The sequence below is a fragment of the Mesocricetus auratus genome, unplaced genomic scaffold (genome assembly GCF_017639785.1).
Source record: "Mesocricetus auratus isolate SY011 unplaced genomic scaffold, BCM_Maur_2.0 Super-Scaffold_100041, whole genome shotgun sequence".
Lineage (NCBI taxonomy): Eukaryota > Metazoa > Chordata > Mammalia > Rodentia > Cricetidae > Mesocricetus > Mesocricetus auratus.
In genome coordinates, this window is record NW_024429218.1 from 8968587 (window position 1) to 9112765 (window position 144179).

The window sequence follows — 144179 nt, forward strand, 5'->3', positions numbered from 1 at the left end:
CTGCCACGCGGCGGATAAGGGGCTGAGCCAGATCTCTCACACATTCTCAGGGCCAGTTCATCCGTACCTCTGCCCTAGGGTCCCCTCTACTGTGCTTCCCAGGCCAGATGCAGGGTCCACTTTCCCAAGTGCTACAGTTGGTAAGGGAGAGGGTCAGCTCCCAAACCTAACACTCACCACAGGTAGTAGAGGCACTGGGGCTTTAGAATCTCTTAAGGGGCTACTACACTGAACCTGGAGCTAAGCTGGTGTCCAGCAAGCTCCAGGAATGCTGATCCTCCACATAGCTCAGGGAAGGCATGGTCATGACCAACTTCCCAAGGCTGCTGGGGATGCAAACTCCCGTCTCCATGCTTTTTCAGGAAATATTCTTACTCCTGAGTCATCTCCCCAACACCCATGATCAGTTGCATTTTTTGTCAAGCCAAATGGAGCCCAAAAATCAGCCCTTTTAAAAATTCAACAAGTTTAGCTTTAAAACTTGTGAGAATAAAATAGTTCTGTTTGGGAAAACGTGAAACACTAATGAAAACATCAGTTTTCTGTGTACCTTTGTACTTTCCTTGAAGGACAATCACCCTCAAACAAGCAAATACCCCTCAATTTTCTATAACAGATGAATTAAAGTGTAGGGAGATGCCTCAGCTGGGAAACTGCTTGTCACACAAGCATGATGATTTGGGTTCACATCATCAACACCTATGTAAAATGTTGGGCATGTGGCAAGTGCCTGTAACCCCACTTTTGTGAGGGTAAATATTAGAGATCTCTGGGTTCACCGGCCAGTTAGTCTGACTGAGCTACTGAGTTCCCGGTCAAAGAAAAGACAAAGCCTTAAACACAAAACAAACATGGTAGAAAATAATGAGGAAGGCACCCACTGGAGGCCAGCCTCTAACCCCCACACACTTACACATGCGTGTGCCACACTACACACACAGGCAAACGTATACACACACACATCACATGCCACCAAACACAAGCTAATGAAACAGGATAAAGTAGGAGTTAAAGCTCAATTGATAAAACATATGAACAACTTTATTCCACATCTTCTGTTATATTACAAATATGTACAAGTGCAGTAATAAATTAAAAACCAGTCTGAGAAGAGCTCCTTTTATCCCGTCATCTCGGAGAGTTCATCTGATCCAAGTGGCTCCTCGGCTTCTGCTTAGACAGCGTTGTTTTCCCAGCAGATCTCCAACACACAGACCTGCACTGGCCCCTGCACAGCAGGCAGAGGTGCGGTCATAACCGAAACCCTGACGAGGACCCACTGCAGTCAAGACGTGTTGATGAACATTTGTACGATACGTATAAAGCTCTGCAAAAATTCCGAGATGTCTTTCTCCTCCAGTTCCTCACACTCCTTGCAGCCATGTTCTGTTATATTCTGCAACCAAGAAGGAAGAATTAGATGGGCACGCAGAATGTATATCTTTGTTGGGGTTATTAAAATATTTGAAACAGAGGCTGGGGGCTTCACACATGACAACATTGGCAAATTAATATCATCTTAAGAAAAACTATAAGAAAGAATCAAAGAGTCAATAGGGATTGGTTTTGCCTACATTGTGTTAAGATCTTTGCAAACGCACAGATCAGGCACGTTAGACTGCATTCGTCCAGCTTAATGCCTATCAAAGTATTCTTCGTTTCTTTCTTGAAGCCCATACTTCTCTAATGGTCCGTGGCCTCTGTGACATATCTTTTATCTATTTCATTTTCCATGGCCTGGAATGCCATGCCCTTGAGACACCAAGAGAGTACTTGCCATACACACACACACACACACACACACACACACACACACACCATAGACTTTTAACATTTTTACACTATTGTTGTCTAACCATTCCTGGGAATCATAACCATATACTTTTGTTTCCAGCTTTAAGCACAAGGCCTGGCACACATGAGCTACCTGAATGTTATTGGTTGATCTGAACCACTTAGGCAAATGCCACAGACATAGCTTGAGTGACAACTAGAATATTACAAGAGAATGCATAAACATTATCTTTTCGAGACCTTCTGAATTATGAAGACTGTGCCAGGAAAACCAAAATTAGGTTTCACATCCATTAGGTGCTTGGAATTCATATTTCCCAGTATTCATCAGATACACACTGTGTGCCAGACACTGTCATAATGCTTACACTGCTCTCTACTTGGTCCTGAGAATACGTCACAGAGGAAAGCAAAGCTCCTATGTGACTCATCCCCACTGACACAGTAAACTGAAATTCTACGTGGGTCTCCCAACCACGCAGTCCTGTTGACTTTTCTAGTGCTTATGCCAAATTATCACGTTGGAGTGGCACCAACCAGCAGCCTAAAGCTCTGGACTGATACTGTCACGAGTTATTTGTTGACTTTCTTACCATTAGTAAATGGCAATAACATAGCACAGAAGTAATTTAACCATGAATAGATTCACTTGATAAGTATCCCTAGTGATGAATACCCGTGAGAAGTGTATGTTCTGGGAATCGTAATAAAACATTAAAAAAATAGCCAAAAAAAAAAAAAAAAGACCCTAGAATGTACATGTTCTGATGCTGACTCTTTAATGGTGACAAATAGACAATTACTGCTACTGAATCTAGTCCATGATTTTCAGAGTGTGAGACATGTAGAGAAAGGGACAGAGAATGGGGAAAGCATGGAGAATGTACATAGTTAACATGAGTGAGAAGGTGACATCTGAGCAGCCACAAAAGGCAGCCCATCATTTGGGAGAAGCCAAAGCACCTGAAGGCCATTGCAATCCCAGTTGTATCTGCCTAAAGACACTGAGTGTCCCAGACATGCATTCCCTGACCTCTGTGTTGCATCCCAGCTTAATGGCTAACCCTTCCCTACACCAGGACCCTAGTTTCCCCAGTACACACACGCTCCCTCTGGTGCTGCTATGCTTAATGACAAACTGGCGGCTCACTCATTCACTGATTGGCTAATTCACTTCCCTCTTCCTTTATAACAGGGACTACAGGGGCTTTAACACAGCATGCTGAAGAACTCATTAAATGCAATGTTTACTGTGCCTCCTCTGATGACAAAGCTCCTTTGTTTCTGTGTTGTTTCACCCCCATGGTTGTGCTGTTTGAGGCACAATTCATTCCGTGCACTTGAGGCTGTTCATGCAGCTCATCCCTCGGTCAACCACAGGAGTCACAAGTACATGCTTTCCCAGAACCCTCTCCTGCTCCTGCTGTCTGGGATGTTCCAAATAATACTTGACTCTGTGCCAGTTTTCAATATCATAATTTCCATTGCTTAAATTTTTGGAAGATGAGAAGACAGAAGCTAGAGTAGAACTACTGCTCTCATGCCATTAGCTGCCCGAGTTGGGACATGTGGTTAGCTCTGGCTGTTTTCTGAGCACATCAACATTTCACACGGAAATAAGGACAGCTAGAGATGAAAAAAGAAGAGATTAGTCTTGGATTTTGAGGACTTAGTGCCTTATCAATCTAACATATAAAGAACAATGTGTGACAGCCGGTAATGACTAACCCAATAAATGTGAGTTACCATTTCTGATGTTAAACACTTAATTACATTAATGTCTATCCAGGGCACCTATGCACTAGCCTGTCCAATACTCTTCTCGTGCTAAAGCACACTGGATAACACTATTCAGAAATGCTTGTTAGCCAAGGGAATCAGTGAGCTTAGGATTCTGTGCATACCAGCTCTGGTACCACTTTTGACTGTCACTCCAATGGAATGAAATTCTTTCCTGTAGTCTCCATAGGAGAATCTGCTAATGAATGAATGCCCTACCCCAAGCAAGCCAAAAACATCAGATGCAGCTCACTACAGCTATTTGATCACTCACCTTGTTAGAAGACAGACTGCTGTTTGCTAGGAAGATCACGTTTCTTACTGTTTCATTAAGACGCTCGTTACTGTACTCGTGCAAAATGACCCGTAATTCCAGCAGAAAGCAATTCATCGCAGTAACTTTGCAACTGGGCTAAAAATAAGAGTTGCAAAGAGTCCGTTTAAAACAAACAAATGAAAACAAACCTCCTCATTCTTCATTTTCACGTTGATAAGACTTTGATTTAAAAAATTCAATCAATCTCATCTAGTTATCTTATAAAGACACGTAATATCAACACTACTTGGTTTTAGCCGTAAACTTGACACAACTTAGAAGACAGTCTTAATGAGGAATTTTCTCTCAGGATAACCCGTAGGCATGTCCCTAAAGGCCTGTCTTTATTGCTAATTCATGGAGGAAGACCCAAATGACTGTGGTGGCACCGTTCCCTAGGCAGGAGACCCTGAGTGGTATAACACTGAAGGGAACTAGCAGACAGGAAGCAAACAAGAATTCCTGCAGTTCTCTGTTCTTGTATGGCAACTGGATGCTTTAAGTTTCCTGACCTGGCTTCCCATAGTTATGGGCTCTAGCTTGGAACTGTAAGCTAAAGATTTGCTTCCCCAAATAGTTTTCTGTCTGTGCGCTCCTAAGGGATTTTAATCATAAAGGGAGTGGCTTCCCCATCCCCCCCAATTTGGTTTTGAAATCAAAACTAAAACCAACAACAATGAAGAAGGGTGGCACTGTTGTGCACAAGGAAATGGGCATCAAAGGCCACTGTCCCTCGCTGAGCGTGCCTCTTCTATTCTATGGGTGACGCAGCAGTCTGGAAGTGACAGGGCATTTATAAAACCATTTAGGGTCAGACTGTGCGTTCACATTTGAAGGAGTGACAACTGCCAGTCATACTGTCCCCTACAGTTCCAAGCAGAAAGAATCCCAAGAAGTCCAAGGTAAAAATCAAGGCAGAGACAGTACCCACTCATGGACCGGCCAAACCAGAGAGGGGTGGTGAGCAACAGGAAAACATACTTCTTACAACAGTTACTAAACATCGAAAGCAAATAAATAGATAGAAAATTAGAACAAAAGAAAACACTTAATTGGATTCAACAGTGGCTTAAATTAGTTAGGACCTGCCTGAATCTAAACTATACTCAGTTAATGGAGTGCTTTCTGATTAGGTAAAATAAATAAATAAATAAAAATTAAAAAAGCAGGGAAAAACAGAAACTACACTAAAATGAGAGGAGGGGTTATCTAGAGCTAACCCCTGTGTTTGGTGAACATCTAGTTGTCTGAGTTTCCGACTCCAGCGTCTACTCAGAACACTAAGAGCGGGACACACAAACCTGCCACTTCCGAGAAGTTGCACTTGACAGTTTTGAGTACACAGAAGGTGGTTTGGTTTTGGTTCTAGTTTCGTTTCTGTCATTGTCACTGTGATAAAGTACCCTGACAAAGAGCAATTTCAGGGAGAAAGGATGCCTTCTGTGCTCGCAATTCCAAGTTCCAGTCCATCACGGCAGGGAAGGCAAGGCTTGAGGGACTTAAGAAAACTGCTCAGACCCACAGTTCCGAGCGGCGGGACACTGTGGAACGCCCTTCTGCCCTTTCCCACTCTCAGTCCTGGCTTCAGCCTGTGAAGCGGTGCCGCCTCCATTTGGAGTGATTCTTTCCCCCATAGTCACCCAGATTAAGAAAAGTACCCTGCAGACATAGCCTCGGGGCAAAACTCATTGAGGTACTTTAAATGGTGACACTACTAACAATTTAAACTCAATTAACGTCCCCATTTTCCAAGCAGTAGTATTAGGGAGCTATCTGTCAACATTAGCAGCAATCTAGAGTGAAGGAAGTAACCACATTGCCAAATGCCTTCAACCTTCATTATAATAAAGCTAGTGTGTCAGTTAGAAATTCTAGTACATTGTTTGGATTATGTTTCTTATCACCCGGAGACTAGTGAAAGGACTTCTTACAAGTGCAGAAATTCATGCAAAATACAAAACATGGGTGCCCTCAAGCAAGTTTCAGAAGTCATTATTGAAGACGGTGACATGCTACAGCACTAGGAATAATGGGTATGGTGGAGACATTTAATGTGATTTTAGCTTCTAATTCTATGATGATCTAACTGCATCACAGAAGCAGATGATAGATTTTGTTTGACACTGATGGAAACATATTTGTTTTCCATTTTGATTTGGCACCATTGCAAAAAAAGCATTTATGTATCTGTTTTTCCTAAGTCCTGCAAATCCAATGATTCCTTAGAAATGTCAGGGGTCAAGCACTAGAGAACCCATGGTAAGTTAGATTTTAAAACCGAACTACTTCAGTGAAGTTATGGGAATATGGCTGAAAACTGGAAAATAGCAATTAAAACAATTAACTATACTCACATGAAAGTCACTGTCAGTGTATAAAGTAGCATCAATATGAATAGACTGAAAAGAGAAAACAAGGTAATATAGAAAATTTATTAATAACAACTTCCTGTAAACAATAAATTTAGGCCCTTTAATTTTGAATTTTGCAATGATTTTAAGTTCCAGCAGTTGTAAGAATACATATAGTGATCTGCTCTGATCTCTTCTTTGTGTTACCCTGCTGGTCCTTACTTAGCCCTAACAGGGAAATCCATATTGATGTAACTTTTCTCCCTTCTCCAGATTTTACTGGTTTTATCCCCTTGTCCAATCCTACACTTTTATTATTTCCAGAATGTAAAAGAAATAGAACCATATGGAATGCAACCTTTTAAGACTGGACTTTTTAAAAATAACACTTTGAGCAGTTGTGTTATAGGAAAAAAAAACCCAGCAGAATGTTGTGAGTTCTCTTTCTGTCCTTTATATGATTCCATTGTTAATATACTGCATATTTTATGTACATTTGTTATACCCAACGACTGGACATTTGTACATAGGTACAGTTTGGCTGTTTAATGCCCCCAAACTCAGTTCCAGGATGGAAACGATGAAAGCTCTGGCAAAGGGGTCTAGAAGAAGACCAACAGGTCACTGGGGTGTGACTTTGAAGGGCACTGTAGGACTATTGCCTCTTCATTTTCGCGCGTGCATGCATGCGTGAGTGTGTGTGTGTGTGTGTGTGTGTGCGTGCGTGTGTGCGTGCGTGTGTGTGTGTGTGTGTGCGTGTGTGTGTTGTAGTTGCATCATGTTATAGAGCACCCATACTCTGCCTGTTCATCCCTCACTCCCTCCTAATCCCTGCCAAGCATCCATTTTTGAATTTGCTCTCTAATTTTGTCTTCCCCACAAGGACAAACAGTTGAAGTCACGCAGCACGAAGCCTTTCCAGATGTGGTTCTTTCACTGTATGAAATGCTTTCTAGGTGTTTGTTTCCTTGGCTTGGCCACTTATTTCTTTTTGTCCCTGACTAATACACTACTGTATGGAGGCACCAGAATGAAGACCACGGTGAATAAAAGTGGTGAGAGTTGCCTTTTTCAGTCCCAGGATCAAGCTGTTTTCCACTCACTAGCAAGAGAGGTAGTTTAAGGTATTCTAGTACACATTTTATATTAAGTTGAACAAGCTGCCCTCCGTTCCTCCTCTGCTGGGAAATTTCGACTTGAACTAGTCCTACCGTAGTTCTCTGAAGCTGCTGTCGTTTAGGATGAGCTGGGTGACTTAAATAAAAACATTCAATTTTCTCAGATTCTGGAGGCAATCAGTCTCAGAAGGGTATACCAGCAATGGTCTCCCAAGACTGCCTCATTAACACCCATCTTGTCTTCTCTCAGTCTCCACAGAGGATCTTCCTCCTGTGGGTACCTGTAGCATGGTGTTCTGTCCTTCTAAGGGCATTGGCCATATTGGATTCAAATCATCCTAATGACCATATTTTAACTTAAATGGACCCTTTAAAGATCCTGCATCAAAACACAATCATATTAAGAGGTGTGTACAGTAATTAAGAAAGGATAATCCATTCTGTATAAGAGGTGCTGTGTTTATCATGTCTTTTCTAAATCAATTGATGTGATTTTCCCCTTACTCTCCTGATATGTCAGACTGGACTGATTGATTCTTTGATCTTCAAATAATGAAAATATTTGCATATTTAGAATAAACCCCATATGTTCATGTGTAATTCTGTTTATATAAAATACACTGATAAATCTGGATTGGTAATATGGTAACAGGATTTTTATAGTAAGTACATGAGAGTCTCTTGTCTTTGGTTTCATATTTCAACATCAAAGTAAGATTTGTCTCCCAATCTGAGTGTTAGGAGCTTCATTCCTCCCATACCCTGGAAGAGGCTAGGTATATCCTTTTCAATCCTTGTAATAGCTTTCAGGATGCTGAAGAAAATCCAGCTGTTATTGATGGCTCTTCCAGGAGGTTTTGTATAGTGAATTTAATGATGTCGATGGTTATACTGATACTTGAACCTTTGATTTCATGTTTTGGGGAGTTTGTGGTATTTGGAGAATTTGCCCATTTCCTGTAAGTTATTGGTGCAGAATCAGTACTTACAAGATACTAAGGGAAATGATGGTGAATTTGATCCCCACAAATTCTGTAATGATAGCCATCAATCATCCATGGTACTAATGCTGTATATCCTTTCTCTTATTATTAGATGCTTATTAATTGGATTAATTTTTTTGTGTTTCATAGACTTGCCCACCTCTTTCCAGGTTTCAGCTTCTTGATTTCTGCACTGAGATCTACTCTTTTCCTCACTCTACTTGTGCTGAATTTATTTTGTGATTCTTCTAACTTGGGGAGATGCAATTTATTTTGCTGGTTTGATCTTAGCACCTTTCCTCTTTTCTAATACATTTATTTGGTTTTTAAAGTTTCCCCATCTTAACAGTTCACATCTTAATGGATTAAATTTCGTTTTATTAGGTTCTATGTGTTGTTTTTCATATATTTGAGAATTAGTCTTTAACCCATGAATTATTTAGAAACACATTATTTAACTTGTAAATTTGGGGAACTTTCCTGTTTTGTTTTATCATCTCCAGTTTGATTTTATTGTGTCCTTAACATACTTTCTGCACAATCAAAATTTTGGTTAGTTTCATGAACCTCACTTTGTGCCTCAGGGTATATTTAATCTTAGTTCTATGGCAATTTTTAAAAGTTTGTTCTGATACTGTTAGGCAGAATGCTTCATGCATAAAGCAAGTCACATTAGTTGGTTTTGTCATGGTTTCCATCTTTCTGGAATTTTTACTTAATACTTTAGTTAGTTATTGATCCTGAGACAGTGAAATTCACAACTGTAGTCATAAATTTGTCTGTTTCTCCTTTGGGCTGAGAAATTTGTGTGTCATGAATTCTGAGGCTCTGTTGCTTAGTGCATATATATTATGAATCAGTGTTTTTTCTTCATGAATTTTCTTTTGTCATTAACGTTGCTCTTGGAGTTAGCAGTTATATTTCCTATCATATTGACTTTACCTGATACTAATATAAGGCTAATAATGGTCTTGATTGCGACTTCCTTCTTTTTGTATGATTCATGATTTTTCCTTGTATCTGGGTATGATAGCTATTATGTCAGAAGAATCTTGTCTTACTTAAGTATTCTCTTTTAATATGCAGGGAATCACCTGTTGAGATGTTTTGCTACAGTCTGACTTGCGTTGTGTGTTGTGATTCTAATAGCAGCTCAGTTTCCAGGACAGTGGTGGGCCTTCCATTATTATCCTTACTCACTTCAGTGAGAATCACCTCTTCGGTCCATGTTCTCTGGCCTCTTTTGTAGATTATGGAAGACACTGGTCCATAGGGACCAAACATACCTTCTAGGATTGTCATTTAGAATGGTATTCCTGAGTTTTCTTGACTATATTCAGTAGAACCTTCTCCTAGGACATTTGGTACCTCTAGGCAAGAGAGATGATCTACAATGCCCAGAAAAGATATTTCATTCTAGTGCTAATTTCACATTGAATCCTCTTCATGGAATCTGTTTTCCAGATAAGAAAAACACATTTCTGATTTGTGAGGAATGGAGCCCCTTAGGCTACATTGCTTAGATACTGCATTTATTTTTTAATTCTTCAATAGTTCCTTGAAAATTCTGTAGACTTTTTTTAATGTTTATTCTTCTTATAAGCCCCCCATGTCCACACCCCTTCCCTTCTCACCCATCTTTGCGTCATCTTCTTTTCTCTTAAGTCCATGAAGTGTTGCCCATGTACTCTTCCTAGATATATGGCCTCCACCTGAGCTAGACGATCTCACAGGGGCAACACCTTTAAAGAAAACTTGTTCTCCCTCTCCCAGCAATGGTTAATTGCTAACATGTCCTCAGATATGAGTGAACTTAATGTCAACCTCTGCAGTTCATGATGGGATTCTATTTGACATCAGCTTGTGTACATCTTGAGTATGTTGCTATAACTACTGTAAGTTCATATGTACAACTTCCCTGTTGTGTTGAAAAAGACCCTGTTTCCTTCTAGTCATCTACTGACTCGGGCTCTTACACTTTTTTCTAATACCTCTTCTACAAAGATCACCAAGTCTTTGGAAGAGGGTTGTGATATAGATGTCCCATTTGGGGCTTGTCCCATTTAGGGCTGAGCATTCTGCAGTCTCTCACTTTCTTCACCTTGACCAGTTGTAAGTCTCTGTTACCACCATCTACTAAAAACGGAGCTTCTCTGATGAGGGCTGGGAGATGGACTAACCTACTGGTATAATGATAAGTCATTAGAAGTCACATTCAGGCTATACAGTTAGCAGAAATAGTAATAAGTCCTCCACTAGAGCCTAGTGCAAGTTTTAACAAAAAATTAGACCTTGAAAGCAATGTCTTATGAGGCTTTGCAAAGTTCACATCTTTCTTCACAAGCATCATTATTTCAAAAGATATTTTGTGAGAGCTTGCAGAAAGACATAAGAGGTGCATATTTCATAGCCATCATATGTTCTTCTGGGTAAAAAAATGACATCAATTATCTCACCTAGTACTGGCTCCTACACAGCACAATAACGAACCAGCCATGCAAGATGTGGTTAGTGGCATGACTGTTTTGAATAATTGATTTTAAGAAACTTCATGCCTGGAACTATAATCCTGATCAAAAGCCCCTGGCTGGGAGTCGTACACCCTAGAGTAGAACTGGCTGCTAGTATTTTCTTACTGACCGTTCTGTCGAATTACCTTCGACATATTTATGGGTATGTCCACAGACCTGATATCCTATCAGCCTTAGTCATGGAAACTTCATTTTATTTTTAGTAGGAAGCAATCAGTGTTGAGGCACAATTAGTCAAAGTGCTGCCAAGGGATCAGCTGCTCTGCGCTAAATGAGATGTCAAACCTACCCTCATCCCACCAAGGCTCAGGAAATACCCATGAAAAGGAAGCAGAAACATTTACAAGTCAGACAGTGGGGAGGGGTGCCGCGAAATGCTGTCTTCTGGGTGCCGTTTGGACACAAAGCACTTTGTTACCTGCGCAGGATCTAGTCTACCAAAGCGACAGTAGAGCTGGCATGTGCTCTCCAGGCTCTAACCCTATAAGGAGCTGTTGGAACTTGATAGCTTCTGGGATTCTGGGGGAGGGAAAATTATCCTCTTCTGATGGTTTGCCCATCCTTTCTTTCCTGTGTTCCTCTGGATGGCTACACAGCCACGTACATACTGGCAACACTAATTAGACTCGGTGGGCTTCCAAAGAGCAAGAAAAAAAAAAGATACAAAGCTGGGTGTGGACACAGTGGGGAGACAGATCAGGGGGACTCAGGGGTGAAAAGGGAAGTGGATATGACCATATGTTCAGTATATTCACGTATGACATTCTCAGAATAAGAACGGCTATACAAACAAATATATCAAATATGAACTTTGACAAAAAAGAAAGGAGAAATGGAAGCCGGGTACTCACTTGGATAAGAGACTCAATGTATTTTAGATCACTTATCACATCTTTCCAGTTGGCTTCTGTTTCAGGGAGGCCCACGCTGACACAGCTGAAAGAAAACACAAAGACACGCACTTTGGAAGAGGGTGTCTTTTCTGGCTGAGAACATAAACAAGGTAACAGTCAAGTTCATTATATTCTCACTGGGGGAAAAGCCCAGGCCTCTTCTGTCTCTGTGCAACCAACAGCCCGGTGGGTGAGTAGAACCATCAAATATATGGTACAACTCTGATACTCTGAGCTAATTCGAGGAGGGCAGTTCACCCTTGAGGATAAGAACAAAGCTGATTAGATAAGTTGTAAGTAATCACATGCAGTTTATCACAATGAAACTGGGATAGGACCTGATGTGTTTCATGCTCAATAAATGTTCCTGAAATATTAGTTTCCTTGAAGTATAATTTCCATGAGACTTTTAGGGCTGGTCTTTATCAGGTGACAACCGTGAGAGTAAATGTCCTTTTCAGTATGCTAAATGCCACTTTCATGACCCCCACGTAGTCACTGAAGACTTAACTAAATAAGAGATGGATGACCACACATTTATTCACTTTGGCTAAAACGGAAATGAAACACCTAGAATTAAAGACACGTCGATCAAGTGGCTGTGGAGTGATTCTTAAAGCCTCAGGAAAAACAGTTACTCTCAGAATGTTATGGACAATGCACGTTTGCCAATGGCAATCTGCCTAATGAGAGCAGTGTACATTTGTGGTACCAGTGCATGGGATATCTTATATCAAGAAGCCCAGTTGCTGTGGGTGATAGAATACACATATGGAATACTACCAAGGTGCAGAAATGTTTAGCTTGTCAAGTCCCTGAGCATCTCCACAGTCGCCTACATATCCTACACACAAGTAAACTTAACATAGTACAGCATCAACAGGAAGAAATCCAAGGACACATGATAATGGCCAATAACATATAACAGCTGTAATTAAAGATGAAATTACCCCAAAATGAAGACATGAATGCCAGCCTCAGTTAAAAAATGACTGTTCAGAAGGAAACACAAGTAGCACGAGATGGATGTATTCCTCATATATGGTTTCTGGAAAACATAATCATAAACAATATGGTAAAATATCTCTAGTTAAAAACATGTAGAAGTGCATGCTGTTGTAATTTAGTTCCATAATTGTAAAGGTGTCATTTCACTATCAACATTCTTTATAGAAACACTGAAATTTCAGTGAATCTTGTGTTTTGTTTTATTCTGATCTCCAACTGTCTCAATGCACAAAACTCTCCAAGCAGATATTTCTCCAGTTGGAGGACAATGATAAACTGACATTCTTAGCAATTGACACACAGACCCTTAGGACCAGTCAGCTCCGTCTGTCATCACTGACTTCCCTTCACCCTCCCTCCCTTTTAATAAACCACATATTACATACAGCACAGATTAGTAATGTTAAACAATAGCAAGCAACCAATTGTATGTTAATTTCATGTGAGCATATGGAAATTAAAATACATTGCTATCACATAAATAAAAACTGGATAAAAGTGAAAACTAGTAAAGGTATTTGTACCAGATAGCGCATGTCCATGTCGTCAATCCTGGCATTAGAAAGGCAGAGGCAAGTGAAATTCTGTGAAGTTGAGCCTGTTATATGTGGTGAATTCCAGGCTACCCAGGACTAAGTAGTGACAAGATCTGTCTCAAGAGGTGTTTCCTTTAGCGTTCTATTAGCCATGACACAACAGCTTTTCCTGGTTATTTAGAACCTTCTATGTCTGAGACAGATCCAGATTTGATTCTTTGACCTGACTCTTTAGTGTTTTCAAAGCTTTTATAGTTGCAGAGAACAATGTCAGACAATTTCTCAACCACTAGAAATCTGTGTCCTATTTAGTCTCTGCAGAAAAGATGCACAACACCAGCCCTTGTCCTCAGAGGCATAATTTATGTGGTACACAGACATTGAGAGAACAAGGAGACCGAACTAAGAAAAATAATGCATTACTGATGACACAGAGAGAATGGGCAGACTGTTAGTCTTGTTTACAAAAACCCACATCACTTTTCTATAAAATAAAGACAAATCTTGGGAAAACAGATTTCGGTCAGAGCCAGAGATGTTTAGAGAATAATCATGCATCTTATTATAGAATATATCTGAGATTAAGGTGACCTTATAAGAAAAGCAATATGCTATTTTTTTCTGTTTTTTCCTTACCAAAATTTTCATTACTTAATGCCCAGGTAAATGCTTAAGTGTTGAAGAGCTGGCTATGGCGATTGGCTTCCAGCAGCTATCCATCCAGAACACCTCCTGAAACACAACCAGGGTAAAGGATGACAATCAAAAACACAAATGGGCAAGTCAGGGACAGACAGAGATGAACCTGGTGCCTGTGGAGCACCTGTTTCCCAAAGGGGGCCCTACATGTTCCCTAAAACAAGCATCATCAATCAAACACTCATGAGAGCACGTAGGAAACCAACCTGGCCTCATGACTGCCAACTGAAGACCGTGTTTGCTTAGTGCAAAGAACAGAGCCCTCGTTTCTCACTATGTCCCAGATCTAACAGATTTCAGCCCATATCAATTACAGTTAGAGACATCCAAATACACAGACTCAAATAACCACCAACTGATGATCCAATTTACAGTAACAGTTATATCTACAGGCTTAAAAATAGACATCTCAGGTCTTCAAAGTAATTTACTGGAACACCATTTGTCAATTCCCTAAATAGCAAAATTATATTTTTTCTAACTCAAAGTAGACAAACATTTTATGGTTACACATTCCCATTCAACTCCATTTCATTAAAATACTCAAACTCAAAATATGTAAAATATGGACAGTCCTCCTAGACTTAAAAATGATACATATTAATGGCCCTTACCAACAAAAAATATCAATTATCTTTTGCTTTGCTAATATAATTTATCACGATTAATTATCTTAATTTTTACACTTTGAAGATGCTTCCAAATGTGTAAATATTTTCTGTAAATTATGTGCAGAGTATTACCCTTATTTCTACAGTGTGTGTGTGTGCGTCTATGTGTGATTATGTTTGTGTTTTTGACTATGCGTATGACTGTGTGTTTATGTGTCTGTGTTTTTGTGTATGTGCCTGTGTGCATCTATGTGTGTGTGTGTGCCATTGTGCATGTGTGGCAGTCAGAGAAAAATTGTGGGGGCTCCCTCTTTCCTTTCTCAACGTGGGTTCCTGGGATCAAACTTTAAGTCATCAGGCTTGTTAGCAAATACCATTACCTCCCGAGCCATCTTGTCATCCTGTAAAAGGGAAATAACCCAACATTATTGGGGGTATAAAACAAGATACTAGAGGTGTATAGGCAATGTCGAGCTTCTGAACAGTCTTCACCCTGGATTCCACGTGACTCTGGCATTAGACTTCCCCTTCCAGCAGGAGTTCATATATTAAGCTTGTGCAAGCACCAGACAGGCTGAGCCTTGTTTATGCCTATGGCTGATGATTGCCCCCAAAGCTTAAGTCACCTGAACTGACCTGAAAGCATAAGCAGCAAAGACTCCAGAGGCAGCTAGGTCTTCCCGGTCAGCCTCCGTTGACCTTTGTGTCTTTGCTTTCTGACTTACACCTCAGGAATGCTTGACTATCTTTTCCTCGCTGCCCCCGTTGCTATTTATCTGGGACAGAGTTCTGACTGTAGTCTTTTTACCAAGGACGACGGCTTTCCACTTCACCAGTGACAGGAGCTTGCTATGTCTGTGTATGGTCTAGGCATGGTAACCTGCAAGTAACACACAACTTAGAACAGGCGAAGAACTTGATTTAAAACTGTGCATAACGAGTAAGTGGGTGTTGTGAAAGAACAGACCAGAGAGGCTAGGGGAGCTTGAACGTGGTAAGGACTGCCGAACAATATGCATGGGGTGTTTTCTTTCTATATTGCAAGTCTTCATAGCCAAGTGTTATTCTGATCATATCTTAAAAAATGATCAGATGTTACCTATGAGTGAGGACTGAAATAGTGTGACATTATGGAAAGCACCTGAGCGAGGCATGCGCACCGAGCAGCGTGTTTACAGAGAGGTGAGTCATGTCCTTAACAGCATGAAAGAGGGAGATAAGTGGGCATGCTGCTGCCACTACACAAATCAGAGTCATTTTCGACTAAGGGCCATGCAACAAGTGTTCCTACTTTCAAAGTCTTGTAGTATTGGCCGTAATTACATCGATATCCACTACAGCTTGAGAGTAGTTGCAGATGATGAATGGGAGTTGACTGCAACCCAACTCAGCTACATTAACAAAATAAGTGTCCAGGGCCTCTGACTCCCCAACCATCTCTTGATAAACAATTTTTGTTTTGCTGACAATGCCTGGCCCCTGTGGATCCCTTACTCCAGCCTCATTTAGCTGAGAAAGTCATAGCTTTTCATGTCTTGCACCTTATACTGACAGTTCTTTAGTAATTGCTGTCAAGTTGCCCTTGGAAGGGGCCAGTGGAATTCTGTAGGGATCCCACCTAGTTCCCATTAGAATAAGTTGTTAAGAAAAAGCCAGCCTGACTTATGATTTCACCATGTGCTTTATCCTTCTTGTGTATACTTTTGCCATACAACCCAAGCGACACTGTCACCAAGGCCAAACAGATGAGGTCACTTGGTTTTGTGTTTCAGCTCCAGACAGTGAGTTAAATACACCTCTTTCTTTAGAGGTGCTCGGACTCAGGGAATAAACTGGCACATGTCTCTAAACCTTACAGTCCACCATAAAACAACAACAACAAAAAATTAAAAGACCAGTTAGGATATTTCATGCTTTTAAAATATCACCTCGAATAAAGATATATAGGCATATACATATGTATTAATGAAATACCTTAAGTACTTGGGAATGATGAAAATGAGATCAGTTGCTCAGGTAACAAAACTGTTCCCAAAATAAACATTTCCCGTGCAATTATGACTGAACTTCAGGTCACCAAGCTTAAGGTCCAGGCTAACTAAGTTATAAGCCCTATCCAAGAAACATTAAATAAAAATAAACTTAAAATTGATATAAAATAAATACAAAACACTTGCCATTTAGAACAGATAAAGAACACACACAGGAAGCATATGCTAGGTGGACTTTTCTAGGTTTATTTTTTTATATTTAGTAGAAATGTTTTCAAAAAGCCGTTTTCATAAGTGTTCTTGAAAAACTCCAGCTAAACCAAATCCGAGAGACAGACATCCTGCACAACTTCTTTGGAAAAACATAACAATAAAAAAAAACTTAGCTCACTGTCCAGAAACAGTCATTAGGACATCTCACTACAGAGATATCCTAAAAGGACTTTATTCAAGCACTAATGAAGGGAGAAGAAATTCTGCCAAGGCTTCTGCATGGGATGGAAGTTGGAAATTATGGCAGAGGGCTAACACTGTATCACCTAAAAGGAATTCCAGAAGGAAACAAAAAAGAGAACAGAAAAGATTAATAAAAAAATAGGAAACTTCAAGGAAGTAAAGAAAAACACAAGCATTCATACTGAAGGAAGATGAAAAGGGTAAATAAAAACTAAGCTGTATTCATGGAAAGTTGCTTACAGGCAAGAGTCAGAGAGACCTGATGCTGCTGCACAAGACTAGGGAGCTTCAACATCCTAATGGAGACTACTTTACCCTGTCCATCCTGGAGAGAAGGCAAGCAAAGCTCTCTCACATCTAGCCTTAGAGAACAGGAGAGCTGGGGTTGGGGAGATGGTGCATGGTTGAGAGCACTTGAGTCTCTTTGCCGAGGACTTGAGCTCAGTTCTCTACACTCAACTGGGTAATTCACAACTACTTACAGCTCCAGTTCCAGGAGATCGGTACCTGTGGACATCTGTACAGATATGGTACACATGCGTACATTTCAGCACACACACACATACACGGAAGAGAGCAGTAAAACTTATTCATGAAATGTGGCAATAGTGAGACCATACATGCCAGTAACATTCAGTGAAATGCAACAGTAATTTGCTTGAAAAACAAATATTAAGATTACTATGGAAAATAGAGAGAGGGGGGATAAATTCCAAAATATTTTTCTAAGTAGTTGAAAGAAAGGAAATATTCTAAAAGTATATAACTGGTTCTATCACAGAGATCAGAATTCAGGTGATGGAGTAAAAAATAAGATCCATGCAAAGACAGAGCAAGTATGATGTGTACACAGGTAACAGAACAGCCCCAATTATATACTGAAAAAAATAGAGGAAAAAGTACATTAGGAAAGTGGTCATGTCCTCCAAAACTTTAAATATAAATAGTAGGACAAGTGCCGTCATGTCAGATGTCAGTAAAATTCGGCAATTTCTGTTCTACCAACACTTCACCCTACTGACTTCAAGTTACTAATGGTTTAACAACTAGATCATAAGCTTTCTGATTGATTGGCCATTGACCATTGGCTCTCTCATTTCAGTGCCTAGGATAAAGTTTCTAATACAACTTCTTTGTTCCCTGTGTGTGTAAGAGAGAGAGAGAGAGAGAGAGAGAGAGAGAGAGAGAGAGAGAGAGAGAGAGAGAGAGAGAGAGAGAGAGAGGAGATGGACACTTCTGTTTTACGGAAATATCAAATTTCAAAGGATAGTAAACATGAACAACATTCACAAAGTTGGTGTAGGACTCAGACCTAGAAGTCTTTATTCTTTTATTTTAGGCAAAAATACAGTCTCAAAAATTAGGAAAACTTCAAATTAAATCTGAGAAATTTTGATTGCAAGTCAATAAAATTGAGTGAATTTGAATAATATTAATTACACTGTTTCAGCAGTATCAGATTACAAAGCAATACTATACCAATAGCAAATAAAGATGACACAAATACTGTTGTAACTACCAAGTGATCATTTAATGATCTTGGTGTGAAAAAAAGTAATTATGGACATTTTATTAAATTTAAACACTTGTAAAATATGGTGAAAGCATAATCATGAAAATTATTTCATGCTTTCATAGGATATGCATTAAGTATATTTCTTTTATTATGTATTAATTACAAGGAGTTAAAAATCCAATGAACACATGAAAAAATATAATAAAGTGTTAATAAGACACCAGCATGTCAATGACATAGGAAAAGGTGATTAATAAAACAGTTGGTTCTTTGAAAGCATGAAAATAACTAAAATGAAAATTCAAGTATACACATATTTAGAATAAAAATGGCCAGTATGAATATGATTATGATTTGCATAAAATATAAATCCCTGAAAATCAATCTGAACACTGACATTCTAAGTAAATACAAAGCAGTCTCCCAAGAAAGTGAAGTAAATCAGATTAGATAAATATCCTCAGAATACACTAAAATCTAGATAAAATTCACAAAAATAGGAAATCTCTGAATTCTTAACACAACTTCTTCCAAACAGTCAGAAAATCCATGTATTGCTGTAGTAATGTAAGATTTCCCTAATTAGGGGACATCAAGATCTGATATCAAAATTATATAATATCTCCTCCAAGAAAATTATTATGAATTATATGGAAATAGATATGAATCCCCAAAATGAAATATAATAAATTTCACCCAGGAATATTTCAAGAGAATAATGTAAATAGACTTTTATCCTTGAGGTAAAGATGATCGGTACCTGAGAACACCTCCTGTCATCGGCAGTATTTCATAGACTAAAGGAGGAAACCATTTATTTATTTATGTAGGTAAAGAAAACACTCGATAAGTTAGCATAAATTCCTAAAAATGACAGTCAAAATATGCTCTGAAGGCCATTAGGATACAAAAGAACGAGTTCTGTCAAACATGAATATTTATCTGAAGCTTAAGGGATGGAAGGATTGAAAACATAACACAGGGCCTGAAACCATGAGTTCAACAAAGACGGAGCTGGGAGAGGAAAAATGTCAGAGAGCATGGGAAAGATCAGCACCCACCCGTACTTACATGCGGGCTGCGGTGAAGGGGTTCTGACTGCTTTGGCTGTTGGTCACAGCTGACACGACCATACAGCAAGCAACTGCAACATTCGTGTGCATGCTGAAAACCTGCTCTCCTGAGTGCAAGCAAGCATGAGGCATTTTGTTCTTGGGTTTGGACATTTCTAAAACAGGGTCACATAACCTAAATGACCTACATCCTCATTCCCAGAAATGCTATTATTAAAAACATTTGTTTGTGCTTTTTAAAAAAATGGATGACATTTCAGGTCTCCAGAGCACATTTTTGTACATGCAGTACAATGGGACATGCCTTCAGGGTAGACCTGGGTTGGGGGTCGGTGGGGGGGGGGGGTGGGAGGTGGGGGGTGGAGACTGTAACTAAGACAGTCGGGTGTCTCAGGGAATACAGAAGCAGTAATTGCAGACACCCTTAGTTCCTCCACTTTAGGAAGGTATCCCTTATCTTCCCTCACCCCCAAGGCGCACTGCAGGGGGGTGAACCCTGGGAAATGTGTGTCTTCTTGGGGGTTAGCAACGTTTAGGTCCAACGATTGGGATAAAATGGGCTTTCACAGCTACACTCATGAATGGGGAAAATGGGCATTCTTACCTCAATACAATCTGATCCTAGTGTAATTATGAAACATTAAACATAAGCTTTCTTGGGTAAGACATTTAAAAGTCCCCTTTTGCAAAAGTTAGGGCAGAGGATTGAAGTAAAGTATACACAAAATTACTCCTGGGCCAAAGTCCATGTGCTAAAAGAGGACATTTATGATCTGTCAATGAAAGGGTAAAATAAACTTCTCCGGAGTGTGCTGTGCACTTCAGACAGAGGCAGATTCGGCACGACATCCTGGAGTGTAGCTGCAGCTGTTTTCCTGAAACGTAGCTTTTTTCCTGCTATGGACGTGTGCAGGTTGCCCAGAGCGGTGCTCATGTTTTGCCTGAAAGTCATCCTGACTTAGTAGCAAGCATACAATCAACGTTTCCTTCCATCCGTCCGCCTTCCAGTAACAACCTGACCCTACTCCACCTCAGAGAAGAGGTAGACTGGCTAGGAACCCTAAGGATGTAAACACAGGGCTTCCGGGACCTGACTTCCTAAGCCTTGACATTTCACACCCTCTCACCCTGTCTTACAGAAGACTGTTGAGCAGATGAGGCAGAGGAGTCTAAGGAGCAGGCTGCTATGACCCAAAGGTTTGGCTTCCACCAGAATGCCTGGGCTGGAAGTGGGGAGGTAGTTAGAAATGTGACATTCGTAATAACGCTACTTCCTAAAACCATCAGTCAATAGAAGAAAAATACTGATGAACCTTTCTGGAGAAATATATCTTATTCACACAATAAAAAGGAGAAAAATCATTAGCACATGAATTATGAAAACGGAGTGTTTGTATTTAGATTGATGCAGGGGCCTGGAGAGATAGCTCAGCAATTGAAAGTCTTTTCTGCCTAAGTTTGGTTTTCAGCACCTATGTTAAGCAACTCAAAGCCATTTGTGTTGCCAGCTCCAAAGGACCTGAGGCTCTCTTCTGGCTACAAGCACCGACACTCATGCGTTCGTAACCCAAGCAGACATGAATTACATATGAACTCTAAAAACAATACTGAGTTTTTAAAGGAAAGGACATATTATAGAGATCAATCAAGATGTTAAATGTAATATAGTTCTGTGTTAACCGGCAATTTTCAGACTTTTATTATTTGGCATTTGTGATTATTTTTCCTGGAGGGTAAGTAATACCTCCTCCTGGTGGTCTGAGGTAAAGTTGCCTTTTGGCTGTTTGCCTTCTCTCTTTGCTGGTGAATACATCTACACTGATCCTGCCACTGCTGCTGTCATCCTTCCATGACATTGGACCCAGCTTCTTCAGTTTTCCGACATGCATTAAAATTTCATGATAGGAAGGAGAAGCATATGTATCGTGGGTACATGAGTGATAAGTAGTATTAAATATGCATTCCCAAAAACAGAGATGGTTTTAGAATCAAGTGGCAAAGGAGGTAGATACTGAAAGTGGATAGACTTTGAGTAGGAAGGAGGTTAGTGCATGAAACCACTGTATCATCAGACTCCTGTGATAATGTGCTATCTGAAGAGGCAGTGAAGGAAGTTGAGAGATACACGGGTGGACAGGAAGTGGCACCAGGCTGCCTGTGACCTTCACAATCAAACTGAAGAGTCAGACTGATTATTGTAGATGATGGGAAGCACCGAACTGAGGAATCTGGCTGAATATTCTAGATGGTGGGAACCACTGAACAGAAGAGGCTCATTGCACATTCTAGACGATGGGAACCACTCTGGTTCCTTAGACAGTGATGTTGAGCAAGAGTTTCATTTGATAGGAATTCAATATGGTATTTTGAAAATTCAGCTACAATAATAACTCAGTCCAGGAGTTTACTTCTCAGATAAACTGTGGCTCTAACATAATAAACAGTCCCTCTGACTGAAGTTGTCTAACAACTCCGGGTGATCTGTGTTCTCTCTTTACAGGGAAGGAGAGGATGTGAGTGCTGAAAATATGATAGTCGAGGTGATTGCATGCGAAGGTTACATGTTAACAGCTAACCCTGTTGGCCACTACCAATTAAGACCTTCACATGAACTCTCTCCATTTACGCAACACATAGGCTCAGCAGAAGCTCCTAGCAGGATGGTTTTGAGTTGTTGCCCTCTATCAGAATTTCAAATATCTGCTGCATCATGTTTTTCTGCATCTTGACCTCCACACTGAAGCTAGTCATTAGTCTCTCCACAAATCCATCCTCAGTATTTCTGGCTCATGTCACCTTTAGAAATCTCAGTAGAGATAAAAGTAGAAAAGATTTGTCTGAAAATGTCTTTTAAACCATTTCTTTGATCTAAATTTACCTTCTCGTGTTTATACAACTGTTATTCTAAGAACCAAACAAGAAAAACCTGCAATGGGATCCTCGGCTTTCCTCTTCTCACAGGCTGATTTCAAGACCCTCACTCTTGATGCCAAACTCTACTGATACTCAAGTTTCTTGTGTATGGTGGTAGCACTTGCTCACATTTTAAAGCATCTCTACATTACCCATGACACTGAGCACAGTGTCAGTGCTATGGACATAAATATCCTTAAGTGCTCAAGACATAATGACAAGGAGAAAAATCTGCATAGGATCAGATGTTTCCCCCAAATCTATTTGATCTGTGGTTATTGGATCCTGGTTTTAAGCCCAGGAAAGGGTCAACTTTCCATAGCAAGAGGCAGAAGTGAGCCAGGAGTTGTTCAAGTATCCAAGTTAATTGAATAACTTGTTCCAGTTTCCTATAGTGATGAGCAACCAAGAGGAGAGGCCATCTGCATTCCACTTTAGCAACAGTTTATCACAGCACGTTGTCTACACCCCCTAATGTGTCAGAACTTTCAGAGACTGGCTCTCCACTCCATATGGGCTACTGTGCAGAAGAAAGGAGCCACACTGCTTGGCTTTCAGAGTCTATATATTAAACTACACATCTCACATCACTGACCCACTGATTTGAACAAATTGCTTTTGAAAAAATATATTCTAGTCAGAATTTTATGTTTAAAATGACTTTGATAAAATGTTTGATGGAGAAAATATATAATTTTATCAAGAATTTAAATGAGAATGCAATTATCAATATTGCCCACAGTTGTACTGCCTAATAAAACTAGAAAATTTTGTCAATACTAAATATTTCCAAGATTTTAAATTTTCTCTTCAAATCACATTATAGTTAAAATTTTTACTTTGCTGTTAATTATGCACATGTGTACATTAGTGCAGTAGCTGGGTGCTGGGAACCAAATTTGGATATTCTGCAAGAGTAGCAAACACTCTTGGCTGGGAAACCGTCCCTCTACCCCTCCCCACCAAAAAAAAACCCCACAAAAAAGTATCATAACATCAGAAGTACATAAGAAGACAGCAAATGTGAGTGTTGGCTTATTAGTAACTTGTACATGATGGTAATAGTTAAGCTTAATGTTGTTGGTATCTGGACACATCTTCAGAAAAAATACAGCTAAACAAGATGGTTTTGAAAGGGGAAATCACACATAGGAGCAAAGTCCCACATTACTAATCTCTTCCACGAAGAAGAGCAGTTCAGTTGTTCCAGTGATCGCTGTTTACAATTAGAAAAATTGTCTGCATAGCTCTTATCTCATCTGATATTACTTCAATAAATCGGTATACTAAATTGTAGTCTGTGAACAGTATACTACCAGCAGAAAACAATGGTGCTTGTCCTCAGCATCCACAAAATGGATCAAGTGTCTAGGAATTATACACAGCCTATGGAGAAAGATCTCTGCAGGAACAGCCCCTTAGTTAAGCCAACAAATGACTGGGACACCCACAGAAATATTGTACACTTCTCACTGGAAAAGAGTCTTCTTGCACTTAGGAAACCAGTCAAGCGCTGCTCTTGGGGAGAAGGGTTTTCTCAGATCCCAGTAGAAGCATAGGACACATAACTTATAAGGCAGCGGATGGTGTCTGTTTGCCTCGTTCTAGCTACTTCAGCCACACGGGACTGGCCTAGAATGGAATCTTATCAAGCATGAGAAAAAAAAGAAAATTTATTTCCTGTTCACAGATAGCATTTTGGCATCAGTACTGCTCATGGCATCACTCACAAATAAACATCTAGTTGGGATCACTAATTACTCTTTTACTTATTTTTAAAGAATAATGTAAAAAGATGCCTTTGTTGTTCAGTTTCCATTTGAACACCAAGTGTCCTGGCTGGTTTTATGTCAAGTTGATGCAAGCTAGAATTATCAAAGAGGAAGGAACCTCATCTGAGAAAATGGCTCAATGAATTCAGAGGTAGGCAAACCTTTAAGGTATTTTCTTAATTAGCGATTGTTGGGACTGGGCCCAGTCCATCGAGGGTGGTGCCACCCCTGCATCAGATCCTGCCTACTGTGTCCTGCCTGGTTTTGAGCTTCTCATTGACGTCCGTCAAAGCACTATGGTTCCGAATATGTGAGCCAAATAAGCCCTTACATTATCAAGATGCCTCATGTTACATCCCTGTATTAGTAACCATAACTAAGAATCCAAGAAACCTGCTTCCAGACCAAATGAAAGATTGCTATGAATTTTATTACCATTTAAAGAATTTCTGCTCCTTTTGTGGATGTTAATCATACATGCCAACTCCTGAGAAAAACTGAAATAAATAGATTTTTCATGGCTAATCTCATAGAAGAATTCAAAGCAACATCCAAAAGTATTTGATGGAAGAGAGGAATGAAAGAAAGAAGGAAGGGAGAACAGAAAAGAGGGAGGAGGTAAGAAGGAAACTGTGTTATAATTGGATAAGAGCACTTTATTATGAATCATTCAGTCAAGACAGAACAGAATCACCATATGTCACAAATGTCAGCACATGAGAGCATAAAACCATGACTATAGTAGGTCAAGGGAGGATCTGAGAGATGAATCAGTGGGTAAGGACATCTGCAGCCAAGTCTGGAGACCTGAGTTTAGTCCTCTGGACCCACATGGTGAAAGGAAAGGAAATGTATTTCTTCAAGAGAAAGAAAAAGTTGAAAGAAGTATTTATAACAAGGCAGAGCTGACATGAACGTGTGCTTGCTGCAGTGAAATAACCTCCAATCTGTTCAACATACATTGAGAGCGCTCTCATCTGAAGTATGCCTCAGCAGCTATGTCTGGGGTAAGAAAGGGGGGAACTGTTAAATGATATTTGCTTCTTGTTGTTTCAAATGTTCAAGAAAGATACCCTGAATGATGGGTTTCCGTGCACAGGGAGGTGAGTTGGGTAGACTGTGTATTACTTCCTAGAGGAGTATGATGGGAAAGCTGATCTGAAGGAGAAGAGTCACTACTGAGATGAAGAGTTTGTCCAAATACCCAAAACAGACATAACCCAGAGTAAAAGTAACACTCTGTGCTGAGCTGCTAATAGCAAACAGGATGACAACACATAAAGACGCCTTCCGATCAAATTTTATGGGAGTTTACTTTATAGCGAGACATCAAACCCTCTCCAGGAAGCAGCTTTACAACAATGCTTTCCGTCAATGTCTGATGGAAACCACCATCTGACAAGTCCCAGATATTTTTTGAACAAAAGAGATGAAAACAGTGGCATGACATTTATCCTGTAGAAGGAAGCACGTGGACTGAGGAGAGCATACTTCTGGACACAATGCTGGTGGCATACCCCTCCCTGTCTCACGCACAGTCCCTCCAGCTACAATAAAACAACACACCACCATGCAAGACAATCTGCACACTAGCAGCCAAAGCACACGGCCTCCGTAGTCTCCCTAACAGAAGCCTACAGCTTTATGAAGCCATGCAGTGACAGAATGGCAATGGAAATGGAAAACAAAACAAAATGAAAACAGATAAACAGCTGCCTTCCTTGCTCTATGGCAGCATTACAAATATATAGCCACATAGGTACTTGCATGGTAAAGACCACTCTTGCTCTTTTTATGCCAAATGGCAATGCAAATAGATTCATTCTGTGTTGTTTGTTATTGTCCTAATTTTATTACCAGGAAAAATCTTTCCCTGTGTGCATGTTATCTGTAATATCCTCCCTTCCAGGGGAGAAGTTATAGCTTAAGCCCCATTTATAATTTTACTGTTCATTTAATTTCCTTTAACACTTTAAAATGTCATGTGAAGGCTTTGACTTGTCAAAACAGAGCCATCCATTTCAGGCAGAACCCATCAAAATGACAGCATCAATGTTTCTCATAATATATTACAGAGAAAAAGGCAAACCCAACTTTTTAGAAGACAATGTGTGTCCACACTAATTGTATTCTGCAGTGTTATGCTTGGCACTCATTTAGTATCTTAGTAATCTGTCTTAAGTAGCAGAAATATCTATGTCTCATTTAAAATGCAATCAAGTATAGAGGTAAAAGAAAAATAGCATTCAAGAGAAATATATTCTCGGCCCCAAAGAATAGAGAGCCATGTGAGAATACAGGATAATTTCAAGAAATGCCTTCAAAAGGAAGAAATCACCCCCTGGATTCCCACAGAGCAAATCCCTCATGACCTCCACCAGGCTTTGCTTGAACTTGGACACAAGTTCACACACCTGGAATTTTCCTATCTTTTCAAAGTCCAGGAAGATTTCTCATTCGTTAATCCCAGATAGTTTCTAGCCACTGGGATATTGACTCAAGTACATCATAAATTATACTTGTATCATTTATAGTAATTTTGGAGTTGTAAGTATGAACACTGTGGCCCCGAGATGTTCAATGGCTTCTCCCTAAAGGGTTAGCAAGCAAACTGGGTTTAAACCATTTAACCCATAATAGACACTAATTAAAATGCACCGAAGGTGATTATAGTCTGTGAGTTGACTCTGTGAGTTTAGCTCTGGCCTGGTGGATGCCAGGAAAAAAAGGTAATTTCTGATTTTTCAGCATGGAGACAAGTTGTAAAAAAAAAAGCAATGGTTATTTATTTATTTATTTATTTTTTATTTTACCAGACAGGGTTTCTCCGTATTGTTTTGGAGGCTGTGGGTCCAGCACGGCCTCGAACTCACAGAGATCCTCCTGCCTCTGCCTCCCGAGTGCTGGGATTAAAGGCGTGCACCACCACCGCCCGGCAGCAATGGTTATTAAAAAAGTATCATATCCTGCTTCCCAGGAAGCATGCCATGTTTACAGTACTTAAGATCAATGGAACAACCCTTGTGTCAGTTTCTCCTCTCATGGCAGCACTAGGTCATTTTTGCTCATGTGAATTTTTGTGTTTTGTGATTTCTGGTTAATTATCTGTGTGTATTTTATTATCATGAATATGGTTTTCCTGTTTTATTTTTTCTTTATTTTTCTTTTCACTTTAGTGTGTGTGTGTGTGTGTGTGTGTGTGTGAGAGAGAGAGAGAGAGAGAGAGAGAGAGAGAGAGAGAGAGAGAGAGAGAGAGAGAGAGAGAGAGAGAGAGAGTCTTGTTCTGTAACCAGGCTGCCCTATGACTCACCAAGAAGCTTAAACTCATGGTAATCCTCCTGCCTCAGACACCCTAGTCCTGGGATTACAGGCAAGAGCCACTATGCCTGGCTGGCTTTTTCTCAATTATTTTTGCATCATTTGCAGTCCCCTTGGTGCCTTATTTTGAGACTCACAGCCATTTAACTCAATTAACTGAGAAAAATGCAAGGAAGTGGAAAAAAATGTACTTTCCATGGGTATTTGGACTTGACACTGGTTATCCAAATTTCTTCAATGTGTTCACCACACAGAGGGTAGGAGCAGCATCAAGGCAAGTGATAAAGGAGGGCAAATTAAGCTAACAAACACAAGCTAACAAACAAATCAAAAAATATGTAGAGCATAACGAAGCATCATTTATGAGATGCTTGACCATCTGGACCTGCTGCTTTATGGGACGAGGCAGTGCGAAGCTTGCATTGGAGCCCTCAGAGGTGGTACTCTTTATAGCAGTTTCCGGGGCCCACGCAGACTGGCTGTGCAATGATGTGGCTGCCTTCCATAAGGCCCATCAATAAAAATCAAGTCTGCAGTGAGTACTGTGTTAGGACAGAGCCCTGGAGTCCAGCCTGCTGAAGGCTTGCTGCCATTCACTCTGCCCATTCCTTGTGGTTCACAGATTTATACTTCCCCCAGAGAATGACCAGAGCTGGACATATGGTGTGATATCATCCCAGAGTATGTGGTGGGTCACATGACTATGCCATGTCACACTAAACAGCTTCCTGGAGATATTGCTGAGTAGCAACATTAGCCACGGAGAACATGGAAGGAAGGAAGGAAGGAAGGAAGGAAGGAAGGAAGGAAGGAAGGAAGGAAGGAAGGAAGGAGTTGTGGTCAAAGGAGGGAAACTGGAGAGACAGAAAGTTTTAGAAAAATTAGACATAAAATTATGCACAATATATAATATTGATGATTTGAGATGGTGGAGTGTCTTTAAATATAATACCAAAGCTTCAAGCTTGGTAATAGCTTTTGCTGAGTGCCAGTGAAGAAATATCAACCCCACCCCTAACCTATAAAGAATGAATTCTTCCAACAAACTGTAATGATCTGGATAATGGATTGCTTCCAGCATCTACATCTTGCTTTCTACCTCAAGGGACTCTGGAGAGAATATCCAGTAAAACTTGATACCCATATAACTGTAATATTATTTAAAACAACTGTGATTTTTTAAAGCCTCTATGTTCATAATTTCTTACATAGCAATAGAAAGGTAATTTATATACTGATGTATCTCACTAAAAGTGTTACAGAAAATAAATATATAATAACTCTTACAGTTGTTTAATTTTATAAATAAATATATGTATATGTAATGTATAACATATAATAAATACATATTTACATATATTTATTGTAGATAAATCTTAAATTATTTAATAAGAGTACTGAGACTATATATGCAACACATCTAGAGCAGGTTTTGGGGTAATAGTTTTCTTCATGTATAAGTTATTTTCTCTTTTATATTTGAAATCACAATTACATCATTTCTCCTTTCCCTGTTCTCCTTTAACCTGACCACACACTTGTCCTTGCTCTCTTTGAAATTCATGGCCTCATTTTTCATTCATTGCCATGGCATGACTACATATCCATACAATCCTAAATGCAGCCTACTCGGTCTGTGTAACGCTATGTGTGTGTGTGTGTCTTCAGGGCTGGCCGTCTGGCACTGGGCAACCATTGGTGTGCATGTCCCTGGAGAAGACTATTGCTTCCACCTTCAGCATTCCTTAGCTGTCTGTAGGTCTTTGAGAGGGCTGACTCATGGCTTCCCTGTCTACATTGGCATGACTATTGCTGCTGTCCTTGTTTACTGCACGTTAGGGCAATCATGTCAGAGACATTTTATGGGCATAGTTGGTGAGGTTACTAGGAGATACAATCTCACAGGAAACATCTGATCCTCTGGCTTTTGCAATATTTCTGACCCCTCTTCCACAGTGTTTCCTGAGTCTTAGGCGTATGAATGTTTTTTTGAAGTATATCCAAATGCATGATAAGGATGTAAGATGTGATTATAGTAACTTCCAATGTTCTACAAAAATTAAGAGTTGCTGACTTATTTTATAACTCAGCATTTATGAGGAAAGATATGGCTGCGTTTCACATGTCTCAACACTCCACATTCTAGTCATGCTACAGTTTGTGTGACAAAAATTAAAACTTCCCATGAGATCCACAATAATATAACCAAGTAACCCCACAAAACACATCAAGGTCAGTCATCTGAATTTGCACCCTACCTGCAATACACTTCTGTTAAGTAAAAGAAATAGATTTCAGCAAGCAAAACAAAACCAGTATCTCAAGAAAACACCCCTTATGTATACAGAGATAATGATAATGAAACAGCAGCCACAAGTACACTTTATTAATTGCACACACACACAAACATACACCAGTCATCACACACTTCTTATTTTCAATGCCCAGACTCACTGGTACTGATCCCCGGGGGGTGGGGTGTTCTACTGCAAAAGGAAGAGGGTAATTTTAGTAATTCTCCCACTGCAATGCTCTAATAACTTTGGGAGCACGGGATACAGCCGTGGACAAAGACGATGGATGTCACATTTATCTTCACTAAGCGCCCACTCCACTAGGGAAGACAGACGAGTGCCCAGGAATCTCTGCTATATAGTGATATACATTAGAGAAAAGTAATGTACAAGTTTATGGGGGACAGACTGGGTTGGGAAGGCCTTCTGCAAAAAGCATTGTGAGTGGAGCTGACACCTTCAGGGTAACAAGACGCTCATATAGTGGGGTTCGAGTTGAGCTGGGAGCCATCCAAAAGTCAAAAGATACGAAACTATATTTGATGCAGCTATGACTGATACACATAATAGGCTATACATTAGGATGTTTTCTTCATTGTCACCTTTTTGTGCAAATATTTGAAATTCTGTGTTTATCACATAGACAACTTTATGTTTTCTATTTTGTCACACATATCTCAAGAGTTATGAAGTCAGTAAAACTACAAACAAGAAAGATATACACAAGCATAAGCAAGCAGCCTCTGTCATGGAGGCTTGAAAAGTGATGTTGTCTAGTTATAAAATATGCTAAAAATACTTGTTTAAAAGGAAAAAAAGGACTCCAGGCATCTCTTAGTGGTCACAGCACTTTCCTAGCACATTCAAGGTCCTAGGTTTTATGGTTGGCACTGCTAAAAATGAGAGCCAGAGCAGAGGTATAATCCCCCACCCTTTGCTCTGCTCCCTAACCCTTGGCTACACCTGGAAATGGGCAAACCTGAACTGCTGCGTTAATCTTGTCATAGAGGTATGGAAGTGGCAGCCATTGAGAAACAGAATTTACTGTCCTACTATCACTGGAAACAGCACAATGGTCAGGACTTTGAAACCCTCAAACTGCCAGACTTTTTCACAGACGTAAATCCTTTCCTCATAACACACCAGACAGCAGTGAATCATAATCGTGAGTCAACAGGAGCTTCATCCATACTGAACTGAAATAGCGGCCTGCTTTTTATTATCATTTGCTGCTTGTAGTTACGAAATATGGAAAATACAATTGTTGGTCATCATAAATAGGAAATAAATTTACCCTTTACTGTGTGGGAATTAAAACCCGCCCCATATGTATGTGGGCTAGGGTGATCATAACAATTCTACTTATTTGGTATGTCTTTTCCAAAGTCCCCTTATCAAGGAGGGCTTTATATTTCTTTCTTCAAATCATTGTAAGTCCTGTCCTTGCATGACAAGCTATGACCAAAAATATGCATGACTTCTGAGGCTAGGACCTGATAGGTCTGCCCGTGTGCCTGCTTCTACCAGTATGCAGGAAAATTCATATGGCACAATGATGATGATTGAGGCAGCACAGAATTTCAGATTATTGCCACCTCAGAGAGCACAGATGAAAATATTCTGAAATAATCCTAAGGATAAATTATGCAATCAACCAACAAAATTATGAGAAATAACACATATATTGAAAACTTTTCTCCATGACCTAAAGTGAGCATCTTTACATACGAAAATAATATACTATAGATCTTAGAAACTTATCTGAAGTAAAATATTATCTTAAAAGAAATAAGATAATTTCCAGGTTGTATTTGGGAAACTTTTATCTCCATAGAAATCTCTTGCAAAAGTGACATAGCTTGGCTAGCCTTGCAATCAATAAAGTCATGTTAATAAAATATACTTAATCTCTAATATCTGTATATTAAGGGAACAAATAAATAGATTCATTATCAATTTAAGAGACTTCGCTGGTTAGAATACACAGGATTCCAGAACTCAGACTGTTTTATTTAAATACTGTGTAAAATGTGTTTGCTTTGGCCAGTATTTAAACGAAGGCAACACCGTCCTTCCCATAGCCAAAGCAGAAGCAACCGGACATGTCAGTGCCAGTCTCTGCTTTGTGAAGCCTGGTTAAATCTGCCTCATATCGAAATACTCAAGTGAGCCGAGGGGATCGCTCTCAGTTTCTTCAGCACCCAGGAAATTTAGCTTTATTCTGCGCTAATCCCACAGGCCTCAGAGGTGGCTGGTGAGAACAAGAGCATTTGGGGTTGGGATAAAAGAGAGTAACATGGGAATGAATACAATTGTAGTGCATCGTATGCATGCACGCAACTGTCAAAAATAAAAATATTGCCACAAAATTTTCAACTTACATACCGACATAATTTTTATGTATTTATTTTATGTATTAACATGTAACATATGGGTTACATTTATATATAAAAATTTAATATTTTAATACTAATATACTGTATTCACAATAAAAATCATTTGTCTGTCACAAACATACGGGTATTTCACTCTAGTACTTCAGCTGAGCAATTCCACAGGAGACACCAGTTGAAGTCCCGCCTGCCCAGTACACTTCTGAGGCTGCCTGCTTGAGACAGCATCAGATCTGATGTGCTGGTGGTTCCATTCCACAAGTCACTCCACTCCCGACACCCTAGACAAGCCTCTGGAATTCCTGGGGAATTGCCTGCAGTCAGTGTCCCAGCACCCGTTGTCAGCCTGATCGATTTGCTAGAATGCAAGGAAACACACCAGTTCATCAATGAAGGGCGTTTTAAAGAACAAGCAACCGTCTAGATGACTACATGTATGTGGCAAGGCTTGCCAGGGTCCAGCACAGGAGCGTCTGTGTAACCGAGACGTGCGTCTCCTAGAGCGAGACCAATTCTGCAGGCTCCACGTGTTCTGAAAAGTCCTCCGAACCCCGGTGTCTCTGGAGATTTTAAGACATTTCTTAGCGTGAGTAAGACCGGAACACAAGGACTACATAGAAAATTGCTAAGAGACTGAAGGGGATGATCTACCCAGACCTGTCTGTCCCCTTAGCTGACCCATAGGACCCTTGCTGAAATGAGATACTACGGAGGAGGATGGGGAAGCCGGGGGCTGTTTTAGTTATTATCACTCATAATGAGGAAGAAAGGGGTGACAATATCTTTAATTTGTGTTCTCCACCTAAAGAGGCAACATCTGCCCCAGGGAGAGGAGGGGAGAGAGAGGGCAGCAGATGGTAATAGGGACGCCACTGGCTGAGCCCTGCTCTTGGAGTCAGAAGTGCTCTCTCAACAGAGAAGCCAAACCTGCCCTCACATTGTCTTCACACGGCACAGATGCCAGGCCTGCTTGTCTAGTAGATAAATAGACGTTTTACGTCATCCCTGTGCAGAGATTAATGCAGACCCTGACACCAACCTCCTGCAATAGACACAGAGGAAGATGACAGAGACTATTTACCTTTTGTATCACATTTTTATTTCTTAATTAAATTACATACGCCTATAAAATTACATCTTAGCATGTATAGCTTTATTACATTTGAAATTAAATATTTCATACTTTTAACATTATATACACTTGTATTTTAAATATATATTATATTTATAATATTTAATATAGCAACATATATTAAATATACTATATTTTAGCTTTTAAAATTATAATTTTACTCTAAATTATGTATGACATATTTTAAATTATATTCATAGTTTAAAACGTAGTGAAGTACAAATATGTACTATGTATGTTAATGTGTATACATTATATGTGAATATAAAGAATGAGAATCAGAACACACATCACATATCTACAAATATTAAATATTACATTGTGGACATTTCTTTCTAAAAGTGTTTGTCAATTCCTGCCTTTTGGGATATTTCTACTTGCATTACCCACTACTATCTCCAATGTAATAAATCTAAAATAAAAGTATCTCCTCAGCTACAGCACCCTGTTCTTACAACCCTCCATTTCTCCCAAAGCCAACAGAATACAGTCATCCATCACCTAGGAGTGTCCTTGGCTAGAGACCTCCTTGATCTCAGATAGCCTTCTCTGCTGTCTCTCATCCCTATGACCTTTGATCTCAGCCTTCTCTGCTGTCCCTCATCCCCATGACCTTTGATCTCAGCCTTCTTTCCTGTCCCTCGTCCCTGTGACGTTGCAGTCACACAGCCTGAGCTGAGCGTGTCTTGTGGTTGGATTCCTGCACCTGTCTTTGCTGGTGGTACCTTGATTATGCCATGTGCTCCCCATGGTGGGTTTAGTCAGCATGCTTAGTTAAGAGACGACTATAAAATACACCAAGTCCTCCTGCTAACTGCTGCATTCAAAAGGAATTTCAAAGTCCTGTTCAATTACGCATCTATACTTCTGACCTTGTTTCCCACAGGAAGACATATGCGCCCTTTTACTTTGAATATGAGGACCACCTTGCCGTCTTCCACTTCTACTCTGCATCTTGAAGCATAGAGACAGAGCATGGCACTATCAGGGCTGACATGAGCAATAGCTGAGGCTGGTCAAGTTCTTACTGCTGACTCGTCACTATTCTCCTCTATCTACATCTCACTCATTTCCAAGCTCCAACAGCTTTGAAAGGAAGGGCATATCGTAATTCAAAATATAATAAAGCTGAGGTGCAAAGAAGTTGGGTTACCTTATACTATTGCTTCGACGAAACTCCATACATAGAAGTTGGGTTACCTTGAAGTTGGGTTACCTTATACTATTGCTTCGACGAAACTCCATACATAGAAGTTGGGTTACCTTGAAGTTGGGTTACCTTATACTATTGCTTCGACGAAACTCCATACATAGCCCAGGCAACCTGGCGATGATCAGTTGCAGAGGCCGTGGATGGGTGCTGCTTACTGGCTTGCTCAACCACGGCTTGATCAACTGACTTTTTTTTATAGAGCCCAGGACCGCCAGCCTAGGTGTGGCACCACCTACAATCGGTTTGTCCTTGCTCTATCAACTGCTGATTAAGAAAATGCCCTACATGCCCACCTACAGCCCGATCTTCCTGAGGCATTTTCTCAACCAAGGGTCCCTTCACTCAGATGACTCCAGCTCATGTCACGTTGACGTAAAACCGGCCCACGCAGATGTTAAATGCAAGATTGCCCTGATCATAGCAGCACCAGAACAGGAAGCCAGTCCTCGTCGTGCGGAAAACAAGCCAGTGTCACCCTTGATACACATAGTCCCCACTATGTAGGCCTCTCAGGGTTCAACCTTGAACATGAAATTTGGTCTAGATCTGGTTTCTCCATATAAAGAGACGAAATCCTGTCAGTGAAGGCTCAGCATGAGGATGTCCCGTGGCAGAGGAGGATGTGACACATTCTACTATCAGAAGCCGCCATGTACAGATTAACTCCTCATGCCAGAGCTGACACCCGTGGGGCATGGACGGAGGGTGGCTGGTGGCGAACTGACTACTGTGCATGCAGAAATACCAACATGAAAGCCATCCCAGCCCAGAAGCAACCAAGCGCACCAGTGTAACAAGGGCAGGAGTAGCAGTGTAACAAGGGCGGGAGTTACGCAGGCAGAGAGAAGGCCAGAGTTAACACACTGCGGCCACCTCTCTGGAAAGAATCGATAAGCTTCTGCCAAAAACTCACACGGAGCTTGAAAGGTAGACGAGGAGCGTTTGTCCTGGAGCAGCAGGGACAAGACGGCTGAACCTGGCTCATCAGAGAGAGTGACTCTGCACAGCCTGGGAGACAGGCAGGCTGAGCTTTCTCTCAAAAAGCCTCCAATCTGAAGAAAAGGCGGGCAGGTAGTCCAAGTCCATGTGGCATTAATGCAGAAACAATCATTTAACACATTAATACAATCACAAAATGGTGTGAGCGCAACTACAGGGTGTGTATTAATAAAGAGAAATTGTTCACTCCACAGTCCTTTAGTGCTCAAATTATATTCCTGGTAAAGTGAGCTTTATTAACTGGGACAGCAGACAAAGCTTAATGTCCCATAATAAAAATGTTAACAAAGCCAGATTATTAAAATAGCCTATTGCACCAGATAATTAAAATGAGGAGATTAAGTAAATAAACTCATCAAGGGTGGATGACCATGATGAAAATCACACATGCATGCAGAGCTGAGTAACCCCAGAGTGTTCTAACAAAGTATTCTGTGCATTAAGAGAGAAGCAGACACACCCTAATTATCAAACACGCTTAGAGAATTTAACAAAAAAGGCCAAAGTTTTTCAAAAACTTCGTGTTTGATCCAGCTCCGCCATTCCTTCCTCTAACAGAATAAACAGAGGCCTCAAAAGCAGAAGGTGCTCTTGCCTCTTCATCTTGCTGTCTGAACAAAATGCATCCTTTTTAAAAAGGTAAGCAGAGTGTGGGGACAAAAAAAAAAGCAGGAGCGAGTCAAACCGCAGGTGCACAGACATCACCTCCTGACAGCGAGCCACTGCAAAGATCCCAGACAGACTTGCTCACCCTCTCCGCTCGCTCGTGTTATATTGTCCCACATGAGCACGCCCCATCATCTCAACAGATGATAACACACACAGCATGACCTTTAACGCATCAGGCCACAAGTCACGTGCCATGGAAGCTGTGTTAAGGGCTATGGCTCCATCCACTTGCCTGGGACACCTAGGAGGCATATATGACAGTCCCCATTTTACCAGCAAAGACAAAAGTACCAGAGGCTTGTGGGAGGTTGTAACACAAAAGTAAGTGGCAGGTCTGGGCTCTACATTCCACTCAGCTCAACTGGATGGGGGCTAAACACATGGAGGGTTATGGAAATACAGTCTGTATCTAAAAGAAGGAAATCCAATGGCCATGAATTCTAAGATCACGCAATTAACAAGTTGAGCAAACACCTGAGATGCCGCAAAGATGAAAGTGTTAACATCCATGATATGTCTGTGGAAAGGCCGATGACAAGTAAAAACTAAGTAACCAATAACTTCCTTGCATATTATTCCAGATCCCTAACTCCCAGTAGCCAACAGATTATACAGTACTGAAGAACGGTTATGACAATGACCAGAGAAAAGAACAGCATACTGAAAAATAGACAGACCATTAAATAATCTCAAGTACAGATTTACTCCTTGAGTAGAAATACTACCCATTACGAAAATACCACGTTTTCCCAAATTATTTCTGAAGAAATGAAATTGAAAGCGAGGTCAACACACAAGAGCTAATAAAGGAAGTGAAACAAGCATGGTACCGTGTCCCTAAGTTCATCTAGAAAAGAGCCCATTGGTAAGAACACTTTTTAAGTGGCAAAAGAATAGCGGACGAAGACTCAGTGGAACTCAAAACCGGCTAGTCGGTGAAAAGAATGGTGTTCATCAGCACTGAAATGTTCTATCTGTCAGTCTTTGAAATCTGCGTACTGTAGCGGCAGGTTAGAGGAATCACTTAGCCAAGTTGGAGAAATAATTCATCAGCTTTTTCGGAGAAGGCGTAGAGTTCTGACTCGCATTATGACAAACTGAAGATTTTGTTAAGCAAAGCTATCCAAAGAAAATGTATCTGATTTCTGACTAATGACATCAAGTTGATATTTAAAGACAAAGGACAGCAGATTTGATGACATAGAAGTAATTAAGCTCTATAAATTAATCCATAGTAGAAATTATATGATTAATGAACTTTATGTAGTAAAATGGAAAATTTTAAATATAATGCCTTAATATATGAAGGAGCTATTACAAAAAAATCAAAGCTACAAAAATTTCTAACCATAAAGAAATGAAGCAGATAGTTTCATAGTATGAAAAAAAAACACACAATAAGTGAATACACTATGGAACTCAGTCCCTAGTTATCAAAACCTAGAGCTTTGTGAGGCTATAGTGTGGCTCAGTACTCAGAGGCCCCTGCTCCCCCCGCCCCCATCAAGACCAATGGCTGGAGTTTCATGCCTGGAACTCACACAGTGAAACGGAAGAAACAGTTTGAAATCCGTGCTCTGTTCTTCACACACGCGCCCCCCCCCCCGACTCCAACAAATCATAAGTAACTGTACATTTTTAAATTACGAACTTTCATTCTACTTCAGTTTTCTCCGAAGGCAGCATATGGATGTGACTGAAGAAGCAAGGTAAATGTGATGACTCTCTAGACTGTGCACATGAGAGGTAGAGGCAGGGGGATCAGGGTCCACAGCCAGCCTCTCTAAATAAGGAGCACATCGGAGGCCACTCTGCACTGCACAGGCAGAGAAAAAGAAAAGAAAGAGAAAAGGAAAGGAAGGGAGGGAAGGAGGAAGGGAGGGAGGGAGGGAGGGAGGGAGGGAGGGAGGGAGGAGGAAAGGGAAAGAAGGAAAGGAAATAAGAGAGATTTTATAAAATAATATTCATAAATATTGCCCTCCAAATCCTGCCTGTCAACTGCATTCCGCTCTACCCTGGGTCTTCAGACGGCCCTTGCCAGCAGTTCCTGTACATCCTAAAAACCTCCATGTAGAATTCAGGCTTTTAATTCATGATTTCTTCAATAAATGCTAGATGGCAAGAAACATTTTATGTGGGCTTGAATACCTTTTAATGAGCTGGAATTCTTTGTATACTTATTTTTATGAAGATGTCTACACATGTTCTTTACTCGGTGGCATTGTACCAATCCATCCCTATTTATATTTCCACAATTCCTATTAGAGAAAAAAATTCCTACCTATCCCGTCCACCCCCAGATCATAATTTTCAATTTCGATTTCTCCAGATTATTCTTTTTCCCAACCAAGGGAATTTTATAATGAGTCAGACTTACGGTTTGATTGATGCCTATTTTAGAAGTTGGAACAACTGAGTAATAGTTGAAATTTTCGAGTGAGATACTTTTGGGATTTCTAAGGAACAAGTCATCAAGAGTTACTTCACCCTGGTGGCTTTTGAGTCCAAACCCTTCCTCTTGTCTACTTTGTCAGTTAGGCTTGTCAGCGTCACCCAGTCACTCCAAGGTTGAGCAGAGCCACCTCATTTGTACCTTTGACAGAAATGCCTCTAGTATTTTGTCATTAGTTCCGACATGCTCTTTGAGCTAATCTGCGTGTATATGCATACATACACCATGTTTACAAAATGTTTGTCTCCGACTTTGTTGAGTCATCATGATTGTGTGTACATGTGAATCACATACATTATTATGTATGTATCTGTGTGGTGTCTGTACATGTGTACATGGGTGTGTATATTTGGCATGCAGCTGAACATGCAAGTATGTGAGTATACATGTTGCAGTCAAGAATCAACATGCAGTGATTTCTTACATGGTTCTCCACCGTATCTCTTTGAGACAAGATCTCTCTGAAATTAGAGCTCATTGATTCAGGAAGTCTGAAGAGCTCTGGGGATTCTCCTGGCTTTGTCTGCACCCCAGTGCTGGGCTTACCAGTGTGAGCCACCAAATCCAGCCTTATATGGGTGCTAGGTATCCAAATATGGATCCTTATATAGTGTGTCAGGAACCTTACCCTGGTGAGCCATCCTACCAGCCCTGAAGTCTCATTGTATTTTTAAATATCTGCAAGGACGATTAAATACTTTTCAATGGAATTTTTGCGTCTGTGGACATTTGCATATAATTGTCCTTAACTCTAAGGATATGATAAAATACTTTTACATTTAGTAAGTTTTGATTTCTAGGAACAACCTTACTTGGCTGTAATACATTGTTCTTTCAATGAACAACTAGGTTCTTTTCAGTTTACAAAACTGTTTTAAACTTATATTCATAAGTTAATAAGCTAAGGTATCTACCATTTTATTAATATAAAGTACCATTAACTTCAATAGCCTTATTGGAAGATAGTATAGCTTTTCATTGGCTTGAGAAGGTCCATATGTCAGGGAAGACAACACAATACTACAATACTAAGTGTATGTCCTAAAAATCACAATTTATTATAGATAGGAGAAACAGACAAATGGACCATCACTATGGACACTTCCTAAACATCTCTTTAAAAAAATGTAAAAACAATAAAAGGAAATTTCAGCACATGTGGGGTGGATGTGAGAGCAATTCCTAAAGTTGGGGTGCACTGGACTCTACAATGACAAGCTCATCAGCAATGACCCACTGTTATATCATTCCTAAGTACTCCTAGAACATTATCAAAATTAAGCATATGTTGGACCATCAAGGAAGTCATTATAAAATTAAACTGACAGAGATTCTGGCTGTGAAAAACAATAAAAAAATGATAAAAGAAATGTTCATCTGCTTGAAAATGAAGCAACACAGATTTAAATAACCTGTGGCCCAGCATATATGTCTCAAGAGACATCAGAGGAGTAGTAAAGAACAAAGTGATGTCATCTTGAAATATGGGAGTACTTACATTAAAAACATTTCCAGCAAAGCCAGAGATTGTGAACTGGGAAAATAAGAGGGAACAGGGAAGTTGGTCCTGGGAGAAGGAGCTGGAGAGCTGACAGGATCATTTCCCAGTACAGACAGCCAAACTGTAAGGACTCACTCACAGGCAAAGAAAAGGGAATTAACTTATGCCTTGTGGGTCAGCATTTAAGGTTTCTATAGGAACATGGAAACAATGCAGTCAATGGCTGTATCTGTCTGCTTGCATGGGTGTGTTACAGTTCACGGGCACTTGGGTACAAATTCTGATAACTCCTGCTTCATTATGAGAAGATGCCACCAAGAGACGTGTCATTTAATTCCCATGACTTTGTCTTTTTGTTCAAAGATGAGCTCTCAGAGATCAGCTGCCCAGAACACAAACATCCTTCCTGTTTCTTCCAGCAAGGGTTTCCACTTGGGTTTACCTCTCACTCAGCAGGGCATGTTGTTTCTTAGAACCCTCCTCTGATGCTAGTTCACTGGTATCAGAGTGCTTTCTCCATACTCCAATCTTCCCCTGCTATCTCAGGAGAGGTTCCCACATAAAGCTTGCTATCCTCAGTTGCTTGGCCTACGAATGACACAGTTTGGATTTTACAGCACCTTTTATGTTCCTTAGGTTTTGCTACAGAATTAGTTGTGTTTGTCCCCCAATTCCTGCCACCGGGTCCAACTTTCTTGTCCTCTGTATGGTTTCAGAAAGATATTTAACATATGGCATTAACTATTGCCACCTTCCTTGTGGAAACAGAAGAGTTCATGGAATGTCAGTATTGGTGAAGCGGTGACATCAGGAACTCACAGAGATGATGAAAGTAAATTCTCAGATATTTTTTGGAACATTTAGCAAGTATCTATAACATATTCAGGCATCTGTGATGGCTAATTTGGCTGTCAGCTTGCTTGAATTGAGAAGATGCCTAGAAAACCGGTAATCCACTTCTAAGAGTATCTGTGAAGGAAATTTGAGAAGACAGCTTCCTGGGTGAAGGAGCTGGCAGACAGGGATCCCGGGTGTGGGAGTAGCCATGGGTGAGATGGAACACAAAAGCAGAAGTAGGAAGCTAGCCTTTGCTCATGCTCCCCTCTCCGGGCAAGGTCACTTGTCTGTTACTGTTGCCTAAGACTCCAGGTTCTTTAATTATTGACCAGGACTTGCACCAGTGGAGCTCTAAGGACAGCCAGTCTCTGGTCTCAGACCAGGGCTGCCCTTGGCCTTTCTCCCATTCGAAGGCTTCCACCTTTCTCAGTCTGCGCAGGTTTAGATATCCAGCCTGCAAGCATTCACTGCAGACTTTCTAGCCTCTGGAATCCTCTGAGTCAGGCAGTAAGTCCTCTTTCGTAACAATATGTTCCGTTGGATTTGTTTCTCTGAAGAAGTCAGAGTCAGACAACCAACGCCCAAGAAACATTTCTAATAAAGTCGTTAGAAATCTGCAAAGGGGCACACACCGAAGAAATGCATCCTATTTAGTATTTTCAATACCTACCCAAATTCAGGAAGATAACTATGGATTTTAATACATTTTAAATTGCATTAAGATAATATTTACTTCTGTAATGTCACAGGAATGTCCTAATTTGGTATTAAACACACAAGGCCACAAAGAAAATTTGTCATTCTTTTTTATATAGACTGTGTAGACAACTAATCCTAGAACCTACAACGAACCATGTAATAAATTACCTCTTAGTTGCTACATAGCTGGTAATATGTCTTCTATGTCATGCTTCTCTGTAGGCATCACCTTTACTATAGTGAGCACACATTATTTTGGTAACCAAGATGATAATAAGAAACATAATTGAAAGCTTTCACCAAATAGGGTTTAACAGAGGTTTTAGGGCCACCGGTAGACTGTGATCCTGGCTGAAATATAAAAGGAGAAGGCTTAGAGTGAAAGCAAACACAGGAGAGACCTGGATTAACATACCATAGACAGAACACTTCTTCTTTATACCAACATTTATTTCTCAAAGTTAAAGAGTGTAAGAAATACTACAGGTGACACAGGTCAGACAGGGCTGTCACTGCAGCCCAGGGTTCTTTCCTGTAGGGAACATGATGCTTCTCTATTGAGTGTCCAAAATAAACACTTCTTTGGTGGCAAAATCTTGTTCAAGTTGAGCATCCTTGGGTTCCTATTGCAGTTAAGGACAGGGGTCAGTAGAGAACAAATTTTACATAATTGCCTGCATTTTATATGCAAATTGAGATTCCTTAGGCCCCTAATTACACCCAGCATACATTTTCAGCATTCCCTTACATTCATTGGAAAAGCTGTCAGTAGCTACACAAAGACACACAGACACACACGTTTATCCTCTATACACACACACACACACACACACACATATATATATATATATGTATATATATATATATGTCCATAATGGCCTGTTTTCAAGTATTCAAACAAAAAAGCCAATTTTTTTAGGGAATCTGGAGAAATTGAAAAAAATAAATTCAGGAACCAGCTGACATTTTTCCTATGTTTTCAGGAGAAGTATTTGTAATTGAACTACTATAGGGCATATCAGCTTCCTTACATCCTTCAGGTGCAGTTTGATTTGAAGAAAAATCCTTCACTATAGTTTATTAGCCATGTATTTTATCACAACAGAATTTTTAAAAACTAAGATGATTGCTTATTTCTATCGATATCTCACAGTGACAAGGTAATTCAGAGCTACAGTGGTGTTGCTAAATTAAACATCCAGGATGCCAACCTGCCTCTTCCTTGAGCCCCTATCTGCAGCAATCTCCGAAATGTGTGTGTCTAAAACACTAACCATAAATTGATTTCTAAGTTTAGGAAATTTGTAACAAGATTTCTAGGAAACAGAGCACTTTCAAGGAAGCCTGGGAAGCTATTGAGTCCATTTCTGTTTATATTTGATCAGTACCCAGAGCATATTCTTTACACGTTTTCTTTCCATTTTTATTACCTTTATAATTTCCCAGCTGCAAAAATGACCAAGCATGACCAGAACTACCTGTCCTTTCTACAGATTCTTATGAAGACTTTCACCTCTACAACCACCCCCACCTCCTCTACTGTCAATTTGATCTGACCACATGCCACAGAATCTTGTTTGAGGGTGACACAGAAACTACAACTGAGAATAAAAATTAAATATATGTACTCACCAATAAGAAGATAGAACTTGGATTTCTATTTCTTTGGCTTTAATGTCCTTATTTATCTCTACAAACTAAACTTGGTCAGACACTGGTCTCAAATAGTTTCCAAAAGTTGCAATTATCCATCAAGCAATCAGGCATATGCCATTTTCTAATCTGCTTGCATCAGTGTACTCCCTGAAGAGATGGATATCACAACTACTTTTGTGTGTAACCTGAAGTATGTCATTCCTTCAGAATTACATAACAGAGCAGAAAGTGATGCTCAGAATTTATTCAACACAGACACCAGAATTGGCACAGCACTCTTCACAGGCCAAATCTCATTTGTCCCCTGCTTTTATAAGTGAACCAGATTTTATAATGGACCAGATTTTATAATGGACCAGATTTGTCCATTGATGACCAAGGCTTCTCCCCAACCTACATGATGGAGCAGACTGGTCTGCATAGAGATATTTTAAATTCAAAAGCCTCAAATATTTCCAGTCTGACTCCTGGCAAAAGGAAACAGTCACCTCCATTATGTGGCATATTCTCTGTTTCTGAAACGTTTCTAAAACTCTGGCATGTTTTCCACCAACATTTTCAATTTCTTAACCTTGAGTGTAAACAACTGTACCTTGTTTGCCATGCCCTATTTATTGTTTGTTGCATTACTACACAGCATGATTCAACCTTAGAATTTTGCTTACTTGACCTCCTGTAGTCTGGTTATCTGCTGATGTGAGCTGTGTGCTCTAAAGGACCTCACCGGGATGCGCCATGAAGAGACACCGCTTCAGAGAGCCAGTATGCTCCATGAAGAGACACCGCTTCAGAGAGCCAGCATGCTCCATGAAGAGACACTGCTTCAGAGAGCCAGCATGCTCCATGAAGAGACACTGCTTCAGAGAGCCAGAGAGCCTTGTGTTGGAATGGATTCTGCAGGAGCAAAAGGCAGGGCTTAAAGATTCAAAATTACATACTGACTGACCCTTTGTTCCTCAAAATTATGGTTAACCATGGAGCAGGTCATTCTGTTAAAGACAAGACTTGTGTGGAGAAAACGTCAAACATAGATCTGAATTGTTTTTTTTATAAATATTCCATAGTCTTCAAAAATTTCCATAATAAAATTGACACACATGTTGACTGCAACTCTAACAATAACTCAAAGCAAATAGGATGTCAAAAACACTAGTGGGCTTTATATTCAATTACTACTTCTAAGCAAGATAATTGTAATGGCATGCACTTGTTCTAAGATTCTCCACCCAACTAACTAGAGATATAATATATATATAATGCCATTTATGAAATATATCTGCTTTGGGGGTTGGCTACATGACTAGAGAAGCTTAAACTTGTCTTTTTCCTATTTTGCTATTTGAATGTACAGCATTTTATGATTTTTAAAAGAGGAAAATAAACATTTCTGTCTTTTAAAATAATGTAAAAATATCTTAGGCACATAACAGAGGGACAATTCATATGAAGGATATCATATTTATAGCTTCACTATTATCACACATAAACCCTTGGATCATTATTGAGGTAGTAAAAGTTCTAAATAAAAATAAAAGAAAGAAGAGAAACACTGTGTTACCAAAAATTCTCAAGTGAATTCTATTAGAGGGTTTAGACATTAGTTCTGTGACCATCTAATAGATAGGAAAACTCTCCCATTTAACACCTAACACCAGCAGCCCACTCCAAGACCTCATCTCTGGACCACATAAGGAAGACTAAATACCAAGGAGAAGATGAAAGGCAGACTGAGGTCACCATTCAAGGTCACCATCCATAATAGAGGAATAGTTGTCTCACAAATGCTATCTACTCACCCCACACACCCCTCCACCCCCACCCCTATCCCTTTCTGTCTCCTTCCTTCCCCTACCATGTAAGGTCATGGCAAGATGACAACCATCCCTTATCAGAAAACAAAGCAGCTGGTCTCATGTTCCTACAATCCCCAGCCTCCAGAACTGGAAGAAACATTGTTTAAAGCCCTAATTCTCTAGATTTCTGTTATAATATCCACAGCTGACTTATACAACTTATACCACATGCTCAACAGGATGATTGATTTGCCCTACAGAAAGGAGTAAATGGGGGAAGAAATGAAGGCTTTGCCTCCAGTGCTTCTCAACAAAACCGGGAGTGTTTCCCCGTGGTTCCTATTGCTCTGATAAAGACCATGACCAAAAGCATCTTGGATTGGACATTGTTTATTTCAGTTCTCCATTCACACTACACCATGAAGAGAAGTTGGAGCAGGAACCTAAGGCAGGGACAGAACAGAGGCCATGGAGAAAAACTGCTTTCTGGTCTCTTCTCCATGGCTTGCTTAGATGGATTTTTATACCACCCAGGCCTCCTGCCCAGGGCTGGTTCCACCCACAGTGAGCTGAGCCCTCCCCTATCAATCACTAATAAAGAAGATGGCCCTGTGGGGATGTCAGTGGGGCTCCCTCTTCATAGATGATCCCGGCTTGTGTTGAGGTGACAAAAACTAACCAGCACCCCAGGAAACCAAAGTAATCCCATCTGATGAGCTGCTGGACTAACAGAAGGAACTGAGAGCTGAGGGCCTACTGGCCGCAGTATGCCTAACTACCGCTGTAAAGGAGAACCCCCACCTAACGAAGATCACACACACACACCCAGGAGTCATCAACCCTGTTTAGCCACAAAGAGAAACAGTTACCTCCAGAGGATAGTCCAAGAGAAATTCACTCCCTTAGCCGTCAGTCTCCAGCTCGAAGCACTTAGAACCAGAAGGAGGCTAGACAGCAGGCTAAATGGACTGTAGTCTCCCCCCGCCGCCCCTGATCTACCAGTTGGGCTTGAATTGGGACAACATGGGCATAAGCTATCAGGATCGGACTAGATAACTAAATATAGTGAAAGTAAGAGAGAATAATAAAAATAAATAATAGACAATATATGGAGAAAACGAAGCGCAGTGTATATTCACAGAAAGGAACTGGAAAGCACTGGGTACCCTTTGAAGTTTAAGGTCTCAGATGAATGTATCTATGCACCCTAGCATTAAGTGTGAGAAAGCAATAGCAAGACATTTAAAAGTGTTAGACAGGAGATGTTTAGCTGTTTATCAAACAACTATGAAATTTAATGGTTATTTTGTGTAAAGGGTCCTCGGCTACGTGGTGCTTGGTAAGGAAGACCATGTCCCTGTCACTTAGCACTCTGAAAACCTAGCACTCTTCCATTCAAAGGAGATGAGAAATACATTTAACTGAACACTATTACTCCTAATACAGTAACAAAGTTAGGACACTTTGTTTTTTGTTAGAAAACCCCTAGAAATGGTGAATGGCTATTACTTTCTCTTCGCATCTTTTCCGTGTGTGGTTTTCCGTTTCCTAACCCAGTGAGCAACATCTTCAAAGTATACAGACCTGTGCTGTCAAACAAGGTAGCCACAAACCCCATGTGACCAACTGAGAGTAAATGAAGTCAAACTGAGTGAAACCAGACATCTACTTCCTCACTGGAACCAACTGCATCTCAAGGGCTAACAAGCTGCATGTGGTTAGTAGCCGCATGCTGGACACTGAGGAGTCAGTGGCTTTCATCACAGCAGACAGACTAGGAAGCACTGGTCCAGGCTTGGGAAAAAACTTGCCTGCAGACAGCTGTAGGTTGGAAACCTGACTCAGCTACCAGCTAGCAATACCTCTGGGTGAGTTCATTCAAAATGTCTTCATCCGTGGAACTGGGAATGTGCTAACACCTACCTCTCAGGATGATTATGCAGTTCAGGTCATTTGTGTAAAGCTCCATAAAACAAGCCTTGGCACACAGAGAACACCCAAAACCATTATTATGTTCATCCTATAATCTTACTTTATTATTTTTATTTAAATTAAAAACAATCTTATTTTATATGCCAACTCCAGTTACCTGCCCCTCCCATACTCCCATTCCCCTGAACAACCCCCATCCCACTCCTCATCCATTCACAGGGAAAGTGAGGCCTCTTATGGGGGATCATCAAAGTCTGTCACACCATTTGGGGCAGGACCTAGGCCCTCTCCTCTGTATCTAGGCTGAGACAGTATCCCTCCATAGGCAATAGGCTCCCAAATCTCATTCACACACTAGGAATAAATACTGGTTCCACCGCTGAAGACCCCATACACTGCCCAGCACCCCCCCCCAAACTAACACTTACATTCAAGGGACATAGTTTGGTCCTATGCTGGTTCCCCAGCTGCCAGACTGGGGTACCTGTGCTCCTACTTGTTCAGGTCAGCTGTTTCTGTGGATTTCCCCAGCATGGTCTTGACCCCATTGCTCATGACTCCTCCTTCTCTATAATTGGAGTCCAGGAGTTCAGCACAGTGCTTAGCTGTGGATCTCTGCTTCTGCTTCCATCAGCTACTGGATGTAGGTTCTAGGATGACATTTAAGGTAGTCATCAGTCTCGTTATAGGTGAAGGGCATCTAAGGTAGCCTCTCCACCATTGCTTAGATTCTTACTTGTGGTCATCTTTGTGGGTCCCTAGAGATTTTTCCCTAGTGCCATGTTTCTCTTTGGACCCATAATGGTTCTTTCCATTAAGGTATCTCTGTCTTTGCTCTCCTTCTTTATTATCCCCCCAATTCCTCCTTCCTGATCCCTTATGTTCTTTTCCCTCCTACCCTTCTCACCTCCTCTTTCTCCTACCTCCCTTCCCACTCCCCCCCATGCTCCCAATTTGCTCAGATCTTGTCCCTTTCCCTTTCTCCGGGGTACATGTATGTCTCTCTTAGATTCCTCCTTGTTTCCTATATTCTCAGGGGCTAGGGACTGTAGGTTGATTATCCTTTTTTCTATGTCTAATATTCACTTGTGAGAGAATTTAAGAGCAAGGTAAGCTGGATAACTCCATCCTCAGAAAAAGCCATCATGAGAAACTCCCTTCTTGGCACAAGGCTGATTCAACACTAGTCAAGGAACCATAAACAGTTGCAAGGAGTACCCAAACTGTGCCCACCCTGAACAAAGTGTCCCTATCTGGGTGGTCAGGCAATGACTAGTTTTGCTAAATAACATCTTCACATCACAACTGTCCATGTGGGCAACTGATAGTAACAATTTTGAAATTCCCCTAACCCATGCCAATGAATCCAAAGGTCACCTACTCTTACCTAATCCTGAACAGCCAAGGCACATACCACCTTGCTTGCAGTTTTTTTTCCACCAAAAACACCTTGTAACTGATGTTAGGCATCCTTTCCTGCAACTACCTGCCGAGGCTTGTAACTTAACATTAAATCTTATTTGTTTGCATCAGTGAGTAGGCTCCTTGGTGGTCTTCCTTTAGGGTCTCATGAACTTGGCATAACAAGAGTACATACCATATTTTTCTTTCTGTGACTGGGTTATGTCACCAATGATGGTTTCTTCTAGTTCCAACCATTTGCCTGAGAATTTAAAGATTTCATTGATTTTACTGCTGAGTAGTACTCCATTGTGTAAATGTACCATGCTTTCGTTATCCATTCTTTGGTTGGGGGCATCTAGGTTGCTTCTAGATTCTGGCTATTACAAACAATGCTGTTATGAACATAGTGGAACAGATGTCCTTGTGGTATGAATGTGTATCCTTTGGGTATATGCCTAAGAGTGGAATTGCTGGATCTTAAAGTAAACTGATTTCCATTTTCCTGAGAAATGGCCATACTGATTTTCTAAAGTGACTGTACAAGTTTGCATTCCCACCAGCAATGTAGGAGTGTTCCCCTTTCTCCACATCCTCTTCAACATAGAATATCTTTGGTGTTTTGATTTTAGTCATTCTGGCCGGTGTAAGATGGAATCTCAGAGTTGTTTTGATGTGCATTTACCTGATGGTGAAGGATGTTGAACACTTTCTTAAGTGTCTTCAAGCCATTTGAGATTTCTCTATTGAGGATTCCCTATTTAGTTTTGTACCCCACTTTTTAATTAGCTTATTTGATGTTTTGGTGACTAGTTTATTGAATTCTTTGTATATTTTGGAGATCAGCCCTCTGTCAGATGTGGAGTTGTTTGAAGATATTTTCCCATTCTGATGTTTTGTCTTGTTGACTGTTCTTATTTTCAGGAGGTCCCACTTATTAATTGCCTGTGCTACTGGTGTTATGTTCAGGAAGTGGTCTCTTGTGCCAATTCGTTCAAGAGTACTTCCCAATTTCGCTTTTAAGAGGTTCAGTATAGCTGAATCTATATTGAGGACTTTGATCAATCTGGACTTAAGTTTTGTAAATGGGCATAGATATGGATCTATCTGAAATTTTCTACATGTCAACATTCAATTATGACAGCACCATTGGTTGAAGATGCCCTTTTTTCCATTGTATAATTCAGTTTCTTTGTCAAAAATCAGGTGGCCATAGTATGTGGGTTAATATCAGGGTATTCACTTGATTCCATTGGTCTGCCTGTATCTTTTTGTGCCAATACCAAGCTGTTTTTATTGTTATAGCTTTATAGTAGAGATTGAGGTCAGGGATGGTGTTGCTTCAGAAGTTCCTTTATTGTACAGGGTTGTTTTGGCTACCCTGGTGTTTTTTGTTGTTGCTTTTCCATATATAGTTGAGTATTGTCCTTTTAAGTTCTGTGAAGAATTGTGCTTGGATTTTTATGGGGATTGTACTGAATCTGTAGATTGCTTTTGGTCAGATTGCCATTTTTACTATGTTGATCCTACCTATTCAAGAGCATGGGAGATCTTTCCATTTTCTGATATCTTCTGTAATTTCTTTCTTTAAAGACTTCAAATTCTTGTCATACAGGTCTTTTACTTGTTTGGTTAGAGCTACATCAAGATATTTTATGTTGTTTGTGGCCATTGTAAAGGATGATGTTTCTCTGATTTCCTTCTCAGCCCATTTTTCATCTGTATATAGGAGGGCTATTGATTTTTCTTTTAGTTAATCTTGTATCCTGCCACTTTACTGAATGTGTTTATTTATTTTTATATTTTTTCTTTTAGTGCTAATGGTGACTTGGTTGATTCTGATATAAACTGTGAATCAGATATAAGAACAGGAACAAGTAGATTTGTACCTGAGATGAAAATGGTCTACTAAGATGACACATTTATAGATAGGATTGAAACTTCTTTAAAAAGACTCTCAAATGCCGGCAGGAGATGGGCAAACCCTTCAAGCAAAGCAGAAGGGGCAGCAATGGTGAGGTTTTCAGAGGTGAATAGTCTAAGATAAGTTTTAAGTAACATAAGGACTGTAGTGTTGGAAGAATAAGACAAGAGAGGAGGCGGGGTGGTGGTGATGCATGCCTGTAACCCAAGCTTTAGGGAGGCAGAGGTAGGCAGATCTCTGAGAGTTCAAGACCAGCCTGGAATACAGAACTAGTTCCAGGACAGCTAGCACTGCTACACAGAGAAACCTGCCTCAAGTAAAAAAAAGACTCAGGAAGAATGATAGAGGGACGATGCCATCCGTTTTGGTGGAAAGATATGGCAGAAAGAAGGCCCATTGTCTTAACTATTCAAGAATATATGTTTTCTTCTCCCCCACAGGTTTATTTGTAAATTACAGAAGCAAAACAATCTAGCTACACTTGACTTGGATAGTGATCACTTCTGAGCTTCTCCGTTCCTTTACATAGTATCTTTATACGATGAAATGGTTATACATGCATGCCACTTTAAACTGTAGAAGTAGATATGGAAGGCTGTTTCCCGAATTTTGGGAAATTGCCGTTAAAGATAAACAGTTCACAGAAATGTAATAAATACAAAATACAGGCTTCGCTTTTGATTCCTTCTGGTATTTATATAGAAAGATCCATATAAAATGTACTCTTCATTATAAAAATCAGCATATCATCACTAACCAATTTTTCCAGTACTGCCACTAGAGATAATTGTTTAACTACTAAAGTGCACGCTGTGATTTGTAGCAGTCACACTGACACCACCTCAGTGTGATCACTCACCACTACCACAGAAGACACACCTCATCTGTTTGTCTCAGGAAATATCACAGGACAACTGTAATGATGTGTACTTGCTATTACCTGCTGATAATATCCAGTCAAATGAAAGGACAGCTTAATGACACAGCACAGCTCCTTCTGTCACATAACCAAATGCAAAGCTTTCTATTGCCTCCCGCAGAAGCATAGCAGCAGGATTAACACAGTCCTCAGAAATAACACAATCAACTAAAGCAATCTAGGACTAAGTTGCTCTTTATTAAACACTGATGTCCTTTAGCCACAATATCCCTTGGTGCCTATTCAGTCTATAGACAGTCTCACCATGACTGACTGCCATTCTTCTATACTTTAATTATTCTGGTTAATGAGACCTCAGACACCACTCATTCCAAATACGTGGCCTCTTGTGGAATATACAGAGTGGTTTACATTGTATATCTACATCAACAGAGTAGCCATAAATTCCTGAAGTGGTGCCAGGCATCTTATGTCTAAGGCACTGCTTGCTGGGACCCTTCCTATCAAGGGAACTAAGAGTCTACTAGCAAGTCAATAGCTTGCTGAACTGCTAAGAGCCAGCCTGTTTCTACTAACAAATTTGCCAGTTGGCATAGCAGACTGCTGAGCTCCTGTGTGATGAGTGTGGCTGCTGGTTTTCATCTGCCTGACCTGGGCATACTGTCAATTGTCCACATTGTCATTTGTCACTGCTTCACCCTCTATAGAGGTTGTTTGAAATTATCTAGGGGAGATCCAGTAAAGCACTGGCCCCCATGACAGGAGACTTAATTTATAATTATATCTGCTCTCCATTGGTCTCATTAACTACTGTTGTTCAGTAGTTATCAGTGGACCAACTATTACCCTAGCAAAGTAGCATGCGTTAAATCACTGCTCAGAATTGGCATTTTTACCTTTTGAATTGTTCTCTGTTTTCTATCATTTATCTCATGCTCTTCAGATCCAGTATAAAGAAAATGCATCTTCTAGGCATCATCAAATACTGCTACACTCTAAGGTGTGGCCCCTTCTAGTGATGGCCACAGGATGCTATCGGTGGCTACAATCTCTACACACCTGTGTGTACCAAAATTTTTTCTTTTCAGTAGTTCAGTCCTGATGCAAGAAGCAAGTTATTCACGTGTACCTCCCTCAAGAAAACAAGTCAAAACAAAACCAAAAACATAACTTGGAAATAAACCTGACATCTTAAAAACCACACATAGATTAGGAACAGGGATGCCTGAAAAGGCTGTTTTACAACGTAGGACTTAAAATATCCTGAAAGATTCACATGATCCACATGTGGTTCCTTGAGAAAATGGTGCTTGGAGGTGGAGTTTGGGGGAATTATTTGGATCTTGGAGACCCTGAACAATAATTATTATTTATTATATTGATATCAGTATTTGAATAGGTTGTGTTAAGTTGGTGGAGTTCTGGAAGTTGGTCCTAGCTGCGAGAAGTGGGTGACTGTCAGGGACCTCCAGCCATCAGTTAGCTAGGCTGTATCACATACTCATAGAGAAGATGTGACACTAAGACCACCCTGCCACCCCTTCTGACATAAAGCAAATTCCAAGAAACAGGCCTGCAGTTTATCTGTCAGTTAAAGAGTAGCTTAACTGGAAAACTACAAGGTCCTCAGGAGACAGGCCTGAGCAGTAGTAAATTGTAATAGATAGGATCAGACCCTGCTGTCAGGTTAGCAAACAACATAGAAGATCCTACCCCTGACCTCTTGCCCTGTAGATAAGGTAGCCAGGCAACACAGCAGACCACCTCTTCCACTGACCTCTTGCCCCTTCAGCTCCAAGTACACCTTCCCCCTTTCCCTCCTCAGTTCTCCTTTATAAATCCCTTTGGGATGAAATAAAGTTGTTGCCTTGATCGGAATCCTGTCTTGGCGTCCATTCCTGTATCCCCTGTCCTCCATCTTTCTCCTCGGTGTCTACCAGACCCACGTTGAATGTCCTGCGGGTCGGGACAGGTGACTGAGGGATTGCTCTGGAAAGATCGTTTGGTCCCCCTCTATTATATGAGGCTCTCTGCCTCCCAGCTACCATGATATGAACGCACATCCCTGCCCTCCCATTCACTTGTATCATGTACTGCCTTGATATGAACACACATCCCTGCCCTCCCATTCACTTGTATCATGTACTGCCTTGATATGAACACACATCCCTGCCCTCCCATTCACTTGTATCATGTACTGCCTTGCCACAGACTGGGAGACATTGCAGCCACTCAGCCATGGACTTTAGCCTAAACCATGAGCCAAAATAAACTCTTACATTTTCCCCCTTCTACTGTTTGTCATGGCAACAACAACAGAAACAAAGACTACAGCACGGTCTTATAGAGTCCATGCCCCACGTAAAATCGGAACATACGAAATCACCTTCACGTACAACCGCGGCTTTCAAAGTGAGTAGCGTTCAGCATCCCCCTAGCAATTGCTAGTATGACAAGAATTCATTTGTAGGAGGCAGAATCTCTCTGTCTTTGGATGCGTTGTGTGAACAATGGGAGAAGGTTTACCCCCTTCTAATATATTCTAGTGCACGCTACCACATTGCCATGAAATTACTAAAACAATAGTAGTTCAAATCACACTGCAGCTGAAGACTGTTTGATGAAATCTGGATCTCCCCCTGACTTTAACAGAACTATGAAGTAGATGGGAAGCCAAGAAACATGAATGCAAATCTTGGTTCTGTCTTTGAATAGCTTCCTGAGCTTAGAAAATTTATTTTAAAATAAGGAAATCATATTGGAGGTGGTTCTAATTCAGTGTCTAAATACCATATATGGGGTCACAGTTGATTATCACAGCATAAACTGAATCTAGCTATGTTTTTTTTTCTTTCCCCAGAATATCAGAATAAACAGTCCAGGAAAAGTCTTATCACCTTATTTTTTCCTTCAGAAAAAATACCCAGATTTTAAACACGCTGTCTAGATTTATACAGTGAGGTAGAGTTTGGGTTTAAAACGATTTTTTGGAACCTCCCTCCACACACAAATAATTAACTTCTACTAGGAGTTTACTTAGTTACCAATAATATGTGAGCATTATGCCAGTTTGTCCACACTAACTTCAGTTCCAAGGTGGCTGCAGAGTGTCCTAATTACCCAGAATAACGACAACGGGGCTTGCAACCCCACATGGATTGGCTACATATAAAAGGGTGATTATTAGCAGGTTTTTAATTTTTTTTACATATTAGAATCAACTGTCCTACATCATCACTGCCATTAACCAAATGCTACTACACTTCTGTGAATACAATCTATTATTTGAAAATAGCTCCATTGGTGATCGGAACCAGGCACCGGTACAGTATGATCCTCCTTCTCCTAGCTTACTGTAGATCAGTCACCACCCTTCCTCCCTGACACTAGACCTAAAGCTACTACAGTCTCATTTTTGTACTATTTAGCACACCATGAATATTGCATCTGAAGGTTCTGTTATCGCTGTCTTCAGCACTTATTTTAAGGATAAACTGAGAACTCTTGAGCAAATTGGGAGCATGGGGCTGGGGTGGGGGAAAGGGAAAGGGGAGGGAGGTAAGAAAAAGAGAGGGTGAGAAGAGGAGGGGGAGGAGAACAAGAGGGATCAGAAAGACTGAGACAGGGGAGGAACAGAGGAGAGCAAGAAAGGAGATACCTCAATAGAGGGAGCCAGGATAGGTTTAAAGAGAAATCTGGCACTAGGGAAATGTTCAGAGAGTCACAAAGATGACCCCTACTAAGAATCTAGGCACTAGTGGAGAGGCCGCCTTTGATGCCTTCCCCTATAATGAGACTGATGACTACGTTAATTGCCATCCTAGAACCTTCATCCAGTGGCTGACTGGAAGCAGAAGCAGAGCACCCACAGCTAAGCACTGAGACATACTCCTGGAATCCAGTTGTAGACAGGGAGGAGGAATGAGCAGAGGAGTCAAGATCTTGCTGGAGAAACCTACAGAACTAGCTGACCTGACCTAGTAAGAACACAAGGACCCCAGTAGCAAATCTGGGGAACCAGCATTGGACCAAACCAAGCCCTCTGAATGTGGGTGCTAGTTAGGTGGCCTGGGCAGTCTATGCAACCTCTAACAGTGGAACCACTATTTATGCCTAGTGCAAAAATGGACTTTGGGAGCCCGTTCCTTATGGAGGGATACTATTTTAGCCCAGAAACACAGAAGAGGGCCTAGGCCCTCCCCCAAATGATGTGACAGATTTTGATGATTCCCCCATGGGAGGCCTCATCATCCTTGGGGAACAGGTGGGGGATGGGTTAGGAGGGTTGGTCGAGGACATAGGAGGATGGGAAGGAGAGGGAACGGGGAGATTGATATGTAAAATGATTGTTTCTAAAGAAAAAATAATATATAAAAATAAACTAATGTTCTATTTCTCATCACATCCCAGGAATATTTTTCATATTTCTGTATTAAATCCAATATTTGTTATATTTTTTCTATGCATACAGCTCTCCAGTTCTGAAGGACCATGTTCATTGTTCCCTTGGAGCTTGACTTTAGCTTTTTTTGCACTCCTAAGAATGCACTGATAGGATTTCTTACTCTGAATCATCTATTTATGCCTCAAACAAACCAAAATTTATTGTGGAGAATATGTCCCAACTGTGGAAATCTGTCTGATTTGTTTTACTAATGTATTATTCTAGCTAATGATAATTCACTATTGGAAAATGTCTTATTTTTTACACCTCTCCGGTAAACTTGCTGAACTCTCTAATAAATTTTAGTGGTATGTTGTTCTGCATGGCTTTCATCTACAAATTATGAAATTTTATATTCTCTTCTTCTTTACATTTTTTTTTTGGTTTTTCAAGACAGGGTTTCTCTGTGGCTTTGGAGGCTGTCCTGGAACTAGCTCTTGTAGACCAGGCTGGCCTCGAACTCACAGAGCTCTGCCTGCCTGTGCCTCCCGAGTGCTGGGATTGAAGGCGTGCGCCACCAACGCCCGGCTTTCTTTACATTTTTGTACTTGTTGCTAATCGTTATCAGTGGATCTACTAGCAAATAATAGTCTTCATATTAAAAATGTAGAATCTAAAGTGAAACCCAAGTTCACCCCCATTTCTACCACTTTCTGTCTGGGAGCACTCATCAGGTCACCTGAACAGTGTTCTTAAGTTAAGTGCATGAAATTAGCCCTCGTGAGTTGAGAGAGTTTATTAAGGTCTTTGGCACTATGGAGGAGAAAGAAATGTATGGAAATATTTACCAAATGGGTTAAGAATGAAAGATTCACAGCCCAGTCTTGGAAGCTTTTAGAAATGTTCCCCTAGGAAGCCTAAAGACCACTGGATCAGGTGTGTGTTAGGCAGAAGAACCAGACATATGCCAGGAGAACAAGATGTTGCATGAAATAATCCATGCCCAGAGAGGGGTGCATGCTCAGAGAGGGGTGCATGCTCAGAGAGGGGTGTATGCCCAGAGAGGGGTGCATGCTCAGAGAGGGGTGCATGCTCAGAGAGGGGTGCATGCCCAGAGAGGGGTGCATGCTCAGAGAGGGGTGTATGCCCAGAGAGGGGTGCATGCTCAGAGAGGGGTGCATGCCCAGAGAGGGGTGCATGCTCAGAGAGGGGTGCATGCTCAGAGAGGGGTGCATGCTCAGAGAGGGGTGTATGCCCAGAGAGGGGTGCATGCTCAGAGAGGGGTGCATGCTCAGAGAGGGGTGCATGCTCAGAGAGGGGTGTATGCCCAGAGAGGGGTGCATGCCCAGAGAGGGGTGCATGCCCAGAGAGGGGTGCATGCTCAGAGAGGGGTGCATGCTCAGAGAGGGGTGCATGCTCAGAGAGGGGTGTATGCTCAGAGAGGGGTGTATGCCCAGAGAGGGGTGTATGCCCAGAGAGGGGTGTATGCCCAGAGAGGGGTGCATGCTCAGAGAGGGGTGCATGCTCAGAGAGGGGTGTATGCCCAGAGAGGGGTGTATGCCCAGAGAGGGGTGCATGCTCAGAGAGGGGTGCATGCTCAGAGAGGGGTGTATGCTCAGAGAGGGGTGTATGCCCAGAGAGGGGTGTATGCCCAGAGAGGGGTGTATGCCCAGAGAGGGGTGCATGCTCAGAGAGGGGTGCATGTCCAGAGAGGGGTGTATGCCCAGAGAGGGGTGTATGCCCAGAGAGGGGTGCATGCTCAGAGAGGGGTGCATGCTCAGAGAGGGGTGTATGCCCAGAGAGGGGTGTATGCCCAGAGAGGGGTGCATGCTCAGAGAGGGGTGCATGCTCAGAGAGGGGTGTATGCCCAGAGAGGGGTGCATGCCCAGAGAGGGGTGCATGCTCAGAGAGGGGTGCATGCTCAGCGAGGGGTGTATGCCCAGAGAGGGGTGCATGCCCAGAGAGGGGTGCATGCTCAGAGAGGGGTGCATGCTCAGAGAGGGGTGCATGCTCAGAGAGGGGTGTATGCTCAGAGAGGGGTGTATGCCCAGAGAGGGGTGTATGCCCAGAGAGGGGTGTATGCCCAGAGAGGGGTGCATGCTCAGAGAGGGGTGCATGCTCAGAGAGGGGTGTATGCCCAGAGAGGGGTGTATGCCCAGAGAGGGGTGCATGCTCAGAGAGGGGTGCATGCTCAGCGAGGGGTGTATGCCCAGAGAGGGGTGCATGCTCAGCGAGGGGTGCATGCCCAGAGAGGGGTGCATGCTCAGAGAGGGGTGCATGTCCAGAGAAGGGTGCATGTCCAGTAAAAGGTGCATGCTCAGAGAGGGGTGCATGCCCTTATTCCTGGATGGGAAAGGAAACAATTTGTGTAAAGTCATTCATTTTACACAAAGAATACTCAACTCTAGATACACAACTATTAGCCTCTCCATTATATAATACATCTCTGGAGAGTTTCACGGTCACTTGTGTCTGTTACATACCCTGGCAAAGAACCCTGAACAAGGACACAACAGTGCACAGGCAGTTTTACAGCAGAACTTCTGCCCTGCTATTAGTATTCCAGAATTAGAATCTTTGGCTTGTAGGTCTATGTGGTAAATAACAGTGGCTGGGGTTAAGAAAGGCCAAGGTTAATAAGATAAATATATTCATGCCAAGTCAAGCAAAGATATCAGCAAAACCATGTCTCAGGCTTCTTCACAAGCAACCACTAAGACATTGCTTTACAAGAGTAGTGTTTAAAACTATGAAATACAGATTTGTAAATCTAATCATTAGACTCACACTTAGAAGTGATATAATAATACTAAGACTATATTTGATTTTTTTTTATTTTTGAGAGGAGACACAAGATAAAATATATGCTAACAGTGTATATATTTTTTAAACTTCTCTTATCCTCTTATGCTAAATTGTTTCTAAAATACTTGGCAACTAGAATTAAGAAAACAAAAAGACTCCTGTTTGAATGAATTTAAAGATTGGAGTGTGTCGTATTTCAGTTCCTTTCATTTACAAAAACGTTTTCTTTGAAATTGCAAAATTGCCCACTCTAAACCTTAAAAACAAGGCATAAAATATTAAACACTCCTGGGTTGGTTCTGATAGGTTTCCTCAATTCTAAAACATTCACATTTCTAATAACAAATCCAAGTATTTTACATGTATTCTGGGTCAAATCAGCCTCCAAGGAAACTTCATTTCACTAGTTGACCCTGAAAATAGCGAGTATGTTGGGAAGAACTCTCAACAACCACATGATCTGATCAGGGATAATTCACACTGAGTCAAGTCTAGCTGAACGCGTTTTCTCAGACACTTAGCTCTTGTAGGCAAGGTGGCAGGTATATAAGGATTCACTGTCCCCCCAGGGTCAGCCCTTCCAATCATCATCACAGCTCTAATCATCCTGTGTACCTGAGAGGAGAAGCTACATGAATACATTTCTATTAAATTAAGTATGAGCTGAAGCTTTTTCCATGCATACAGTTCTGAAACAAAAAAGTCAACAACAAAAATACGTGCTCCATTACAGTTTATGTTGTAACACAAGAAGACAATTGTTCACAAGTCCTTAAATAAATCTCACGTAGTCCAGTTACTTTTTATGAACATAAATAAAGCTATAAAAACTGAATATTTCTCTGCACCTTATCAATCACTCAAACATGAACAGATATTGCTTCTGAGTTGGTATCTGAACAAGTTCACTTATAAATTGGTATCTGAATAAGTTTCATTGTTGCCACTTGCATCATGAGATACCGTCTAACTTTTAGAAACCTGAAAGCTAGCCCTGTGTTTCCAATTCCAACGGACCTTTTGAGTTTCAGAAATATTACCAACTGGGCTGTGTTAGACTGCAACAGAGGTACAGAGGGGTGGAGCAGGGACTGCTCCTAGCACACAGTTTGAAGATTGCCAATTACAGAACTCTCTGTATAAATGGAGCACTTGAGTCAAGCCCAAAGGAGGCAACCAAGAGTGGGCACATCTCCGATAAGAGAATTCTAGGCAAAAAATAACAGCAAGTGCAAAGGTTCTTAGGCAAGAGCACAGCATTATGGCTGACAAGTAGAAAAGGTATCTGTATTAATAAATTAGTGAACCATGAAAAAGAGGAATAGATAAGATACTAAGGGTACCAGAATTGTAATTGACTTTGGTTTTTACTTAGAGGAGAAAACAGAGGAAGACGTTGAAAAGAACCCTTTGTGGAATGTAATTTCCAGAAATAGCTACCATAAAGCAATGGCTTCCAGCCTGTGGTTATGCATGTCAGTCTACTCATCAAGAGATGATGTCTATATCCTCTAATACTGAGTAGACGATGGCCTTATAAGTTCTTTTCCCCCAGAAGAATGATAAAAGTGTGTCGATCAAAACTGAATTCCCAGTCCTTACTTACTGGCAGCTTCTACTTCCTGTCTTACAGGTGTTGAACATTATGTAAAGTGGACATGGGCTCCCACTCCTAACCCAAAAGCTTCTACAACTGATACCCATTTGCAAAGGAAAAGGTTAGTTTTATTCAATTGTTATATCTAACACACTTAACAGCAGGTCATATAGTCAACTCAATATGAACTCAGTGGTATTTCTGTAGATGTTTTGTTTCATATTGCTTTGTTTGGGCATTTTGGGTCTTAGTGGTCTTTGGCTTGTATATTATAGTCTCCAATGTTGTGTTTCTATGGGTCTTATATGTGTGTGTTTCTTGTGTCTTTACTTTTAAGAAAGTTCTGATTTGTGGTGTTTGGCTTGTTTGTTTGCCTGTCTGTTTGCTTTGTAAGGAAAGAAAGAGAGTTGAGCTGGGTGGGGGAAGAGGTGCAATGGATCTAAGAGCAGAAACCAGGAGAAGAATACATTGTAAAAAGCATTTTTTTCAACTAAAATCAACAATGAAACAAACCCTGAAATTCTCAAATCCACACGATGTCAGGACATTTCACCCAGCCAGGGGGAAAAGCTTTGTGGAGAACAACCAAGTCAATCAAGCATAGGACCAGCAACAGATATGATGCTCTATACAGATGACCTTGTGACCATAAGGGACCCACACTGCTGAGGATGTTGGTATTGAAGGAGAGGAGAAAGCATCACCACTGTCCCTTATCCAAATCTTTAACCCCAAGACAATATTTTTTTAAAATTTTATAACACTAAGTTTATGGTAGCAATTTATATAGCAATTAATTATAGTAAAATTGATAGATCAAGTAGTAGACAGCTAAGACAAGACAAAGACACTGTTAGTAAAGACTGGTGAGGTGGTGATGTCTTTGTCCTGGTGCCTAAAGAAAGGACAACTCATGCTACATTACACTACAGAATGTTATTGGAAGCTTTGTGGCCTACAATAATATTGAACGAACAAAATAGACTTCTGAAAGTGACCATTGGGTGAATTTAGCTGCTTAGACTGAATACAGGGCCAGAGATATACTAAAGTTTCAAGCTGGCTGTGATGGGCCATCATTGTAATTACAACACTGGAGAGTCAGAGCAGGTTGATCAAGACCAGTCTAGCATGAACTACATGATGTTCTATTTCAGAAACAACATACTTGCCAAGTTAGAAATAAAACTGATTTTCCTATTTTCCTCCTTGCTTATCTAGACAGCAACAAATTCTCAAAGAAACATATGGTCTTGGGTCAAAGATCAAATTTGAGGTTCACTAGAACAACATAACTTCAGGTTAAAGATCAAGTCACTTGTATATCTGAATCTCTTTTTAAGGCCTGAGAAAGTTTTAAGGTTACATCTTGCAATCTTGCTAGCTGGTCTAAAGAGCTCCAAAACACCTTATGGGCTCTCTCTTTGACATTCTGATTCATAGACAAAGTAAAGGGATGCCAGACTGGGGAGTTGTACTTAGAATTTTTTTTTCTCAATGGAATGGACATTAATATAAACTTAAAGGAAACCCCAAAGTTTTAAAGATATTTAACCTTAAACGCAAAAACAGAATACTAGCAATTACATAAAGAGTGTACAGGCAGCCTAAGCCTAAAAGAAGGAAGTATACAACTTAATTGAAAATGTGAGCTATTTTGTAGGGAAAGAAGAGAAAAGGCCCAAGGAGCCAAATATCCAGAGTGAAGCCAAAAGCCAAAGGAACTATTCTCTGGTATTTACCACTTTAATTGGTTGCTTGAACCTGGGAGAACAAGGCCTAAATATGAAGCAGACTAAAGTCTCATGCAATGGCCAACTTTATTCAGAGCATTGGACAGTTTATACTATGAGGGTTATGAGGAGACACCTGAATAAAGTATACAAATACAAGGATGAGCTACACGTGGCAAAAACCTGCATTGCTATAGAAGCATATGAATAAGAACAGCTGAAGAAAACTCACTCCTATCTGCCAAACCTGGGAAGGGTACAAAAGTACATTCCAAGAATAATTCTGTGCTCTGAAGAAACTGAGATTACAAGTCTTATTTTAATGGAGTTTTCTCACATTCACTCAGAATTGCCTTTACCGGGCTCCATCCTTGGACTGTGTTCTAACACTCTGGGAACAAATCTGAGCTTTTTTAATCAGACACACTTTCTGCTTTGAGGGCCGAGAGAAATGAGGAAACAGGCCTGGTTTGCTTTAGAATTGCTATGGACTCCTGGCTATCACAGCCTTTCTTCTCCTTGATTGTAAATGGAGCTAACTATTGTTAATTGTTCTGTTTATATCATACCACTGTGCATTGGAGACAGGAGAAAGTGGCTGTCTTTTTAGGTCAGAGATCTTAGCACTCAGGAAACAAACAGCATATGAAATATATGTATTCATAATTTAAAGATCTAATTTAAAAGCTTCAAGCCTGAGCTACAGACAGTGACTTAGTAAGCCATAGGCAGGAGATGGCAAAGAGGCTCAAAGTCCATCATTACTATCATTTAGATATTGGATGCCATTCAAAGGCATGGCTAAGTAATCTGGTCGCAAAGTCAGAGTGGGCATGAGAAAAACAGTAACTTAAATATAACTCATACATACTTACTTGTTGGTTATTTACAGAACTTAAAGGATGGAGTTGTCACCAAATAGCATAGGAAGGACTCTGGGACAGGTAGATTAAGGAATAAAGTTGAGAATCTAATGTATTAAACATCTAATCGGGGATGATGGACAGACTTTGAATATGAGTCTGGAGTTCATGCAGTAGGTCATGACTAGAGGCATAAACTTATGAGTCATCAGCCCTTGAAAGCATTAAAATCCATGAGTCAGGATGAGATCACCAGGAGAGGAAGCCCAAGTAGAGACCAAGTTTAAGGACCCAGCACTCAGACTTTCTTATATCTGCATATTGAGAAGTAAACAACTAGTTAAAGAGTGAAACAGTTGATGGTGAGGTAATACAAAGGTAAGGATGGTGTTAGGGTAGGGAAGGACACAAGCGAGGAACCACAAGTCCTAGCCTGTGGAGGTAACTATTCCTAGATTCTTTGAATCTTTAGCAGTTGAGGTTCACTTTCAGAGAAGTGGGCATGCTGTGTGGAGCAGTTTCCTCACAGATGCGAACCATCTGTCTTCCAGGGGCTCTCCTTAAGATAAAAAGGAAACAACTTAAAAGCTTCAGGAAATCCCTGAAGCTCACCAGACTCTTTAGGCTCTTCCCTCCCAGAATAAACAATTAAGACTATAGAGAGTTACTCTAAGAAAAGTCTAGCTGCAAAACAGATTAGACCAGCTGCCTGGAAGAAGCAGAAACTATGTGTAGTACCTGGAAGAGGCTCAGTTCAACTGAGCTACCTGGAAAGGGCACTCTTCAGCCCTTTGAGTTGAGTAGGCTGTCACCTTTTGTTGAGATTTTGTGAGCTGTCACCCATGTTGAAGTGAGCTTCGGTAGTGTAGCTGTCTTTGAGTGATTTTTGCTTCTATAAGTAACCCCTTACCTATATTTCTGTAAGTAATCTCAATCTTAAGAAGTGGGATTTTGGCAGTATGTATAGTTTGGGCAGTTGTGAGCTTCATATCTGGCAAGAGTAGGTGTGTGTGTGTGTGTGTGTGTGTGTGTGTGTGTGTGTGTGTGTGTGTGTTGCATCTCCACAGGAGAAGTCTTCTCACAAAACAGCATAAAATTCCAGTTTGTACAAAAGAGTCTAAGAATAGGGAAACTTCAGCTAAGTTTGAGATTTTTCTATATGGTAGGATAAATACCAGCTATGGTGGAAAGAAATATAACAAAAAACATCAGGCTATTTTTTTTCTTAAAAGGAAAATTAGGACACATGCAATAGGAAAGGTCCATTAGGAAGAAAGAAGGCAGGGAAAGATGGAGAGAAAGGGTATCTAGAATAGAGCTATGTCCTTGAGTGAAAATAGGCAAAAGACTGTGTACTTAAATTAGCTACTTGAAATTCTGGATGATTTCTTTAGCTCTAATTTGTCCTTTCCATCAATAATTCGATCCCAGATGATTTTCCTAAAATATTGATCTCATTGCCTTATATGACTTCTCTGTCCCCTACTTCCAAATAGCCTTGTTTAGCTGTTAAACTCTTGGGTGATGTGGTTAGCTCTTAGTGAAGTTAATACAAATCAACCCTGTAGCCAGCTCTTGGCTAGGCATAAAGAATACACTGTCCTATTGGTGTATGTGTGTGTGTGTGTGTGTGTGTGTGTGTGTGTGTTCAAGCCTGAGTGTGCACATGTATGTGGAAATCAGAGATGAATATCAGATATCTTCTTCAATCATTTTCCACCTTGTTTTTTGAAACAACATTTCTCACTGAACACAGCACTCAAGGATTCACCTAGACATAACATTTGAAGTATGATGGATGGCAAATACATGGAAGAGTAGAGGCTACATGGTGGGAGCTAGGTCTATGGGATTTGATGAGAAAGCATTATGTATTCAAGTCCTACAGGCACTCAGTTCTATTAGTCACCAGGGGACCCTCCACAGCAATCAAACTAGATTCTTTCATGCCCCTACTCTGCCTGATAATCCAGAAGCTTTCTCCCCCCAAGGGGGTATGAAGATAAGACTGAACTAGATCAGAGCTCTCTTGAGTATCCTATGACGTGATAAAGGGGAGGAAGGCACAAGGTTCTAAAGGAACTAAAAAGCCACACCTACTGTGTACAAAGGAGCCTTAATTCTCCTTTCCCTTTACCCTTTTCATGATTACCTTTCTCTTCTTTTGCAAAGAAAGACACACCCCTTTCCCACCCAGAGTCTCACCAAGTACCTTGATGCTCCAGGGGAAATGCTCATATAGAAAAATGGCTCTAATCAAAGCATTGACATTTTTGTCTTGCCCACTGCTTGTCGGTATTCCCAATATGAACTTAGTTTTATGCCTAGTTCTTACTTATTAAAAGTCCTCATGCTTTTTGAGTTATGCATTAAGAATATTAAAAACAGCCCCAAAGGAGTAGTTTTGAATAAAAAATGTGTTAATGATAATAATTAGTTTTAATTTCATGTACTTATTTTTGTTATATAGAGGTAAAAACAAAAGTTGGAAACAATAGGGCTGGAGAAAGGATTGTTCAGTTACTGAGTATTTGCCTACAGGCCTGAAAACCTGAATTTGACCCCAGAACATACATCTCAAAAAAGTGATATAATCTGACCAATGCTGGCAGAAGAGGGCAGATCTCTACAGCTTACTGGTCAACCAGCCCATCCCTACTAATGAATTCCAGGCCTATGAAAATGCTGTCTCAAGAGAAAATAAATGATGGATGCCTGAAGAATTACCTACCCCCAACACACACACACACACATACACACACACACACACACACACACACACACACACACACACACCTATATCTAACATAAACACAAAACAAAATTAGAAAAACATACATTTAACTATGAAGATTTTCAATGAAGGGAATGTTCCTTGGTCATCTCAGAGCTTAGTCATGAGTTCTCAAGGGCTGTTTTGTTTTGTACATTTCAGGTAGAAAGTATAAGAGTAAACCATCTATCAAGAAATATGACTCAGTGTTATTGAACAACAAGGACTTCTCAGGGCCTCTTTCTGTGTCACAACAATGAAAACAGCTCCCTTCCCCCACCAATTCTGTATTCATCCATTCCCCCAGCACCACCCTTGATCATTTTCAGTTTCTGTTTCTTCATTTGGCAAGATCATCTATATCATCTTTCTAATGTGTTCTGCAGCCTCTGAATACATAGAAAAAATGAACATTTAGAGAAAGCACACATATTTACACTCAGATACATAGATCACCATCACATTGCTTCTCTGTAGTGCTCTACCCATCGGTGGGATAAAACACTTAAAGCCCATGCACACAAGCACTCTAGCTCCAGGAAAATGTGTATAGACATGGACAATAGAAATAACTAAATACCCTCACTTCTCTAATCTGACCCCAGCACTGGATACCTTTCACTCAATTAACTTTTAGTATCCTTGTGTATGTATGCACAATGGAGTAGGAGGCACATGTGTGAGGTCAGAGGGCAACTTCATGGATTGGGTTCTCTTTCAACATTTACATGGGCTCCATGGTTTGAACTCAAGTCTCAGGCTTATGTGGCCAGCTTCTTGACTCCACAAGTCACTTTGCTGGCCTGAAGGAACACTTTAGAAAGATAGCATTGTTTAATATAAAGCAAAATCATTACTCAAATGATGATGGCCAATGCCAGCTTCCTGGCACAGACTTGTGTTTTTATTTCTCATTGCACTGAACATAAAGTGTATGAAACCCACAAAACACAGCATTGATAGAGTCAGTCTTAACCTCAGCTGGATCCTAAGTAGGCCAATGTCTCCCTAGCTGGACCCTACTCCACATGGTCAATGTCTCCCTAGCTGGACCCTACTCCACATGGTCAATGTCTCCTTAGCTGGACCCTGCTCTACATGGTCAACGTCTCCCTAGCTGGACCCTACTCACATGGACAATGTCTCCCTAGCTGGACCCTACTCCACATGGCCAACGTTTCCCTAGCTGGACCCTACTCCACATGGTCAATGTCTCCTTAGCTGGACCCTGCTCTACATGGTCAACATCTCTCTAGCTGGACCCTACTCCACATGGACAATGTCTCCCTAGCTGGACCCTACTCCACATGGACAATGTCTCCCTAGCTGGACTGTACCCCACATGGACAATGTCTCCCTAGCTGGACCCTACTCCACATGGACAATGTCTCCCTACCTGGATCCTACTCACATGGACAATGTCTCCCTAGCTGGACTCTACTCCACATGGACAATGTCTCCCTAGCTGGGTCCTACTCCACATGGACAATGTCTCCCTAGCTGGGTCCTACTCCACATGGACAATGTCTCCCTAGCTGGATCCAACTCCACATGGACAGTGTCTTCCTAGCTGGACTCTACTCCACATGGACAATGTCTCCCTAGCTGGATCCTACCCACATGGACAATGTCTCCCTAGCTGGACTGTACCCCACATGGACAATGTCTCCCTAGCTGGACCCTACTCCACATGGATAATGTCTCCCTAGCTGGATCCTACTCACATGGACAATGTCTCCCTACCTGGATCCTACTCCACATGGACAGTGTCTCCCTAGCTGGACCCTACCCACATGGACAATGTCTCCCTAGCTGGACCCTACCCACATGGACAATGTCTCCCTACCTGGATCCTACTCACATGGACAATGTCTCCCTAGCTGGACTGTACCCCACATGGACAATGTCTCCCTAGCTGGACTCTACTCCACATGGACAATGTCTCCCTAGCTGGATCCTACTCCACATGGACAATGTCTCCCTAGCTGGACCCTACTCACATGGACAACGTCTCCCTAGCTGGACTCTACTCCACATGGACAATGTCTCCCTAGCTGGACCCTACTCACATGGACAACGTCTCCCTAGCTGGACTGTACCCCACATGGACAATGTCTCCCTAGCTGGACCCTACTCCACATGGACAATGTCTCCCTAGCTGGACCCTACTCACATGGACAACGTCTCCCTAGCTGGACTCTACTCCACATGGACAATGTCTCCCTAGCTGGATCCTACTCCACATGGAAGGGTGCAGCACCACTCTTTCCCTTTTTCATACAGTAGGAATAAACACGGAATGCATTAGAATTCAATGGGGCTGTGCCTATGACCCGCCAACATGGTGCGGGAGGCACCAAAGCCTTCTGGTTAGTTACTTTCAGGTTCACATTTGATTCCTTCTGAAAACGTTGTTAAACAATTTTTACTTCAGTATCTCAAGTCAGGCTAACCTTGCTTTTCTATTCAATAAAATCCAAATACAGTTTAAAATAGCCCTACACACACACACACATACACACACACACACACACACACACAAACCTATAAGATATGTAAATAAATGCATATACACATGCGTATGTCATTTGGACATTAGCTAGCTGAAACACAAAACAGAACAATTATCATTTAATTGTATTCCAGTTCTCCCACTAGTTTTGTCTCAACACCTCTAGAGAATTTTTTCCCATCAAGCAAAGGTATCACTAGCCACATGAAATGTTGAGTTGTAGCCATCTCTTGCTGTTGCCAGAACCACTGAACAGAGGCATGTAAGAGCTAATATTGAGGCAAGAGAGGGAACATGGTTCCTTGCCAAGCCTACCACATTAGGCCTTCTAAAGAAGCCATCGCAAAGATCAGCCATCGCATCCTCAGCCTTGATGTAATGGGAGAAACTTCTTCTCTATTCTCTCTTTGAGTCCTACCTTCCTACTTGGATGGATGGAATGACAAGTGGAGGGATTCAGATATAGAAATCAATCCAGATTTGTTCATTATGAGTTATTATCACAAAACATATATATATATGTATATATATATACATACATTAGGGCAGACATTTTCATTCAGGAACCTTAAATTTCTCTAAGGAAATTAATTATGTGACTATAATCTTTAAATATACAATTAATAATGTCAGCTACAGAAGTAATTTGAAACTAAAAGTCTATCATCACAACATTGGCCCAAATGAAATAGTAATTGTCACTGTAAAACTGTGGAAAATAATTCAATGGGAATAATTCATTCTTTATCAGCATTGCAATCTGAGGTCTGTCTGGGTTGGAAGAGGTCAGCCCTCCCAAGCCCTGTTTCTTTGCATAAGTTATTGAGTTAGTTTACATACTGATTACTCTATGTACTATTATTTATATTTACTGGGTGCTACATATGTCCAATTATGACACTTTCTAAACATGTGTATACTTAGGACAATATTTGGAGCTTAGAATTTAAACTGTTGGCCGTTACTTGTGTTCCTATGGGAAATTTGGGTTATGAACTGAAGACAGTGTCTCCTGTGTTGTCATCAACTAGTGTTCAGAAGAATAGTTACACAAAAAATGAAAGCAGAGACATCCAGAAGAAACCAGACAGAGGTCTAAAGTCTACAAAGTTTCAAAAGGCTTGTATAGGACACCCGTTTATAGAGCTGATTAGCCTGCAAACATTTCCCTCATGAAAATCTACAAATTTCTGTAGAGTTCTTTTTTCAATTCTCCTGAAATTCCCAAAGAGCAGCACACCTTGGCTGGAGTCTTTACCAAGGTCAAAATTCTTTAGTCTCCAAATTCTGTTTCAATAATCTTAAGTCATTTTTTAACTTTAAAATTAGTTTGTAAAATTTTGTGCCACTGACAAATTTTATAGCATGCAATACAGTTACTGACATTTCCTATAATTGGAACAAGATTTAAATAAGAAGGTAGCATAGTATTTTTCCTTAAACCCACCAGCAATCTATTGGAAAATTCCAACCAGAAGCTGTTTTCCCACCACACTGTAAAGCTACCCCCAGCAATAATATCCAACCTGTGCAAAGCTTGTCAGAGACCACAGCTGGGGCAAACCTACCCACTATCATGCTTCTAAACAGATCACAAGGCAAGGGGACCCATGCGAGTCAGACTGCAAATTCCCAGAGGAGAAAAGAGAAGCATAGCATCAGGGCATGCAGACACACTTAAAACATGCCTGAAGCACTTTCTGATGCTTTGACGTTTTAAGTAAAACTCCTAGCTTTATTATTTTTTCACCCTAAAAGCCTCAAATGACTATCGCCGGGTCTCTTGTCCTTTACTTCTATTGACGTTCCTTCTGGAGTAGCTTACTTTCTTACAAAGCCTCCCCCCCCCGTCGCCCCCCCCCCGCCAGGTTTCCTCGGTAATCCTCTAAATTATTCAGTGTTCATGAGGATCTAACTTGCAGCCTCCACACAGAAAGATGGCTAATCTTACTAATCTGATGATTTACCAAATCAACTTGGAGAACCCAGCCAGTTCAATCTGACCTCCCTCCCCTGTTAAAGCAAAAGGGTGAATGATAGTCACTGGAAGAGACCTGCCAATAGTGAGAGTATCAGAAATCAATTTAAAATCATCCTTGGAAAACAGTTACAGTCACTTTGTTTCCATTTCCACTCTGACTCTGCTAAGACTCAGGGACCTGCATGGTTTGCAGTGTTTACACTGCGTAACCTTAAATGCAGGAGCTAGAGACATTCTTCTGAGCTTTGCATTCTTGCAGTCTCAACACCACTTGAAAAAGTTAGCCGGGTTTTCATCTAAAACCCCCGTGAGTACGGATTTGATTTCAGGACAATTTTCCAGCATCGCTTCCCTTCCATCTGGCATTACAGACAGACAACTAAGCTTCAGGTGATTCGAGTTAAGTTGTTCGCTAGCACAGACCCAGGTCTATGACCATCTCTGCACATTTCTTTCCCTAGAAGACGCATCTTCATCAAGGAAGAGGTGATATTTGCAAAGGGGGAGAGAGAGTCCAAACACGCATCCATTCACGAGGGCCGGCGGAAGTTTGGAAAGGGAATGTGGCAAGGAGAGAAGCGCTGGTACCTTTCCTGACCTCTCTGAGCTCAGTTAGACGGAGAACTCAGCCTTCCAAGCTTCAGGATCCAGTCTTCGTCCAACTCTCCAGCTGGGCGGGGGCAGACAGACGCGTTGCTCCCCGTGGGCCTGCCCTGGCCAGGTCCCTGCAGCGCGGAGCGAAGTGCACCTCAAACTGCGGGGCTCAGCGAGCTGGAGAGGCTCGCAAGAGGACCGGGGAGGATGTAGAGGAGAACCCCGGAGAAGAACCGCTGGACAGAAGGAAAACACTCTGCATACAGTGCCACTGAGTACTGAAGCCTCGGTCAAGAGGGCGGGGCGGTTTGGCCCACAGCTGGTGGGGAGAAGGGTGCCTGAGCAGAGCCAGAGCTGGGAGGGGCCCCGGGCGTAGGCTTTCGGGAAAAATTCCATTGTTGATCCACCACCACCTCCTAATCTGTACCTCCATCGAGTTCTGGCTGCAGGGTGCGAAGTGGCAGCCAGTGTGAGCAATCGAGGTAAGAGGGGCGAATCAGCTGGGGTTTCCCCGGTTTCCCTGTGTGCTTTCCAGCTCGGGAGTCCCAACACCAGCTAAAAGAAAAGTGAAAGAAAAAGAGTCCAAGCTGAGGCGGAGATCAACATCCTGGAGGAGGCTGCGGGAGGGGCACCCGCTCCTGGGCCACCTCACCAGGTGCCCGCTGGATTCTGCCGCTGTCAGGCCCCCAGGGCGCAGAACCTGAAGGGCAACTGAGAGTAGGGAGCAATGCCGGCCCCCATGGGCAGTTGGCCACAGCCTCTGTGTGTCCTGGAACGCCTTGGCCTTCTGTGAAGTCTCCAGGAGCTGGCCTGAGTTCAGTTTACAGCAACTGGCCTTGCAGGGAGGCTGGAAGGCTACCCCCAGAAAATCCCAGAGACCTGGAGTCAGCCTGCACCGGGAGGATTGGGTCTGGAATGGGCGGTCCTCCAGAGCAACCCTTGACCTGCTGCAGACTCCGCAAAAGGGAAGTTTCTGAACTCTTCATACTAGACGCTATCTGGGAAACTTTTGACTAGGACAGTAAACTTCCACTAAATGGACCCCTTTTGGATTACTTTTCCAGCCTGATGTAGTCGAGTGAAAACATTGCACTTGTCTTTAACCAGGCGTGGTTACAGCAGTGTCTTTAAATTAGAATTTGGGAATGGCTGTACCAATGAGGAGTCAACTACATGTCCAGCAGGGGAGCCTCAGGTCTCAGCTCTGCAGTATGAATCACTGAAAAGCTCCAGTGGCTTGTGTTACCCAGAGCTTTTAAGACAGGCAGGAGAGATTGATGAGGCCCCCTGGCGATGAGTTGAAAACGCAGCTAAGTTCCCTTTGTATCATTTAAAAAAAAAAGGTGAAACTAAAATATTCGAATGCTTAAATATTAATTGCCCGGCATCCCACATAAAAGCATTTTTATGAGAAGTATGCTTTCACAAACTTACCTTACATCACATCAAGTTTTCTATTTGAAACAAGGACTAATAGACACTTTGGTAACAATCGCTTTACATGTTACTATAATCATCATCATTTTTACAACCATGTAAAAATTTACTACCATTATAAAATATGTTTAAAGAAATGTAAGAATCTGACTGGAGAAATGACTCTGAGGCTCAGAGCGCTTGTTGCTCTTGCAGAGGACTGAAGTTCCATTCCCAGGACCCTCCTGATACGGTTCACAAACACCTGTGACTCCTGCTACGGAGGATCCAAGTGCTCAGGCCTCCTGAGGGACCTGTACTTACACACACACACACACACACACACACACACAGACACACGGATAAATAAATTTGTTAACAAATCAAAATGGAGGAAATCATTTTCTGTACATAACAATATAATGAATTTTCTTGGATAAGGCCAATGACTTTCAATCCCAGTCACTTTTTCATCACCGTAAGCTGAAGCATACTCTGAGAACAGGCCTGAGGCTGGATTGAATTCCATCACAGGGATGTGACAACAATGAACACCCCAGCATTTGAGCTACACAGAGGTGAACAAGTAGGTCTACACCTCTAGCCTCAACTTGGACTACTTGCTACAGAGTTTTGTCTACTCTTGTAAAGGCTATTCCTCTTACACCTCCCTTGATGTCTTCATGGCTTCTGTGTATTCTATAACTGGTAGAAGAATCACATGGCTAACAGTAATATATTTCATGAACCCCACCCAGTACCTCCTAGCAGGGCCAGATGTTACTGCCACCAGAAGACACAATATGTCCCAAACTGTCCTCATCTGTTCATGAGCTCTACTGAGGCAGCTGCTTTCAGTAGAACTTCACCAGCCCTGAGATCCAGGCCGTGCTGGCACTCCTCAGGACTCATCAGGCACCCCTGCCTGACAATACACTTTCATACCTCAGCAGCCACCACCATGGGTTAAATGTTCTGAACCATGGAGAATTTCTGAAAGACATTATTCAACCAGGGAGCATTGCTTCATGAGTTGAACTTCAAAGAGTGATTTGAGTCCATCAAAGAAATAAGACTGGGCTGTAAGTACTGCCTCCATATATCTATAGATATATACTCCACAGATAACATGCCGCAAACTCTGGACTGAGATGCTGAATGATATGTGAACCATTTATACATGTTTTTGGTTAAAAAAAATCACACCAATAGCAATAAAGTCAAATGGAACATTGTAGCCACAGGACTCATTGTGTTCTAGGGCCTCTCAAATATGTAGGGCAAATTTGTTTTCTTAATTACAGATAAAAAAGGAAGTTTTTAATTAGTAATGAGTGTCTGCAATCCAATGACATTCACTTTGCAGCATAATTTGTTTTTGTTTTATTCCACTCAAACAGAAAATTCTAATATATGCAACTTGTATCTTTACTTGCCACAGGCTGTTTGGCAAGATATTGAAAATTACTCACACCAATGAGCAAGTAAATTCCACCACACAAATTAAAAGAAAAGACCAAGATTGATGGGATAATCTTAAAATTGCCTTGAGAGAATTTTGACAATTACAACATGAAAAGGGCTGAAAACCAGCTAACTGAGAAGCACGGAAGGGGCCATAAGAATGATTTTCAGAAGGTGAACAAGGAAATCAGAGTTTAGTAAGTTAAATAAAATACTTGATTGTTTTCCAAAGATTAACTTTGTTACCTTTAAAATAAATTACTAGATGGGTGTGGTGGTTCCCACCCACCTGCCAGCACTTAGGATTCTGAGACCATGAGTTCAGTGCTTCCCTGGGCTACCCAATAAGACAGACTCTGTCCCCCTCTCCCACGCCATGCAAAAAAAAAAAAAAAAAAAAAAAAAGAATGAAATGACTTAACTATTATTTCCACAGATTTTTTTTTAGCAAAAGAGGAAGAAGTTAAATGTTAGCTCATATGATTTAATGAATCAGCCCATAGCAGTGGCCTTACTTACAGTCCCCCTAAGGGTAAGTTAGTTACAGAGCGCAAATACATTGGTCCTTGGAAAGCAGCTTGTCCCATCTCTGGTTTCCTTGACTGTAAGCTGAAAATGTGCAGACTTGAAAGGTGCAGTGATCCCCCTCCCCCTCCCCTTCTCTCCTCCCCCCCAGTAAGGAACTTCTCTTGCTTGTCACGATGGGCTAAGTTTTTAAACATCTTGGGCACTGTGAGAAGTGATCTGTGCTGCCCTTGCTTCTGTATATCTTACGACGTATTTCTGGCCCTGTGTTATTTCTTGATTATTTTTAGTTTGATTTCACACACTAATGGGGTACATACACTGTAAAATTCTGTGACTTCATACAAATAAGCACAGGTGTTAGGACACATGGGCTTGCGGCAACATTTTATAAATTGGGGCAGAGGGGGATTATTCTGTATTTGTTTCTCTCTTACTCTTTTGTTCAATTTTTTTTGAATTTTGGGAGACATAGGTCTTTTTCCCATTCACCTCATGTCCCATGGCAGTTGACTCCTGCAGGAGGTCTTGAACTTAAGCAGTCTGGCTCGAGAACCTGTTTCTATGTTCTGTTTCTTCTAGACTGATAACTACACTCCACTGCTTCTGAAACACAGGTTGGAGAGGAAATAACCCAGGGTCTCTGGGGGAGTTTAGCCACTAGGAGGGAGGATGCTCATCATTTACCTTGAATTCCTTCCTGCTGAGCTCTTTGTGCTTCTATAATGAAAGTGCCCTGAAGATTGCAGCCCTGCTACAAACATAGGTCATTTGAATAAAGTGATTGACAGCAGGCTGGCAGAGAGTTAGTGACGTTAAAACCACAAAATCAAAGGCACACAGGTTGCTGCTAGCTCTTAGTCAGATAGGCAACTGTGTTGAAGTGTGGTATCTGGGTGTATCCATGGCAAAGTATGAGATGACACCTGGTTCAAGGTGGAGATGAATAGACAAGAATGTATTTCATACATCTCAAAATACATGTAAACTTAAAGGAATTGCTATACAGTAGGAGGGAAAAGTGGAAGCTAATTCATTTGATAACAGACCTATTCTGAACAGGCTTCTACAATTGACCTTCTCAATCAGAATCTAGTGCAAAACACATAAATTGCCCGGCTTAGATTTCTCACTTGAGCATATAAAGGCACATTACTTTAATTCTCTGCATCACATATACTTGTTGACCATAACAAACACACATGAAATTATTGTCTGACTTATTTTCTTACATTTATTCATTAGTTGAGGGTGGAGCATGACTGTAAATTTTAAAACTATGAAACTAACTGCACATTAGTTAAGATTCTCTAGATTGGTCCTCAGCCTTCCTAATGCTGGGACACTTTAATACAGTTCCTCCTGTTGTGGTGACCCCCCCAACCATAAAAATTATTGTTGTGGGCACTTCATAACCATAATTTTGCGACTGTCACGCATCGTACTGTAAATATTATTTTGGAGCTAGAGGTTTACCGAAGGTGTCAGGCTCCATGGGTTGAGAACTGCTGCTCTAGAGGGACAGAAAGGATGGAATCTATTTGTGAGGACACTATCAGATTGACTTACACAGACATGAATCCAACAGCAGCTGTCTTCCCATCAGAGAGGCTGAGATGGTAGTAGCTGCTCAGCGTACTATGCTGAATGCCTGCCTCAGCTAGCCCAGCCTGCCTCTTGAGATCTTAATGTTCCTGGAATGCCACTCATCTTTAATCAGTGATGAAAGGCCAAAGAAGCTAAGAGCTTAAGTCAGTAAGGAATTGCAGCAGCTGCTGCAGCAATTAAGATAAATGAAGTGGTCAGAACAATGGGAAAGCAACAGAAAGGCAGTCAGATGAAAAGCAAGGAAGGTGCCACACTCAGGTGGCTCCTCCCACTTCAAACACCCTTACAGTGTTGGTCAGAGATATCTAGACTATAGATCTTATTTCTCTAGAGACACAAGATTTAATAGAGTGGCTTACAGGCTGTGGTCTGACTGTTTCAACAGCAGCTGTCTCCCAGTGAAAAATCCGATAATCCAATCGTCATTCAATCTAGGAGTCTGGATGTCTCCGTGGGTTTTCAGTATATGTCAGAATCCCAGCAAAGGAAGGGCAATGCCAGTGAAGGAATGGGCTTGGCCGTGAGAGTGAGGGCAAGCAGGAAAGAGCCAGAGCTTCCTTCCTTCATGCCCTGTGTACGAGTGTGGCTCAGATTGAACATGGGTCTCCCCGCCTCAGATGAGTCAATCCAAAAAACCCAAAAATCCCCCTCACAGATGTGCCCAGCCACTTGGATTTTAGTTAACTGCAGATCAAGTTGACAATCAAGAACTGCTATCCCAGAGACTCGCCTCTTTGTCAACTCCAGATCAAGCTGAAAACCAAAATGAAACATTAAAATGATTTTTTTTTAAATCACAAGTGAAATTCTTCAAGGTAGAGATTTTTTTTAAGAACAAAACTCTGGAGCACAGAAAACAGAAACAAAAATATACAAATGGATTCTATTAAACTCACAATCTTCTGGATAGGAAAATCAACCAGCACATTAAAGAAATAACACACAGATTTGGAGAAAATACTTGTAAAATAGCCATCTTAGAAGGGGTCAGTAACCAAAATGTCCAACTCAATATCAATAGATCAGAAATCCAAATTCCTACTTTTGAATAAATATGTATCAGATTAGAATTCTTTTCAAAGAAGAAGCATAAATGGCCAAGAAGTATGTGAAAACAAAAGGTTCTATATCTCTAAAAAATCAGGCAAGCACAAATTTGACCACAATGAAGTATTACCTGATGTCAGTAGGAATGGCTATTGCTAAAAAGACAAAAGATAATAGTTTTAAGTGAGGGTACAGATGAGTGGAGAACTTTGCACTCTATTGGTGTAAAAGTGAATTATTATACCCGTTGTGGAATAAATACAAAATTCCTTAAAAACACAACATAACCATCATGTGACCCAGCAACCCTGCTCATGGGTGTACACAAAGACATTGAATCCATCTGAGAAAGAGGTGTCTCCAGTCTTTGGTTTCTCACCTCTCTGTTGGCATTACTAAGAAATGGAAGTAGACCAGTGATGCACATGTAAAGAAAACGTGGTGCGCACCATGGGAAAACATTCACCCTCTCTACAAGTATGAGGCCTTGTCACTTGCCACAAAATGAATAGAAGCAGAGTCCATTTCATTCTGTAAAATGAGCTAGGCAAAGGAGGACAAACATTGTCTGATGCTACTCATGCGAGGAGTCTAGTAACCTCACCTAGAAATAGAAACTAAAATGATGGTTGCTAGATATTGGGGGATGAAACTGGGACAGGGAAAAAGGAAAAGTCATAGATAATGAGTTACAGTAAAAGGGAAAAAAGACTTTCTGATAGTCACTATCGCAGTGATAACCATAGCTGATGATAACATCGTTTATGTGTACTTAAAAAACTATAATACATGACTTTGAAAGTTTTGCCATGAAAAAGTGGTTAGTGGTTTAAGAGAGGAGATTAACGTATTTAATTTAATTTAAATATTATGTAGTGAACATATATATTCATATGTATATGTATGTGTGTATGTAGGTATTTGTGTATCTCAAACATCATGTGGCACATCTGTGATGATTTAAATGAGGAATATTCCACAGGCTTGCACATTTAAACAGTTGCTTCCCAGTTGGTGGCAAAGATTTGGAAGGTTGTGGAGTTTTTAGGAGGGGAGTCTCACTGGAGAACACACCTCACTGGGTGAGCTGTGAAGCATTTTTATACTGCTCCCACCCCTGCTTCCTGTGGACAGGTGAAATGTCATCAGCCATCTTCTTGTTCCAGCAGCCACGCCAGACCTTCCCCCACCCAAGATGGATCCTACCCTTCAGAAACCACAAACTAACTAGAACCCATCTTCCCTCAGTTGCTTCTGGTCATGGTGTTTTGTCACAGAAACAGAAGAGTAATCAATGTCATTACGATGTGTAGTTTGCATGTATCAATTAAAAGTAAAGAGTTAGTATGATGGCACATGCTTTGATTTGGTCATTTACCAGTTTAAGTCTGAGAGTCACTAGAAGCCACCACCAGTGGTAATAAGAACAGATTTTTTTAATTTAACTTAATAAAAATAGATATCAAATCCTGTGGAAATAAAGGCTGGTGGTAAATAGCATTGCTTTCTTATAAAATTTGGTAGTGAATTAAAAGATTAAAAAGAGTCATTCTGAAGCAGCTGAAAGAGCATGTTCAATTGGAGGAGGCGATGTAGCATTTGAATTCTTAGCCAAACAAAACAGAAAATATGCTACTTTCCAAGCAGACATTAAAATCTTTACTGTTGGTGCATAGGAGAGAAACTCACACAAACACTCAGCCTTCATTTCCCTGAAAAGTGGCTTTCAAAGGAGAGGCCTACATTTTTATCGTGTTTGCAGCATGAATTAGAAATGAGATTACAGGGCATAAATTCAAAATCTTAAGTTTGCAAAGTTGGCTTTTGTGATCAAACATAGTAAAAACATAAAGACATGCCATAAGAATCCATGCTTTGTATTTGAAGACACCTCGATCCATACATAAATATTCAAACTAGGGTAAAGAAGTCATAACAATAGTTTGTACATCTCTCCACACATCTGTCTCCATGTTTCCCTTTTAAAATCTCCCCTCATTTCTATTTATACGTAAGCATATTTGAGAAGATCTGTAGAATAGAAATAGGCTTTTGAAAGACCGCAACTAAATTGATCACAGCATTTTTCTACCTTTCCTGATTGCTACCTCTGTCCAGCCAAGACCGCAGAGCGAGATATGTAAGCATAATCCTTTCTTTCCAAAGACATTGCCCCATAGACGCTTTACTTATTTAAATTTCTCTACAATAGTATCATATACACAGATAATTACAGTATATTATCTTTGTTGAATTCAATGCAGATTGTGTGTGGAAATAACATAAAGAACTATTTCCTAAATTATGCTTAATGTTTCACTACAGTGCACAGATTTTTATATTCTCTCTTGGAGGCAATACTAGTTAACAGTCACAGAAAAAGCACCCAATTAAAACAATTTTGTGATATTACTTCAAATGTAATTGTGAATCATTTCTCTTCCAGATGCCCAGAGTTCATTCAGCTCATAACTGTATTGCTGGGTCATTTATGAACTCAAACTACAATTTTTAATGTAAAGCCAAAAGTCATGTCCAGATGAACTTTTAAAGAATTGGCCATAAAATTTGATACCCACCTCATTATCTTTGAACATATTTTTTTTTGCACCTACAATTTCCCTTAGCTTTATTGTCAAGTACAGTAAGGACAGTGATGTTTCTTTTCAGTAAAACATTTTCCATATGTACTTTTAAATTAACCACTTCTTAGTCTGTGAGAATTTCACACACGCATATGATGAAATCAACCTATACATGCCTTTTCCCATTCTCCCACCTCCTGACTCTCCCTTGGACGCTCAACACCTCCCCTTCTCAACTTCATGTCCTTTTTTTTTTCTTTTGTAACCCACTAAATCCAATTACTCCTGCCTGTATGTGAATGGGTGCAAAGGCCAACTACTTCCTCTCGCAGTAGTTTCAACTGCCTAAAGCTCTACCCAGTAAGAGAAGTAAGTGCCCATCGATGTGGGATTTTCGTTGGTTGGATCTGGAGAGTGCAGCCCTTGTGCCTCTAGTACAGCTAACAGGAGTTGATGAGTGCAATTGCCGTGCCATGTCCAGAAGACAAGATGGCATTTCACAGATAACCTCTTGGGCAGCTGTTTCAGACATTCTCTTTAGCTAATCTACTAGCTTTTATCTCTTTCTGACTTATATAATTGTAATCACCCTAATGATCTCATTGTCTTGCTGTCTACCTCCTGGGACTTCAGGCAAAGAACAGACTCTTCCTTGATACAGAGCTCCTTTTCATCCTCCATGCTGATGTATTGAACCAAACCCTCCTGTCTCCACTTCAAAGAGACTTCCCATGCTCATCTTTCTTCCCAATGAGTCCTTGCTTGGACATACTTGGTTTTGAATTGGCATGCATTATGTTACTCAGGGTATTTCAGACGTGTGCATTTCTTCATTTCGTGATGAGCCAAGCTCAGAGAGACTGTCTCCTTCCCGGCTCCCCCATCCCTCTCCCCACCTCTTTCCACGTTCCTCCTTGTCGGAATTAATACACAAAGACATAGAAGGAGGCTGTAACCTCAGCACTGAAAGATACTATATCTTAAGAGAAGAATTAAAATTTTTCCTTGAGATGAACACACTCTAAAAATTCTTTTGGATTTTTATGCTTTCAGGGTAAAATAATATGTCCTTTTCACTAAGCATTAACATTTCATTCCCATATCAGCCAATATTTTTCAAAATCTGTGCTTCATGAATATGCACTGCAATGCATTAATAAACAGTATTATTTTGTGTGATTTTTGAAAAACTACATTTTGTAATATTTTGTACTTGATGTCATAGCAGCCATCTTTGTAGGTAAATAATTTGGCATGTACCTGGATAATTTTGTGATAGTCATAGTTGTTAATAAAGTATTGCTCAAAGTTTTTACCTATACTGGTTGGGGGATGAATCAGTGGTTAAAAACACTTCTGTTTTTCCAGAGGACCCAGGTTCAATTCCCAGCACCTACGTAGCAGCAGCTCATAACTGTCTGTAACTCTAGTTCCAGGTTATCTGACACCCTTTTTGGAGAGTGTGAACTGCACAAATGTGACATATAGACATATATTCTGGCAAACACATGAAATAAATATAATCTCAAAAAATTAAAAATTACTACCTGCATACTATTATGAGAGTCCCATGATCCTGTACCATGCAATGATCAGAAATACAAGACAGTTGAAGTATGTAAATTAAAATGTTCTTAGTCAATGGATATAATACCATCTGCATATGTTATATTTGTTAACATTTTCCTAATAGCTATTGAATTGAATAAAATTATTTCAGAATAATTTGAGATGTTCTGGTTACCTGAGTATTATTTATATTGAAAAGCATTCTGGCCGGGCGTTGGTGGCGCATGCCTTTAATCCCAGCACTCGGAAGGCAGAGGCAGGCAGATTTCTGTGAGTTCGAGGCCAGCCTGGTCTACAGAGCGAGTTCCAGGACAGCCTCCAAAACAATACAGAGAAACCCTGTCTCGAAAAATAAAAAAAAAAAAGAAAAGAAAAGAAAAGCATTCTGTTGTTTAACATTTGGTGCTCTTACAGGGTGAATTATAAAAAATAATATTCTTTATAAGAAAGAAATAAGCATTTTTCAATAAGATATTCGACTGCAGAAGAATTTAGTTATTAACTGCCTTTGTCATCCAACCAAGATTATCTTGTAAGTAAATTTTTTCGGTCTCCTGTAGCTATAATACAATATTTTATGTTAAAATAATTCATTAGATGAGTTTGAGCTGCTTTCAAAACTGTGAGGCATTTGACACACATGAATATATGTAGCATATAAATATGTGTATATATCTCATCATTATTAAGTAATTATATAGTACTGTAGCATTGCCCAGACAGACCATGGAAGCTCCACGGTGCCCTCTCCAATTAATATCCTATGTGCATCATTTCTTTCTGTATCTCATACCTTCCCTCATAAAGTATATTCTCCTAAGGCATATCCTTTGTAACAAACATTGTAGATGTCTTTTCATGCCTTCCATCTGTCTGTAATATGTGGTTGGCAACCTGATTGTAGGGTGTGTCTGATCTGTCTTCCCTGTTGCCTGTTCCTAACAAGGGGCTTTACTCCGTGTTTAGTGGATAGCACATGAAACATGACATAGGAAAGGCATGAAGGATAGTGGGTATAGGGATTTTCAATAGAGTTTTATGAGGGAAGAAGTGACTTTGCTGATGGCAACAGACATAGAATACCATTCTAAACCACGTACATACAGATGTTATCAAACTATATTCACACGTTGTTCATACACTTATGGGATATTTATTTTGTTTAAGGTTGCCTTTGGCAAATGATTGCCACAATACACACACACACACACACACACACACACACACACACACACACACACTTCTGAGTCAGGACCATGAACATATGATCAAAGCTATGCATTACCTCAGGCTGTAAAGCTGATGACATGGGCAGTCCAAGGCACAGTAAGGTTGGTTACATTGTTCTCTTAAAAGCAGGTTAAAGTTAAACAGACCAAGCACACAGCAGGATACAGGGCTGGGTACATAGTCTCAAATGAGCTCAAGGCATATTATTAACTTGGATGCAAGGCCCAGCAAAAGCCCAGTCTCTTTAGGGTCAAGAGATATTTTCATGAAATTGATCACCAATAAAATCCCACCACTAGCTGAGGAGCTATAAAGATTTGATGGCTGCTGGAATAAAAAAAAGGCAGTTTGTTTTTATTTTTAAATGATGCGAACTCTGGTAGTCTGGGTAGACATGCCAGAGCAGGCACCAATACAATAAAAACAGGGCTTGATGGGAATGAAGAGATTTAAAAAAAAAGTAATATCAAAGTTGGGCGAGAAGAGATGGGAGGGATGATAGCAGTGGTAAAGGGAAGAGTTGAGGAAAGTGAATATTTTCAAAATACACTGTATATAAAATTCTCGTGTAGTTAACAAACATTGTAATAAAAAGAAATATGCTGTGTAGAGCATAAGTAATGCTATTGAGGTTGAGAGAGAGAGGGACAGAGAGAGAGAGAGAGAGAAAGAGAAAGAGACAGAGAGAGAGAGAAAGAGAGAGAGAGAGAGAGAGAGAGAGAGAGAGAGAGAGAGAGAGAGAGAGAGAGAGTTCTAAGTTATCAAAAATATATAACCTGAGTCAATGGGCAGCTACACCATTCATCCATTCATATATAGACTTGGGTTCCTTCCTTCCTTTCTTCCTTTCTTTCTTTCTTTCTTTCTTTCTTTCTTTCTTTCTTTCTTTCTTTCTTTCTTTCTTTCTTTCTTTCTTTCTTTCTTTCTTTGAAACAGGGTTTCTCTGTGTAGCTTTGTAGACCAGGCTGGTCTTGAACTCACAGAGATCCACCTGCCTCTGCCTCCTGAGTGCTAGGATTAGAGGTGTGCACCACCACCACCTGGCTTGTGTTCCTTTTTTGACTTAAGAGAATTTTCATTAATGTCTTCAGTTTCCATTAATTTATAATATTGTTAATTCTGTCTTATACCTTCAAAATACTGTCATTCCTTATGGGATTTTTTTTAGGATTTTGTAGCACTCTGAGCATTGCTGAGAAATGGTGATTTTTGATGACAGTTTAACTTTATCATTGTGTCCACTGTTTCTGTCCTCAGAGAAACGCCCATGGTACTCATTTGAGTCTTGGTAAGACAGAGTTCCCTGTCCTGTTTTCATCCTGTCAGGATACTTTTTCACTTGGATGGGCATATGAAGCCAAGGACTATGCAATGGGACTCAGTCAAGACAATGGATCACAGGGACAGTCTCTCTTGATAGACTGATTCTGTGATTGTATCTCACTGCCCCCCCCTTACCCTGGGCTAGTTTCTTCCTTAGACATCTACTCTCTCCTTACCTCAGCCCCAACCGGATTTAATTCCAATAAAATGGGGATTTCTTTGTAACAAAGCATAATATCGCTCTACTTAACTGCTCTCTGATAAGTGGTGTTTGCTTCTGTGTGGGCCTTGGGTAGAGGTGGGGAGATGGCAGACATAGATTATGATGCTAGGTACTTGTTGTTTTCTTTGGAGCATCATGATCTGATAATACTACCTTGCAGGCTTCCCGACTTCATTTTACTCAGTTTTAGAGAGTGTTTTCCACCTGCTCAGTGGCAGTGAATCTGCAATCCCTGTCACACCAGACAGCTGGAGTGCTGTTCTGTCACACAGCTAGTCTGTCTACCATTCGATGAAATCAAAGACCTCAGGAACACACTAATGCAGCCACAGTGTGTGGTGAGTTCCCAATATTCAGCCACGGAGGCAGCAAACTTGGCACTGGTCTTTCTCCTTCAGTCAGATCTGAAGTTCACACAGCTGTGACTGTCTGACTAAGAGGTTAATGTTTAAATCACGTACTTGGCAAGGCACAATTACAGGTGCTGTGCCCACTGATAAGGACGAGGCAAGCTTGAAGCACAAGTTGGCTCTTTGGCTTCTGGATCTGTGTCTGTAGCATTTCAGTCTTGGCTCCCTGGCTCATCTCTCCCTTCTCTCTCAAGGGGTGGTATGCTTTTGGCAAGGACAAGAGGGACACATAATTTTCGAGAGCTGTTCCACTCAGAGATGAATAAAAATTGAGGGACGCAAGGAAGAAAGCATCAGAAACTGCAAGAAGTGGGGAAAATGTGGAAGATTCGAGAAAAGATTTTGTCCTTTATTCTTTACATAGTTAGTAAAATGTCACATCAAATATTTTATCAAATGCAATCTGATATGTAAGCAATTGAGCTGGTTTGATTACACAGATTTTGTACACTCTTCTTACATCTGTAAATGTTAGAATTTGGGTAGTAGAAACAGAGGACTGCTCCAGGCCTGTCTAGGCTGCATAGGGAGACTGTCTCAAACAATAAAGGTGAATTTTAAAGACCAGTTAAGAAGTTGACATGTTACCAGTGTAGCTCATAATTTCCTGGGTCCATATTCTTCTGAAAATGCTCAGATTAAAAAAAACTCAGATTGGGAAACTATGTAAAATAAACAAATGTTAATGTCTAATTGTATTTTTAAACTTGGTATATTATGCTAAAAAAAGATGGAAAACCTCAGAAATGAGTGCATGCTGTTTGTGTTAGTTCTGGAACATTTAAGTCTCAATGTCCTAATTTAACACGGTGATATGCTTGGTATGATAAGCCTTTTGCTTTGTTTGTAATACATACGTGTATGTGTGTGTGTGTGTGTGTGTGTGTGTGTGTGTCAATGTCTCATCATTTTATAAACTTTTCTTTAGACTCACCTCATGGCAAAATTACATCATTTTAACAGAAAATATTTTGTAAGCATTTGGAATATGCTAGGTAACTGTTTAGAATATTTTTAGACACTCTCATGCTGCATCTCTGCAGTGAGACATGGGTAACACTTGCTGAATTTTAGATTTGATAGAGTGAGGTTCAGGGAATTTTCATGTCTTGCTGATCCCTAAGACTTAGCAGTAGATATATGTGTGTGCCAGACTTTTCTTTATGTTGTTTTTGAGTATTTTTGAGAATAGTTTTCAATGCTTGGGAATATCATATAATTATACAATGTGGTTTTTATCAAAGCTATCTCTTACTGCCTCCCCTCCTACTCTTTCTATATCCTGTACCACTTCTCCCTCCCAACCAAAGGTAAGCATTTTTCAATCCACTGAGTTGAATTTGTGTCACCAGTACATGTGTGGGTGTAGAGCCATCCACTGGCACACAGACTATCAGCCTACCGGGGCTGCCTCCCTTAAGAAAATGTATTCTCCTTCCCAATAACCATCAATTGACTTTAGCTCTTCAGCTGTGGGTGGGACTCATGAAGTCCCACCCCTACTTATGCAGGAATTTTGGATGTCTGGGTCTTTCATCACAGAGAACACAGAACTTAAGAGACTAATGATTCTTTAAATCTACTTATTACAAGAGATAATTTCTTATGCAAGAATCCTCCCTCTAGATGGAAGAATTGCCTGTCAGAGTGAACAAACCCGTATAGCCCTGCTGCTCCCACACTGTGAGCAAATGTGCCTAATCTACAAACTCACAAAGGCAGGGTGGGAGGACTTTAAAAACTTCCAAGAAGCATGCTCATATCTGGTATCTGTCAGACTGTCAGACTGTTTCAAATACTCAAGAGAGGACACTATTAGCTTTGTAAAGCTAGTTAAGCTTCCATGGTTGAGATGACAAGAAGGTACTACAGATAAACAATAGAACAGGAACAAGAAGGGACAGAAGGCAGGGTCCTATCTGATACAGAGGTTTGTGATGTTCTACAGTGTCCGGTTAGTGCAACCACATCACTGATATCTCTTTGTGATACTTCAGCAATGAAACCTTAAGATTTCTGTTTCAAATGCTCTGTGTTTTCTTCAAATAGATAATGAGCTTTGAAGACACAACTAATTACGAAAAGCCTGTGAACACAGCTCCATTAAAAATGAGCTTCCAATGATGGAAAGATGACTCAGCAGTTAAGAACACTAGCTGCAATTTTTGACACAGAAGATAAAAATACAAAATTGGAAAAAAAGAAAATATATTCAACAAATGGAACTGGTATCACTGGCTGTCAACATGTAGAATAATGCAAATAAATCCATATCTATCGCCATGTACAAAACTCGTGGCTAAATGGATCAAAGACCTCAATATAAATCCATCCACCCTGAACCTCATAGAAGAGAAAGTGGGAAATACACTTGAACTCATAGGCACAGGAGACCACTTCCTAAATAAAATATCAGTAACACAGACACTGAGAGCAACAATTAATAAATGGGACCTCCTGAAACTGAGAAGCTTCTGTAAAGCAAAGAACATGGTCAACAAGACAAAACAGCTCCCTACAGAATGGGACAAGATCTTCACCAACCCCACATCTGACAGAGGGCTCATCTCTAAAATATACAAAGAACTTAAGAAACTAGACATCAAACTACCAAATAATCCAATAAAAAATGGGGTACAGATCTAAACAGAGACTTCCCAACAGAACAATCTCAAATAGCAGAAAGACTCTTAAGGAAATGCTCAACATCCTTAGTCATTAGGGAATGCAAATCAAAACCACTTTGAGATTCCATCTTACACTGATGAGAATGGCTAAGATCGAAAACACTGATGACAGCTTATGCTGGAGAGGATGTGGAGAAAGGGGAATGGTCCTCCATTGCTGGTGAGAGTGCAAACTTGTACAGCCACTGTGGAAATCAGTATGGTAATTTCTCAGTAAATTAGGGATCAGCCTACCTCAAGACCCTGCAAAACCACTATTGGGCATATATCCAAAGGAGGCACACTCACACCACAAGGACATTTGCTCAACTATGTTCATAGCAACATTATTTGTAATAACCAGATCTTTGAAATAGCCTAGATGACCCTCAACTTAAGAATGGATAAAGAAAATGTGGTATATTTACACAATGGAGTACTATTCAGCTATAAGAAACAATGACACTCTAAAATTGTGCAAGCAAATGGAAAGAACTAGAATAAAACCATGGTGAATGACGTAACCCAAAACCAGAAAGACAAATACAGTATGTACTCACTCATAAGTGGATACCAGACATAAATCAAAAGATACCCAGCCTATAACCCACAACCCCAGAGAAGCTTGAACCCTCTTCCAGAGACAGATGGAAGCAGATTCAGAAATCCACAACTAACCTTTGGGCCAAGCTCCTGGAGTACAAAGTGAGGAAGGAGCTGATAATATGAAGAAAGGAGTGAAGATCATGGTGGGGAAACCCACAGTATCAGCTGTCCCTAGCTAGTGAGAGATCACTGACTCAGGTCTGACAAATGGGGAACCTGCATAATACCAAACTAGACTCCCTTACTATAGGTGACAATGGTGTGACTGGGACAATATACGAGGCCACTGGCAATGGGTCCAAGATCTAACACTAATGCACAAACTGACTTAGTGGAGCCCATTCTATATGGAGAGATAGCTTGCCCAGCCTGAACACAGGGGTGTGGGGGTGGAGAGGTGCTTTGGTCCTGCCTCAACTAGATGATGGGGCAGACTTAGTAGACTTCCTAGAGGAGGCCTCACCCCCTCCATGGAGCAGATGGGAGGAGGGGGGAGTGGAAGGAATAGATGGAAAGGAGGAGAAATTGGGATTGTAATGTAAAAAATAAATTAATTTAAAAGTGTAAAAAAAAACACTAGCTGCTCTTGCATTATATTCTAAAGTCAAATCTACTGTTAAGGAGACATTTTAAGTGAAATTCAAAATTTAGAGTTCTGTTTTTTCCTTATTAGCCTGCAGATCATGTCTTAAAAATGATAACGTTAGTGATTTTTTTCACCAAACTATATTTCTAAGCATTTGATATATTACTGTACATCTTGGAACAAGCCGCAAACTAATCATGAACAGAAAGTATACACGTGCCTATGAAGTAAACGTCACCACCTGCCCTCAGAGCCTGTCCTCCTCAGAAGAGACACCTGCCAACTGTGGAACCAAAGATGGCCTTGAACTTGTAAGTCTCTTGCTTCAGCCTCTCAGGCACTGGAAGTACAGATGGTCACCACTGTGCCTATCCCTTAGCCACAGGTTAGCAAGTCTGTGCTTCACCCATAATCTTTCTCTGTGGAGATCAAAATAGCAAAGCAGCCATACGAGCCTGGCACACACCTTTGATCCCAGGACTCAGGGTGAAGAGGTAAATGGATCTCTGTGTCCAAGACTACCCTGGACCACTGGAGAGTGAATCAAAGTTCACGCTTTCAATCCCATGATTTTAGAGGTATAAAAGGTAGAAGCATTCAGTCTGAGAGTTAAGTCTCTAGCCACGCTGAGGAGAGCATAGCAGTCTGAGTGAATCTGAGGAGCAGTGAAGTTGGGAGCAGTCGCAGGATCGCCCCTTTGGTCTGAGCTGAAGTAGTCAGAGCTAGTGGCTAGCTGCTTTGCTGTTCTTATCTTCAGCTGGAAGCTTGAGCCTCAATTTCAGTCTCCGGGTCTTTTATTTTTCATGTTACACTTCCCATTGATTCTTATCTTTGCATATAATAATGTGTTTACCCCATGACTTTCATTCAATTTGGTGGCGCAGAATCTGAATCTCTACCCTAGAATGGCCTGAGACACTATGTAGACTAGCTTGGTCTCAGACATCTGTCTCCCGAGTGCTGATCTTACAGGTATGACCCAATAAATTAATGAGTTTTAATAAATTATTTCAAGACTTGTATTGTCTTGATACTCCATGTAATAGCTCCATATATTCATTCATGTGCTCATGTACGTGTGTGTGTGAGTGTGTGTGTGTGTGTGTTTATAATTTTGTCACATACTTTGCCAGAAGCAAAGTACATTGGAAAAATATGCAAACCAAATCTTGCTAGAATCAGCCAAACTGTCTTACAAAGTGGTTATTATCATTTATTTAACTATAGTATAGAATCTCAATAGTTTCTTTACACATTTTCATGGAAATAATTGCAATTTTATTTGTGATATATTATGAGTGAAATATTCCGCTTTTCAATTAACATCAGAAGACCTTTTGTAAATTGTGCAATGTTAATAGAATAATCCAGAAGCATTGTTTCTGTAATCTTTGTGTTAAATCATCCAAGTACAATTGTACCTTCTTTGTTGGGTGTTTGTTACGTTCCTAATGGTTTTTCTTTTACTTTAAAGCCATGATGTCAGGTGCATACAAAATTCATGAGCGATAGCATGGTGGTATATTGTGCATTATGATAGTATATAAAACTGCCAAATTGTGTTTATTTTATCTGACTGGAAGTACGTGCTTTCTGAAATTACCAGGAAGCATTTCTTTTAGTAAGATATTTGCCTAGTACATTGCTTTAAATCTTTAACCTTGATCTTTTGGCTTCATATTATTTCACAAATGTCTCTTGCATAGCATTAATGGCTGGGATTTTAAAATTTGTATTTATGTTGCTGTTTGCACAGTTTCAAAATGTCTGTTGTAGTTCTATAATTAGGGTTGTATTGGTATATTGGGACTCTTCAAGCCTCTGCTTTGTGCTTGTTTACATGTATTCTTTTTTTAGGTATTCCTTTATTTTATATAGTTGACTTGAGCTAGATTTTCTTTTCATGTTGGAAAGTCTATATCAAAATTTTATTTCTCTAGTAGCTATAATTTAGTTTTTATTTATGTGTGAAGGTCTAATTTCTGTAATAGTTAATTATAGACCCATTGCATATACCGTTTAACCTCTAATATGTTATGAAAATATACTCCCCAATACTGCATTTCTATCAAAATTCCTGGTCACACCGTTGTGATTTCTGTAACCCTAAACTAATTATGATGTCTCCACAGTTTTACATAACTAAAAACATTCAAGATTTACTTTTCTCTACCACTACTATTTTTGTTTGAATAATTTGGATGATCTTCCCCATGTGTCATTTCATGTATCCATAGTTCACTCCCTTACATTTCTTAGTATTTTCCCAGTCCAAGAAATCTCAGAATTGTTTGGGTATTGTGTTTCCAAATAGCTGTTATTATTAATGTAACTATAATAAAAGCAATCATTCTCATTTAAGTCTTTCTCAGCGAGTGTGTATGTGTGTGTGTGTGTGTGTTTGGTGTGTGTGTGTAGTGTGTATGTCTGTGTGTGTGTAGTGTATGTCCGCATGTGTGTGTGTGCATGTGTGTGGTATGTGTGAGTGTGTGGGTGTGTCTTAGGATGGGGAAAATCTAGGGGATTATCCTATTTAACAATCAAAGAAGCTTGCCTGGAATAGTTTCCTGGATTCTGGAATATTTCAGACTTCTGAGTTAGAAGCAAAGTATGTTATGTTTTCTTTCATATTTGTATTTTATTTTATACGTGTGAGCGATTTTGCCTGCATATATGTATGTGCACCACACATGTGCCTGGTGCCCACAGAGGTTAAGAGAAAGTGTTGGGGCCCCTGGAACTGGAGTTGCAGATTGCTATGAGCCACCATGTCACCAACTGGGAGCAGAGCCCTATGGGTCCTCTTTAAAGCAGCCGGCGTTCTTAACTGCTAGGCCAGCTCTCTAGACCAAACCCATTGTTCTTCATAGCACCACAAATATCCTTACTGCAAGGATATTTGAATTAGTTTTCTGGCCGCTGGTCTTGTGAGGAACGGTAGTAGGGCCTCAGTGAACAGCAAGCATGAAATGGTAATAGTGTCACTCAGACTTAGGCAGCCTGTATCTTCTTTGCACAGGTGGAAGCAAACCCTTCAAGTTAATTGAAAGGACGGGTATTGGCATAATACACCCCAAGACAAGTTCTCAGCACACAGGACATTTATTTGCCCCAGAGGAACAAAGAGCAGGGAATAAGAGACAAAGACAGGAGATAGAGGATGAAGGAGAAGAGGAAAGGAACGAGAGAGGGGGGAAAGGGATATTTGTCTTGGAGGGAAAAAGGACTGATTCTGGATAGAAAGGAGACAGATGTGGCCCATAGGCAAATGTGATTTATAAGCTAAAGGGGAAACCATGTGGCAGGATGAGGTTTTCAGTTTTGATTGGGCAGGTTAATTAGAACAGTCACATGGGGACTTTTGACTTCTGGACCTCAATACTTTGATTACTAGAACTTGGTAGTTAGCCTTATGGGGAGGAAGTGGTCAAGTAAGGGAACAGACCTTGGTGGCTAGCTTTAGGAATGTCATCTATGGTTTTTTGCAAGGCAAAAGGGAAAATGGGAAGGGCAAATCTTGCCAGAGCCGTGTTTGCCATGTTCTGGCCTATTAAAACCCTTCATTAAGGAGTTTATTGTATTGTTTTGTGCAAACTTGTCTTTGAACGGGATGGAGATATTGTTTGTACAATGCAAAAATTTTGTTATAAACACACAGAGGCTTTCTGAAGCTATTTTAACACGTAAACTACTAGTCAGCTGTCACTGTCATCCTCACAAGAAGACTACTGGGGGTCAAACTAATGGTCAGCAAGTTTTTGTAGCTACCATGTAAATCCAAGGCAAAAGACAAGTTCCCTCTAAACTGGATAAACAAGAGTGTAGTGATATATTATTAAGATTTATGGAAGCTTGCCCGAGGATTCAGAAATCAAAGTCAGTCACAAGCCATAGAAACCAGGCACACACCTTTAATCCCAGCATTCAGAAGCTAAGAGGTGATGGTACATGCTTTTAATCCTAGGAGTCAGGATTAAGAGGTAGACAGATCTCTGTCAGTCCAAGGCCACCCAGATCTACACAAGAGTGGATCATCTAAAACAGAATTATAGCTCATACCTTTAATCCCATGAATCATGTGAGGGATATAAGACAGGAACAAGGTCTCAGTATAGGACATTTATTCTCCAGTCACATTGAGAATAAGAATGCCTCAGCTCATTTAGAGGTAGAGCCCTTGGGGAGCTTGGCTGCTTTGCTTCCCTGATCTTCAGCTTGAACCCCAATATCTGTTTCTGGGTCTTTTATTTTTTTGTGTTACACAAGAGGACACAGAATCACACTTTATTGGGAACAGAAATAGGAAACAGGAGATATCTCGATAGTAATTGATGAATTGCTGGGTATTAATTATGGACAAAGTCAACAGAATAAAAACAGCTGAGATCCAGCCTCACAGGAGTAGGATTGACCTCACATTTTCAACAGTGTTAGCAGGTTCTCAGGGTAGAGAACACAGGCAAATCTCCTCATGTTGTGTAAGGGAAGTAAAAAGGTGTTTGGAGATATGTCCAGAGTATGTTGTGTTCCTTAATCAACCTCTTCTAAGAAAAGACATATTACTACAGCTTCACAAACGAAGGCCTTGCTGGAATCTAACCAAGCTAGGGAGGGGAAAAATCCGTAACCTGGGCCTTCATTACTTCCTATGCAATTGAAAGGTATTGGGGAAGTAGGGAGCATTGCAGAGTTTTCAGCCAGAGACCCATGTCTACTGAAAACATTAATCTAATCACAGGACTGTGCATTGTTTGCTTTTTCCCACACGTACGGTAAATCAATTCTCTCGGAACTGAAAGACCGCAGCCATGAAAGGGACGGAAAACACATGATGACACTAGGGAAGTAAATAAATGTCATGTCTGGGAAACCTGAAACTTGCAAGATTATGGGGACCTAAGGTTACAAAAGCAGAAACTTGTGTCTGAGAAGGAGGCTGACCAGGGGAGCTGCCTCCCCAACATTCCTTGACACGGCCTGTTGAATAGCTTGCCAAGACAGCTCTTACCACATCCATCATAGTTATTTTAATTCCCAGTCTGGGGACTCCATGGAGCACTCTTTGGGTAACACAAAGTGTGGATTTTATACATTTTCTTTTCTGTATTAAAAACACAAAACATAAAAAAAATTTCTCAAAGACTGCTTCTATTAACTTCTAACCCAAACCGAGGGCTGGTTGTCTTTGTAGCTTTTTTGACCTGTGAATTACATTTGCTGTTTTAAAAGATCTTATAGTATTCTCTATATTTTCTTGTCCTTAATTTAGAATTTAACACCATCACATCAGTAAAGATACTGTGTATTTTTTAAATGTTTTTATATTCACCAAACATAATTTCTGGCTCATGTGATTTGTTCTACTTCTCTGCAAATAAGTTCCCCCCAAAATTTTCTTCTTTTTATTACATATTATTGCATTCAGTGTTTTTATTTTCAAAGACAATGGAAATTTGTCTTTCATAATCCATCTCACTAATGAAATTTTCTATATATAGTAAGGATAATGGCCTCCAGAAACAGTTGACCTGACCTAGTGAGAGCACATAGTCTCTAGTCGTAAAGCCGGGGCAACCAACATTGGACAGAACCAAGCCCTCTGAATGTGGGTGCCAGCTGGGAGGCCTGGGCAGTCTATGGGACCTCTAATAGTGGAGCCAGTGTTTATACCTAGTGCACAAATGGACTTTGGGAGCCCATTCTCTATGGAGGGATACTATTGCAGCACAGGTACACGAAAGAGGGCCTAGGCCTTTCCCCAAAGGATGTGATAGACTTTGATGATGCCCTGTGGAGGGGGAGTGGGGGGGTGTGGGGGATATGGGAGGATGGGAGGGCTAAGGAATGGGAGGATTGATATGCAAAATAAGATTGTTTCAAAAAAAAAAAAAGAATGACCTCCCAGTGACATCTCACCTTACTTCTCAAAATCTGAGAGTTGCATACCACTATTTGTCACTTCTGACTGAGTCCTGGGACTACTCTTACTTCTGTGCATGTCTCGGATTTTAAATTTTGATGATGGGCATTGAGTAAACCAACAAAAGAGAGGCAGTTGACAACATTTAAAGCTAGAAAGACATACTCTCCCCAGGGTTCAAACTGAATATCAGAAAAGCAAAGCAGCCAAGCAATGAGAGAGTCCTTATCTCTACCCAGGCTAAGTCCTCAGAGTTGCTGCAGACTGCAGTGTTACCCATCAAACCTCAGACTGCACTGAGACTGCACTGAGCTCCTGCCTTATATTTCTCTCATGTTGGGATTAAAATAGTGGACACTGCTGCCCCTCTTCTATGGCTAACTAGTTTCTTAGGTGTTTGGCTATCTAGTGGCTTAAAATGTGTGTGGCTAACTCGTGGCTTAGCTCTGTACTCTGATCTTCAGGCAAGCTTTATTTGTTAGATTACAAACACAATATCACCATATAATACTGTTTTCCTCCTGTATATTCAGCCAATCTATTTAACCTGCTTTTAATATAGCAATGTAATAACCAATAACTAATCTTACTTGCCTTGGGTTTCTGTGAGGAGCCGCCCCTCGCTATCGCTATCGCCATTAGAAGATGGCGCTGACATCTGCTGTCAGTTGGAGTTTACCGTTTAAGCTGTGCCTCACCCGTCATCTGGGGTGATGAGCAAACCACCAATCCCGGCTCTACACGTCTCACTCGGAGCTCCTAGGCTTATATAAGGGGCTGGGTTTCTTAGCTTGGGGTCTCCCTCTCAGAAGCTGATCATCTATCTCTCAAGATGTATTAAAGCTTTACTGCAGAAGGATCCGAGTGTCCTGCGTCGTTCTTGCTGGCGAGACGGTAGCGCGGGACATCTGGTGCCGAAACCCGGGAACTCTTCAACATCGCCGGCGCCGCGGGAGACCCCCTCGGAAGACGGGGCAGATTCAGAACTGCAGGGACGTAAGTTCAGAGAGGTATGCTTTATCCTGAACACCCCTTTTCTCGACTTTGGCCTTAGTTTGTCATCACCGTGGGATGGGTCAGTGGAGGCTTTGGTGGTAGTCCTGTTTGTCCTTCTTCTTCATCGTGGCTGGTACTGACAGAACGGTGCTGTCAGTCTGGTAAAGGAGTCGAGCGCCGTTTTTTAGATAAGCCGCTAGCGCGATGGGGTTGTCACAGTCAGTGGTTACTGCCCTACAGACTGTGCTAAAACAAAGAGATCTCAAAATTGTACCACGAACACTTCAAAATTTTGTGAAGGAGGTAGATAGAGTGGCACCATGGTATGCTTGTTCCGGGTCCCTCACTGTGGCCTCATGGAACAAGCTAGGTAAAGAACTAGACAGGAAGCATGCAGAAGGAGATCTCCGCTTAGGTACCAAAGCCATTTGGAAGCTAGTTAAAAACTGCTTGGAGGATGAGGCCTGTCACCCTGCTATAGTAGAAAGTCAGGGAACCTTAGAGGAAGTTCAGGATAGCATGTCAGAAACTGAACGGAGTGAGAGAATGGGAGCTCGCAAAAGGAAAGACATGTCTAAGAAAAAAGGCCCTCCCCAAGAAGTTAAGAAAGGGGGAGAGAAAGAAGGGAGTGATCATTCACCCCCTAACAAATCTAAGAAAAAGAAAAAGCCAGAATCTAGTCTATACCCTACGGTAGAGCTAGAAGCCTTGGAGCTAGATAATTCCAATTCTGACACTCTGGATTCTAGCGAAGAAGGTGGTCTAGAGGAGGAGGTGGCACAGTATGAGGAAGAAAGATATCACCCTGATAGACACCGGCCGCTGAAAACAAAAATGAATGTGAGGCCACCGCCTATAAATCCGGCGGGCTCACGCCCCTCGGCGCCTCCGCAGTATGAGCTTTGGCTGAATACTGGTACTGACTCCTTTTTACCTTTAGAGGAACGGAGAAAAATACAAATGGCTTTTCCAGTATTCGAGAATGCAGAAGGCGGAAGAGTACATACCCCCGTAGATTACAATCAAATCAAAGAATTGGCCGAATCCGTTCGTAATTATGGGGTCAATGCTAACTTTACCACAATACAGGTGGAAAGGCTTTCTAATTTTGCCATGACTCCCACTGACTGGCAGACGACAGTGAAAGCAGTGCTTCCCAACATGGGACAATACATGGAATGGAAGGCTATCTGGTATGATGCAGCCCAGGCGCAAGCTAGAGTTAATGCCACAGCTGAAGATGAGAATCAGAGGCAGTGGACATTTGAAATGCTGACAGGTCAGGGTCAACATGCCCTTAATCAAACCAACTACATCTGGGGCGTCTATGGTCAGGTGTCGGCCGCCGCTATTAAAGCATGGAAGGCCATCACAAAAAGGGGAGAATCCAGTGGACACCTTACAAAGATTGTCCAAGGACCCCAAGAGCCATTTTCAGACTTTGTGGCCAGAATGACCGAGGCCGCCGGTCGCCTCTTTGGTGATTCAGAACAAGCTATGCCCCTGATTGAGCAACTTGTCTATGAACAAGCAACCCAGGAATGTCGAGCGGCTATCGCCCCTCGCAAAAGCAAAGGTTTACAAGATTGGCTCAGAGTGTGCAGGGAGCTGGGGGGACCCCTAACCAATGCAGGACTAGCTGCCGCCATTTTACAAACGCACAGGCGTAGAGATTTATCTAGTCGAAAAGTTTGTTTTAATTGTGGGAAAATGGGGCACCTTAAGAAAGATTGTCAAGCCCCTGAAAGAACAAGAGAACTGGAGCTTTGCCATCGTTGTGGTAAAGGTTATCATAGGGCTAGTGAATGCAGGTCAGTCCGGGATATGAAAGGGAGGCTTCTGCCCCCTATTGAAGAACCCAAGGTACCCCAATCAAAAACGGGTCACGGGGCCCATGGTCCCAGGGCCCTCAGAAATATGGGAACCGATTTCAGAAAAGCAATCAAGAGGAAGTAGAGGCTTCCGAGGAACCCCGGAATGGACTTGCGTGCCGCCTCCGACTTCTTACTCATGCCCCAAATGAATGTTCAACCGGTCCCAGTCCATTCCCCTGGACCTTTGCCCCCTGCCACCATTGGGCTTATTCTGGGCCGTGGCTCCTTAACTTTACAGGGACTCATTATATATCCTGGGATTGTTGACCCGTATCATAAAGAGGAGATTCAAGTTCTCTGTTCTAGCCCTCGGGGTGTATTTTCTATAAAGCAGGGAGATAGAATTGCACAACTGGTGTTGCTGCCCTCCCTCGGGGATGGAGAAACCTACACTTTACAAAAAAGGGCTATGGGATCTTCTGGAAGTGATTCAGCCTATCTGGCTATACCCCTAAATGAGAGACCTACAATAAAATTGTTAATTAATGGAAAAGAATTTGAAGGGATAATGGATACGGGAGCAGACAAAAGTATTATTTCACTCCATTGGTGGCCGAAGTCTTGGCCCACTGTTGTTTCATCTCATTCTCTACAAGGTCTTGGATACCAGTCCTCTCCTGCCATCAGTGCCTCAGCCTTAACCTGGCGGAACGCTGAGGGCAAACAGGGATGTTTTACCCCCTATGTGTTGCCACTCCCTGTAAATTTATGGGGACGGGATGTGTTACAAGCCATGGGCATGACCCTAACTAATGAATACTACCCCCAGGCATCAGCCATTATGGCAAAGATGGGGTATACAAAGGGTAGAGGCTTGGGTAGGCAAGAACAAGGCAGAATAAAACCCATTACGCAACATGGAAATCGGGGTAGAAAAGGACTGGGTTTTATTTAGGGGCCGTTGAGGCTTCACGACCCATACCATGGAAAACAGAGGAGCCGTTATGGGTCTCTCAATGGCCTCTATCCTCTGAAAAATTAGAGGCTGTCACAAGATTAGTGCAAGAACAGGAACGGCTGGGGCATCTAGAGCCTTCTACCTCCCCATGGAATACACCAATTTTTGTTATTAAGAAGAAATCTGGGAAGTGGAGATTACTCCACGACCTGCGGGCCATTAACAATCAGATGCATCTTTTTGGCCCTGTTCAAAGAGGACTTCCTTTGCTTTCTGCACTTCCTCAAGATTGGAAGCTTATTATTATAGATATTAAGGATTGTTTCTTCTCTATTCCACTTTACCCACGGGATAGACCAAGGTTTGCCTTCACTATCCCTTCTCTTAATCATATGGAACCAGACAAGAGATTTCAGTGGAAGGTACTGCCGCAAGGCATGGCCAATAGCCCAACAATATGTCAGCTGTATGTGCAGGAGGCTTTGGAGCCAATTAGGAAGCAATTTACATCTTTAATCATGATCCATCATATGGACGATATTCTTATTTGTCACAAAGAGTTAGATGTTTTACAAAAGGCTTTTCCCATGCTGGTGGCTGAATTAAAGCAGTGGGGATTAGAGATTGCCTCAGAAAAGGTTCAAATTGCAGATACAGGCCTCTTTTTGGGCTCAATGATTACTCCCAAAAATATAGTTCCTCAGAAAATAGAAATTCGCAAAGACCACTTACAAACATTAAATGATTTTCAGAAACTTCTGGGAGATATAAATTGGTTGAGGCCCTTTTTAAAAATTCCATCTGCTGATCTAAAACCCCTCTTCGATCTCCTGGAGGGTGAACCTCATATCTCCTCACCCAGAAAATTTACCCCTGCCGCCCACCGAGCCTTACAGATGGTGGAAGAGGCCTTACAGGAAGCACAATTACAACGTATTGAGGAGTCACTACCTTTTAATCTGTGTGTTTTTAAGACAGCTCAATTGCCAACTGCAGTCCTGTGGCAACATGGACCATTACTTTGGATTCATCCAAATGCTTCCCCTGCTAAGATTATTGACTGGTACCCTGATGCTGTTGCACAGCTCGCGCTTCGTGGAATAAAAGCAGCTGTTACGCATTTTGGCAGGGATCCTGATTCCTTGATTGTGCCTTATACTGCTGCACAAGTTCAGACCTTGGCAGCCACATCTAGTGATTGGGCAGTTTTAGTTACTTCCTTTTCAGGACAAATTGATAATCATTTTCCAAAGCATCCAATTTTACAGTTTGCCCTAAACCAGGCTATAGTGTTTCCACAAGTGACAGCTAAAGACCCACTCCCAGATGGGACTGTGGTGTACACTGATGGATCGAAAACTGGTATGGGAGCTTATGTGGTCAAGGATAGGGTTATATCTAAACAATATAATGAAACTTCACCTCAAGTTGTAGAATGTCTGATAGTACTGGAGGTTCTTGAGGCTTTTCCAGGACACCTCAATATTGTATCAGATTCCTCTTATGTGGTTAATGCAGTTAATCTCCTTGAGATAGCTGGAATAATAAGATCCTCCAGCAGAGTTGCTAACATCTTTCAGAAGATACAAGCTGCCTTGTTAAATAGGAGATTTCCTGTTTTCATTACCCATGTCCGAGCACATTCTGGACTCCCAGGTCCCATGTCCTTAGGGAATGACTTAGCGGACAAGGCTACAAAGCTGGTGGCCGCTGCCTTGTCTACCCACGCACAAGCAGCAAAAGAGTTCCATCAGTGCTTTCATGTGACGGCTGAGACCTTGCGCCGTCGTTTTGCTCTATCCAGGAAAGAGGCTAGGGAAATTGTTACTCAATGCCAGAATTGCTGCGAATTCTTACCTGCTCCCCACGTGGGAATAAACCCACGTGGCATTAGACCATTGCAGATGTGGCAGATGGATGTTACTCATATTCCCTCTTTTGGAAGGCTTCAATATGTTCATGTTTCTGTTGACACCTGTTCTGGCGTAATGTTCGCCAGGCCCCTAACAGGGGAAAAGGCCTCATATGTGATTCAACATTGCCTTGAGGCCTGGAGTGCTTGGGGAAAACCCAGAATTTTAAAAACAGACAATGGACCAGCATATACCTCTCAAAAATTCCGACAGTTTTGTCAGCAAATGGATGTTACCCATCTAACTGGCCTACCTTATAACCCTCAAGGACAGGGCATTGTGGAACATGCCCATCGTACACTCAAATCATATCTGATTAAACAAAAGGGGAGTATTGAGGATGTTCTACCCTCGGTACCAAGAGTTGCTGTGTCCATGGCACTTTTTACCCTTAATTTCTTGAACTCTGATGCCCAAGGCCACACTGCGGCCGATCACCACAGTTTAGAGCCTGATAGGCCAAAAGAATTTGTAAAATGGAAAGATGTGCTAACTAATGAATGGAAAGGCCTGGATCCTATTCTTATAAGATCCAGGGGAGCTGTGTGTGTTTTTCCACAGGAGGAAGAAAACCCCCTGTGGATCCCTGAAAGACTCACTCGAAGAGCTCCTTCACAACTCCAGAATAAGAAGGATGGAGGCCAAGTGGGTGATGAAGACTCTCCTACTCAGGATGATGGTTCCTAGTATGATGGGAGAGTTACGGTGGGCCATCATGTCTACCTTCCCCTACCGATGCCAGTGATGCATAATGCCCAGGAGTTCCCTAGATTTTTCACAACTAATAGAGAGTTGGGGCTTGCCTTTTTGCCTTTAGATCCTCAGATACAGAGTTTTCAGGATGAGAGAACCTTGTCATTGGTAGGAAGCTTGTGCTTTACTGTGATTTCTTCATTAAAGGATAATTTTATTCATATGGATCCAGAAAGATCTAATGCTAATCCTTTTGAATTAATGGAAGCTGTACTGATCTTTCTCCTATGGCAATGATTGCTGGAGGATATAGTGAGAAGGGACAGATTACTTTTGATTGGAAAGGGGCATTAGGCAACAGTCTGAGTGAGGGACAGAGCTCTGGATCATCTGATTGGTCCTCCTCCAATGTTAAGTATACCCCTTTTAAGAGAACTAATTATTCAGCTGCTCCAATTTGTGTTTGGCTGCCCTTTATTTGGGTTGTGAGTAATGATACCTTAGGTAAGAATCAGAAAGAAATAAATTGCTCTGCTTAGAATTGTTTTTATGCATTATGCTGGGATGCTATTAAGCACCCTTTTGCTTTGGTAATGCGCATGCCTCGATTTGTTCCAGTTCCTGTTGAGGTGCCAAGTAGTTTGAGTTTGTTTAGGGAAAAGCGAGATTTTTGGGATCTCTGCTATTATTGTGGGCCTGATAGCCGCCGCCGCGGTTACTGCTTCGGTTACCGCCTCGGCCCTTGCACTTTCCGCCACTGTGCAGACAACTCAAACCATTAATGAACTATCGGCCACTGTGACCATGGCCCTAGATAAACAGGCCACTGCCAATTCTCAGATACAAGGAGGCCTGATGTTGGTAAACCAACAGATTAATTTGGTTCAGGAACAATTGGATATATTGTGGCAGATGGCTCAATTGGGATGTGAACAAAAGTTGCCTGGCCTTTGTGTCACTTCAGTACAATATGAGAATTTTACAAGAGCAGCTAACCTGTCAAAAGCTCTGTCTCAACATTTATTACAGAATTGGACTTTTGAGTTTGAGCAGACACTCCGTGAGTTGAGAGTGGCGATCCTGCAAGTGAATTCGACGCGTCTGGATCTTTCTCTGATGGAAGGCCTCTCCTCCTGGATTTCATCTGCATTTTCTTATTTTAAGGAATGGGTGGGGGTGGGATCATTTAGCCTAGTTCTCTGCTGTGGAATAGTGTTGATGCTTTGGATGGTGTGTAAGCTCAGAGCCCAAACAAAAGAGACAAAGTGATGGTGGCACAAGCACTTGCTGCCTTAGAACACGGAGCCTCCCCTGACATTTGGTTAACCATGTTAAAGCAATAGGTCGCTGGCCTCCCGGCTCTTGCACCCCACGAGGCTAGTCTCATTGCACGGGATAGAGTGGGTAGGCTTCAGCAGCCCAAGGAGTTGCAAGGCTAAGCACTGCACAGGAGAGGTCTGCGGTATAACGACTTTCTCCTGGGAGATAAGTCATCTTGCATGAAGGTTCTATGTCATGATCTCCTTCCCCCAGAAAAACGACATCGGGACTGGTCAGGGCTCCCTCTGGGGATAAGACCCTGGAGAGGAGCTTTGTACATGTTCCAAATTTGCACATGGGGATTTGACCTCTATCTCCACTCCAAAGTTGTGGGTGTCCTATGGCTTCAAAAATAAATGAATAGGGGGAGATGTGAGGAGCCGTCCTCGCTATCGCTATCGCCATTAGAAGATGGCGCTGACATCTGCTGTCAGTTGGAGTTTACCGTTTAAGCTGTGCCTCACCCGTCATCTGGGGTGATGAGCAAACCACCAATCCCGGCTCTACACGTCTCACTCGGAGCTCCTAGGCTTATATAAGGGGCTGGGTTTCTTAGCTTGGGGTCTCCCTCTCAGAAGCTGATCATCTATCTCTCAAGATGTATTAAAGCTTTACTGCAGAAGGATCCGAGTGTCCTGCGTCGTTCTTGCTGGCGAGATGGTAGCGCGGGACAGGTTTCCCATGTAGTCAACTTTTACATGCTAAGCTAATGCATAGATGTAATCATAAATTATGTACTTTTCCAAGACCCTGAGAAAAGGGTAATGGATATATGTTTATATGTGGCATGATAATCCTTTGAGTGAAAACAGCAACTGTGTGCTGAAAGCCATCTTATAAAATGAAAACCCACCATAAATGTTGACTTGCTATATGGATATTTCTTGAGAAACAATGACATTTGTAATACTGTTTGTTATTTGAGTCAACTGAGGTGAATTGGAGGCAGTGAGTTAATCCCTTGTAAACCTCTATCTGTAAAGTATGCCATTCTTTCCATCATGTGAAGCTTTATGTACTGCTTAAGAAATACAGAGCAAGCCCTTTTGTTAGGGACAGGCAAACATACAGGGTCACAAGGCAGCATTCAGGCAAACACAGACTTGGACTCATACAATAGACAGACAAGAAAGAGGACACTGAGAGCCAACTAGAGAACACAAATCTTGGTTCACTGATGCATTATTGGTGATTCAAAGTATTATTAATGCATCCACACTGACCACAGTCCCTAATACTGTTCAACAAAATGATAGTCGTTCAGTAAGTGTTTATTGTAGACATCTGTGGTTCTACAATAGACAGGTAGACAGGATGAAGAAACATGAACTCCCTCAACTTGTTTGGAAGTAATGGGTATTTATAATGTAGTATTAAGTATTAAGAGAAATTAATCCAGGATAGATCACATATAAACAGAAGCTATGGCAAATAAAAGGACTGGCCAGAACCCTAGGAAAAGACTTTTTAGTAGAGCAAAGATAAAATATGCTCATTAAAACAAAAAGTAGATATGAAGGAATTTATCCTCAGAAGTGGGAGCTGTGCTTCCCAGAAGCAAAGCAGAGTGTGACAAGTCATGGAGACTACAATGATTGTTTTCTATAAAACAACATATGTAGACACATATTTGACACATATATAGCAAGTAGATATTTGTGTGAAAATTTTAAGAAGGCATGTCCTATAAGAAATTATTTTGAAATATGTAAAATAAATAAATCAATGAGATTAAGACATATTTGTGAGCCCACTGAGCAACGGTGATAAATTTGGCGAGTCATGATCTTGATAAACATTGTGAAATTATTGAAATCCTGTGGGCTGCTTGTGTGACTATAGACAGATGACTAAACTATTCTCACAGTAGCATCATCCAGAATCATTTCTGGTTCTACGGTTAATATTGTAAAATATTGACTCTCTAACCTGAAGTTACATTACCTTTGGAGGCTACAAGCAGTAAGAAAATAGTACACATGAAGACCAAAGCTCAAATAACAACCGGCCTCATTTTTCATGGCGTTGTAATGGCTATCATCCTCTTGGAGGGCCTAAGTTTACACAAATCCAGAAGCTGGGTTTGCTTAGTTCCACACCCATTTTATCAGCATCACGTACCATATTTTTCCACTGATACAGTCCTATTCAATGGGTACTTCTAAAAGAATTTGTTACTGTCAGAGAAGGCATGACCATTTCATAGACACATTTAGTTGAGTTCAGTTAAAGATGGATGGAAATGTCCTCACAGGCACACTAAAATGTGTGTCTACCAGGTGGTCCTAAGTTCAACCAAGCTGACAATGTGTTTTCACCATCACATCCATGCAAACTAAGCTAAAATTTAAAAAGCCTTACTGTAGTTTATATATTTACCCTCCCAAAACGAGAAACCTTGGTGGAAATATGAATAGTAATTGAAATTGTATTTATTACCTGTCATAGGCATCATGAAACTTTTCAATATTTCCAAATTTCTTATATTATTAACTTCACTCACATCACACATAACTACATTAAGATATCAGTGACCCTTTCTTTCTCATATGGTCCACCTACCTGCAAGTGACAGAAAAATCATCTAGCAACAGAAGGATCTTCATGGCTGAGCAATGCCTTCAGATCTGAAGTGTGTTTGAGGTAGCTGTGTGCCAGTGCTCTTTTACTGACTTCTTTTGGTCGCTATAATAAAGGCTGCAGTGTTTCCATTTTAAACTGAGATATTTGATCCATTTGTATCTATTGTTTGTATAAAGTGGTGGATATGAGTCTAATTTCATTCTTCTTCATTTAAAATTAGTTTTCTCAACATCATTTTGAAGACATCTTTTCTCCAATTCATGGTTTTTTTGTTGCCATTTCATCACATATCACATGGCTGTATTATGAGTTCTCATGTTTGAGTCTTCTAATAAAGTCCATTGGTCTTTCTTGGTCTGGGTTACCTCACTCAACATAATCTTGTCTATGTCCTGTGACTAGTAATAAATTCAAATTTAATTATGATTCTCCCAGTTATTTCCCAAAGTCCTCACCACTGAATACCATTACAGCACATGGATTTCAAGGGACAAAGATCTTCATTCCCCCCACAGTCCACTTGTCATCTCCTTGGATTCGTCATGGTTACTGAGTACATCTGCTGCTCAATGCCTCATATCTCTACAGCATCAAAGCCAGAAAAAGACAGCTTGTAAGAACCTCAAGTCTTCTTTTTATTGCTAAGAAGGAAAACATCCTAAAACTTACATCCATCATTTGTTGGACAAAACTGAGTAATAGTCCCACGAACCTACTGAAGTCAACTAGACAACCATTCTCTAATTGTGTAGACTGTACTATTTGCTTGGGAGGCGAAAATCTTCCATCCAAGCAGCTGAGGGCTAGAAATGAAGTAAGTTAGAGGTCACTGGTCATTTCCAATAGGTTTCAATGGTTTCTTAGCCTGATTTTAGAGGTGGGAACCAAGACTTAGCAATTCTTATGCTGAAATACTGTGACTGTTAGAAAAATGAGGATGCTTTGCAAACATTGAGCACAACATCCTAGTCAACAGATTAGATGGCAAACCAAATGACTAGGAATGATTCAGTTTTGGAGCCGTGTGAGTTAAAACCTAGTAATTAAATCTCCCCATTTCCAGATAATACTTAGGTGAGATTTAACAATGCTTACTCCTCCTCTTTCTTGTTTTCACTTTATTTCACTCTTTACTCAATTCAGCTTCTGGTACCCACTTCCAATTCTTTAAAACCACAAATAATTTTTGATGGTTTTTATACAAACTGCTAGGAAAAGTCAACTTTTCCTGTCTTAGAATTTTTCCCGTGGCTGTGATACAATATTCTGCAACAAGCAACTTAAGGAACGGACTTATTTGGCTCATACTTTAAGGTGACAGTCATTTCTGTAGTGGAATCAAGTTACAAGAACGTGAAGCAGTTAAGACATCACACCCACAGTCAAGAACAGAGAGTACTGAATGAATGTATGTGTGCTAGTCCCAGCATGTTCTCTCTACTCTTAGTACAGAATCCACTGTCTAAGAATTGGCGCTCCTCACAGTGGCTGAGTTTTCCCATCTCAGTTCATACAACCAGGATGATTCCTCATGGACATTAGCTGAGGCCCATTCCCAGGAACTAGGGTATGTCAAACTGGCAACTAACACTAGCCACCACATTTCATGCCAAGGGATACATGACGGATGTACTTATGGCTCAGGAAACATCCAAAAAGAGGTGATAGAAAGACTGTTAGATCCAGAACACCAGGAAGTCTTCTGTGAAACCATCTCTCCCAGAAGTGGTGGCATAAGTAAGACCAGAACAAATGGCACTATCAATGAGTATGTAGATAACCTGAGTTCTCTGAGATACTCTTTCGAGCATTGATATTATTTGTATTATTAGTCTACTCTTGGTACCAGGTGGGTACTTCAGTATAGACCCCAGTTTTGAAAACCAATATAGATATTTTTCATGCATTTTTTCCGATAGTAGTGCTATTATTAATGTGTTCTAGAATGACCCCTCTTTTTTTTTTTTTTTGGTTTTTTATGAGACAGAGTTTCTCTGTATTGTTTTGGAGGCTATCGGTCCAGCCCGGCCTCGAACTCACAGAGATCCGCCTGCCTCTGCCTCCCGAGTGCTGGGCCACCACCGCCCAGCTAGAATGACCCCTCTTATTGAGGAATATTACCCTACACAAGGTAGGGATGTGATATGATATTTTATTAGGGAAAAGTCACTTACATGAGAAGCTGAGAAGCCAAGGTCAGCGCTCCGCTGCTCCCCGAGACCCCAAGAGAGAGTGTGTCTCTTTCCCTCAGTTCTTTATCCACCACCCCTATACCTTCTACATATCTGTGACCACATCCAAAGGGTGTGGCCAGTGCTATAGGTACCTAAGTTCTCTTCCTACACCCTCCCTTCTCTGCATTTTGTTGTTTACTCCATTACAAGCATACAACAAACTGACTTAAAAACAACTACTAAACTTCAACAATTTTTCCAGCAAATAAAGTAAAAAATTTTACTATAATACCAAATGTCTTTAAGGTTCAGGTTAAAAATCTCTGTTTATTTTAAGTACATAACATATTTTTTCAGAAAAGACCAATACTTGAACAGATATTTGCAGGTGTTTCATCACAAAATATAACTATTAGTATTTGAAATAGGTATATAATTTAGACTTGTTACTCTGTTTGGTCAAAGAGTGGCCTTTTAAATGACTTCATTTAAAATGGTATTTGTATAAGAAAACATTGTTTTGCTTAACCTTAGAAAACATTCATAGCATAGTTACACATGAAAACTAAAGTCAATAGAAAGAAATTATGCTTCCATTGGTTTGATTCACAAAGAAACTCCTTATTATAGTCATCTAAACATTGCCTTTCACCACCAATTTGACACATATGTAAGCCCAATATAAGGCATTATTACCAGCGTGAACTGTTTAGAGGGAAATTCTATGCTCCATAACCTTCCTTTGATAGCCAGACTTGAAACACACTAACTTGAAAGGTTTAGTGGCAAATATAGCATTGTTCAACCAACAACTTCCGACATACACACATGATATGATTTCAACACTAATTGGTGAGTTTGTGATGCAGAGAAGAAATTCATAACAACGCATTAATTGTGGCTGGAAATTCCCTGACACAATTCCTCCATTTCCAGAGAACACCAATTGTCTCCTTGAGGCTGAGCCCAGTTGGTCTCAAAAGCCTGTTGCTGTGTCCCTGATATTTGTGCTACCCTTCAAACTCATGTTGCAACCTGATTTCTGATGCAGCAGAATTAAGTTGTGTGGCCTTTACAGGGTGAGTCCTCTGAGTTCTCCCTTCGTAGACAAGGCTAATGTCACATACAAAGGCTTGGGAGAGCAAGATATGGCCTTGGGACTGATGTCACATTAAAAGGCTTAGAAGAATGAGCTATGGCCTTTTTCCTTCTGTCCTCTGCCATATAAGGACATCTGAAAATCAGAATCACTGGTAACTTGGTGTTGGACATTTTGTCCTCCAGAACTGTGAATAATGAATTGGTAATATCCTTAGATTATTCATTTGAGGATTTTTTTTCAGCACAAACTATGAAGGACTTAGATTGAGATTATAGATAAGATGATTAGTCTCTTCTCAAGAAATGCTCGGCAGCCCAAAAATCTGATATACAGGCATTGATGTATTTATGATAATTGTATATTTTACTCCAATTTTAAGAAAAGCCTTCTTTTAGTTTTTGAAACTATAATGCAATTACTCCAATTCTTCCTAACTTACACACACACACACACACACACACACACACACACACAGTATGCAAATACGACTTGATCAGCCTGTATAATGCTACTTGTGCATATGATTTCAGGGCTGACTGCTTGGTATTGGATAACCGGTTGAGTTCTCTTATCTGGAGAAGACTATTTCTATTTCTTCCAATCTCGGAACTCCTGCTGAGTTCTCAGGATGCGATGTCCACAATGAGCAGCTTTTTACTTCCATTTATTGCCATGCAAGTATCTTCTACCTTGCAACAGATCACTTACTGCATCAACATTTACTTCTACTGAAGTATGAACCTCCTGAGTCGCCTATCAAGTGTTTTCACATGCTATGTAATGACCCGTGACACATGACATCAAATGGACTCTTGTGGGCTGCTGACCTTGAGACCTTCACCAGCTAAGACCACTGTTAAATACAAGTTGGTGAGGACGTCTTGAAGCAGGTGCTTTTGGACCCTCCACTGCATAGTGGCAGGAGAGGCTGAGAGTACCTTTCCTTTCTAGGTACTTCCAAAATACTTTTTAGGTATTTCCAAAGCTGTTACTGAGTACTGAAGAGCAATGGGAGAGAAAATAAATGATCCCACTTTACCCTACTTCCTCTCATCCCAAGAACACAAGATACAATCCTGTCTCTTTTTGAACTCTGTGACTGAACCTTTCAAATCTCTGATTACTGATGAATAGTAGTAGGGACAGGCTCTGTGAGTACGCTTGTATGTGCATACATTGGATATTAAAGAAAACATTTACTTACTCATAGCCAAGAAAAAACTCAAACTTCATGGCTTTGACGAAGTTTACTTCTGAACTATAAACTCAAAGAGATTTTCTTCACCACACTGAGAGAAGCATCCAGGCTGGCCCAGGGGATCTAGCTTTGGATGTTTTAAATAAAGACCGAAGGACTTTAGCCAAACAAAAATTTTAAAAGATGCCAAGCGAAAACTCCCCAAACATATAGATGGATTTCCACAAAGCCTGGATGTTTTAAAACTGTCACGCTTCATGGTGACAGTGTCTGCTGTTTTCCCAAGATGAGCCCTGAGTTCTCCACTTGTGTCAATGATTTCCACATTACTTACTTAGGTCACTGTCACATTTTAGCCAAGGGTTACTGTTACTCTCAGCAGCAGAATGATGAAGACTGGATTTGGTTGACCTCCGTTTTGCACTTCCTGATTCTTCCTTTATGTAGGGAAGAACTGAGTGTTATATGTTCAGGTTACAGAGTTCTGACTTTAAGTTTCCTTCACTTAAAAATGCCAAGTGGCCTCTTCTCTATATTTGCAAAGAATGTATCTCACAGCTCTTTAGAGACAGAACTCATGTACTTGCCCATGGAAGTCTTTTAAATATTGCATATAGTCTTTAATGACCATTATTTCTTAAAAGTATGTTTTAATTGATACAGAATTGCATAACTTTTCCCCTTCCCTTTTGTTCCTCCTTTACAACTTCCAACTACCCACTCCTCATCCCTCCAGTCCCTTCCATGCCCCACCACTTTAAGGGTGATAGTTTCTTTTCATTTGATTAGCCTTTACACACACACACACACACACACACACACACATGCACACACACACAATGTATGTAAGTATGTATGTATGCATGCATGTATGTACAAATACATATATATATATATCAGCCTGAGTCCATTTTTGTTGGTTGTGTGTATATGGTTTCAAGGTTGACCACTCTGCATTGGACAAGCAAAATGAAGACTAATTATACCTTTCTCAGAAGTCATTAGCTGCCTGAAGTGCTTTGTCTATGAGTGGAACCCTTGATATTTTCTTTATTCGGCATTAACATGTCCATTAATACTGCCATTGCTCTGGTCTTACTTATGCAGTCATTTCTAGAAAGGACTTTTCCATCAGACTTCCCCATATTTGGGCAATTACAGTCTTTCTACAGCCTGTTCTGTGATGCTCCATAAGCCATACATGAAGGAACTACAATATAAATGAATCCACTGGAACTGGGCTCCCTACAATCTGTTAATCTCAAACGAGAGACACCCATCCCTTTCTGAACTTCACTGGAAATATAAGATAGAGTTTGTGCAATATGAACCACTCGTGTGCACCATAGAACTGTGTGGGCCCTCCAGGAAACCTCGAGGCTGCACAAATCCTCTACTTGTCACAGATCCTACTATTTATATCCCTTGGGGCTGATATCTCTTACTCATGCTCCAAGAATTTGGGTTGACAATGCCTATCTTGAAGAACATTTGTGGAATCTGTAGAATTATGGTCTGGTGTCTAAAGCACAGAAGTACAATAACGAACAACTATCAACAATGAACAAAATGTTCATCTGATCCCTTTGGTACTACCCTGCATTGCATCATACAGTCTTTCTGTCTATGCCAAATCTTTAGTGATTTTTTTTTATTTCCAGCTGCTATAGATGGAGATAACTAGGTATCCTGGACTTGATTTCTTAGGAAGACATTTCCCAAAGTTCTTCATTTTTTTATAGAGGCCTTATTTCAAGCCCCAGTAGAATCTGCCTTGGACATATTATGACAGTATGGCTCCATTGCCTAATTTGAATTGCTTTCCATAAAACCCCATGTCTCCAGAAGTTTGCCTTCTGGATATCACGATATTTAATTATTCTATGTGAAAATTTGAGGTTTGAGGGTATTTGAATATTTCAGAATAACAGCATATTGGATTGGTAAGGCAATGTTCGTCAGCTTTTATTGTACCTCAAGGAAAAGGAACTCAGGGAGCTGAAAAGGCTTTCCAAGCTTGTGTGTATCAACTCTAACACTTTTTAGGTAAATGGAAAACAGGAATGTGAAATGGCCAGGGTCCTGTGCAAACATGTTAGCATTCTTGGAACCAGCTATGCAGTGAAACCATAAAATCTGCTCCTCAAAATAAAATATGTACTGAGGTTAAAAGGAGATATGAAATGAATGCAATTTTTAAATATTAAACTGATTTTATTTCTCCATTTAATCATTCTTACCGGCAGCCTCTCACTTTCAAAATAAGCTCATGACTTTTTCCTCAAAGGGAGAATGGGTGGCCTGCCTAGAGTCAAGAGGTTAGGGCCAACCAGTGCACAGTTCCAACCTTAACTGCTTAGTCTGTAGCAAGAGAGTAGTTTTATAAGCCAGATGTTGTCCAAAAAGAGAAGGCCTCCCAAGTTGTTTTATTTTACTCTTTCATGTCCTAACAGGCTTACTGGGTAGTCTTGATCATAACGTTATTTTTTTAATGAAGAGAGCACTGCCCAGATGAACAGAGAAAGCAGCAAACAGGCCCTTAAGGTCTCGTGATTAGCAGAAAACTAGGGAGTTGGAAGTCAAGCCCCAAGGCTCTGGTCTGTCTCAGTCAACACTAAATGTCTCTGCCTTTCTCCTAGCGTACACTCAGCCCTGCAACTGAATATCCAAGCAACTCTCCTTGCATATTGTTAAATTCCAGGCTAGCAGCTCCCACACCCCTTTCTCTTATGCCATTGGATTTTCAATTTCTCCTGCATATTCTTTTATTATTAAAAACAATACTTCTAGTCTCATACCAGAATCAGTGGCTTGTATGCTGACTACTATCAGCATAAGCTAAGCAGTAGAGCAGGTACCCGGTTGCCCATTATATCCCATTCCGTTCACTCCCTTATTTACAAATAAAGCATTCAAAACGACAGAATATGCAAACTTTGTCAATTTGTCTTCTTCTTTCACATCTTTTCTTTTTATTCGTTTATTTACTTCACATAGAAATTTCATACATCTTAAATGTACAGTTCAATCTATAACTTCCAAAAGTGTTTATCCTTGAAGCCATCACTTAAATACATAGAACATCTCCAGTAACTAACTTACCATTTGCTGGTAAATAACATCTCCACTAAGGCAAATACTGCTTGGGTTTATATTATTCTAGATTTGTTTTGCATTCTTAGGGTTCAATATATGTTAGAAGTCTAAATTCATGTGAGTTACCCATTCCTGTGTTGAGGTGGAATGTTTGCATATACAGGAGACTGTAAATATAGCCACTGTAAAATTTTATGTATAGGTTTTTGTGGATGTGTATTTTTCTTTTCTATTCCCCACATAAAAGTGATAATGATGCATGATGTGGTTATATGGAACTTAAAAGGAAACCGACATTTTGCTGCCAGAGATGATTTGGTAATTTATTCTTCCACCAGTGAGAAACGGCACTGTCTGTGATATCCCATGTCTGTCAGTACTTGCCATGTTTAGTACTTGCTGGTTTTGCTATCTGACTGCGCTGATGGTTATAACCTTATAACCTGGGAAATATTTTTTTCTTTTCTTCATTCTCAAATGGAGGCAAAACTATTTAATATGTCACCATCAAGCATGACCAACTGTGTGGGTATTTTTTATTGCTCTGTTTTATTTTGGGTTTTGTTTTAACACAAGAAGTCACTCTGTAACTTAGCCTACCCTAGAACAGACACAGACTAAGCTAGCCACAAAGTCATGGAAATCCACTTGCATCAATATCCTGAGCTAAGACTATATTCATAAGGACAGCACACAGGTGAACCTGCCCTGGCAGACCAAGCTTTCCAGAGTCTGACGACATCACAGTGCTAGTCCCGCCTCCATCCATGGGGAAGGGTGAGTGTGGGCCTGTTTCCTGACCACCTTCCGCTTACCCTGGCCTGGGGACTGTCCACTTTAATATTTTTTAAAGATATTCTTTATAAAGTCAAGTGCCTTTCTATTCCTAGTCTTTTTTTTTGAGATTTGTTATTGAGTTAAATTTCATGAGATTTTTCTGCACTTACTGAGTTCATCATTTGGCTTTTAGCTTCTACTAAATTAACATGGTGGTGAATTTCATTGATTCGTTTCTGAATATTATGGGCAGCCATGCATTTCGGATACCCTCTAATGAGAAGGCATTGTCCTTGTATTTTTGCTTTCTTCCAAGAAGGTATAATACAGTACATAAGCCATTCTAATTGTTATTACACAAGTTTAATCATTATATTTTATATTTTTCCTAAAGATGCTTTAATTCTATGTGGTAATAGTGGGAAAATTGCTAAACTTTGAATTTGTGCTAGTTGATTTTCTACTTCTGCTGGTTTGCAGTAAATCTCTTAACATTCCTTTTTACTGATCTATAAATGTGGGACAATATAATCAGTGAACTCTAAGTTACTGCATATGTCATGGACTGCAGGATCTTTGAAAATGTCCTGTAAAAAAATTGAACTGAGATTTTTGGTTCCTATGGATTGACCCAATGCAGTCTTTCACAATCGATCCTCCATCAGCTTCTGAACTGTTACCAGAATCAACACTTCTCTTTACTGAATTTCACTGTCTTATCTGAAATAACTAGGAGATGAGTGTCACATTTTACCCAGGGGAGTGAAGGAGAGATGGTGGGTGTATTGCCAGGTGTGTAGTTGAGGCTGCTGAAGGCAGGTGGAGGTGGTGTTGATTCCCTGAAGTCATCAGCTTCCTTTCCACCTGAGCTCATATTCTGCGATTATGGGAAGAGCTCCCAGGCAGAGATGCAAACCTTAATCACTCTCAGATTGAGCTGCAGCACAATGGAGTGGGTCAGACCTGAGGAGCTCACGGGGTGCACAGCCACCTGTCCACAAAGGGCAATCTAATGTGATCATAAGGACAGACAGGCTAGACTGGGTTTCAGAGGAGGGGGAGATGAATTGATTATTTGAGTCCAGATCACTATTGCAAGAATCATTCTGCTTAAAGGGCAAAGAAATGATACAGCAGCTGATGGAGAGTTCAAGCTGAAAGGGACTTAAACAATGACAACCACTGCAGCATCTTACAGATGCGTTTGAGTTGGTAAACAAGCAGGGAAGGGGTTCCTTAGAAATCAGTGACAATTACAGTGAAGCAGGAGGGACTCTGGCCCAAATGGGGAGGAAACAGCTCTAGCTGGGAACAGAGAGAAGGAAGAGGAAGAGAATGCATGTTTTGGAGGCCAGTGAATGAATAGAGGGATTCTCTAGAGCTCACCTGATTGTTCTCTGTTTCTCAGAACACCAGAACGCATTGCTGTCAGCTGAGAAGGATGGTGTAAGACAGGTTAGGTGAAATTTCCAGGGCAATGGGGAAAGGAAAAGCCATAGCGTAGCTGTCCATCAGAGAGGGAATGACCAAAAGTGGGACCGTGCCCGACAACACGGTTTTAGTCAACAGTCGAGATGCTCATTTGAGATTCCTGGCGTGACAGCCAAGATAGATGAATAGAGAGACGGTTTGAACTTTCAATTGGCACATATTAAATGATGTGTGGAATCCTAAAAAAACAATGGTTCTTCAACTTAATGATTTACTTTTAATTTTCAGGTATATGCGGGTGTATGTCTGGGTGGGTGTGTCTAGGTGGGTGCGGTACACATGATTATTTCAGGTGCCTCCAGAAGCCAGAGGTATCAGGTGCCCTGGGACTGGAATTACAGGCAGTAAGCTTCCGAAGTCAAGTCCTCTGCAAGAGGTTAGCAGCAGTGTGTGCTCTTAACCACTGAACCACTTCTCTAGTCCCCAGAATCATAAAAATTTTAATATAAATTTCATATTTTAAGTTTGATGTATCACATCCTATTCCTGAAAACCTTCATGAAAATAAGCAGAGATACAGGACTAGCTATACAGACCTGTGTAGCAAGAAACAACACTCTCCACTAAGTCTACAAAACAGTAAGAGCTACTGGGAATGCTTTGTTGGATTTCAATTCATCTTTCTCCCTTAGTCACTCAGCATTTTCAGCTAGGTGTGTGTGTGTGTGTGTGTGTGTGTGTGTGTGTGTGTGTGTGTGTGTGTGTACACAGGTGATCTCATTATATGATTGTCACACACTCCAGTGCATCACAGCTCTTACGTAACTGCCACTGAAAAATGATAAAGGCTAGGACAAAAACTGATATAGGAGTAACATGGAAACCATGCATAATAGATGGTCTGTACATTGTAGTGGTTTCTGTGTTAACAGTGTCTGTTATTAGATCCCATAATAAAGTGTGTCTGCTGTCGCTGAAGCTGAGAATTTCACTTTATGATAGCTTTCCATGTCTTCAGCATGAGCGTTTAAATATCTTTCCAGGAACTTTATTCATTGAACGTACTGTAATTATAAAGGAAATGTGCCATTTGTTCAAGTTCAGGGCACTGCTAGGATGGACAAGTATCAACTCTACCTTTCCAGGGAGCTCCTTAGTCACTGATGAGACAAATTTGCCTGAAAAGCAAGATAAGAAAGGCCGCATCTCTGAGGGGCAGCTTTTAGAGGAACTTCCTACCTAAAACAAACTATCCTAGGAAACGCGGGGCTGAAGCCAGCCAGATTCTGCCACCAGGAAGCACTACGCTGAGATCCAGTTGATGGCAAGAAATGTATACTTCTTGTGCTCATGAAAGGTTGCTTGAACTTTTTGAGGTTAATGATGAAGTCTTGTTGCTGGATTTTCTTGCCAGAGTCATGCCTATATTGATACTAGGCTGTGAGTGAGACCCATACGCTTCTGATGTCCCCGTGTCACTGCCCCCTCCTTGCTGCAGGAGCACTGGGGTTCCAGTTGTACATTAACATGTCTGGCTTAACATGGATCCTGGAATCTAAACTCAGGTCATGGTTTACACAGCAAAGGCTCTACACGGAGCAAGCTGCCTTCCCAGCCTACATTTTGTTTGTGTGTGTGTTTATATGTGATGAATGTTCAATGTATGTTCAATAAATCACAATAAATTATTAATTTTATTGACATATTAAGTAAATTATATTTTAGAGATATTTTAGACTCTATCAAAAATTTGATGTTTAACGTTTTATGAAGTATTTGAAAGTTGTCTGACAAGTTTGTACTTACATGGAGCAGCAGTGATGACCATCAGTAATTTGACATTTGTATCAACAGTTGCTCTAATTCTACTTCCAATTTCAGAACTTCATTAGGTACAGTGACCGCGGAGTCTAGGTAGAAAGATGCTCTCATAAGCTAACATAAAAAGAGAAAGCAGAGCATTGCACTGAACTTCTGAATTGAGGACACTAAAAAGAGTGAAACCCAGCAAATCTGTCCGCGGTTTAGAAGAAGCAGAGACCTACAGAAACGGGTGGTTGGCTGTATAACTGTGTGGACCTGCAGGACCTGCTAATGGAAGCAGACATGCATTGTATGTCATGGTATATGTCCCTGCTGCACAGCCCAACAGCCTCCTATCACATACCAACCATTGTGGATCTGAGCCTAAGTCAGTCCAGCAAAAAAAAAAAAAAAAAAAAAAAAAAGGTAGTGTAATGTGCTGGTGTGAGTATGACATGCCAAAGTGTCCCTTCAAAAATCCTTTGGATGGCAAACCTAGTTAAACATTTAAAGTGATCTCATACATATCACAAGACACACTGTAAATGAACTGCATCTTTAAGTTTTGTGCTTTAATTTTTAACTTTTGTTCACAGTCAGATTTTGTGAGCATTTCTAGCTTACCGATCACACAGCCTAGCTGATGCAGCCTGTGGGAGCTAGCTCCCAGATCTACTCCAGGGTAATAAAGAGAATGTCTCAGAGTAGCAGGGACTAGGAAAGATTTCTATCTGAGGGTGACTAGATTTTTCTGAGGGGAAATACACGCTTTCTGCTGGTAACCTAAGAGAAAAGGAACAAGCATACCACTTTCCCAGTGGTAACCTTCTCTTTTACTTCATCTTAAATAAGTCTTTTTCTTGACAATCTCTCTGCACAGTTACAAGTTGCATCTATATTCACAGGGCTATACACACCTTTCTTTTACATACATTTCTCTTCCACATCTCTTTTCTATACGGCTTTACCTTCCTTGTCCCCACACAGTTACAAATCTCCACACAGCTACAGCTATGCATCTCCCTTACATAGCTCTCACCATACATACGTAAAGCTCTTTAGACAGCTCCTAGGCACAGCCTTCCCCGACATAGCAGCAGCTCGTTCACACAGAGCTCTCTCTCTCTGTCTCTCTCTCTCTGTCTCTCTCTCTCTGTCTCTCTCTCTCTCTCTCTCTCTCTCTCACACACACACACACACACACACATACACACACACTCACTCACACACACACACAGACACACACACATACTTCTTCTATACTGTCCACACACTCTTTACTCAGTCACTCTCTCACACTTCTCTGTCCCTGGCAGCCTTCTCCTCCACATCCTTATACAGCTTCCTCCCCTACAATGGGATGCTCTTCTTCTCTCTGCTGCCTCTGCTTCTCTCACAGCCAAACTCTGGGCAATTATAAGTTACAATTTCAGCCAGGCGGTAGTGGTGCACGCCTTTAATCCCAGCACTCAGGAGGCAGAGGCAGGCGGATCTCTGTGAGTTCGAGGCAGGGCTGGACCGACAGCCTCCAAAACAATACAGAGAAACCCTGTCTCGTAAAACCAAACAAAAAAAAGTTACAATTTCAGGGCATGACCCTAAGTCACATAGTTTCTCTTAGGCTAGAAATGCTACATTAACCGGCCAGTGAGCAATCATCGCCTTGCACGTAGCCCTACAGTGGTGAGGGTTCCCAGAGAGTAAACAGTTGGCTGAACCTTGAGGTTGGGGAGTGCCTGCAGAATAAAGTTGCTTCAAACCCTGACCTGGAATCAGCAAAACAACACCTGGGAAAGTGACCTCATGCGTTTGTCTCTAGGGGCTACCAGCCTGCTGTGGATCTGCTCTGCAGTCTGAAGCTAGCTGTCTGTGTAAAAGGCTGTCATTGTGACTGAGAATCCTAGGTAAGGTAAAATCCAGGCAGAAATCATCCTCCTGACCATCCACAGCTATACATGTGCCCAACAAGTCTAAAACACACCACCAAAGGGCTATGGAAAGAACTCCACAGCTGTTCTTACTAGCACGGTATAGTAGTAGTACTTGAGAGAGCTACGGACAGGAAGAACCAGAACCGGTCATCCACAGTCAATATCCCCAAGGCTTTGCCAAGGGGGCTCATCAACTGGTCCCACTTGTTAAACACTAGTTGTCACTGCTGTATACTTCCATGGCCCTCTGAGCTTACCTTCCTCGCAAATCCTTCACATTTCAAATCCCATTAGGGTGTCACATTGAGAATAGATTTTCAAGATTTATTCTACAAATCACACTCAATATGTAAATGCTTTTGTGGTAGTATCTGTATTTACTTCGTAATTTTTTGGAGGTTGAGCAGAGGCCAATTAAGCAAAATAACTATTTCAGAGGAAGGCATGTAGGCCCTTGATAATAATGTAATCACTTAAGCGTCAGAGCCCCAGGAATTATGGATTAACTTAGCATGGCTCTGGCCATCTTGAATTGTGTCATAACTACCATGACTTCAGAGTTTTCCAGTAATCTATAAATATAGAAAACCTCTGGAATGGAAGGTGGGCATCTATGACATAAGTAAGATGTCAAAAGTGTACTTGGCTCTAATATTAGCTTAATTTGAAAACATCATGATGAAATCACTCTAATATTTCCTTTGTCCCAGTAACCTGTGGCAAGCATGTAACGCCTAGGCTGTTCCAGAACATCTAAGAGTAAAACCCAGGAATGCAGCCACTGAAACAAGTGATAACTTGTAACTCTAACTGCCGTGCTTTGGCCCGTTTTATAGTCACTGTATGGTTGACTATACGTCTATGCTCATTTAGCGTTTTCTTCTGACTTACACAGGCCCAGTTCTATGTCCTGAAGAAAGTTTCACTTCCTCGGCCCTCTGTATAAAAGACGACTTGTGAAATTGTTATACCAGGTAGAGTCTAAATGGTACCCAAAGCAGGTAGCAAATACTGTAGCTGCTCCGTACAAGAAAATGGTGGTCTCTGAAGAAGATGTATCAGTGAGCAGTCCAGGATGGCAGCCGAAAGCCTGGAAGCACCCTAGAGAAGTGTAGATGCGAGTCCATGTTCAGAGGCTTTGGAAGTTGGTTAATGTCCAAGGGGATGCTAACAGCGGCAGATATACTCATTCTAGAAAAAAAAATCGTGTGTACAGTGGCTAGCTTCTTCCTTCAACCCTTTACCAATGGACATTCACAGGCCTTTGAAAATTCTTTTAAAATATGTATTTATCTATTTATTTTTCATTCATTTTTCTGAGGTCGAGTCACACATGCCAAGGTGTCTGTGTGGAGGTCAGAGGACAATTTGCTGCAATGGGCTCTCTTCTCCCTCAGGTTCTGGAGATCAAACTTGAGCAGTCGGACTTGGTGTCCATCACCCTCAACTCTGTGTCATCTTGCAGGAGCATCTTACTCTCCCAGATATCGTTCCACACAACTGCCCCCTCTGGAAGCATCTTTTCAGGAACACCAGAAATGTGATTCACTAGGCCCTAAGGAATCCCTCCATTCAACTAAGTGGAAAATTGAGATTAAACATCAGGCTGAGACGTGAAGATGTTCATGAGTTCAAGGCTAGGCAGGCCTACAAAGTGTGTGAAGAAAAATAAGGAGGAGGAGGAAGAGAAGAAGAAGAGGGAGAAGAGGAGGAAGAGGAAGAAGGAGAAGAAGAAGAAGAGGAAGAGGCAGAGGAAGAGGAGGAGGAGGAAGAAGAAGGAGGAGAAGAAGAAGAACAGAAAGAGGCAGAGGAAGAGGAAGAGGAGGAAGAAGAGGAAGAAGAAGAAGAAGAGGAAGAGGAGGAGGAGGAAGAGAAAGAAGGAGAAGGAGAAGGAGAAGAAGATGAAGAAGAAGAAGAAGAAGAAGAAGAAGAAGAAGAAGAAGAAGAAGAAGAAGAAGAAGACGAAGAAAAGGAGAAGGAAGAAGGAGAGAAAGAAGAAGAGGAAGAGGAAGAGGAGGAAGAAGGAGAAGAAGGAGAAGGAGAAGAAGAAGAAGAAGGAGAAGGAAGAAGGAGAGAAAGAAGAAGAGGAAGAGGAAGAGGAGGAAGAAGGAGAAGAAGAAGAAGGAGAAGGAGAGGTAGAGGGAGAGGGAGAGGGAGAGGGAGAGGAAGAAGAAGAAGAAGAAGAAGAAGAAGGAGAGGTAGAGGGAGAGGGAGAGGGAGAGGGAGAGGAAGAAGAAGAAGAAGAAGAAGAAGAAGAAGAAGAAGAAGAGAATTTCTGGACCACACCTCAGTGCTGTATCTTTGCGTCTGTTTCCACAGAAGCTGGTCCACTCTGCTCGTTCACCAGCACTGCGTCTTTTCTGCAGCATCAGCAGCACTTTTTATCAGCTTCCCTGAGGTTGGTCTGAGGGTACCACCCTAACGAATATGAAGTGCAAGCTGCAAGGCTTTCCTCCATGCTGCTCTAATGAATAGCAATGGTGAACATTTCCATATTTATGCAGTGGCTGGTTTTGATATAAAGTTAAGAATGTGTGTATGGAAGACCATAGAAGCTGCGTATGGAAACAATGGGATATGGTTCTACTTAAATAATTACCACAATGTGTACGAGAAAAGTTTATTTGAACAGAGCCTCAGAGTCTGCATTAGGAAGTGGAGGGAAGAACGTTTGCGTGGGACTGAGAAAGGTTCAGAATCGGACAACAGCCCTTATTAGTGATGTCATAAAATAAAAGAATCAATTCAAATTTTATTTGAAAATAATATACATTGATTTCAGCTTTTCTGATAGTGAATAGATCCTTTCTCAAAGTTATTTAACATAGCATTACAAGGAAATATGAAAATGATAGTTCTGAAACTAATAAGACTAGTGACTATAAATTTTCAGTGTAGGAAAGTTAACGTGTTATAAAAAGTATATAAAAACAAGTATTGTCATATTTTTCTTAAATAAAACAATGTACATTTTTAGCTTTCCTGCTCTCCAAATCTTCTGTATAGATAAACTTATTAATTAAAAACCAAAAGAAATATTCTGTATTTTATGTGATGGAGCCACTGAATGAACAAATAAATCTTGAGCTGGTAGCAGGCGTTTTTCAAGGGCAGACACAAGAGTGGTATTTGTTTACTAGAGAAGAGATCGGTCTGGTGCTGCAGTCACTGTGATAGATCTAATTCCCCAATCTAAATGAGAACCATTATTCTGAATAAATTCTCCTACCGTGTCACAGAAAATGGAGACCAAGGACTGGTGACGAGGGCCGAGGAGAAGCAGGAGAGAATAGCGCACAGCTTAGCAGAGGTCTGTCATGAATGAGAGCGCCTTGATGGGAACAACTACTTTGCCCCTTTCTGCTGAGTTCTCTCTCTTGTGGATAAGAAGGAGCCTTGGAGAGGATGCAAGCTCCAGCCACCGTCACACATCACTACTTTTCCCCTTCAGCGTTGAAGAGCTCCTCTTGCAAAAGCACTTGACTTTGCAAAGACCTGTATTGTGTCCTTTAAAGCAAAAAATACCTAAAAATAAAGATTCTGTGCTCACAACACACTGAACATGCAAGGCTTCCACTGAGCTAGTCCTTGGTGGAATTGCGTCTTTCCATTTGCACCTCCGGGACTGTTTCTATAACCCTGGACAAAGACAAACCAGTGCTTCGGGTTCTCTTTGAAGCACTTGTAATAATGAGCGCGGAAATATTTTCTTGTGGTCTCAACGGTAGCAGAGCACCCAAGGGGCAAGGGATTCACACGAAGGTGACTGAGATCCAAGGTCAAATCCTTACAGTACTTTTATCCTGGCGGAGAACTGGGACAAAGTCATGACAAAGATGAGCTGGAATATGAGCTGCACCACAGAGCTGGCGACATTAGAGCTGGCGACATGATATATGATCGAATTGGAGAACGCACCCAGCATGGGGCTAGATTAGCCGACAGAGGAGCTTTGCTATCGTCCCTGAGCATCATTGCTGCATATGTCAATGCTAATCGTCATCTTCCCATCTCCACATGATCCATCCCTTGCTTTATGTTTAATCTCCTCAAGGCAAAGTAAATCATAATTCCTTTCTCTCTGCTAAGGTAAAGCGTTGCCCGTAGTGATCAATATGAGTTGTCTTTCTTCTAATTATAAAAAATAATGTATGATCACTTTCAGTGATTTAGAAAGTACACACACCATAAAGAAAAATATATTTAGAATTGCCTATAATGCAATAACATAGAACCACTCATAACTCATCTTAACATATCTCTTGCTGGAATTCTCCCCACACGTGTTTGTAAGATTTAGATCAAGTTGCGCCCAGAGATTTGTGACTTCTTTATTTGCTTGGCTTACACAATAAGCATTTTTAAAATCCGTTTTTCAAAAGTATGTATTTTAAAAGCTTCAGGATAATTTATCATCTGAATGATCATACACTATTTTACCAAACCCCTACCTTGTTCATTTCCAGGTTTTCACTACTGTAAGTAATCATCCAATAATCGATATTGTCCATACATCTTGGCATTTCTTACTCACTTAAAAATTCTTATGGGTAATAATTAATACATCAAAGAGAAAACATACTTTTAAGGGCTCACCTCTCTCCCTCCTTTAATGACTACAGCTGTCTGACTGTAGCTGGCTTCTTGCTCATTTGCGAAGGTGTTTTACCCATTGTCCCGCCAGCCCTGCCTCTTGTGTTTACTGCTGTAGGACTGAAATCCTCCACATCATATTTGTTCAGGGCACAGCTGTAAAACCAAATTAGCTTGAACAACTTTACAGTCTTGATGCTATCAGCACTTTAGACTGGGTAGGACATTCAGCAGTATTTCTGATCTGTATCTAGGGGTACCAGTAATATTTGCCAATCACGAAAAAGACCAGTGTCTCCAGTACTGCCAAGTGTTTTCAGATCTGGAAAAAGTCCTGTGCCTCCCACGTCATCATCAAGCCTCAAATTAAGCTAAATGCCACTATCAGCCACTTTTCAACACTTGTTACGTAACTACCATCTATACCCTTAACCATGCATACTACATTTTAAAATGGTCACACTAGGTATGTTGTGTTCAGGACATTTTATTGTGATTCTGTTCAGGACATTTTATTGTTATTTAAATATCTCTGGTCTCCATCTTGAAACATAATAATAACTCGTATCATCATTTAAAAATTTTGCAATATTTTATTTTTGAAATCTGTCATAAATTTTTAAATAAATCCTAAGTGATATATTATTATTATTATACTTTGCTACTGCAGAGTACCAATGTGTGAATATATCTGTAGTATGAATGCATGAATACACGAACAATTTTAAATCCTTAAGCAGTCATTGCATTCCTCAATTCACATAAATTCCAGGAAGTGGAAGATACTGCCAGGCTTTCCTTAAAGAATTCACAGTTTCAGAATTAGATTTAAAAACATATAAATTATACTAGTTTTTATTTCTTTTACAAGTTTAATTTGAACATATGCAGTTCCTCATATCTTTATCAAGCTTATTTCTTCATATATACTTTCATGAAAAATATTACAATTTATATTTTTATTATTATATATTTTAAGACAATTGCTATATAATTTTGGCAATTAGCAATTCTTTCATTTAGTCAGTTTTTCTTTTCAGATATTTATTTTGTCCAATCTAATATTCTTCAAGTGGTCTTATGTTAGACAAAGATGATCATATAAGAAAGTTAATGCTCTTGGCTGAGAGAATATCAAATTAGTGGCATAATATCTACATGGCATGCTGATAAGTTAAATTTTATATGAGATAATCATGCCATTAAAAGGAATAATACCGCCGGGCGTTGGTGGCGCACGCCTTTAATCCCAGCACTCGGGAGGCAGAGACAGGCGGATCACTGTGAGTTCGAGACCAGCCTGGTCTACCGAGTGAGTTCCAGGACAGGCTCCAAAACAACACAGAGAAACCCTGTCTCGAAAAACCAAAAAAAAAAAAAAAAAAGGAATAATACCAAGGGAAAATACAGTATTTTTATTTGATTTTTTTAGATTTTATACATTTTGATTTTGTGTATATGAGTGTTTGATGTGCATATCTTGTACCAACAGAGGCCAGAAAGGGCATTGGTTCACCTTAGACTGGAGTTAAGATGGTTGTGAGCTACCATGTAGTTGCTGGGGATTGAACCTGGGTTCTCTGGTAGAGCAACCAGTGCTCTTAACTTCTGGGCCATCTCTCCAGCCCCCAAAGCTCTTCATTTTCGCTTTAGATTTCTGAAAGCACAGCATTTTCATCCCCTCCCAATTGCAGCTCCTTCTGTAAATCTTCAAATCCACAACCTTTTCTATAATTATTATTTTGTATATTGTGCACGTGTGCTACATATTTTATTTTACATTAGAGGTTTTTTTTTCTTTTATTTATTTTTCAGTTTAAATTTAGATAAGACATAAGGTTGCTTCACAAGTCAGTTCCAGGTCCCTCTCCCTTTCCCTCCCCTCCTCACATGCCCTCCCCCCAAACCCCCCATTATCCCTTCATTTCCCCAGGGAGGGTGAGGCCCTCTATGGGGGTGTCCATAGTCTGTCATTTCATATAGGGCAGGGCCTAGACCCTTCCCCAAGAGTTCAGGGTGAGAGTGCACCTCACATTGTTCGATGGGAGTCCAAAGTCCGTGTGTATACTCGGGATGGGTACTGATCTGCTGCCCAAGGCTCAATAGATTACCTAGGCCTCCTCACTGACACTCACATTCAGGGGGTCTTGATCAGTCCCATGCTGGATTCCCAGGCTGATGCCTGGGATTCCAGAGTTAACCTTTGTCAGGTCAGCTTTGTCTGGGGGTTAAACCAGCCCAGTTTTAATCCCTTTGGTCATCAGTCCTCCCTCTCTGTTACTGGCTTTATTGAGTTCAGCTCAGTACTTAACCGAGGGAGTCTGCCTCTTCTTCGATCAGCCACTAAATGAAGTTTCTGTTTCCCAGACTCTCTGGCCATGGGATTGTAGGCTGTCACTCCCCAGATCTATGTCTAAAATCCATATATGAGAGAGTACATGCCATGTTTCTCGTTTTGTGACTGGGTTACCTCACGCGGGATGGTTTCTTCTAGTGTCATCCATTTGCCTGAGAATCTCAGGATTCCATTGTTTTTTTCTGCTGAATAGTACTCCATTGTGTAAATGTACCACATTTTCTCTATCCACTCTTCGGTTGAGGGACATCTAGGTTGCTTCCAAGTTCTGGCAATTACAAATAAAGCTGCTATGAACATAGTGGAACAGACATCTTTGTTGTATGAATGGGCATCTTTTGGATATATGCCTAAGAGTGGAGTTGCTGGGTCTTGTGGTAGATTTATTCCCATTTTTCTGAGGAATCTCCATACTGATTTCCAAAGTGGCTGAACCAGTTGGCACTCCCACCAGCAATGGAGGAGTGTCCCCCTTTCACCACATCCTCTCCAGCATAAATTGTCATTGGTGTTTTTGATTTTAGCCATTCTGACAGGAGTGAGATGGTATCTCAGAGTTGTTTTGATTTGAATTTCCCGGATGGCTAAGGATGTTGAGCACTTTCTCAAGTACCCCACAGGCACTTGAGAGTCTATTGAAAACTCTCTATTTGGTTCCACAGCCCACTTTTTAATTGGGTCCTTTGGTGTTTTGGAGACTTGCTTCTTGAGTTCTTTGTAAATTTTGGAGATCAACCCTCTGTCAGATGTGGGATTAGTGAATATTTTTTCCCATTCTGTGGGCTGCCTTTTTGTCTTGCTGACTGTGTCCTTTGCCTTACAGAAGCTTCTCAGTTTCAGGAGGTCCCATTTATTAATTGTGGATCTCACTGTCTGTGCTACTGGTGTTATGTTCAGGAAGCTGTCTCCTGTACCAATTCGTTCAAGGGTACCACCCACTTTCTCTTCTAAGAGGTTCAGTGTGGCTGGATTTATATTGAGGTCTTTGATCCATTTGGACTTAAGTTTTGTGCATGGCGATAAACATGGATCGATCCACATTCTTCTACATGCCAGCCTCCAGTTATGCCAGCACCATTTGTTGAAGATGCTTTCTTTATTCCATTGTATATTTTTAGTTTCTTTGTCAAAGATCAGATGTTCGTATGTGTGTGGGTTAATATCTGGGTTTTCAATTCGATTCCATTGTTCTACCTGTCTATTTTTGTGCCAATACCAAGCTGTTTTCAGGACTATAGCTCTATAATAGAGTTTGAGGTCAGGGATAGTGATGCCTCTGGACGTTGCCTTGTTGAACAAGGTTGTTTTGGCTATCCTGGGTCTTTTGTTTTTCCATACAAAATTGATTATTGTTCTTTCCAGGTCTGTGAAGAACTGTGCTGGGATTTTAATGGGGATTGCATTGAATCTGTAGATTGCTTTTGGGAGGATTGCCATTTTTACTACATTGATCCTACCTATCCAAGAGCATGGGAGATCTTTCCATTTTCTGAGAGCTTCTTTAATTTCTTTTTTTAAAGATTCAAAGTTCTTGCGATACAGGTCTTTCACTTGTTTGGTTAGCGTTACCCCAAGGTAATTTATGTTGTTCGTGGCAATTGTAAAGGGTGATGTTTCTCTGATTTTTTTCAGCCCTTTTATCATCTGTATATAGTAGAGCTACTGATTTTCTTGAGTTGATCTTGTAGCCTGCCACTTTGCTGAAGGTGGTAATCAGCTGTAAGTGTTCCCTGGTAGAGTTCTTTGGGTCATTGATGTAAACTATCATATCGTCTGCAAACAGTGAAAGTTTGACCTCTTCCTTCCCAATTTGTATCCCCTTGATCCCCCTTTGTTGTCGTATGGCAATAGCTAGAACTTCAAGTACCATGTGGAAAAGGTATGGAGAGATTGGACAGCCTTGTTTTGTTCCTGATTTTAGAGGAATTGCGTTGAGTTTCTGTCCATTTAGTTTGATGTTGGCTGTTGGTTTACTGTATATAGCTTTTATTATGTTTAAGTATGTCCCTGTTATCCCACATCTCTCCAAGACGTTTATCACGAAGGGGTGTTGGATTTTGTCAAAGGCTTTTTCAGCATCTAGTGAGATGATCATGTGATTTTTGCTTTTCAGCTTGTTTATATGGTGGATTACGTTGATGGATTTTCATATGTTGAACCATCCCTGCATCCCTGGGATGAAACCTACTTGATCATTGTGCATCATTGTTTTGATGGGTTCTTGGATTAGATTTGCCAGTATTTTATTGAGTATTTTTGCATCAATGTTCATGAGGGATATTGGTCTGAAGTTCTCTTTCTTAGTTGTGTCTTTGTGTGGCTTGGGGATCAAGGTTATTGAAGCCTCATAGAAAGAGTTTGGCAAAGACCCTTCTGCTTCTATTGTGTGGAATACTTTCAGAAGAATTGGTATAAGCTGTTCTTTGAATTTCTGGTAGAATTCTGCACTGAGGCCATCTGGACCTGGACTTTTTTTTGGTTGGGAGACTTTTGATGACTGCTTCTATTTCCATAGGGGTTATAGGTCTATTTCAATTGCTTATCTGTTTTTGATTTAGTTTTGGCAAGTGATAGCTATCCAGGAAGTCATCCATTTCCTTTAAATTTTCGAATTTTGTGAAGTACAGGTTTTCAAAGTATGACCTAATGATTCTCTGGATTTCCTCAGAGTCTGTTGTTATGTCCCCCTTTTCATTTCTGATTTTGTTAATTTGCATGTCCACTCCCTGCTGTTTGGTAAGTTTGGACAAAGGTTTGTCTATCTTGTTGATTTTCTCAAAGAACCAACTCTTCGTTGCATTGATTCTTTGTATTGTTTTCCTAGTTTCTACTTCATTGATTTCAGCCCTCAACTTGATTATTTCCTGGCGTCTACTCCTCCTGGGGGAGTTTGCTTCTTTGTGTTCCAGAGCTTTCTGCTCTGCTGTTAATTCTCTAGTATAACTGTTCTCCAGTTTCTTCATGTGGGCACTTAGTGCTATGAACTTCCCCTGTAGCACTGCTTTCAAAGTGTCCCATAGGTTTGGGTATGTTGTGTCTTCATTCTCATTGAAATCGAGGAAGTCTTTGGTTTCTTTTTTTATTTCCTCTTTGACCCAGGGATGGTGCAGTTGAGCATTATTCAATTTCCATGAGTTTGTAGGTTTTCTGCAATTTGTGTTGTTGTTGAATTCTATATTTAAAGCATGGTAGTCTGATAAGATGCATGGAGTTATTCCAATTTTTTTTTGTAGCTGCTGAGGTTTGATATGTTGCCAAGTATGTGGTCGATTTTTGAGAAGGTTCCATGTGGTGCTGAGAAGAAGGAATATTCTTTTTTATGTGGATGAAATGTTCTATAGATGTCTGTTAATCCCAGGTGGGTCATTACTTCTATTAGACCCTTTGCTTCTTTGTTGAGTTTCTGTCTGGTATTCCTGTCTAGTGGTGAGAGTGGTGTGTTGACATCTCCCACTATAACTGTGTGGGGCTTTAGATGAGATTTAAGTTCTAATAATGTTTCTTTTACGAATGTGGATGCCTTTGTATTTGGGGCATAGATGTTCAGGATAGACACTTCATCTTGGTTACATTAGAGTTTATATTATATTTATCGTATTACACCATCTAAGTCCAATTAGTGTGGCCCATAGGTTGTTCTTTTGTTTAAATTACAGGGGCAATGGAACACGAGCCAAGGGATTCATTAACCATGTGGAATAATTAAAGGGAAAGGGGAGAAGGGGGAAGGGAGAGAGAGAGAAAGAAGCAGAGAAGACTGGCAGAGACGGGAGAGCAAGGTGGGTAGAGAGGGCGGGCGAAGGGAGAGAGTGTACATGTGGAGGCGCTCCCTTAAAAGGGGAAGCTTGCACATGCGTACTGAGTCCTTACGCAGCCCCGTAATGCATGACTAGCCATGATGTGACCACTTAATACAGGGCCCTTTGAGCTGCCTCTGTATCTGCCTGAAAGTTGCATGCGTGTCTCACCCATTGTCAGACAGAGGGGTCAGCGTAACGACATAGACACATGCTTAGGGCTGACCACTTAGCATTGGTAAACCTATAACCCATCAAGGGTTCAGCCTTGCAGAGTGGATTCTTCTTAGGAGCCATCGGCTGACTGTAACTCTTTATCTAAGGCTGGAACTTTGTGCAATTTTTCTTTATCCGCCTTGGCATTCTTTTTTTTTTTAATTGTGTCTTATAATTTTATTCATTTGTTTTTATATTCACTTATCTATTTACTGTAGTGGGATTGGTGTGGGTGATTACATGCCATGGCATGTATGTAGGGACTTTCCAGAGTCAGTTGTCTCCTTCCATTGTGGAGATCTAGGAATAGACCTTAGGTTACCAGATTTGGCAGCAAGCAGCTTTATCCCCTTAGCTTTCTTGCCGGCACTAAAATACAGGTTTCTGAAGCAATGGTTCTTTGGCTTTGTGTTCTGGATCTTGGAGAGTTTTGAAAATTTTTAAATATTTCATACTTTACCACTGTCCAAAGTGCTATTATTTTGAAATCCCCATTTTTTCTTTATATCCATATAAAAGCCCATGACACAATAACTGTTTACTGTTTTCCTGTTTGGAATATTCTTAATTTTGAAAAAAAATTCTGAAGTTTTAATATTTAGTAAAATGCTATTAATATTAAATGATATTTGTCCTAAAGTAAACATAATTGATAATTGTACTTTTGTTGTATTTTAGGATTAATCACTGGCCTGAAAGAAGCATGTTACACTGGAGTAACTGAATAACATAATATGAATAGGTTTTACCAGCACGGTCTTGACCCCTTTGCTCATCCCTCTTCCCTTTCTGCAACTGGATTCCAGGAGTTTGGCTCAGTGTTTAGCTGTGGGTGTCTGCTTCTGCTTCCATCAGCCATTGGATAAAGGCTCAGTTAGGAGGCCTGGGCAGTCTATGGGGCCTCTGGTGGTGGATCAGTAGTTATTTCTAGTGTATGAATGGACTTTGGGAGCCCTTTCCAAACAGAGGGATACTCTCTCAGCCTAGACACTCGGGTGAGGGCCTAGGCCCTGCACCAAATGATGTGATAGACTTTGATGATCCTCCATAGAAGACCACAGCCTCTCTGGGGAGCAGAAAGTGGATGGGATAAGGGGTTGGTGGGGACAGGGGAGGAGGGGAGAGAGGGAACTGGGATTGACATGTAAAACAAGCTTGTTTCTAATTTAAAATTTAAAGAATGGAGGAAAAAAAGATTTTGCAAGGCTCTATTTCTCCTAGGATTATCTTGTTTTGTATGTTGAAGTTTTTCTTTTTTTTTAATTTTTTTATTTTAATTTTAAATAGCTTGTTGTACATGTCAATCCCAGTTCCCTCTCCCTCCCCCTCCTCCTGCACTTCCCCATCCCCCCCAGCCTTCCACCCTATCCCCACTTCCTTCCACATAGGGGATATCTAGAGTCTGTCATTTCACTCAGGGTAGGGTCGAGGCACTCCTCTAAGAGTCCAGGCTGAGAAAGCATCCCTCTTTGTGCTATGGACACATGATGTCTGTTTGTATTTCAGGGATAAACACTGATCCACTGCTCAGGGCCCCATAGGTTGCCCAGGCCTCCTCACTGACACTCACATTCAGGGGTCCAGATCAGTCCCATGCTGGCCTCCCCGCTGTTGGTCTGGGGTCCAAGAGCTCTCCCCTGTTCAGATCAGCTGGTTTTGCCAGCCCATTCTTTGCCCATTTGCTCATCGCTCCTCTCTCTCTGTCACTGGGTTCCTTGGGTTCAGTTCAGTGTTTAACTGTGGGTGTTTGCCTCTGCTTCCATCAGTCACTGGATGAAGGCTCCCAGATGGCTATAGACATCAAGTTCATTATCAGGAATGGGCATTCGAGGTGGTCTCTACACTATTGCTTAGCTTGCCAATTGGTGTCATCCCTTTAGATCACTAGAGGTCACACTGGTGCCTGATCTGTCTTCTAACCTATGATTCCCTCTTCCCGCTATTTTACTCCCCCCCATTCAACCTTCCTGTTCCCCCATGACCTACTCTCTCTTCCCCTCCCCCCCTTCTTCCCAGCTCCCAATCCCCCCACCCCTGGCCGTGTTCCCCATCTGCTCAGAGGATCTTGCCTCATTCCTCTTCTCTTGGGTACTATGCATATCTTTTAGGTTCAACCCAGTCGCAAAAAGACAAACATGGTATGTACTCACTCATATATGGATTTTAGACATGGATCAGGATAGTGCCAGTCTGCACTTCCACTAATAGAGAATTTGGGAAACAGGAAAGAACTTTTTCAAATAGTATCAAAGATATGGTGTAGTTTGGGGATCATATTGAGACCAGTCATTTATGATATGTGATCTAAGGAACTTGGCATCAATTTTGATGAGTGTGTGTAAAATGGGAGTTGTTGCCACCTTTCTAACAACCACAGAAAGTCTGATGCTATTGGGGGCTGAGGAGAGAGGAGGCTGGGGAAACGTTCTGAGGGATCCAAAGGAGGTCTGCACACTAAGGAGGGGAAGCTGACCCTGGTGTTCTGTTGCAACTCTAGGAAGGATTCTGAGAATTGTGTCTGGGGTAATAAAGTGAGTGGCAGTCTACAGTGATTTAAAAATGACATCACTGAATTTGCAGGCAATGGATTCAACTAGAAATAAAAATTCACCTTTAGTAAGGTTATCCAGACCCAGAAAGACAAATAGGTATGTATTCACTAATAAGTGAATATTAGCTATTAAGTAAATGATATACTATTATCCACAGAACCAGAGAGATTAGGTAAAGAGGAGGGCTCTAGGGGGAAAGCGTGGATCTCCTTAGGAAGGGGAAATAAAGTAGATTCTGAAGGTGGTCTGGGGGCAGGAGGGGATGTGAGTAGGAGGGATCAGATGGGAGAGACAGATATGGAGAATAAGAATTGGAACTGAGGGGTTTGGGGAGATGGTGTGAACACCTGGTGCAGTGGAACCTTCCTGGAATCTATGAGGGTGACCCTGGAGAGGACTCTTAGTATTTGGAGGATACAAAGTTTGAACTGGCCATCTTTTATAACCATTGATGGGACTGCATTACATTTGATTGACTTGCATTCCTGGCAGAGGAGATCCCAGGGAGATCCCTAAACAACCCAGAGTAATGCTGGGACAGAAAAGCACCCTCTGCAAATGAAGACTAACAGGCTGTATTGCTGAGGACAACTTCCACTCGACTTGCTGAACATAGAGAAGTCAGGCTGGTGCAATTTCACCCCAAGCTCTACTCTCTTTGGTGTGAGAAAGTACTCTGCAGGCTACAGAGGAGAAACCTGCACCAACCCAGCTACAAAGCTCTGGACCTATGATCATTCCTGCCTGCGAGATATTCCAGGACAATGAAGGTACAGAGCTTGTGGGAATGGCAGTGAAGGTCTGGTTTCACTTGAGGCTCACCACACAAGAGGGAGCCCATGCCTGATTCTGCTTGGATGGCCAGAAACCTGAGACTGCATAATCCAGAGGCCTAGGGTAGAACCACAGAGGACTTGTCTGAAGAAAAACAAATCTCGGTGAAATGATCCCTAATGATATTGTGCTACCTTCATCCATAGGTCAGAGAGTCATCAGAGAGTCTTCTTCCAGCAGCAGATAGGAGCTGCTATGGAGACCCACAGTCAGACAGTGGAGAGACAGTCTAAATTAGAGGTCTCCATAGGATCCCTCTCCTCGATCAGGGAACCCTGTGGAAGAGGAGAAAGATCGTAGAAGTTAGAGGTGATGGAAGACACTGGGAGAACACGGCCTACCACAGCAACTAAGCAGGGCTCACATGTGCTCTCAGAGACTGAAGCAGCAAACACTAGGCTTGCACAAGGTCCTCTGTGTATGCTATGACTGTTAGCTTAGTGTTTTTTGTGGGGCTCCTAGTATCAGGAGTGAGTGTATCTCTGACTCTTTTGTCTGCTCTTGAGAATCTTTTCCTCTTATTGGGTTGACTTGCCCAGACTTGGAGGGGGGAGGGTATATCTGGGAGAGAGGAGAACTAGGAAGATTGGAGGGAGGGAAAACTGTGGTTAGGATGCATTATATGGGAGAAGAATCTGTTTTCAATAAAGAATTTAAAAAATGAGAAGAAAAGAGAAAGCCACTGAACACCATGTGGTAGAACACTTACTGTAGTGGCTGAAGAAATACATCCCACAGTAGAGACTGAGGGACTTCACGGGGTTCGTCTCTTCAGTATATACTGGACGCAGCATCAGCAAAACAAGCCACACTCTTGACTACTCTCCAAGCATGAAGACATCCATCTCCTTAAAGAGTTAGCTCCCCACATGATGACATTGTTTGCTCACGTATCACAATGTATACAACTCTGCAGACTTGCCTACATCTACCATTCTGTTTGTGCCCATCAAGAATCCATGGCAGCAAATCACAGATATACTTACATCTGGATTCCTGCTGCTCAAGGGAAATGGAGATCAAACATCCTATACATTTATGTCAATTATTATCACACTTATTTTGATGGAAATGAATAAATCTCAAGGGACTCACATTGTAGTAGTCCTAAAAAATGACAATATGATCTGGATGACAATATCAATGGTACTTACCAGGTGTGCCTGTATAATCTCACAGTTAGGAACATGAAGCAGGAAATCAGCAGAATATTTGGCTATATATTGAGTTGTATCCACACTGGGCACCAAGAGACCCTGTCTCAAAAGCAAAGGCATCAAATATACAAAAACTACCAGCAAAAGAATGTACAAACCCTGCAGAATCAATAAAATCAAATACAATGAAGTGTTGATGTATATTTTTAAGAGTGAAAAGAAACTCAGTTGTTACAGCCCATTTGTTGTGATTTGAATGAGAACAGAGCCTAGTTGTTGACATAATTGGAAGGGCTAGGAGGTATGGCCTTGATGAAGGAGGTGTGTCAGTGGGAATAGGCTTTGAGGGTTTCAAAAGACCATGCCAGACCCATTTAACATTTGCCAGGTGTTTGTGGGTCAAATGGAAGCTGTCAGCTCCTTCTCCAGAACCATGCCTGCCTGCAATCCTGCAACTATGTATAACAGGGGTGAACTCACCCTATGAGACTGCAAGTAAGCCTCCAGTTACATGCTTTCTGCTTAAGTTGCTTTGATCATAGCATCCCCTCCCAGCAATAGGACAGTAACCAAGACACCAATATTACAAAAACCTTGTTTAGTCTTACTATGAACTCATCTTATGGCTAAGCCTGGCGACACTGTGACTTGCAAGAGTTCATGCTTCTGCCCTTCATGAATCTGCACACAGAAGAATATCAACCTAGGAATGCAAAGATCAACATAAAAGCAATGGTAAATGTTTAGAAGCCAAAATACTTTTCAAGTGTTTTGGTGATTTATGCAGAATTTATTGAGACTGAAGATTAGAAATCATGTAAGAGTGTTGGTACTTATGTCATGACTTGAGGATTAAATGGAGTCAACAGCTAAGTTATTCCCAGCTTTGAGATAAGCTGGCATGTTAATGTGGCTACAATGGGGATGGCATATGAGGTAATAAACACTGAAGCATTTTTGTAAACTGTAAGCCTCTAACTTATGTTAATTATTATTGATAAAACTATTCACAGGTGCACCTGTGGTAGCCAGCTGTTCACATGGTGTTTTATGCCCTATATTGATCTCATAAATAATGTCATTAATTCCAATCACCATTCAGGAAGCACTGAGCTGTTTCCCTAGAAGGGAGTTGCATCTTGTCTGTCACATGCAACTTCCTGCTCAGCCCCAAAGAAGAGGACCACAAATGACCTCCCCGTCTCATTACATTGGTGCCATCAGCTACCAAATTCTATCAAATGCCATGCAATAGTAATATTTGCATATATATATGTGTGTCTGTTTTCTCTTTTATTACCAAAATTCAAGCTGACCATGTCACCCCTAGAATTCTGAAACCCTTACCGTATTCTTTCATCCTCCACTACCAAACATAAACTACTTAGGCATAAAAGTTACAGTTGTGAAATATAGTTATATCACTACCTTGTTAAAAACCAATATGTTAAAAAAGCATACTCAATTTCTTTAATGCACTTTTTACCTATTACACCTGGTGCATAGTTCCTTGGGCTCACCCCTTATATTAAATGTAGATGAGGAAGAGTTCACATTGTACAGTAGCCCAAGCTATTGATTGTTTCAGAGATTTCTCTTCTGACATTAAAAATAACCTGACCAACTAATTTTTTATATTTTGTCTCCTTTAAAATGGATAACAACCTATTTTGAATAGCTTCTTAATGGTATGTAATCAGAAGATATTTTCCCCATATGACCATCAAATTTTGCATATGTTGCCTTGGCTGAAAAAGCCCTTCATGTCCTCATGCCAAGCTCAGCATAGAGATGACTCAGTCCTCTCTGGAACTTCCTACACAACTTAATCACAGCAGGACACTTGAGGCCTAATATAACGTCAATCAAATTTGTAAACGTCTTACAAAATTTTAACTGTTTTTGCAGCTGCTAGCAAACTTTATGCTGAAGTTGTTTCCAGGATATTACATGGGTTTGACCATGCTTGAGAACAAACAACTTCCCAGTTCCAGCGTTGGAGTCCTAGAGGAAAAAATAAAACCCACAAAAACCAGAAGACTAATTTTCTACACTCTCTTGTTTCTGAAAATGTGAACAAATATGTACTAACACAATGTATTTAATACTACCCAGCTTTTTTTTTTGTTGGTGATGTTGATGTTGCTGCTTAACATAAGGACAAGGGAAGTGGCCCAGGGAACATGGTTCTTGTCTTCTAAGCATGAGGAAACAAGGTGAAAACCAGGCACGGTAGGTCACACTTGTGAGATCAGAGCTGGGTGGGAAAAGGTAGGCAAGTCTACAGAACTTGCTAGGCAGCCAGCTGAGCCTACTTGGCAAGTTCCAGACCAATGAGAGACTCATTATAGGAAAAAAAAAAGTGATACATGGTGTTTGAAGAAAACCGTCCTCTGGTCTCCACATGTATGGATAACACTAGAACACATACACACAAGCTTACACACTAGAACACACACACATAAGCACACATACACACTAGAACACGCAGTCACTTACATATATACACACATTTAATTTGAAGGCAGGGAATGTTGGAGAAGCATGAAAACTTGTGTGAATCAGAGCGGAAAAGGCTTGACTTTCACATCTGATATGCTTATTGGAGCCCCATAACTACACAAAAGTTATTAAGACTGACATCTGTGCTGTGACAGAAAGTTTCAACTCCAGCCCTACAAATTACATTAGGTATCCTTGCTTTGTGTGGAGCAAGATGAACCAGACATCTGGGAACACTAAAATCCCTGTTCTTGCTTAGATAGGAGGACAGGCAGAGACAGAGGAGGTTTGCTTTTTGTTTTGTTTAGTTTGGAGTTTCGTGGTGCTGGAGTTGGAATTCGGGGCTTGGCGCATGCTAACCACACACCATGCCACTAAGACACACACACATCACAGAAGCCTATCTAAAGTCAAGCTCTTTGAAAACCTTGACTTGCCTGTGAATGAACCAAACATTTTCCATTCTCGGGGCCCGTGTAACAAGCTCTTTACTCATAACATTCATAATGCCAATAATAAATGACATAGCTGTGTCATGCATCCACAGTGCCCTAATAGCTCGGCCTTCAGGTAGTTACATATCTTATCAATGGATTGGAGAAGCACGCCTATTCTTTGCTTTTAGAGTCTTGCAAAGCTGTACAAGACCTAATGATGTCTTTAAAAAAAAACCTCCTGATAGTCCAAGATGGACAGTTAAAGCAATGTCATGCTGATATGCCTTCCTATCAATACCTCTCCTGTCACTTTATAACTCCTTACAAATCAAGACACAATTTGCCATAAACTGAACCATAACCCAAGAATCCAGCAATGTTCTGGACTCTCATATATCATCGACTATCTCAAATAACAGCATGCCAGAACTCATGGGGCAATTTTTGTTGATATATGAAGCAGAATGGACCCCAGCTTACTCTTTTTGTTGTTATATTGACTTTGCTGTATGACAATGTCAAAACAGAATTTTTTTATTGTCTTAAACAGCCAAGCTGTTGAAAGCACCCAAAGGCAGGGTGGAGGGATGACTAGCTATGTTCTGACTATGTCATCCCCTTGAAATTCCAGCTGCACTAGATAATAGTCATGAACTAGTGATTGTTTATTTATTCCATTGCAACAAAATACTTAAATTATGTTTAGGGAGTCTATTCAAGCAATTATCAGATATTTAATACAAGTATATGAAAGTTGATTTGCAGTCCGAGGCCAAGAGCTAGACACCTGGAACGAACGCAGCATTTGCTTTGTTGTTCAGTGGTGATGATGAGCCAGCAGCTCTCATGCACTGAGCATGCGCTTTCTGACTCAACTGGACACGCCCCCACCCACCCCCGGCCCAGTCACTGTGTTCTGAAGCAGTGCGTTCAGTGCTCCACTGCATTCAGTCTGCCTAGTAATCGTGTTTCCTTCCCTCGACACCGAAGTGTGTGCATCCTGCAGGGCTCTGTCCCCAGCAACTGTGTTTCCTCCCGTGACTTCGAATTTCCAGTAGGCACAGAAGTCACAGCTAGGAGGATGACAGGGAAAACGTTACAGGATGTCCCTGTGGGATGCAGCCCTCGGACACGGTGTGTGTGAGCTGCCGGAGTGAGCTTAGCTGGTTCCTCTTCCTTGTCTCACTCTGACCCACTCCGAGTTTTTCTTTGCTTCTACATGAAGACAACAGCCCAGGTCTCCATCAGAACCTGAGAAAACCGGCAGGAAATGCCCTCATTTTTCAGAAGAGGAAACCAAGACTTAGAAAAGATAATGACTTGTGTGTTTACACAACATCTTCCATGCCACACACCCAAGGTATCATTTTATCGTAGAAGTACTTGTTCATAAAGAACACCGCTTCCATTTTGTTAGGGTACAAAAAAAAAAAGGCCTGTCTCACCTTCAACAATACAGCGTTCACTTACACCACTCACCTACACATTCATCTCATCTCTAAACAAAAATTTAAAATGCCATCAGGAAAGCAAAATATCATACAAATAGTGCACAATTCAAGCAATTTCAAAAACAAATCTGAAGTCTGCACAAAGCAAGCTGATAGAACTTGAGATGCAGGTGAATGGTCTGCAAATTCAGATCAAAACATTCGCCTTAATTCATGTTTTACCATAAACAGGTCATAAGTGGGAAGCAGGCTTTCGTCAATGTGGGGCACACAGAGCTCACACGGGGGAGCCCACACTTGTGCTCTCCTCCCCCCCCCCGTTCTCCTTCTCTGAATCTACTATTGTATAAGGAATTGAGGAATCCTTTCTCCCAATTATCAATTGCATGATTCCCCCCCCCCCTTTTTTTCAAGATAGGGTTTCTCTGTGTAGTTTTGTAGATCTATAGACCAGGCTGGCCTCAAAATCACAGAGATCCGCCTGCGTCTGCCTCCCAAGTGTTGGGAATAAAGAAAGGCGTGTGCCACCACTGACCAGCAACATGATTTTGTGTGTGTGTGTGTGTGTGTTGTTTGTCTGTTTCCCTGAGTGTGTGTGTCTCTGTGTCCCTGCATGTATGTCTGACTGTGTGTGTATCTCTGTGTGTATGTCTCTGAATGTGTCTGTGTTTCTGAGTGTGTCTGTGTCCCTGAGTGTGTGTCTGTGTGTGTGTGTGTGTGTGTGTGTTGGAAACTGAATCAAAGACCTCATGAACACTAAACAAGGGCTCTACCACTGAGCCCCCATAAGGCACTTTCAAGTAAAGTACCTGGCCTCCTCCCCGTAAGACTTCAACTTGATGGATTTGGAAGTAATACATTTTCAAAAACTCCGGAGAGGATCGTAGGGTGCAGGTACGTGCATTCTGTCAAGGAAAACAAACACTTCAAAGGCAGAAGTGTAAATCTCCAGTGTTAACATCTAATCCTCCTAGAGTTGTGCCCTGAAGTTTGATTCCACTTTGAACCTGAGCCGAGCTACTGCTGGACTTGAGGTTTTAATAAATCTTTTACTAGAGAAAAGAACTATAGTTATAAGTGAACGTGAGAGAATGAAATAGAGAGAGCTGAGCTAACGCTGGCAACCCACTTGCTCAACCGAGAGCTGATTCCCCTGCTAACCTGCTAGTCTATGGCATGGGGCAGCCCGGCCAGCAGCTTGGGCTTCCAAGAGGCAAAGGGATTAGAGAAATCGGATGCACATTAAAGATCAAGCCAGTGCTTCTTTTGAGACTTGCTTGGGTTTTGCGTGGCTGGCACTTTTATTTGCTTCAACTATTTGTTTAAAGGAGCCCTTCTTTGTGGGGCTCACCCTGACCAGCCAACGTCTAATTGTGTCATCACCTGCACCAGGGACACATGGACTCCAGTCCTCTATTCTCTTCTTTCCAAGTCACTCATGAGTCTGATGCACCGTTTGCTTTATGCATAGGAAATAACAGGAATGAAAGTTCAGTGGAAAAAAAATGAAAAATCACCCTACCCTGAAATTTCTCATGAATCTAAAAATACTACGTGGAATCTCTGCCCATCCTAGAAATGTCCTCACATCTAAATAACCTGGCTGTAACTTGAGATGTCCTCTTTTTATTTTTACCGATAGCCATATTCATTACCAGACTCACATTCAACAGTGTGGATGAGTGGATCTTAGTTGAAAATGTTTGTGTTGTGAAGGGTTCAGAAATGATTGTGTCCTTATCCTCCAGACTGACTTATATTGTGACTCTCTGATGTGCCAGTTAAAGAGAATTGGGGGTTGTTGCAGAATTAGATATAGGTCAAGGACTTGCAGACCGATGCTATGGCCGAAAATAGAATGTAAGTGTGTGTTGTGACTAACACGGGGAAGATTTATTAAATGCACTAGTACAGCAACAGCTCAGCTGAGATTCAAGGCGGAATCAGATTTCAGAACACAACTCCAGGGCTTGGATTAGATGTAAACACTGGAGATTTATGGTTTGGTCCCTGAAGTGTTTGTTTTTCTTGGTCCAGAGGTGGCCAGGGAAATGACCCTGCCTTGAGTTAGCTTTGGAATTCTGAAGAGCTTTGACTGTAGGAATCTGATTGTTACAGATTTCTTGGGGGTAGGGAGGCTTCAAACTGCAAATTTATTAATCAAATTCCTAGTTTGAGTGATTAAAACATACCTCCAAAAAACCCACACTGGCCCCAGGCTATCAAAATCTAAACACTAATAAGATAGAACAAAACTGAGCTCATTTGTGAAGGGAGAATTCTGTTGTAAAATTTCTGGAGAAGGAATAAAAAGCTTCCAAGTTTGGAGATGCCAAATTTGCAAAGACAATCACGACCTTCAGAGAAACTCATACTTGGTGAGAGATACATAATTGGGTTCCTTGATCTTCGGAGAAGGGCGTCCCAGAAATTCACACAATAGACCTGAACGACTGTAGTCTCCTATGTTCCTCTGCAAAAGAGAGCAAAAGCAGAGGGAAGGGATGGTCAAAGAGAGAAATAAGACATCTTTTGACTAAAGAGTATTCTGTTAAATTTCATCATCTTAATCCATGTTTCAGAAGTACAGAACACAAAGAAAGAAGATTTATTGAATATTATAAGGTCATGGAGGTGAAATTCAGCTTCAAACTCAAGCTATTTGCTCACTTCAAAATAAGGCAGATACAGACTTTTGCTCACCAATTTTTTTTATTTGTAGTAACACATATATGTTTGGAGAATAGTGATTGTGGGTAGGTTTTAACTTAGTTCATCACTGACTTATTTTTCTGCTAAGACATAGTTCTATTTTCCTTTTTTGACATTAGAATATAATGCCTGAAGATTATGAATACACTGAGGCTTATGAATAATATAAATACCTATTATTATAAAAATAATAGGTGGTCATTGTAAAGGTAAAATATAAAGGGCACTTACTTAATGAACTTCTGGAGGTATTTGGCATATTCTATTTTTAAATGCTTATATAACATTGGTAGACATGGATTGTGATAGGTTATGGGGATTTTGTCGTTGTTGTTGCTGTTCTGCTTTGACTTAACTCAAAGAGGGATTGTTGTGATAATGTACTTCCAATTGAAAAGCTTCAGCTCATAGCTATGCTGCAGATAGTTTCTAAGTTAATTCATTTAACTCACTTTTTCAATGATTGCATAACATAATAAAAGAAATATACAGTTCGATAATTCACTTTTTGTAATTTTACTTTTGATTTTTACTTATGCATAGGTATGTGTGTGAGAGAGAGGAAATGAGAGAGACAGAGACAGAGACAGAGACAGAGACAGAGACAGAGACAGAGACAGAGAGAGAATGTATGTGTGACTGCAATGCCCTATGAGGCCCAAGAGGTCATTGAATTCTCTGTAGATGGAATAAGAGGTGATTTTTCAGCCACCCAACAAGATGCTAGGAACCAAACTCTGGTTCTTGAAATAGCTAACACTCTTAACTACTGAGCCATTTCTCCTTTCCCAAATTCAATAATTTTTCTTAATATGTATTGGAGATCTTTTGTATGTCTTCTACTTTTATTGCTTCTCAAGAACTGCTTTGTTCTCCTTTTTTTTAGATTATAGTAACGCCATTTCTTCCTTTCCTTTCCTCCCTATGAACCTTCCCATAGATCCCTTCTTGCCCCTTTTCAAATCCGTGCCCTCTTTATGCATAAATTGCTGTTACATACAGATATGTACATGTACATACATATACATCCCTAAATCTAACCTGCTCAGTTTATATAATATTTTTGCATGGATGCTTTCAGGGCTGGCCATTTGGTATTGAGAACCATTTGGTGTGCTCTTCACTGAAGAAGACTATTCCTTTCACCCTTGGCATTCCTTAGTTGCCTGTAGTTGACTCTGTAGGGTGGAGATCTCGTGGGGTCTTTCCAACCCACCTTGACATGGTTATTGTTGTTTTTGTTTAGCTCATGTCTGAACAGTCATGTTGTTGATACATGACGGGTGTAGTTTCTGAAACACCTAGGAATCACATGCTTATAGCAAGCTTCCTGAGCCTCCGGATCTTTTTTTTTATCATTTTTTATTTTAATTTTAAATAGCTTGTTTTACATGTCAATCCCAGTTCCCTCTCCCTCCCCTCCTCCCGCACTCCCCTTCCCCCCCACCCTCTCACCCTATTGCCAAATCCTTCCACATAGGGGATATCTAGAGTCTGTCATTTTACTCTGGGTAGGGTCCAGGCACTCCCCTAAGAGTCCGGCTCTTAAAAATCTGTCTTCCCTCACTTCCACAGTGTTCCCTGAGTTTTGTAGCTGTATCTATTGGACTGGGCTCTGCAACTCTGCAATCTGACTGGTTGTGGTTTTCTGCAATGGTGTCCATCTGTTGCAAAGACAAATTTCCTTGATAAGGGCAGAGGACTACACTTACCTGTGGGTGTGAAGAGAAATATTCATATTGTTTTTAGGGATTATGCTGACTTAGTACAGTTGTTGTTACAGATTTTGCTCCAAAATCCATGACTTTACTAAAACTTAGGAGTTAGTTGGTTAGGTTTCCTTTACCAGGCATAGATTTTCCTCTTGTTGAACAGGTCTTAAGTCCTATTATAGAGACGTTTGATACCTCCAAGGATCGTGTGCCACAATTGAACTCCTAGGGTTATTTCACACAGGGTATTGTGGCTCATAAGCATCGTAGCTGTGCAGGATAGTTGACTGCTTTTCTCCTTTGGAAGCTTGTCTGGTGCCTTCTTATACCATAAAAACTAGTCCTCAAAGAGAATGTTTTCAGGATGCTGTCTTCAGCAAACTAATCTCCATGTGGCCAATATGACACTTGAACCCACAATGCCCACCTAAGGAAGCTATTGTCTTATTCAACAGGAGCTTTTTGCTACATAAAAAGATACAACTATCAATTTAATGTTACAAAATTGCTTATGTGTTGATGCTGTTACTTTTATGTTAGATACTTGTAACGAGAAATTACTTACATCAATTAAATGGCATATATATTTTAAATTTCATTGTAAAGTTCACTCTCAAAAATCTCATAACCAATATTGGATACAAGGGCCCTGACCACACTGGATTCTATGGTTCTCTTCAGTTGTGGACAATGTAATGGATTTCATTTTAATTTATACTTTATTGGCTTCTTCTAACATTGGGTGTCTTTGCATGTTTGTTTCTGCAATTTCTTATGTTTACTATCTATTAGTTGGTCAACTTTTCTTTTTAGTCATCTTCTCTGACATACAAAGAATTATACTAAAGAAAAGTTTTAGGTGATAATTCTGTTATTTCCATTTTAAAAAATTGTTCTCATTTCTAAGTTTGTTCCTTTTATCACTTATTTAGGTCATGTTTCCATAGCAATAAGTTTTGCTTTCAATTAAATAAACTTATCCATAGTTTCCTTTATGTCTTGGTTTTATTATTCTGTTTTAATTCTTACTGTGAATATGTAAGAAAAATTCAGCTTTTACAATTAAGTCTTCAACCCATCTCGATCTCACTTTGATATTTGCTATGAAATAGTAATTGAATGTATTCTTCCATATTTATTAAAAAATGAATAAGACAAGGTTACACTTAACCCATGCACATTCATTACTTCAGCCAATGAAAATATAAAATAAGGTTAAAAAACTTAAATAACTTTAATAACATGTACTTATATTAAAACTTCTCATGAGCTCGAAAAAGTTAAACAAATGCATATAAATTAAATTAAGGGATATCCTGAGTGATTTAAAAGACATCCAAGAGCACCATTCATAGCAAAAAAAAAAGTAAATTTAGCTTTGAAGGAATAAGACAAATTTTGCTAGAAAATGAGGTTAAAGAGGCAAAGGCGAAGATGACTGAGGCAGTCTAGAAGCAGATGCTGTCTGATGCTCGGTTTATAACTTCCTAACTTTGTATTTTGGGAGTGTGGCTAGAAGACAGGCATATGGATTTCAACAACAGCAAGTAAATACACTAATTTAAAAGTAAGAGTGTGATTTATGTATAGACCAGACATGCACTATGAACAGTAACCTTCATTCACATGGTTGTATATATACACGTATTGTATATACAGACATATGTTCTCATATGCATGATGTACGTGTATATACACAATGTATAATTTTACATATACAATTGTAGATACAATTGTGGGATTATACACTGAGGTAATAATGGTGTGCTGGAATAAAAATAGGAAACCTTACTGGAAATTTTGCTCTGGCAGTTAGGATGTTATAGCAATCCTTACCTGGGTTATTTCTAGAAGGATCAGGAATGCCTGTCACTTTTCATAATTCATTGGCCACTGCTTATCATGAAGCTGATTTCAGTGCCATAGCAAAGTAAAAGCTCCCAATAAGGAAGTGAGCATTTCTGAACAAAAATACATTCTAATGCAATTGTCTGCTTAAATGTACATGGAGACACATACATCAAAAACTTATTGTCCCAGATGCAGGAACAAAAACTTTCATGATCATTGAAGAATATCAAGGCACTCCTCCTCAGAATGGACTCAAGTGTATACTTTCTCAGTCATAAATGTCCTCAGCAGGTACATGTCTAAGAAGAAGAACACAAAAGAGGGATAAAACTAATTTTTAGAAATAGCCAATTTGTGGGAGTAAATA

General features: G+C 40.9%; 1 protein-coding gene across 3 annotated transcripts; it reads right to left on the reverse strand.

Moving 5' to 3' along the window:
- Positions 1-1019: 1019 nt before the first annotated feature.
- Positions 1020-71672, reverse strand: Il15 (interleukin 15). Of its 3 annotated transcripts, none has more exons than XM_040734841.1 (7): positions 71103-71672; positions 13946-14041; positions 12716-12813; positions 11724-11808; positions 6244-6288; positions 3848-3985; positions 1020-1396 (listed from the first exon to the last, which is right to left on the reverse strand). In XM_040734841.1, exons 2-7 carry the CDS (start codon positions 13955-13957, stop codon positions 1286-1288), a joined length of 489 nt encoding a protein of 162 aa, XP_040590775.1. In that variant the 5' UTR covers positions 13958-14041; positions 71103-71672; the 3' UTR covers positions 1020-1285. The 3 variants fall into 3 exon arrangements, with proteins under 3 accessions (XP_040590775.1, XP_021087270.1, XP_005077782.1); XM_021231611.2 differs by lacking the exon at positions 71103-71672 and adding an exon at positions 70680-70812; XM_005077725.4 differs by lacking the exon at positions 71103-71672 and adding an exon at positions 70670-70803.
- Positions 71673-144179: the final 72507 nt, after the last annotated feature.

Bases quoted from the DNA above. Each gene is read 5' to 3' on its own strand.
- Il15 (XM_040734841.1), bottom strand. The intron at 11,809-12,715 runs GTAATTTCATCT...GTTTTCTTTCAG, and splicing joins ATTCATGTCTTCATTTTGGG to CTGTGTCAGCGTGGGCCTCC. The intron at 3,986-6,243 runs GTGAGTATAGTT...TCTTATTTTTAG, and splicing joins ACACTGACAGTGACTTTCAT to CCCAGTTGCAAAGTTACTGC.